Genomic DNA, 108,485 nt, shown 5'->3' with positions numbered 1-108,485 from the left:
CATTCACTAGTTGTATGGGCCTGGGCAAGTCACTTCACTGCCACCTGCCTCAGTTTCCCCAGTTGTAAAATGGAGAACCCTCCTTAACTCGAGGGATGGTAAATCACTTAGCCCAGTGCCTGGCACATATTAGGTTTTGCACACAAACACACAAACTCACTCTTATTCCTTTCCTTCCCCCTTCCCCACACTCTAGGAATCTTTTTCCTTCCCCCCCTCCCATTATTTCTCCCTCCCCTTCCCTTCCGGCCCCTTTCCCCTCCTCCCCCTCTCATTATTTCTCCCTCCCCCTTTCCCCTCCTCCCCCTCCCATTATTTCTCCCTCCCCTCCCTTTCTGCCCCTTTCCCCTCCTCCCCCTCCCATTATCTCTCCCCTCCCATACCCCGTCCGGGACCCTCCCCCCCCCCTTTCCCTGGGCTAGCTCAGGTTCACCTGCCTCTCACCTGCCCGTGGGCGGTAAATCTCCTTCCCGCAGGCGCACAAACAGCTGTTCTGCTCCTGAAGCCTCCCCCGCGCGGGCCGCGCCTCCAGGACACCCCGGCAATGCCCCCGCCTGGCGGTGAAGACCTTGCAGCGCCACTGAAACTGACATTTACTGGGTGCTTTCAACCTGCCGAGCGCTGGAGGGCCCATTTTACAGATGGGACAGCTGAGGCCCCAGAGGAAACTTCTGAGCAGGAGTCTGGCTCTGCCCCCGGACACACGTGCTCCCCGTGATTCTGCCGCAGCCCGGCGTGCTCAGCCCGCTCCGCTCTGGGGCCGCTTCCTCCAGGAAGCCTCCCTAGATCTTCGCCCATCCCCGTGGGCCCGGGGGCGCTCCCTGCAGCCCCAGGAAGCTCTCTTGCCTGCCCTCCCCCAGGGGTCTTGGGACTTTAAGCATGGAGGAATGAGGGGGGCCGGGGAATGGGGGCTCAGGTCCCCACTGCTGCCTCCTGCCTCGGGTGGTAGGTGGGCTTGCCGGGGTCTCTCCCAAACCTCCCCCTCCGCGCCTCCATGGGTTTGCTTTGGCCGGCCTCCGGGCCTCTTGGGCAGCCAGCCCACACCAAAGCCCGAGGATTTGGGAAGAAACGCGGCCGTCCCCAGGCCCGTGGCCCCAGGGTCTCCAGGTCCCGCCTTCAGCCTCCTGCAGAGGTGGGCTTGGGTGGTAGGGGGGAAGTTCAGGCAGCCGGGGCCCTAGTCCCCCAACTCCGACGGCGCTTCCCATTTCCTAGTTCTAGGGGTCCCCAACCCTTAGCGCCGCCCGCGGCACACGGGACACTTTAGACCGCTCCCCGACTGCCGGACTATCGGCCTCTAACGCTCAGGAGCCCCCACCAACGGGTGTCCCGCTAACAGTCGGCCGGGAGAGCGGAGGAAAGCCGGTGCCTCCCTGACGTTCCTCTGCTCTGCGTGGGGTGTCCCGCCCCCCAGATGTCCACGGGAGCCCTCCACAGAGTGGGTCCAAACGGCGCTGCGAGTAGGCAGACCTGCCCCCGGGATCCGGGTAGACCTCTCTCCCTAAGGGGCCACCCCCTCCCTCCCCCCTCCTCTTCCCCCTCCCTCCCCCCCTCAGGGGCGCCCTCCTCGCTGCTCCCTCCTCTTCCCCCTCCCTCCCCCCCTCAGGGGCGCCCTCCTCGCTGCTCCCTCTTGCTCTCCGGGATCCAGAAATCCGGTTCTTCAGAACTGTGACCGAGGCAGCCATCTCCGGCCTTTGGGTGTGCCCCACGTCCCCGCCCTCCGGGCCGGCTAGCCCCGGCTTTGCGCCGTTCCCCTCCGCCCAGGCTGACCCCGACGCCGTCCCGCGGGACGGACGGACGAAGGAGGCGAGCACAAAAGCCGGGATTTGGGCTAAAAGGGAGCGCTTCCGCCCGAGCTCCCGGGCTGGTCCTTCAAACTGAGGGGCGCGGGGGGCGGCCCGGCGGGGAGGGGCACTGGGCCGGGCGGTGGCTAGCGGGCCGCTCAGCCAGTCCACTTTTAGCAGCTGTGTGACCCTGGCCTGGACGCGGCTCTCCTCTCCCCCTCCAAAAGGTGAGAGCTGAAAGGGGAAAGATTTGATGGAAGAGTCTCCGGCCCCGAGGGGAAAGCGCAGCGTGGGCGTGGTCTCTGGGAAGAGGCGGCTGCTCCCGGGGGGGGGGGGGGGGGGGGACCCTGGTCCCAGAGGGCAGGGGCGCGGCTCAGGCCCTTCCCTTTCCGGGCCCGGAAGGTCCTTGGGAGACTCGGGAGTCTCGGCCCGCCTCCGCCCACTCCCGCCACGATTCTCCCCCAACCCCCCGGGAGCCTTTCCTGATTCCTCCCCATCCGAAGGCTTTTCCTGTGAGGGCAAACGCAGTTCCACCGAGAGCCGCTAGAGGGCAGGGCCAACTTCTGCCCACGTCTGTGTCACGTGTCCGTGGAGATCCGTGTGTGTGTGTGGGGGGGGGGGGGGGGGGGTGCCCACGGGCCTGGCGCTGGGGGCTGCTCTCCGCGCCCCCTCCCCCCCAGACACGCCGAGAGAGCTCTCCCCCTCTGGGCAGCAAGTCTTTTCTCTTTGTGGGGTGAATCCCGGCCTTAAGTGGGGGTGCGATGCTATGGGCGGCAGACTTTAAGCTCCTACTGTGTGCGGGGCACTGCACTAAGCACTGGGGGGCAGGGACGGCCTCGCACCCTGGGCCGGGTCCTTGAGCCGCAGAGAAAAGAGCCGGCTGGGAACTTCGGGCTCGGATCTTGGTTCTTGTCCCTCCCGTGGAAGTCTAGCGGCGAGCTGGGGGGTGACAGGGTTTACCTGGACTGAAGTGAGCCGAGCCGCACGGTGGCCACCGACGGGTGCGGGACCGCGGCCCAGCGTAGAGTGATGGCCTTGACATCTCCAAGGCCCGGCTGAACTCTTCTCCCGCAGCTCCGGGGACCGCCTTAGTGGGCTGGGGCTGCTTTGCGGCCTTTTGGAGCCAAAGGGAGGGGGGTACAGCGGGAGCAAGGCCCGCAGTCCCCGGGGTGGGTCAGCGTTCCTTCTCATGGCCACTGGGTACATCTGCCGGAGCGTTTGGTCGGGGCTGAAAGGGGGCTTGGGGACGCTGGGGAGCTTCGGTTTTAACCTTTTACTCTTTCTTCAGCTATCAAAAATATTCTCACATCCACCACATTTGAAGAAAAGAAAATTCCCACAGAAAATACTCCCTTAAAAAGATCCAGTCCCACTTAGGCGCCCTGCCCTCTCTGCGGGAGGATGAAGTTTTACCCGCTGCACCCAAGGGCGCGTCCCGGTCCCCAGCCCCTCCGGAGCCTCTGGGAAGAGGGGCTGCAGCACCAAGGTCCCTCTCCCCCGATCTGTTGGAAGAGGTCTCCCGGTCCCAGGGTGTTCAGTTGACTCCTCTGGGCTCTAGTTCCAAACCGTTTTCTACTTTGAACACCAGCGCATGAATGTGTCTGTCTTCCCGCAGCCCCCACGATTTTGCTCTTTTTTTGGTCCGCTTGGCCAGGCTCAGAATGGCTTTAAGTAGCATTAAATGAATGAATGGCTAAGGGCAGGAGCTGCGCTCAAACCCGGCCTCCAAAACTCGGGGCCTCGGTTTCCTCATCCTAAAATGAGCTCGAGAAGGAAATGGAAAAGACGAGCATCTTTGCCAAGAAAACCCTCTGTGGGGTCACAGAGAGTGGGGCAAATTGTATAGACTGAACAACACTCACCCTCAGAGACCTGGGGCTTTCTCTCTAGAAAACTGCCCGTTCCTAAGCCTGATTGATTTCTCCCCTGAGGCAACTGGGTCCAAGACTTGCCCAGGATCCCACAGATAGGAAGTGTTAAGCGTCTGAGGTAAGACTCGAACTCGGGTCCCCTGACTTTAGGGCTGCGCCACAGCGCCACCTAGCTGCCTTTCCTTGAGATTTATTAATTGGAGAATGACTTAAAATGAATTCATTTGATGCCAATCAACCCCGAGACCCTTATTAGAGAAACTTCCGCCAGGGAGTCAGGAGGGGCGGGGCATCTGGGGGAGCAGCCCCAGTCCCAGCGCTCGAGAGCTAAGGGTCAGGTTCTCCCAAGCAAACTCCGGGAATGTGGGATGCCCCCTCCCCCCGCACCCGGAGCCTCCGGATCCCGGGGATTTCCCAGGCTTCCCCCCTGGGCTCGTGGACTTGCCCGCGTCTCAAGGTTCCTCCCCCCCCTTGAAACAGAACCTCGCGCAGGAACTGACGCTCTCCGAGGCGCAAGAACGGAAAGCCAACAATCGGTTTAATGAGAAGCGTTCCTCTGGCGACGGCCCCGGGCTCGGTCCCGCGGGGGCCCCGGAAGCTGGTCCTGGAGGCGCCCCCGGCCGGGAGCTGGGGGGAGGGGCGCGGGATGAGAGGAGGAGGAAAGGGAGGGGGAGAGGGCAGAAAGGACCACCAAACTTCCGGGGCTTTGCCGACGGGGGCTCCACCCCGCCTCCCGGAGCCCAAACTGGGGTAGGGCTACGAGGGTGGTAAAGGTGAAGGGGGGGTCACAGTCAGAGGGGGAGGATTCACGGTTAAGGGAGGCGGGGTCACGATTAGAGGAGGAGGGGTCACAGTTAGGGGTGGAGGGGTCACGGTTAAGGGAGGAAGGGTCACGGTTATGGAATTCGAGTCCGAGTCTAAGGGAGGATGGGTCACAGTCAAGGGGGGCGGGGTGACAATTAAAAGAGGCGGGGTCACGGTCATAGGAGGCGGGGTCACGGGGGGTAAGTTATAGGAACTCAGATCGAGGGGGGGCGGAGTCACAGTGAAGGCGGGCAGAATCACTTTCAAGGGGGGCGGATTCAGGGTGAAATAGGGAGGGCCGATCATTTTCAAGGCTGAATCTAGAGAGGGAGGGGGTGGCGAAGGCACGGTCAGAGGGGGCGGGGTCAAGGTGAAGGGTGGTGGGGTCACGGTGAAGGGCGGCGGAGTCACGGTGAAAGACGACGGGGTCACGGTAGGGGGTGACGTTGGGGAGGTCGAGATCAAGGTCGGGCTCTGCAAGGGCTCCGGGGGCTGCGACACGATCAGGGTCTCGGGGGTCGAAGTGTCTTGGGTGGAGGGCGTGTCGGGCGAGGCGCTCGGGCCTGAGGCCGACGGGGGCTCTGCCTGCAGGGGCTGCTGCCCGGGCTCTGGGGGATGGGACTGGATCTCCATTCTGCGGCTAGAGCGGAAGCGAAGCCGGGTTGTCAATTACCCTGATAACCAATCCGCGCTGGGACTACGAATCCCGGAATGCCTTGAGGCCCGGGAGCTGCGCGAGTAGGCGTGCGCTGCGTTCGATGGTGTGACTACGTTTCCCAGCATGCTGTGCGACCGCGGAGCTAACGCGGCGTGCGCCAGGGGCGGAACGTCGCCTTGGCAACCAGCCCGCGTCCCTTTGGCCTGCTGCTTGGGACTAGGCGCCACAGCGCGGCTTGCAGCCCGGGAGCGGCGTCCGGCGACATGCGCCGGCCCACCCTGCGTGCGGGGCGGGCCGGGGGCGGGGTGTGCGTGCGGGGCGGGCCGGGGGCGGGCCGCAGCGGGCGGGCCGAGCCGGAGCCTGAGGCGAGCTGTGTGGAGCCCACGCCATGCGCAGGATCGAGCGCAGGGGTGCCCCGAGCCCGGGGCAGCAGGGCAAGGCCTCGCTGGAAGGGCCGCCGGCAGAGCCCGGGCCCGCGACTGAGGTCGGAACAGGGCTCCGCCGCAGCACCGAGTCCGAGGTCTACGACGACGGCACCAACACCTTCTTCTGGTGAGCGGCGGGCGGGTGCGCGGGCGTGCGCGGGCGTGGGGCAGGAAAGCGCGTGCGCAAGAGGAGCGCGCACCGCGCTCCGGCCCTAGCCCCTCTACCCCAACTCCGGACCACCTGCCGGGACTCCGGGATCCCCCTCTGCGTCTGATCTCTTGAGTCCCGTGCACCCCTGCAGCGGCATTCGGAGCCCCTTTCCCTTTTGACCATCTGACCTTTCTTTGACCCTGGAGATGCCCTGATCCCTTGTCTCTCTAGAATCTCGAGGAGACCCCACGTGGTGGTCCTCGAGTCCTCGGGTCAGGGGAAGGCTTCTTGTTGAAGGTCAGCAGCAGGCATTGTTTAAGCGCTAAGTACCGGGCTCTCTGTGCGGAGCAAGGGGGATGCAAAGAAAGGTAATGGACATTCCTCTCCGTAGGGACTAATGGAACAATGCCCGAAGGGAAGGCGTGGGCCTCTGGAGGCCTCCGGAATTGGGATTCTCCCGGAGGTTACTAATGGAAGACTGCTAGGGAAGGGGGAGGGGCAGGGAGGACTTTCCCGCCCAGGGGAATATCCAGGGCAAAGGCTCAGAATTTGGAGCTGCAAAGGAGGCCGGGGTGGCTAAATGGAAGAGTATGTGTCAGGCAGGGAGGGGGAAGAGGCAGGTTGGGAAGGTCTCTGAATGTCAAACAGAGCATTCAGTCCTAGATCCTGAACGTGATAATGGGTTGACAAGATTGGACCTGCCGCTCAGCCAGAAAAATTTGAAGCTTGAATGGAGGATGGACTGGAGTGGAGGCGGGCGGACACCAGGCCTGAGAGGATGAGGATCTATACTGGAGAGAGTGGCAGTGTCCCAGTAGAGAAAGGGGTATTGGTGAATTGAAAGGGGAAATCCACCATAGAGATGTTTGGGGGGGGGAGATATGAAATGGACCAGGGATGTTGTAGAGGTGAAAAGAACAAGACATTTTGTTAGACAAAGGGGAAGATCTACCAGAGATTTGAGAGGGAGGGTGAAATGGACCAGGGAAGTTGTAGAAGTGAAATGAACCAAAGGGTGGTGAAATCAACAGGCACCATATTGGATTTTGGGAGAAGAGAGAGTAGCTGGACAGCAGTGGAGAAGGTGGGAATGGTGTGGCTCTCATCTCATCCAGGACAGGCGTTCACACTGCCCTCGGTTCAGGTGGCTCACGGCCACCAAACAGCTGTGGACCATAGGCATCTTCTCTGGTCGACAGGGGAGAAAGCCAAGGCTTAGAGATAGATCAATAATGGCAACGATGATGGTAAGAACCAGGACTCTCAAAGCTTGGCTCTAGGAACTCAGGGATGGTCAGATGCCTGTTTTGCATATAGGGAAACAGAGGCACAGAGTGGTGAGAGGCCTTATTCAGCCACAGGGCTTGTGTCTGAAACGAGATTCCGTTGCACGCCTTGACTGCCTGTTCTGTCCTCTTTCTGTTTCTGTGCCCCTTCCTGAGCCACCTCAGGTGTGCCAAAGCACAGATGACCCAGCACCTGCCCTCCCGCTGCGTAGCTGCTAAGGAACAGCTGAGCCCCTGCTTGTTTTGTCGGGTGCTCTGCTCCCCCTCCTTTTGACTCCCGTCCTCACCCAGTCCTCTCTCCACCCTTCCTACTGTCTTTTGTGGTCTATCCCCTGTATCTTGAACCCCTCTGGGTCCAGCCATCTTTTCTACATGTTTGGTACCTTTATGTTTCCAAGGCAGAACAAAGTTTCCTGTTCCCCCTCAACATTCTCTTCTCACTCCCACGTCCAGTGTGAGGCCATGTCTCCTTGCAGACCCTCACACTTTTATCTCCTCCGTAGACTCTTTGTCTAATGGCAAGTCTGACCAGGTCACGGCCTAGCTCTGAGTCCCATCTCCCCTCTCCCTATCCCAGGCCAGTAGCAGCGCACCTCAGGCATGTAGGGGCTTCCCATCTTGGTGCTGGGCTGAGCAGGGGCTGTAGAGGGGCCCCATAAGGCTTTTTGAATGAAAGATTACCCAGTTGGAACTGGGCCAATCAAGAGGAAAGACTTGTCAGGACTCCGAAAACCATTGGCCAGGCAAGGATGCCCACCTAGGCTTCGATGGGCCCCGCCACTGCCTCCAGGAGCCTTTGGGCCTGAGCAGCTGCATCCTGCAGAGTCTGCTGGGGGATGGCCATCCAGCATCCTCCTCGGGCCCACTAGACGAGCCCCCAGCTGCCACACACTCCTTGGAAGCCTTCCTGAAGCAGCTGGATACAGTGGCCTCCAAAGGCCCTTGGCTTCTGGGCTGTGACCCTGAGAGCTCCTTGGATGCATCTGCTGTCGGCCCCTTCATAGTTCTGGCTCCCCGTCTCTTCTTCCCTGCGGTGCTGAGGCTGGTGGTGTATAGACAGCTGGAAAGAGGAAGTAAACAAATGAGGGAGGGAGAGGAAGCCTCATTCTCCTTTCCAGAGGGCTTCTTGGTGACGACTTAGCCAACCCTGCCCCCGAAACCTCTGGCTCTGACGTGGGGGGGTAGCTTCTCTCCCTCACAGGAGTTTGCAGGAAGAGGCTGTAGGCTGGGCCCTGGATGGCACAGTGCAGTTGGTGCAGAGGAGTCATGAGGGCTGGATGGGCAGAGATGGTCTGGGCTAAGAAAGGCCCCCAGGGAGGGGATGGAGATGCTTCTAGGCCTGGGTCACGCAGGAGGCAGGGTCTTGGCCGATGCTTGGTGGTCGCTGAGCCTTCACCCCCTGGGGTGCTGGTGGGCCTGTCCAGCTTTGTGCCCCGAGAATTGCTCAGGAGGGTTAGGGAGGTGAGAGGATGCCCTGGGTTTTTTCTCCCCGCTCCCATAGGCAAGCTCAGCGCTCTCTGGGGAAGTGGGTGTGAGCCGTGGCCGCTGGCTCGGAGGAGATTCAGCTTTCTCTTCCTTTTCTCTGCCAAGGAGAAGGGAAGGTCTTAGTCTCTTGAACAAAGTGATGGCAGGTCTCCAGGAGTCAGCCAGAGAGCTGGTCCACAGTCTTTGAAAGATGGCGGGAGCTGACCCTGGGCCGGTTCGGCTGCCCTCAGGGCCCAGAAGTGGAGGCGGGTGGCCAGCAGCTACAGCCACCACTTCGTGGGGGTCTGCTCGGCTCCTGGACCCAACGATGTGTCATGTGAGGTGTGAGCACTGGGCAATGGACTCTTGGGGTTCAGAGAGGAGGCAGGAGTGGTTTGATAGCAGCTCGGCAGCGTCCCGGGGGTCCGTGCTCATCTGCTCTCAGATGGCACCTCGCTGAAACTAATCCAGAGGTCTTGGTGGTCCTTGCACCCAGGAATCAGGCAGTGCTTGGGGTCTAGCACTTCAGGAGGGCCAAAACACTTGGGGGGCCCTTACGGGAGACTGTGGCCTCGGCCCATTCCTGCTCTTGGACCTCCTGCCTTTGTGGCCTTGAGTTGTTGCAAATTCCTGTTTCAAAGCAGTCATTTTGTCTGGATTCTGCCAATAGATTGCTCCCCTCCCTCCCTTATCTTCTCCCCTCTCTCCCTTTCTTTCTTCCCTCCCCACTCCTTCTCTCTTCCTCTCCCCTTCCCTCTTTGCCCTTTCTCTTCCCCTCCTTTTTCTTTCTCTTTCTCTTTCCCTTCCTCCCCTTTTTTCTTCCCTCCTTTCCTTCCTCCTCCTCTCTCATCCTCTCCCCGTTCCCCTCCCTTCTCCCATCCTTCTCTTGCTTGGAAAGACGCTTACTGGTGGCTCTGATCGCTAAGCTTGCTGCCTGCTGGTATCCCCGGACTTCAGGCTCCAGAGCAGCCGGGCATTGGAGGGCCTCATTTTTCCCCTCCAAGTGCACAATGAATGGTCCACCTTTGGCCCTATTGAGCAGACCTCCCTGGAGCCTGGGGGCTGGCCAGGCCCAGTGGGTGGGGTCCTCTTTGGCTGTCTGGGGAGCCTGGGTGCCCTTTGGCCCTCCTTTCTCTAGGCTGAACTCCAGGGTCTGGCCGGGGCCTCCCAACTAGCTTCGGACTGGTTGGACCAGAAAGGGGTCCGTAGTAAGAATCAGGCGGTTCTGGAGCCCGTCCCAGAAGTCAACAGCCCCGGTTCCTTGCAAAGGTAGATACTGTCCAGGGTTTTTCCCGAGGATTGCCAGGATGATGGGGTGCAGCTTCCGGGGGAGGCCCCCGGGCCTTGACAGTGCTGCGGACACGACTGCCCATCAGACGACCCTCTGTCCGTGGGTCAGCGGTAAGATTTTCTGGACCGCACCACTCCTCCCCCCACCTCGGCCATGGGAAGCCCCCGGCCTCTAACTTTTTCCCCCAATTATCTTCTTGCTCCTGGTTCTTTTGGAACTTAGGCCGCTTCCATTGACATTAAAATTATAACTTTGCCCCTTGACCCGGAGGCGGGTCCGAGTCTGCCAGTTCCTTCGAGACACCTCGGCCCAAGAACCCCTTCCCCAGCCTCCTGGGTCTGGTGCGCATTTTCTCACTGGTCCTTGTTCCTGTTGCTTCTCCCCCACCCCCCCAAGTTAAGAGCATCTTGTGACAAGTGTGGCCCAACCTTCCACAGTCAGAGCTCTGCTGGCCACTGCTGGCTTGGGGGCAGGGGGCAGCTGCCACAGGTTCCCATCCGAGTCTCCTGCCGTTCTGGGGCCTTCCTCGGCCTGGTCCGAATGGCCGATCTGGGGGCTGTAGGAATGGGGGCTTGCGGGGTCCAGGCTGCCCTTTGGGCAGACCCTCTCTCAGCCCATGGAGCCTCTGTTCTCATTGGACACGAGCGGCGTGAGGGTGTGGGGTCGGAAGTTTGGGGTTAGAGCGAGAGGGGGGCGGGGGGGGTCGTGTCCGCAGGCTCCCAAGGGAACGGAGGCTAGATGGGGGGGGAGTCTGGGAACTTGTTTTGATCATATGTTTCCATCTCACGGCTTCCTTCACAAAGGCTTACATTTTACTTTATACGTTTAAAAACAGCATTCTGAGAAGGGGTCCCAGCGCTTCACCAGAGTGCCAGGGGGACAGAGATCAGGTTCGGAAGCCCCGTCTTCTTGAGGGGCTTGTGGGAGCCAAAGTCCTCTCTGCCTCCGGAAAGGTGAAGCTAGTGTTAAAATCCACTTGTAATATGTCCTCCCTCCCGCCTGTCCTCGGCTCGGCCCAGCAGTGGAGAAAGCCGAACCCCTGCACTGGCCGCGCGGGCGTCCCGAGGCGAGCAGGCGGCCATCCCCGCCAGCCTCTAGAATCCTGGTTAATCATTCCATTGGCCAAAGCAGCTCATGGATTGCTCACTGTGTGCCCGGCACTGTGCTGAGGGCTTCCCAAGGGGAGCTCGAGCTGGGAGGGGGGGGGAAGGTAGATCCCTTCCCCCTCTTTCTCTCCTCTGCCCCTGCCCTGGCACAGACCTGGTGAATCTTTCTGCCTCAGCCAGTCCCTCCTCCCAGGTTCAGGCCTCCTGGGTGTCGCCTCTGCTTCAGTAAATGTTGGGACTCCCAGTTATCTCCAGGGTCCCATACACCCTCCCCTCCCTTTCCTGTCTCTGTTCCCCTCCCTGCCCGTTGCACCAGGTGCTCCGTGCCAGCTGCTCCTGGCGTGGGCTTCCCCCCAGACCCCCCGGGATCCCAGGACTCCCTCCCATTTTAGCCTGGTCATGGATTACCTGTTTGTTGCAGTTCCTTGAGGGCGGGGCGTCCTCGCTGATGGCTGGAGAGGGTGTAGGGCAGGAGGGAGGCAGATAGTGAGGTGTCCTGAGGGGCTGGGCAGAGCCCAGGCCCAAGCGTACCCCGCAAGGCCCTTCAGAGGACATGACAAATCACAGAATGGAAGCACCCAGTTGGTGACCGCTCCCATTTTCCACGCTTTTCAGGAGAGCCCACACCTTGACTGTCTTGTTCATCCTCACTTGTGCCCTGGGCTACGTGACCCTTCTGGAAGAGACTCCTCAGGACACTGCCTACAACACCAAAAGGTAACCCTGGGCCTTGGGCCGGCCTCCCCTGGAGTTAGAACCAACAGAGACCAGAGAGCGGCTTCCTGTTCACTGGGGCTGCCTTAGGGTGCCTGCTTGTGGTTCAGGGCCTGACGGATCCAGGGGGACAAAATACCCCCAGGGCTTCCCCAGGTCCTTGTCTGCTGGGAGGGGAGAACATGGCAGGTGGCCTCCCTCACTACTTAACGTTTTGCCTCCCCTGCCTTAGGTAACAGCACCACATTCTGTGTCACAGAAGGGATTGCACAGGACTTTTCCCCATATAATCTGTATAGTACGGGAATTAGTTCTTTTTTAAATGTTTGGTAGAATTGCTCAAAAATTCATCTGGGCCTAAATTCCTTTTCTTAGGGAGCTTCTATTTGGCTTGTTTGATTTGTTTTCTAAATTAAGGTTATTAAATATTCGATTTCCTTTTCTGTTGATATTTTTGTAAATAATTCATCTGTCTCATCTAAATTGTCAGTATTATTGGCAAACGATTGAGCAAAGTATCTTTTACTTCTTTGCACTTTTGAGAGTAGTGATATGATTTTCTTCTTTTAAATATCAATTTAGCCAATTTGTGGGCTTTTTTTCTTTTATAAAATCAGCTTCTACTTTTACTTACTGGTTTAGTGTTTTATTAGCTTCGTTTTATTATTCTTGCCTTTGATTTTTTTTGGATTTCTAGTTTCAAGTTTAATTGGGAGGGTTTCAATTTGTTGAGTTGCAAGCCCAATTTGTTATTCCTTTTCCTTTTTTATTGATGCATTTAGAGAAAAGAAATTTCTCCTAATATCTTTGGATGTAATGCACAAATTTTGGAACGTGGTCTCCTTGTTATGTGATCTTTAATGACATTATTGATCACTTCTATGATTTGATCTTTGACCCACTTATTTTTCAGGATTAGTTTATTTAGTTTCCAATTTTTTTTTTTTTTTTTCTGTGCTTCAAAGACCCTTTTTTGAATGTAATTTTTAAAAATTGCATCATGGTCAGAAAAAAAGATAGGATTCAATATTTCTGCTTTTTTATTTCTTTGTAAGGTTTTTATGTCCTAGTACTTGGTCAATTTTTGTAAAGGCACAGTTCAGACAAGAGAAATAGATAAGACTCCTTTCTGTTTCTGTTTAGCATTCTCCAAAGGTCAATCATATCTAACTTTTCTAAAGTTTTATTCATATCCTTAGTTTCTTTCTTTTTTACCTTATACTTAGACTTATTATCTAGGTCTAAGAGGGTAAGTTGAGGTTCCCCCCTTCCCCAGTGTAGTTTTCCTGTCTCTTTCATTCTGTACTTCACGTTTTCCTTTAGGAAGTTGTATGCTCTGTTTTTGGTGTGTTGATGCTGAGCCTCTGGCCTGGTTTGGCTCTCCCTGCAGCTTCTGGAGGGTTGGAGGGAAAGGGGCCTTTTTATTTCATTGGTGCTTTTGGTCAGATCTCGTTCTGACCATGAAGTGGGAGCCCCCAGTGGTTTTTTTGCCCAAGTCTTCTATTGGCAAGCAGACTCTGGTGCTTGTCATTCATCTGAGGGGCCAGAGTCTCTAGGACAAGTGTGCCTTGCTTCAAGAGAATCCAAGAAAAGCTTTTTTTTGGGGGGGGGCACTGCAGCCATATGGTAGCTTTTTGGTGGAAAGTAAGTTCTCAGCCTCTATGTTCAAGGGTGTTCAAGCTAAAATCAAGGGGGTCCCCAGTAGCTGGAAGTCTGATCTGCTCTGCCGAGATGTGTGGCCTGCTCGGGCAGCCTCTCAGCCTCTTCATCAAGCCTAAGGGAGCTTTTGGGGATCTGCTAAAGAGGAGGGGATACAAAGAAGAAAGGACAGAATGAGCATCTAGTAATCCTGGGATGTCAGTATTATTTTTATTCCTCCCATTTCACAGATGAAAAAATTGAGGCAGACAGGTTTCAGCAATTTGCCCAGGGTCATCCAGTTAGTCAGTGTCTTGATTTGGAGTGGGGACTTCCTGACTTGAGGGGCAGCTCCCTGCTTCCTCACAGCTCCCAGTCTCTTGGTGAAAACCCCTGGTTCTCTGGAGGAAGAGAGGAAGGGGAACCCCTTTGAAATGGAAAGGCCTGGGAAGGAGGGTCCTCACAGAGAACCTGGGGGGCTGGTGGCACAGACCCCTGAAGGGCTCTTTGCTCTTTGTCCTCAGAGGAGTGGTGGCCAGCATCTTGGTTTTCTTGTGTTTTGGAGTCACGCAGGCTAAAGATGGACCGTTCTCCAGACCTCACCCAGGTAACTTGCCATTCCTGTTTGGATTTAACACAGCTGATCTCAAGGGGGGCTGTTGGTGACTGGGGACACAAGACTCTGCCTGCCTCAAAGAAGCCCAGGGCCTCTCCAGGTGTTTGGTAAACTGAGGTCCCGGGGGAAGCAAACCGGGCTGAGGGCCAGCTTTGGGATCCGATGCCTCCATAGCTCCCAGAGATGCTGGGTGAGATCCCTGCAGGGCCCAGGAACACCAGCTCAGCACGTCCGCCCATCAAGGGAGGTTGTGCCTAGAACCGCAAGTCTCACTTAGAAAGGCTTCGGTGGCCAGTGAGATGTGTGTCTCCCTGTCTGGTGCACATGTAGTGGCCCTTTTTTCCAGTCCTCTTTCTCTTTGGCCTTGGGCACAGGTGATCACTCTCTGCTCCTGGATCCTCTCTTCTCTTTACATTTTTGGGACAGCCTCCCCCCACCTCTGCCCACTCCTCTTCAGTCTCCTTTGCTGGCTGCTCCTGCAGATCATGCCCTCTCCATGGGCGCCTCTCAGCTTCTTTTCCCTCTAAACTGCTTCCCCTGGTGACTTCATTAACTACCGTGCATTGAAGGCTTATGATCTGTCTTTCTGCCCCAACCTCTCTTGTGTCTCCAGCCTTTCAGACATCTTGACCTGGATATCACACAAACAGTTTCAACCAAAATATGTTCAAAACAGCTCATGCTCTGCCTCTCCCTCCACTTCTCATCTTTGCTGTGGCTGGAAGCAGCTCTCTTGTCCCCATCACTCAGGCTCACAATCTGGGAGTCCTCTTGTACTTCTCAGTCTCTCACCCCCGTATCCAATATGGTGCCTCTGCAGCATCTCTGATTGATTTTACTTCTGTAGCATCTTGGTAGATTTCATCTCAGTAGTATTTCTGGTCAGTTTGCTGCATCTCGGGTCAGTTTCACATCTGCAGTATCTCTGGTCTTTTTCACTTCTAGCATCTTGGGTCAGTTTCATCTCTATATTATCTCTGGTCAGTTTCACCTCTCTAGCATCTCCACCTTTGCAATTATCTCTGGTCAGTTGCACCTCTGCAGCACCTCTGGTCAGTTCCACCTTTTCATTATCTCTGGTCAGTTTCACCTCTGTAGTATCTTGAGCCAATTCCACCTCTGCATTATCTCTGATCAGTTTCTCCTTTGTAGCATTTCATTGATTTCACCTTTACAGCAACTCTAGTCAGTTTCACCTCCGTAGCATCTTGGGTCAGTTTCATTTCTGTGTCATCTCTATTAGTTTCACCTCTGTAGCATCTCAGTCAGTTTCATCTCTTCATTATCTCTGGTCATTTTCATTGATTTTACCTTTGTATTACCTCTGATCAGTTTTACTTCTCTAGCATCTCTGGTCATTTTCACCTCTAGCATCTCAGTGTTTCACCTCTACATTATCTCTGATCAGTTTCACCTCAGTAGCATCAAATTGATTTCACTTCCACATTATCTCTGATCAGTTTCACCTCTGTACCATCTCTGGTCAATTTCACTTTTGTTGCATCTCCCCAATTTGCTCCTTTCTCTCCTCCGACACCACCCCTACCCTTTTATCACCTCACACCTGAACTCTGCTGGAAGGTCTGCCTGCCTTCCGTTCCATCCTCCATTCAGCTACCAAAGTGATTTTCCTAAAGCACAGCTCTCCCTATCCCCTTCAGACCCTTTCCTCCTCCTCCCTTTCCTGCCTTACCCCTTACCCCCCAGCACATCATCCTTTTTGAGCTAGAGCCCCGTCCTCCTGAGCGTGTTCTCTCTTGGCTTCCCTGGCTCTTGAAGTCCCAGCTCAAATCTCACCTCCTACAAGAAGTCTTCTCCAAGGCTTCTATTTTCAGTACTTTCCCTCTGTGGATTGTTTCCAATTTTATTGCAATGTCTGATAAAGAATTTCATGCTATTTATCTGGAAAAGATGATGCAATGTGGTCTAGACTGTAGTAACTAAAGTGGGCGTGGCAAAGGTAAAAGTCGGCTTTGAGGAAGCTCTCCCTCAGAGTGCCTGGGATCTGTGCTTGGCTGTGGGTGGTGACTATTTTGGTCAGAGATTGGATAAAAGCGCAGGTAGAGACTGGAGACATTCTGGAGGGACACCACGGGGCAGGGGTCACACAGCATATGATGAGTCAGGAGACACAAGGATTGGACTGGCTCTAAGATGAAACTCAATAGGGTTAACTAGAAAATCTCACTCTCACTTTGGGACAAATGAGCTTCACAGACCTATTGTAAGAGAAGCGGGGCAAACAATTCTTGACAGAAACTGGGGGGTTTTCCTTGGGTTGGCTAAAGTTGAGAAAACATCTCAGTCAGTCTGTGCTTTTGCCCTCTCAGAGATTGCGGGCCCATCCTGTGCCTCCCTGGGTGCTGTCAGTCCTGAGAAAGGGCCTTTGTCGATCAGCTGGGGAGAATACCCAGCGACAGAGGATCTGGGAGAAATGGGAGCTGTTGTCAGGTGTTCGAGGGAAAAGCCAGTTGGGCTCAGTTATGTGTCCCTCCAGGGCATAGCCGGAATTGGAAAAGAGGGCAGAGGAAATAGATCCAGTTAGACAACCCCCCATCCCCTCAAAAAAGTAATGCGCTTCTCAAAAGGTGATGAGTTTTCTGGTCTAGAAGTTTGCCATGAAGTCTGGCTCTGGTTGGGCTTTGAGTTCAGTCACTAGGGGCCATTTAGGGACGGGAAGCAGAGGCTGCTTTGGATCCCCAGCATAGGGAGGGGAGACTGCCACAGGGATGGAGGCTCCAAGGTGATGGCTGGCAGCAGAGGCGGCTTTGGCTTTGGCGAAAGACGTGGCCAGAGAAGACTTAGGACCGGGTGGTGTCCAGGCTACTGGGATGCAAATCCTTCTGGCGGCCAGCAGAGAGAAAGGCCCGGAGCCAGGGTCCGGGCCCAGGCCCAGGCCCAGCTCCGGCACTTGCCCTGGCTTCCCGGGACAGGCCTTGGGGTCGCTGAAGGTGGTGGCGGTGCCTTCTCCCCACCTTCCTCCGGCGGGCACTTGGGGAGCTTTGGTCGCTGCCTGTCGAGGGTGTAAGTCTTCAGGGCACAAGGCGGGGCCCGGGGCCCAGGGCCTCCTGAGTTGAGGGGAAGGCACTGCCTGCTGCCCGAGGAGGCCTCCAGGGGGAACTGGGGCATCCTCGTGGGCTGGCGGGTCGCAGGTCTGGCCGCAGTGGCCCCCCTGTGGCCCCAGGGCAAGAACAGGAGCCAACACCCACTGCTCTCTCTGTCCTTGTAGCTTACTGGAGGTTCTGGCTGTGCGTCAGCGTCGTCTATGAACTCTTCCTCATCTTCATCCTCTTCCAGGTAAGCCGCTCTGTCGCTGTGGCACTCGGGACCAACGGGGAGGGGGCTGAGGCGGTGTCCCCCCTCCCCACCCCAAAACTCGCGCAGATGCTGACTTGAAGGCTGGGGGTGGGGGCCCAGGAGGCCCTGGTCTTCCTGGTCCCCGGGGGCCACTTTACTCTGGTAGTACACACCGGTTAGCTTAAGGAGAGTCTCCTCCTTCAGCTAATGATAAAGGCCTGAAAGAGAGATAAGGACCTGGCAGCAGACACTCTGTCTCTCTTGGCAAAGAAATTGGGGCGCCTGGAATGGAAGCCTCTGATCTCAATGGAAAGAGATCTCACTCTGAGATCCAGCTTAGCTGCCCCGCCCCGGGAGGGGGAGGGGCAGCATCCGCCGAATCAAGCGAAGAAAGAGCAGATTCGGGTTCCCCTGAGCCTCCGGTCAGGGACTTTTCAGGGGTGTCGGGGCTCCCCGCCTCTTCGGGAAGCTCCCTTTCTCCCCTCCCCTTTCTCTCTCCCCACTTTCCCTCCCTCTCATTCTTTCCCTCCCCCTTCCCACTGCCACTTGGAACAAAGCTGTCAGGAGGGAGTTTGCAGGGTGAGCCTCCACTTTAGCATTCAGACGGACCCAGCACCAGGCAGGTCCCAGATGGAGCGCGGTCATCCCCCATGTGACCCCCGCTCCCTGGGGAGGTCAGAGAGTCCCAGAACGTCCAGAGTCAGAAGCCAGGCTGGCGGGCGGTCCGAGCGGGAGGGCCAGGACCGGAGTTTGGGGGGAGGCGTTTGTAAGGAAGAGGAAGACCCGATGCATGAGGCGGACCAGGAAGGGGCAGCTGGCGGAGGGTCGTAGGAGAGAGGGCGGGGTGGGACCCACACGCTCGGGCCTGTGTCCTGGCCATCGGTTCCGGCCCCCAGCTCCGAGCCCCCCAGACCCCCGAGACCAGCCCCGGGGTCCTCTCGAGGTCACCGGCTCAGAGCGCCCCAGCAACCCTCGGCTTTGGCTCTGTCCCTGCCCGCCATTGGACGTCATGGCAGGTGAAGGTGGCGGGCCAAACATCGCAGGGACCAGGGTAGGAGCACTGAGGCGGCCGCCGGGAGTGAAGGCCGGAAAGGAGGCCGACGGTGGGAGCACTGAGGCGGCCGCCGGGAGTGGAGGCCGGAAAGGAGGCCACCGGTGGGAGCACTGAGGCGGCCGCCGGGAGTGGAGGCCGGAAAGGAGGCCGACGGTGGGAGCACTGAGGCTGCCGGTGGGAGCACTGAGGCTGCTGACGGGAGTGGAGGCCGGAAAGGAGGCCGCCGGTGGGAGCACTGAGGCTGCCAGTGGGAACACTGAGGCGGCCGCCGGGAGTGGAGGCCGGAAAGGAGGCCGCCGGTGGGAGCACTGAGGCTGCTGACGGGAGTGGAGGTTGGAAAGGAGGCCGACGGTGGGAGCACTGCTGAGGCTGCCGATGGGAGTGAAGGCCGGAAAGGAGGCCGCCGGTGGGAGCACTGAGGTGGCCGCCGGGAGTGGAGGCCGGAAAGGAGGCCGATGGTGGGAGCACTGAGGCGGCCGCCGGGAGTGGAGGCTGGAAAGGAGGCCAATGGTGGGAGCACTGAGGCTGCCGACGGGAGTGAAGGCCGGAAAGGAGGCCAATGGTGGGAGCACTGAGGCTGCCAGTGGGAACACTGAGGCTGCTGACGGGAGTGGAGGCCGGAAAGGAGGCCACCGGTGGGAGCACTGAGGCGGCCGCCAGGAGTGGAGGCCGGAAAGGAGGCCAATGGTGGGAGCACAGTGGAGGCCAGAAAGGAGGCCGCCGGTGGGAGCACTGAGGTGGCGGCCGGAAAGGAGGCCAATGGTGGGAGCATTGAGGCTGCCGGTGGGAGCACTGAGGCTGCTGACGGGAAAGGAGGCCGGTGGGAGCACTGAGGCTGCCGACGGGAGTGGAGGCCAGAAAGGAGGCCGACGGTGGGAGCACTGCTGAGGCTGCCAGTGGGAGCACTGAGGCTGCCGACGGGAGTGAAGGCCGGAAAGGAGGCCGACGGTGGGAGCACTGCTGAGGCTGCCAGTGGGAGCATTGAGGCTGCCGACGGGAGTAAAGGCCGGAAAGGAGGCCGACGGTGGGAGCACTGCTGAGGCTGCCGACGGGAGTGAAGGCTGGAAAGGAGGCCGACGGTGGGAGCATTGAGGCTGCCGGTGGGAGCACTGAGGCTGCCGACGGGAGTAAAGGCCGGAAAGGAGGCCGACGGTGGGAGCACTGCTGAGGCTGCCAGTGGGAGCACTGAGGCTGCCGACGGTGGGAGCACTGCTGAGGCTGCCAGTGGGAGCACTGAGGCTGCCGACGGGAGCACTGAGGCTGCCGACGGGAGCACTGAGGCGGCCGACGGGAGTGAAGGCCGGGAAGGAGGCGGCCGCCGGGAGCGCTGAGACCGCCGCAGCCCTAGCAGAGGCTTCCTGCTCCCTCTTCCCTTCCCGGAGGCCTTGCTTGGTCAGTGGGGGGATTCAGGGGATGGCGCAGGGTGGGAACAGCAAGCCCTGTGGACCCCAAACCCGGCAGTAAAAGTGGAGCGTGTTTGTTCCAAAGAGAGGTCACGGCACTTTTCTCTCGTCTCTTCCAGTCTGAGGCGCGCCCACGGCGAAGGCGGCGGCCAGCCCCCCGGAGACGCTGGCTCTGAAGGGCCCGGCCTCCGCTCTCCGCCGGAAGGATCTGAAGAAGAGCCCGTAGGCCTGGGGATGGCTGCTCCAGACTGGCTGAAGCGCCGACCCCCACGGGGGCCCCGAGCCTCGCCCCCCTGAACAGGGGTCACCGTCGTAGAGATGGAGGCCGTGGTGGGGCAGGAGGCCGGCTGCCTGGGCTTGGGAAGGGCTCGAGCCTTCTGCGGGGGAATAAGCAACTATTAGCTGCCAGTTGTGTGCGGGCCCATGCGAGCCCTTTGTCGGTTCCGGCCTCCAGGCAGCATTCGAACCTTGGCCTTGCTGACAAAAGCCTGAGGGGTGACGGGGTCTCGGGGCAGTGTTGGAGGCTGGAAAAGGAGGAGGGGCAAGGTCGGGGACCACAGGAGAGAACAGACAGTCCTGACAGCACCTGTTAAGTGCCTGCTGTATGCAGAGCGTGGCCGGGGGCAGAAGGGACGGAGAGCGCTCCAGGCAGGGCTGCAGCCCGCCCTCTTTGCCCTGGATTCTGGCCTGAGGCCTGGGTCACATGAGCGCGCATGAGGGAAGCTCATGGGGTCGGAGGTCGTCCTCAGGCCGGGAAGGTCCCAGGAGAGCTGGAGCCCAGAGGCTGTGGCCCCACCCACCCCGTGCTGACCCCTGACCCGAGCGGACACGGCTCCTGACCCTGACCCTCCCGGGGCACCGGCACCCCTCCCCCCCACCACAGCGCTCTGGACGCGCCATCTTTGCTTTCAGGGGCCCGGTCTATCCCTTCTATAGAGGCTGCCTTCCTCGCTCTGCCCCTCTGGGGTTTGGCCCTGTGCCCGGGGCGGGGCCGGCCGGGGGGGGATGGGGCGGCGAGGCCGGAGCCCCCACGACTGCTGTTGGTCCACAGACGGTGCACGATGGGAGGCAGTTTCTGAAGTACATCGACCCCAATCTGGGCGTCCCCTTGCCCGAGCGAGACTATGGCGGGAACTGCCTCATTTATGACCCGGACAACCAGACGGACCCCTTCCACAACATCTGGGTAAGGGCCTGGGGCGCGCGGGAGATCTTTACACAAAGGCTAGGAAGCCATTTGTGGGGGACGTCCCCCCAGGGCCCGGCAGGGACCCCCCACCCCAGACGGACCTCAGACGCGCTTCTGTTCTTCTCTTCAGGACAAAATGGACGGATTCGTTCCTGCCCATTTCCTCGGCTGGTACTTGAAGGTAGGTCTGGGGAGCTCCCGGTGACCTGCGTCCCCTGCCCGGGCCGAGCGGGCACCCTCTTGGTGGAGGAGGGGGCCTGGCCAGGAGGCTCGGGGAGGGGAAGGGAGCTGGCCCAGGGGTTCTCCCCCCGCCCTGAGCCCACAGGCCCGGCATCCTGGCGGAGCGCGGGGGAGGGGCGGGTGCCAGGCTCCCTGCTCTCTTGCCCGCAGACCCTGATGATCCGGGACTGGTGGATGTGCATGATCATCAGCGTCATGTTCGAGTTCCTGGAGTACAGCCTGGAGCACCAGCTGCCCAACTTCAGCGAGTGCTGGTGGGACCACGTAGGTGCCAGCCCACGGGAGGGGGGCTGAGACGGCCCCCCAGGAGGGAAGGAGAGGGGGGGGGGTGACTGCCATTGTGGGAGCGTTGTAACTGGCGATTGTGTGACTGTCCGTCTGTCCACGCTCCCTGGAACAGATCGATGCGTGCGGACGCTCAGGTTTTCGTCTCATGTAGAAATGGGTACGGGCAGCTTTTATTGGAACGGCTTCATCCGTTTTGTGGGGTGCACGCCGGTCCCCCCTCCTTTCCCTGTCTCCAACTGGAGGGGCCCAAAGGCCCTTCTTCCTTTTGTTCTCCCCCAAATGTCGGCGCGTCCTTGGGGTAGATCCTGGACAGTGACAGACCCGCTCCTCCCCCTTCCCTGGCGGTCTGTTTTCCATTGTCGCAGTTTTCTTTTTCTGTCTTATCTCTGTGACAAGAATGGCGGCTCAGGTTCCTGCAGCGCCTGACAAGGGGCGTCCCCCTGGGTCCCAGCTTCTATTGGAGGGGAGGGCTCTTCCCTCGGGTTAGGGGGAAACCACTGCCCTCTCCCTCCCTTCTCCCGCGGCTGTGGCCCCCAAACTCCAAGGCCCTTCATCCCTGTTTGCTGCCTCCGGTCCCCACCAAGTAAATCGGGGCTGAGGGCGCCCACTCCCAGGCTCACTGTGCAGCACAGGGTGGACATCAGTGGGGGCCGGCGCACCTGTGACCCTCTCCTCCTTTTCAGTGGATAATGGACGTGCTCCTGTGCAACGGGCTGGGCATCTACTGCGGCATGAAGACCCTGGGCTGGCTCTCTCTGAAGACGTACAAGTGGCAGGGCCTCTGGAACATCCCCACCTACAAGTACGCGCTGGGCCCGGGCGGGGGGGTACACGAAGGCCCAAACGTGGATGGAGCAGAGCAAGGGGGTGGGGATGGACGGTCCTGCATTTTAGAGAGGGATCGAAGGGTGGAGAAGGGGGGACGAGGGTCTGGGCTGAGCTTAGAAATGACAGTGCTGGGGGTCTGAATTCAAATGCTGCCGCTCGCACTCAGCACGACCCTGATCCTGTCTGGATTTAGATGGCCTTAGGGGGATGAGGGGTCCCGGGGCTGGGGAGGAGGCAGAGGGGAAGGCCAGGCGTCTCCCCACTTCCATGAGCATGCAGGTAGGTCGGCGGATAGAGGGCTCGAGCCTTCCTCTCTGGGTGCTCGGCCTCGGTTACTTGTCTGCAAAATGGGAACAATAGCCCCCCTCTCACGTCAAGTGCTTCCAAGCCTTAGGTCACCACATCCAGGGCAACTGTTACTATGCTTTTACATCTTTGAATGAGTGGAGCTCCGCTTCTCTTCTGTCTCCCCCCACACTTGACCTTGACTCTCTTGCTTCTGGCTGCGCCCTGCACCCCCTCCCTGTGCGCCGGCTGTGCCCGTCCCACCTCCTAAAGGAGGCGCCAGGTGCGCTCCATCGGGCCGGCTCCCCCCGCTTCCGGCTCGTGGCTCCCGCCGGACCCTGGCCGTAGGCGTGGGTCTAAGGCATGGACACCACCCTCCATGGAATGGTTCTGCATCGCTTTGTAACAAGACCCCGCCGTCCCTGGCTGCACTGGAACCGTCTCAGGTGGCACGGGCAGAGCCCTGCCACCCTTGCCCAGCCCAGCTCCCAGTCAACCCCGTGCCTCTGCTTGCAGCCCCCACCCAGGACCCCGAGGCCACAGCCTCATCCCGCACCTCTTCCTTTGCTCTCCTTGTCCTCTCTTAGTCCAAGGTCCCACAGGTAGCCACCCTGCGAGCTTGGGGCTCCGGTGACCCCAGTGTCCCCAGTAAGGAAGCGCGCTGAGAGTGTGTTTTGTGACTTGCCCAGGATCCCCCAGTTGGTCGGAGTCTGACCCAGCTCCCGCGTCCTTAACACTGGGAACGAGAGTCCAGCAAGAAATATGGTGCCCGAGCAACGCGCACTGGCGACAGGCTCTAAACGGGGGTGCGGAGACGGCACTGGGGGCGCAGAGGCAAAGCATCCCAAACCACGCAGGAAAGACAAAGCCTTTGCCAAAGGCAGCGATGAGGTGGAAGAGCCCGAGGTTTCCGGAGTGTCCCTTGTTTCTCCCAGAAACGACGGTGAATCTAGCCTCTAGATGGGTTCTGGAGTGCCGGAACCCACAAAAAGTTGGAGTGAAGATAACTTAAAAGGACTGGAGGAAAGGCTGCTCACTTGGGTCACAGGAGCTCAGACCAGCACAGTTAGGGTCCAGGCGAGCCAAAGGCTCACCCGCAGCAGCCAAGGCCCCTCTGTCCCGGTTCAAGAGGCCAGCTGCCAGCCCTAGAACCCCCCAACATGGCAAGCGCTCCTTTAGTCCACCGATCGCCACCGGAAAGAGATACAAAAATGAAACAAGGAGTATTGTAGCCAGAACTCTCGGGTCAAGGAGAAAATCCTGCAAGCAGCCAAAAAGAAGCCATCCCGACCTCAGGGAGCCACAGTCAGGACCACACAGGATAGAAGGATCAGAGGGATGTGATATTCTGGAAGGCAAAGCATCACCTAGCCAGCGGAACTGAACATGATCTTTCAGGAGGAAGGGTGGACACTCAGGGAAATAGGCGATTCTTAAACTTTCCTGATGAAAAGACCAGAACTGAACAGAAAATTCAATCTTCAAATATAAGACATAAAAGAAACATAAAAAGGTAAATGGGGAAAAAAAACTTCTTATTCCATAAGGTTAAATTATATCCCTACACAAGAAGGTGAAGGTGACATTAGGGCAGTTAGAAGGAGTATATATACACAAGCAGAGGCCATGGGTATAAAAATTTGATGTCATGAGGTATAAAAACCAAGAGGTGAAAGGAAAGATTGTACTGCGAGAAAAAGAAGTAAATTGGATCCCGTGAAGAAGCTCAAAAGTCCTAGTACAGCAGAGAAAAAAAGGGAGGAGACACTGAGCCTTAACCTCATTGAATTTGACTTCAAGATGAAATACACTCAGTTGGGCATAAAAATTTATCTCATAGGAAAGTAGGAGGAAAAAAAGGGGGTGGGGAAGGGAGACTGATAGGAAGGGAGGGCAGTGATCAGAAGCAAAATACTGGTGAGAAGGGACAGGGTGAAAGGAAAAATAGGATGCAGGGAAACATAGAGCAATCATAATTGAATGTGAATGGGATCAGCAGAAAAACCAGGTAAAAGGCTGGAGCACAATGTATTCTGCTTCAATCCCGATCTCAGACAAAGCACAAGCAAAAATGGATCTAATTGTAAAAGATAGGAAATTATGTCTTGCTAAAAGGAACCATAGACAAAGAAGTATTATCAGGGCTAAATGTATAGTGATACAGCATCCAGATTCTTAGAGAGGTAAAATGAGGGGGCAGCTAGAAGCTGCAGTGGATAGAGCGCTGGCCCAGATTTCAAATCCAGATTCAGACACTTAACACTTTTCAGCTGTGTGACATGGGCAAGTCAATAGTGTCAAAACAAAGAGAAGCAAAATGATCACAGGAAGAAATAGCACAATTATACTAGTGGGAGACCTCAACTTCCCCACCTCAGAACTAAAACCTAGTCACAAAATAAAAAAGCGAACTGCACTTTAGAAAAGTTAGGGATGATAACTCTCTGAAGAAAATTGAATTGGGGATAGTAATGAATACACCTTTTTCTCTGCAGTATGTGCTACCGCCACAAAAGTTGACCAGGTCATAGGGCATAAAAATAGCACGATTAAATGCAGAAAGTCCTTTTCAGATATTGATGCAATAAAAATTTAATGTGTAATAAAGGCCCATGGGAAAATAGATTAAAAATTAACTGACAACTGAATAATCCCAAAGAATGAGTGGCTTAAATAACAAATCATAGAAAGTTATTTCATCCAAGAGAATGACAAGGAAACAACAAACCAAAATTCATAAGATGTAGCTAAAGTAGTTCTTAGGGGAAATTTTATATCTCTCAATGCTTACATGAATAAAATAGAGAAAGAGTACATTAGAAATACAAGTCACTGGACTTGGGCATGCAACCAAAAAAACTGGAAAAAAAGTTTAAATTCCCAATTAAATACCAAATCAGAAATTGTGAAAATCAAAGGAGAGAATAATAAAATTGAAGGAAAATTTTGAACTAGTGAATCAAACTAGTAAGAATTGCTTTTGTGAAAAAGAAATACACAAACCTTTGGTTAATTTCGTTAGAAAAAAAGGAAAGAAAATCAAATTTCCAGTGTCAAAAATGAAAAGGGTAAATTCACCACTTAAGATAATTAGGATTTGTTTTGCCCAACAATATGCCATTAAATCTAACAATCTAAGTGAAATGGAAGAACATTTATCAAAATATTAATTGCCCAGATTAACAGAAGAGGAAATAAGATATTTAAATTACCCATTTTAGAAAAAAAACAAGCCATCAGTAAATTCCCTAAGAAAAAACTCCCCGGGGCCAGATGGATGTACAAGTGAATTTTACAAAACATTTAAAGAACAATTCCAATATATAATATATAAAATATTTGGGGAAAAAAGTCCTACCAAATTCCTTTAATGACACAAATATGGTGCTGATAACTTAAAACAGAAAGAAAATTATGAGATCAGTATCTTGATGAGTATTGATGCAAAATTTCTGAATAAAATATTAGCAAAGAGATTACAGCAATTTATCATAGGGGTAATACACTATGATCAGAAGAGATTTATACTAGGAATGCAGGGCTGGCTCAATATTAGGAAAACTTGGAATACTTGACTGTATCCATAACAAAACTAATGGGAATCTTAGGTTTATCTCAGTAGATGGTGGAAAAAACTTTGGACTTAATACAGTATCCATTCCTATTAAAAACACTAGCAAGCATAGAGTCTTCCATGAAGTGATGAGTAGTAAATATCTAAAAGTATCAGCAAGCATTATCTGTAATGGGGATAAGCTACAAGCTTTCTCAGTAAGATTAGGGGTGAAACAAGGATAAGGATGCCTGTTTTATTACTACTGTTATTTAGTGTTACAATAGAAAGGTTTGCTTTAGCAATGAGAAGAAAAAGAAATTGAAGGAATTAAAATAGTCAATGAGGAAACAAAACTATCACTGTTAGCAGACAATATCAACTGAAGAGAATCAACTAAAAAACTGCTTGAAATAACAGCTTTAGCAAAGTTACAGAACATAAAGTAAACCCACATAAGTCATCAGCACTTCTGTATATTGCCAACAAAGCTCAGCAACAAGAGAGAGAAAAGTTGCCTTTAAAATAATTATAGAGGAAATAAAATATTTGGGAGTCTTCCTGCCAAAACAAACCTATGAACTGTATGAATAGAGTTACAAAACACTTTTCCCAGCAATAAAGTCAGATCGAAACAATTGGGAAAATATCAATTGCTCATGGGTAGACTGGGCTAATAAAAGAAAACCAATAATCCTACCTCCAAAGTTAGGGTTAAGGTCAGTATCAATTTTTTTTTTTTTTTTTTGTCGAGCTAAAAAGAAAATCGCAAAATTCATCTGAAAGAACAAAAGGTCAAGGATATCAAGAGAATTAATGGGGAAAAAAGTGCAAATGGAGGTTGCCTAGCCATTCCAATCTAAAACTGTTGTAAAGTGGAAATCATCAAAACTCTGTGGTACAAAGAAATAGAGTGGTGGAAAAGTGGGATAGCTTGGGTTCACAAGACACAATAGTCCGTGACTAATCAACTGATTAGCTCAATGATTTCAGCTTCTATGATAAGAACTCACTATTTGACAAAAACTGGGAAAGAGCAACATCTTGCACTCTCTACTAAGATAAGGTCAAAATGGGTACACAATTTCCACCCTTTACGAATAAATGGTGATACCATAAGCAGATTAAGAGAGCAAGGAATATTTTCCCTGTTGGATCTATGGATTACAAGAGTGAAAATATTATGAAACTGTTAAGTGGATAATTGTGCTGCCATTAACAAGGTCTTCCATAAACAAAAACAATGCAACCAAGAGTAGGAGGGAGTCAAAAGGCTGGGAAATTGCTTTTTACAGCCTTGTTTCTGATAAAGGACTCATTTCTCACACACAGAGAACTGAGTCACATAAGTGTACAATTCATATTAATAGGCAGTTTTCAGATGAAGAAATTAAAGCTGTCATGAAAAAATGCTCTAAATCACTTAGATGAATGGAAATTAAAACACCTCTAACCCTTTCACACCTCTCAGATTGGCTAGTGTCACAGAAAGGGAAAATGATAGATGTTGGAGATGTGGGAAAATAGGGATAGTGGTATATTGTTGGTGGGGTTGTGGATTGATCCAACCATCCTGGAGAGCAATTTTGGAACTATGCCCAAAGGCCATAAACCTGCAGTCATTAATCCTATGACTACTTCTCTAGCCCAAAGATAGCTTAAAAGAGAGAAAAGGACCCACATGTGCAAAAATGTAGCAGTTCTTTTTGTGGTGGCAAAGAACTGGAAATGATGGGGATGGCCATCCGTTGGGAAATGGCTGAACAAATTGTGGTATATGAATGTAAATGACATGCTACTATCCAATAAGAAAGGGTCAGGCACGTTTCAGGAAAATCTAAAAAGACAAAGTGAAGTGAACAAAACCAGGACACAGTACACAGTGCTGCACAGTACGGCAACATGGGTGATGATCAACTGGGGTGGACTTAGCACCTCTCAGCAACACGAAGAGCCAAGACGAGTCTAAAAGACACCTCCATCCGCATCCAGAGAAAGAACTGGGGGCTGAAGGCAGATTGAAGCATGCTGTTTTTACTTTCTTTGGTTTTCTCCCTTGTGGTTTTTCCCTTTTATTCTGATTATTCTTTCACAACATGACTGATGTGGAAATGTGTAACATGATTGGGCATGAATACCTCCTATTAGATGCTTTCTGTCCTGAGGAGGGAAAGGGGAAAATCTTCTAAAAGTGAATGTTGAAAACTATCTTTACATGTAATTTAAAAAACAAACAAACAGCTTTTCAAGTGGCTGTAGTTCTGGGGAAGTAACTAAACTCAAAAGGCAGTGTTCATTGTCATGGTGAGTATCACCCCGATGAGCAGAGGAATAAGGCAGTTGTTCCCTTGTCCCCACTACTGTAATACCAGCGGGAAAACATGTGGTACCTAGACACAATATTATCCCTGTGTGCTTCCAATGGAAAATGAGAAAAAGAAACCCTAGAGAATCAGCAGAGAAATTAAGATGGTTAATAGCATAGTGATAACAAAACAACAGGAGAAAATGGAAAAGAGGATTAAAACTACAGATGGCATAAAATATCTGGGAATGAAGGCACCTAGTCACATTGAAAATCTATGTGTGTGCAGAAGTACTCTGTGCCAGTGTAAGAAAAATATAGTTCCAAAGCTCCTTTACAGATTAAATGTTATACCAATCAAATTGGAGGGGGAAATGACATGATTCATTGGGGAAAGAAAAAGTCTAAAATCTCCAGAAAGAGAAGTTTAAAAGTAGAAGTGAAAAGAGAATAGCACTTCCAGGTCTTATCATCGAAAGCAAAGTTTCTTAATCGGTTGCGACCCCATAGGGGTCTCATGACTGAGAGGGGGCATTATGATTTATTATCAGTAAATACTTGATTTGAATATCTGTTCCATATACCCAGGGTTATGTGAAAATTTTTTGGGGGGAAAAGTCATGAGTGGAAAAGAAATCCTACTCTTAAGGCAATAATTGTAAAAATGTATTTGTACTAATCAAAAGTAGCAGTTTGGGTCAGAGGAATGATTTAAAAATTGTCATTTTTGTCTAAATTCTGGGATAATGCCTCCATATTTCCTTATGCATTAATAAAATTACAGGCTCTTTTATCAGTGACTTAAGCTCTGAGGCCCAATCCCAGCTCATTTATTACATATATATATATATATATATTTTAGATAATTATTTAAAACATGCAAAAGAAGGCAAAATAGTTAAAAGAGAGAGAGAGAGGAAAAGGAACAAAAGACAAAAACACGGTCCCGTACTCAGCGGAAGCTGTAGCAATGACTTTCCACGTTAAGAGCGCACATGGAATAAGAGAAGACTTGGTCTTTGTAGCTGCCCGTCTTTGCTTCCTTGGAGCTCGGTTTGTTCCCTGACGTGGGTTTTTTACTTTCTTTTCCCTCGTTCTTCCTCCCCCAAGTGGGCTAAGTTAAGTGGGCTCTATTTATGTGTTCGTGCTCACTAACTACTTACCTTTGTGCACGGGCACATAGTTTGCACAGCTACGTGTAATGCACAAGGGTAAGACAGAGACTTCTGGAATCTTTTTTAAAGTTGACTTGGTCCGAGGTCAGCGATCGCCGCCTCTTTTTTCTCCTAACAAATCCCCCGATCGTCGTGATTTCCCGTTAGGCGCAGTTCCTCCTAGACACTCGTCTCAGTTTCTCAAGGTTTAAGTAAACCCCATGACAAGACAGTCATGCCAGAAGGACGGACGTGGCTATGACATGGGGACAGAGAAGCCCCTCGGAGCGTTCTGCGGCTGCAGATGGCGCCTCGGCGCTCTGGCGCGCGCGTGCTCAGCATTACTGGCTTCCTCCAGAAGCCCGTGGAGGCCGGGGGCCCACATCGGCCGGGGGCTGACAGCTTTCCCGTTGTTGCAGGGGCAAGATGAAGAGAATCGCCTTCCAGTTCACGCCCTACAGCTGGGTGCGCTTCGAGTGGAAGCCCGCCTCCAACCTGCGCCGGTGGCTGGGAGTCTGCGGCATCATCCTGGTTGTAAGGCCCCCGGGAGGCCGGAGCCCCCCGCTCTTTGCCCTCGCGCGCCCCCAGCTGGGAGGGGGGTCCCCGGGGGCCCGCAGCCGGCACCGAACCTGCTCTCAGGCCGGGCCTCTTGCAGTTTCTCTTGGCAGAACTGAACACCTTCTACCTGAAGTTCGTGCTCTGGATGCCCCCCGAGCACTACCTGGTTCTCCTCCGGCTCGTCTTCTTTGTGAATGTGGGGGGCGTGGCCATGCGGGAGATCTACGACTTCATGGATGACCCGTAAGTGGGGGGGGGGTCTGCCCGCCTGGGGTCCCTGCCCCGCCTGCTGGCCGGGGCCGCTTTGGGGACGCCCCCGCGGATGGCAGCCATGAGGTCCCTGGAAAGTGGATGTTGGGTGGGTCAGGAGATGGAGCGTTGGGGGCACCACCCGGGAGACCCCCCAAGGAAGGGTTGTCGCCAGGGGAAGGTCGGGGTTAGGGGATCAACGGGGGAGCTAGAATCCACCGCTTCTCAGGCCCCCTGTTCCCCCCCCAAACCACGGCCAGGCTTCTGCCACCAAGTGGAGGGACCCCAGGGGACGTCCAGCCTCCCCTGGGAGCGGAGCTTGGCCTCCCAATGGGGGGGGGGGGCTTCCCCGGTGCCTCAGTTTCCCCTCCCCGCAGCTCAGGGTCTCTGTGGCTTCCAGGAAGTTTCATAAGAAGTTTGGCCAGCAGGCCTGGCTGGTGGCGGCTATCACGGCCACGGAGTTCCTGATCGTGGTCAAGTACGACCCTTACACGCTGACCCTGTCGCTGCCCTTCTACGTGGCCCAGTGCTGGATCTTGGGCACCGTGCTCATCCTCACCTGGACCGTGTGGCGCTTCTTCCTGCGGTGAGCCCCTGGCGTCCCCGGGAGGGCTTGGGGGAGGGCTGGCCTGGCCGGCTGGGGGGCTCGAGGCCATGACCTCCCAGGGAGTCCAGGCCGGCCTCTTCCTCTCAGGGACATCACTCTGCGCTACAAAGAGATCCGGCGCCAGAAGCAGGAGAGCCGGTGCGAGCCGGACCCGGCCTCGACCGATGGCAGCGAAGGGCCTTCCCCGCTGCTGGAGGAGCAGGACAGAGATGGGGAGCTGTGAGCAGATGGACCCGGCTGCCCGCCACTGCCGGCCCTGGCCTCGGGCCCTCCCCCCGGAGCTGCGGACCGGCCCCGGGGCCAGGGGGCCAGGCGAGCCCCCGGCACCCCGATCCCAGACGCAGAGGGGACCCTCCGGGTACTGCCGCTGGACTGGAGGGGGCGGACCGGCCACAAGGGGTGCGGGCGGCTCTTCGTCCCAGCGCCTGCTTCCGCCCGGCCGGACGCCTCCCGGGGCCGCAGAGGGTCCGGCGGGAGCTCTGGGCTCTCCCTTGCCCTTCCCGGGGCCAGGGCGCCGCGGTGGAAGGACACAGGCATTAGGGGAGGGGTCGGTGCACAAATAAAGACAGGAAGGAAAGAGGCCGAGGTCGCCTTTGTGACGCTCGGACATCCGGGGCTGGGGGGAGAACTCCGGTGGTCGCGGCCCCCTCACTGCTCCCTTGTGCCAGCCGGACTCCGGGCGCAGGGTTCAGCACCTCCCCCCCCCCGGGGGCGTGTTTGGGGGGCAGGGACAAGGGCAGATGTGCTCGCCTTCCTGGCCAGGTTTGTCCCCTTCCAAGGACTCCATGCTGGATCTGAGTGCCAGGACTCCCAGCCCCCTCCCCCCCCAAGCCCTCTGGCTCTCTCCTGACCCTGGAGTGGCCCGGGACCCCCTCCGGCTTCCCGCCCCTCCGGGCTGCGGGTCTAGCCAAGGCTCCTGAATTTATCCAAGCGCATTTCCCTCTGCCCCTCCCCTGGGGTCCCAACGGCCGTTGTTCTTTCTGAGGGGGGGGGGGCGGGCACAGGAAAGGGGCCACCATGGGAGCTCGGGGAGCCCCCTCCCCTCCCCAGAGGCCAGACCAGGCCCCTTGGTCATCCCGCTAGCGGCCGCGACTCCAAGAAGGGCCCGAGCACCAGACTGGGTCCAAAAGCTCTTTTATTAAAATAGGAAGAAAGTGTTAAGGGTCAGTCTCAAAGCTCCTCAAACGGGAGCTCGATTTGGGGTCCCGAGGCTAGAGAAACGGGGGTCCTCGGACCACGGCCTGAGGGCCTCCAGGGGGCGCAGCCGGACCAGGCCTTCCTCCTCCTGGGCCCCTCCCAGGGGACCCGAAGGGGGGACGGCAAAGGAGGCCTGGCAGTGGGTCAGGATGTGATGCGCAAGTTGGGTTTGATCTCCTTCAGCGCCCGCAGTTCGTTGTCCACCTCCTCCGTCCAGTAAATGTCAAACAGGCTGGAGGGAGAGAAGAGTGGGGGGCTGGGGGACTTTTCAGGAGAGCCCTCCCCCTCCAGGCCCCCATGCGGGCCGCCCCGCCCCCAGGCCCCCCCTCCGGGCACTCACACCAGCTGCTCCAAGGTGCAGGCGGGCTGCTTGAGGCTGGCCACCAGCTTCCGGATGCCCGCGTCCCCCATCCTGTTGTTGCTCAGGTCCAGCTCCTTCAGGGTGTGGTTGTTGAGCAGGATGTTGGCCAGGGTCCCGCAGCACTCGTCCGAGAGCTCGCAATCCCCCAGCCTGTAGGGGGCAGCGCGCCGGTCAGGAGCCCCGCCCCCAGGCAGATCCGCCCCAGCGACCCCTGGGGGTGAGGGCCCGGCCCCGCCCTCACCAGAGGCTCTGGACGGGGCACTCGGCCTGCAGGAGGCCCTTGCTCATGAGCTCCACGCCCGTGTCCTCCAGCGCGTTGGTGCTCAGCTGCAGCTCCTTCAGGGTCCGGTTCTTCTCCAGAAGCGTGCAGAAGTTGGGGCAGCTCGCCACCGTGAAGCCGCACGTCCTGAGCCTGGGGGGAGGGGGGGCTGAGACCAGGGGCAGCTGGGGGGGGAGGGGGGACTGAGACCAGGGGCAGCTGGGGGGGGGCAGAGCTGGGGGAGGGGGGACTGAGACCAGGGGCTGCGGTGGGGGGAGGGGGGACTGAGACCAGGGGCAGCTGGGGGGGCAGAGCTGGGGGGGAGATTGAGATCAGGGGCAATGGAAGTGGGGGGCAGCTGGGGGGGCACCCCGGGCCCCCGGCACACCCACCACAGCTCCTCCAGCTGGCAGGCGGGGTCCAGCAGCGCCTGGCACAGCAGTTCGGCCCCTTCGTCGCCCAGCTGGTTGCAGATGAGACTCAGCTTTTTCAAGCAGGCTTTGCCCTTCAGCACCTGGGCCAGGGCCCGGCAGCCCTCGGCTGTGATGTCACACTCCCACAGCCTGAGGAGGGAGGAGGAGGGGGCTGAGCAGGGAGGGAGGAGGGCTCTGCCGCGCCCCGCCCCAGCCCTGAGGAGTTGGCTCAGTTCAATGGCTGATGGCATGCAGTAGGTGCCTCCTAAATGCGGCCGCCCAGGCCAGCTGCTCCCCAAGGTTGCTATGGAAAGCTCCCCAGGCCCTGCCCGCCCGGGGCCCCTCACCACAGAGTCTTCAGCCTGCAGGCGGGGCTCAGGATGCCCTGGCACAGCTGGGCCAGGCCGGCGTCCCCGATCTTGTTCTCCCCCAGGCACAGCTCCTCCAGAGACTCCTTGGTCTGGAGGACCGAGCTAAGGTTCCTGCAGTTGGCAGCCGTGACTCCGCAGCCCTCCAGCCTGTGGCACAAAGAGACGGGTCCAATGGGCCTTGCCGTGCCCCCCGGCAGCGGGCGCCCTCCTGGGGCCGGGCCCGGGAGGGACTTCACAGCTGCACCCTTGCCTCTGGGAGGCTCCCAGGCGGTCCTGCCCCGCCTCCCGGCCTGCGCCGGACCCCTGACCAACATGGCGTCGAGTTCCGTCCCGTCCCCGAGCAGCCGGCCCCCGCGGGAGGGGAGGCCGCTGAGCGACCTGCTCAGAGCCCTGCTCTCCGGCCCCGGAGCACTCACTTCAAGACCTGCAGGTTGCAGTTGGGCTCCATCAGGCCCTGGCAGAGGAGGAGCACCCCGGCCTCGCCCAGCTCGTTGTTGTTCAGGGTCAGCTCCTTCAGGGAGTTCTTGCTTTTGAGCACGGAGGACAGAGCTTCGCAGCTGGCAGAGGTGAACTCGCAGTACTCCAGCCTGGCCGGGAGGGCAAAGGGCACTGAGGACCCCGGCCGCCCCGGCCCCTCCTCCCGCCATGCAGTGACTGCTCTGCCTTTCCTGCCCCGATCTCTATTGCTCTCCGTTCTCGGATCGACGCCCCAGGTCCAAACCCGACCCCTCTCCTCCCAACCCCTCGTTCCCTACCCCCTCCTACGGCCTCGGCTGCCCCCCCAACCTCTCCCCTAACCCTTGCTCTGATCCCAGCGGCCCGGAGGGCCCGGGCCGGGCACTCACTCCAGCCTCTGCAGGTTGCACTTGGGGTCCATCAAGCCCTCGCACAGCAGCTTCACGCCCTCGTCGCCCAGGTGGTTGTCGCTCAGCTGCAGGTCCGTCAGGGTGGACTTGGTGCGCAGCAGGGCCGGGATCAGCTCGCAGCTGGCGCCCGTGATGTTGCAGTTCTGCAGGCTGGCAGAGACGGGGGCGGCGCCCGGGGTCAGGGCCACAAAGCGGGGCGGGGACCGGGGGTGCGAGTGCTTCCCGCTTCGGCCCAGGCAGGGGCAGCTCCTGCAGCCCAACCCACCCGAGGCACTCACCTGAGCTTCTGGATCTTGCAGGTGGGAGTCTGCAGGCCGCTCAGCACCATCTGCACCCCCGAGTCCCTCAGCTCGTTGTTGGCGAGGCTGAGTTCTGTCAGGGACAAGTTGTCCTGGAGCACGGAGCTGATTTTGGCGCACATGGCGTCTGTGAGGCCGCAGTCGTCGAGCCTGAAGACGAAGGCCGGGTCAGAAGTGGGGCCCCCAGAGGCCGCCTGGCCCGGGAACCCCAAGGGCAAAAGGGGCCCCCCTTTCTGGAGAGGCCCGGGGGACCGCCACAGCTGGCCCCCTTACCCCCGTCCCCACAGCCACAGCAGGAGCCAGTCCCTACCTGATGACGCCATACTGCTGCATAGAGGGAAGAAGCTCCGTCCAGCGGGCAGTGCTCAGATCCTCACACTGAATGTCCAGGCTCATGGTGGGCGAGGGAGTGGTACCTGGAGAGGGAGATGGGTAGGGGGCAAAGTCAGGCCAGTTGGAGCGCCCCCAGGAACCAGAGCCCGTCTGCTGAGAGATTGCACCTGCCAACACGCCCACAGGCCCCACTGGACTGGGGAGAGGCGGGGTACAGCCCAAACTCACCCCGAGTCTGCTCCGGCTGTGTTTACAACAGATGCATGGAGGGTGCACGGGGGCCATTCCCTCCCCTCCATCAATCAACAGGACAGACCTTCCCAACGGGGGCGGTCCCCTCTCGTTCTCGCTCAGTGGCCCCCCTCTCCAAGCAGGGACCCGAGCCACCCATTCGCAGGTTCCCTTCCCAAGGAATCAGGTCAAGGGGCCAGTGGGCACCCCGATTCCCTGAGGCAGTAGTATGGGTGCTGGGGAAGGGTAGGTAAGCAAGGGCTCCTGGAACTCCAGGCTAACACAAACAACCAATATGGTAGAGAGCTGAGGGGAAGCCTCAAGTTAGGGGCAAGAAGCAGAAGGCCGAGGCTAGGATAGAGGCCCCCAGGGCACCACAAGCCAGGGCTAGGAGTAGAGAGCAGTCCCTGGCCCAATCCAGTGAGTCATTTGGGGCTTTGGAGGCCTCTGCCTAACCCGGGCCCAGATGGAGACCCATAATCTCCAGCCTCGGCAGCTTCTGGCTGCTCCTGACAGGGAGCCTAAACTTCTGCCCAGTCCCCCCCAAATCGCCACAGGCCTTGACCCTTGCCCTTGTCCCCCTCTAGGGCACTGCAGGACTGGGCCTGCCTAGCCTTGGAGCCAGAGCAGCCTTAGAGACAAGACAATTCCCAGGGAGAGGAACAGGTGTGGCCAGGAGGCAGCAGGGGGGAAGCCCAGAGGATCTCAAAAGAAGGGTGGAGCAGAAAAGTCAAAGGACCAGCGGCTTAAGGTCTCTGAGCACCTCAAATCCATGCAAATGAGAAACTGCAGAAGGGAGTTTCTTGGGGTAGACCCACAAGCCACTCTAAGAATAAAGGCAGAATTCGATCTCAGCTCGCTTATTTGACTCCGCACCGACCCCACTAGGGAAAAGTATTTCTTAGAGCTCGAAAAAAATAATAAAACTCATCTGGAAGAACCAAAGTTCGAGAATATGGGGGATTCAGAAAACCACGTGAAGGGAAGCAGACTTGAAGCCAGGCTGCAGGGCAGTCGAGGGAAATGAAGCTATGACCATTAAAAGCCACCGGACCAGCCAAAATTTGTTCTCTTATTAAGATCTCAGAAGTGGAGATCCTCAGTCCCCAAAGCACCTGCCACTAACTAGTTTGAGCAGGGCCCCACCCAAAAGGGACCCTTCCCCAGGGACTAAGAGCTTTCATGCTGGTGAAAACCAGATTGCTCCAGCAATTCCTAGTCCTTGAGCCAGATAGGATCAAGCCCACCCATAACCTTCCCTCCCTCAAGGAAATGTCCTGCAGTCTGCAAGGGCCTCGGGGTCTCAGGTCGAAAGCTCTTGACTAGTCTTTGGCACAAATGATGGCTGGATCCTTACTGAGAGCTCTCTAGCCCCTACTGATCTTAGGCTCGTTTTATCCGCTGGTTAGATTTCTCCTTGGACCAGTCATCAAAAGCGTGTGGTCCTGGCTAAGCCAAAGAGCAGCGGACCATCGGCGTCCCCGGGACCGAGGCCGTGGTGCTCTGCTGCTGTTGTGGTTCAGTTGTGTCCCCCTCTCTGTGACTCAAGTTGGGCTTTTCTGGAGTGGCTTCCATTTCCTTCTCCAGCTCATTTTACAGATGAGGAAACTGAGGTACATGAGGGGAAGTGACAAGTCGCACAAGTGTTTGAGGCTAAATCTGAACTCGGGTCCAAGGCCAGCTGCCCATGTAATCTAGGATTTGAGAACCTAAGATTGGAGTTTGGGGGCAAAAATTAACTACGTGGCCCAAACTGCTTGGGAAAAGTGCAAAGCCGTTGGGTAGAAATGGGGCACAGACAAACATCTCACCCCAAGAACAAAGGCAGCGCCCAGGGCGTGTGATTTAGCCATAAAGGCCCCTTTCATCATAAACAAGGAAAGAGAGCTCCTGGGTCTATAGAGAAGGGGGGTCTTTGCCACCACACAAGAGGCCAAAAAAGAAGGGGACAGCCAAGCCCTCCAGCTCCGGTCCTGGGACCCCCCCCACGCCTACCCCAATAGAGAAGGAAGCAAAAGGAGGCAGGGATGAGGGTGCCTTCAGACAAGGTCATGGCAAAGCTCTGTCCCCAGGGCTGGGGGGTCTGGACCACAACCCCCCCAACGGGAGAAATGCCCCAGGGCCCCCCATGTCAGGTCAAAAATATGTCTTCCACAGTAAGGAGGTGGGCCCCCTCCCTGCTTGCTGCCCCCCTGGCTGCTGAAAGTGAGTGCCCGTCCCGCTCTGGGACTGAGGGCAGGTGCAGAAGCCTGAGGTAGAGAGGGTGAGGGTCTCTCCCGAGGGGGCGCCCCTGGCCCTGTGTCTGCTCTCCCCCTCCCACCAGACCTCAGTCAAGGTTACAGGCCCCCTCCAGACCCACAGACCCCCCCCTTGTAGTCCCACTGGCCCCGGTGCCGGCCGAGCCTTTGCACTCGCTCCGCCTGGCGTGCCGGGCCTGGCTCTGGCACACGGCCCGGCCCACAGCGGGCACGCAGCCACTGTGTGAGGAGTCAGCCGGGGTGGAGCTGGGCCCCCACGGCCACCTGGGAGCCCTCCCAGCTCTGGCCTCTTCGGGCAGTTGCTCCAGAAGCAGAGTCCAACCCTCCAAGGCCGAGAGACCCCTCCCCCCCGGCGGCCTACAACCTCTGCCAGCCCTGGCCCCCTCCCCCCCACTACATCATGTTCCCCGCACCACCTGGCTAGGGCCGTCTCTCTCCAAACCCTCTGGGCTGGCCTTCAAGGCTTTCCTTCCCAGTCCTAGCTACAAGGGACCCCCTGACGTCTGGCTCAGCGCGGTCTGGACGCTGCCTCCCCTCCCCCAGCAGCCGGAAGCAGACAGGGAGCTGCCAGTTTGGGAGCATCCTCCGCCCCCTGGGCCAGGCTGAGAAGTGGGAGGGCCCCAGGAGCCCCTGCTTACCTGCACCGAGAGAGAAGAGCGCCCCAAAAGGCCCGGGAGACCCGCGGAGCCAGGCAACAGCTGCTACCTACTCTAGGCGGGGATGTGACTCAAGTCCCATGACTCAGAGCTCCCAGGCCGCGGCTCCTCCCCCAGGACCCCGCCCTCCAGGGGTGCCGGCCCAGAGCAGGGCTCCTAGACCCTCCCTGGGAGGGGGAGGGAGGGATCTCCCAGCCCGGAGGGGCGGACCCACACGGGAATGCCCATTGGGGAGGGGTTCCCAGAGGGAAGGGAGGTTCCCAGGGGGGAGGGGGGTTCCCAGGGGCGATTACCCACATGCCCGAAGGCCAGAATTCAAATCAGTTCTCAGATAAACTGGGGACCTGCCCAAGGGAGAGACTGAAAAACTTCAGGTAAATGCTGCTGATCATCCACTGTGGTGGTGGCCGGGGACAGAAGGGGAGACTGAGGCTGGCAGTGCCGCCAAGCCCCTGAAGTCGCCAGGAGCCAGTAAGTGGGCTGTCACTATTTTCTCAAAAAGGGGGGGGAGGCAGAAAGCTGGAGGCCACGCCCATCTGGAAGGCCCTGGGGGCCGCAGGCCTTCCCCAGGGCCCCTGACCTCAGGCTCCCCCTCTAAGTCACTACTGTCAGCACCTGCCTTTGGGGAAGGGGAGACCAAAAGAGATTCTGTAAAATGATTAACGGTGCCTGAGCTGGAGGAATGGGGTCCCCCCAGACCAGCGGGTGCCGCTGCCCCATGTTCCCTTTTGATGGAACACAACTCCCAGGGGAGACAGCAAGCACTTTAAGTCCCCCCTCGTGGGGGGGGAGGGGCTTCTGTTGTCCCGATGTCCCCCCTCCCCCCCAACCTTCGAACCGGCCGGCCAAGGCCGGCCAGGGCCTCCTGGTCCCGGGACCGGGGGCAGCGCGAATTCTAGCTCGAACCCCCAGGCCAAACTTTACCCCCTGACTTGGAGATGCAAATTCTTTTGAGACCCGGGTCTGAGCCCAACCTTTTGGGGTCCCTTCCAAACCCGGACCAGAGGCCGCAGGAGGGAGCGGCACCCCCCCCCCCGCCCCCGCGGGTCTACTCCCAGGCTGCCCTCCCCTCACTTCCTGGCCTCCCCAACCCGGAACCCCGCGTGGCCGCCCCCAGGCAGGGCTACCTCCCCGCCATCGCCCAAGGCCGGGGCGGGCCCGGCTCCCGGCAATCTCGGCACCAACTTGGAGGGGGGAGGGGAGAGACGGCCGGCCACGAGGGGCAGTTACCATCGGAGCCCGAGGCCCGGCCCCGGAGACCTGTGGGCGCGGGGCCGCCCCGGGGGGTCCGCAGCTTCCGGAAGGACGAATCCGGGGTCCCGAGACCCGGGTCCCGAGAGGGTGGGCGGCCCGGCCAAGAAACTCCCCACCGCGGCCACCGCAGCAGCCCCGGCATGGCCCGCGGGCGGCGGAGTCAGGCTCGGCCCGGAAGCGGCGCGGCGAGGGCTGAGGGCGCGCGCAGGTCCTGCCCCCACCCCCGGGCCGGGGTCGGACCCCGAGAGTCGTCCCACCTTCGCACCTCGCAGTCCCGGGGCTGCCGCGTGGGGGCGACTTCAGACGCGGAAGGAAGGGCTCTAGCTCCGGGCACGCGCCTTGCGTGGAGGGAGGGGCCTTACCCTCGCGAGGCGTCCCGGGGCACGCCGTGGCCTCACGCGGACACTGCGTGTGCGTGTCTGCGCGTGGGTGGAGAAGCGCGAGGCCCCGCCCCCGCCGCCCGTGGAGGGGATGGGGGATGGGGGAACACTCCCGTCCCACGTCCCCCGGAGCCCCGGACTCGGGTCTGAGGGCTCAGGGAGGACCCAGGCATCCGGCAGGACCGGCCCCGGGCACACTCACCTCGGCCTCGCTTCTCCCTCCCTCCCTCGGGGCCGGGCCGGGCCAAGAGTCCCGCAGCTACGGTAGCGACGCACACGGGAGGAGGCCCAAGGCCCTACTGGGTCCGTTAACCTAGTCTCGGGGGCGGGGCCAGAGCGGCAGGAGGCGGGGCCTTTGCGGGGGAGGGTGGGGCTATGGCGGGAGGGGCGGGGCCAGAGCTTGTCTGCAGCCACTCTCGGGCCGCCTCTGCAGCTTTCCTGAGCTACTTTGTATCACGTGTAGTAGTTACTTTGTATCGCGTGTCTGGTAATTTGTTATTTTGTATATCCCGAGCCGAGCCGACTCTAATGCGGGATGAACGCTGGGGGCCTTGGCCCAGTCCTCTGGGGCCGAGAGCTGCAGCTTCCCGGGCACGATTCAAGCCAGCAAACGTTTCCTATCCTTAACGTTGTCTGCGGCCTTTTCTCCGTCCTGCTTCTGGCCGTCTCTTAGACCTGGGGAGCAGGCTCCTTCTGGATCCTCTCTCCTTCTCCCCCAGGATTCTCCTTGGCACTTCTCTCTCCTCCCGGATCCTCCCTCTCCTCTCTCTCCTCCTGGATCCTCCCTCCTCCACTCCCGCCGGCCTGCTCCTACTCCTGTCTTAGGGGTCATTGTCCGAGGCCGTGCCCGCTACCTGGGGGTGTCCCGATCTGTTCTTTCCTCATGATCTCAATAGTCTCCCTGGGCTTCAGTTAGCCCCCTACTGCATGTGACTCCCGAATTCCAACCCCCGGCTCTCCCTGAACTCCACACCTACACCATCCACAGCCCGGTGGGTATTACCAACGGGGTATCCCAAGGATACCTTAAACTCCACATATCCGACACTGGGCTCGTGCCCTTTCCTCGCAGGATCTCTTCTCTTCCTAGCTTCCCTCCGCCCAAGGTCCCACCAGCCTCCCAGGGGCCCACGTTCAGGACCCTTCTCCTGAGGATGGAGGAGTGACTGGGGCGATCCCGGCTGTGGCCACAGAACATGCTCCTGGCCGTGGGGAAGCCGGCGGTGAAGTCAGCCAGCGGGAGACATCTGCGCACTGTTCCTGTACAGCCAAGCTGGCTGCGCACGGGGGCTGGATACACTCACCTTCTTTGTGCCTCGAGATCACCAAGTAACCGGGATGCCTGGAAGCCTCGCTGCCCTCCTCCCCCATAGAAGAAGAAGAGGGGTACAGCCTCTGCCCAATCCCCATACTCCCTTTTCCTTGAAGCTGGAATAACTTGAGAGGGGGCAAGGGAGAAAATGAGTCAGAAGAGGGCGGGCCTCCCCCCCTACACACTCCAGAGAAGCTGCAAAAATGTTTTATATAAAATAAAATTGAAATTGAAAAAAGTCTCCCCCCACTACAAGCCATTCCACCCACTGCCACCCAAGCCATCTTTGAATGAAGATTTGCCACTTCTAGAACCACGCCAGCGCCCCCTGGGTAAAAGGCCCCCTTCGGTTCAGCACTCCTTTGACCTCTGTTCGGGCCACTCAAACAAGCCTTGTCTCTGCCCCTGAGCCAGGGCCCTCTGTCTCCCACCTCCTTGGGACTGACCACCCCAGGCAGGCCTGCGTCCCCTACCCCGAGCCTCCCCCGCCCCTGCCAGGCAGGCCTGCGTCCCCTACCCCGAGCCTCCCCCCGCTGCCAGGCAGGTCTACTGCCAATACTTCCTGGCTCCCTTCTGGAGCTACAGGCTGGAGATTTGGCCAGAGAAGGGCCGGGAGCCTTTGCCACGCAGAGGACGTCGTGCTTTGTCTTCGGCTGCCAGGGCCCAGCGCACAGCAAGGGCTTAATGCTTGCCCAGGGATTGATTGATCACAGATCCGCCGGTTGTGCCTTCATCCCGGGCACTGCGTACACTTCCATCTGGGGAATGGGTACGTCTTCCCCCTGTCTACAAATGGCCGTCGGGCCCCGGAGACCAGCAGAGCAACAAAGTCTGGACTACAAAAACAGAGTCTGGACTACAACTCCCCGCGGCCTCGGGGCGAGGAGTCATTGCACATGAGTCCAGAACTCGGCCTTTCGGGTCTGACACCACTGGGTGGCGCTGCTGCTCCACTGGTGGGCGGGGCGGGGGGACGGAAAGGGGCGGTAGGAGGGCCTGAGAGGAGGGAGAAAGGGAAAGAGAAATGGGGGCGGGGGGAAGGGGGCGGGGAGGCTCCTGCTCCGCCCACAGGCTGGAGGGGGAGGCGGAGGAGGGGGAGGAGGGCGAGGGCGGGGGATGCTGGGCTGCCCCGAGCCTTCTCCTCCGTCTGGCCCGAGCCTCCGGAGCCTGAGCCGCTGTGGCCGCCTCCGTCTGGGCTGCTGCAGGTAAGAGAGCCAGCCAGCCCGTGGGGGGAGGCGGCGAGGGGGGGAGGGGGAGCCGCGCGTGGCTGCGTGGGCACGCTGTCCCCCCCCCCTCGCGTGGGAGAGCTGCGGCGCAGCTGGGTGTGACCCCGCGAGCTTCTGGGAGACTGTGGGGGTGACACCCCGTGTCTGTCGGGGCGGACCGGGGCCTAAACCCGGCCCGGCCCATCTGTGCTGGGGGATGGGGACGCGGAGCTGGCAGGGTTTCATGTTGATCCCACGCGTGGCCAGCCCCCCACCGTGGGCAGAAGGGGGCTGGGGGATGGGGACCCGGAGCTGGCAGGGTCCCACGCATGGCCACACGCATGGTGGGCAGAGCTCAGGGAAGGGGCCAAGCTGGCTCAGACTTGGGCACTGCCGGGCTCACTGGGCTCATCCCTCTCCATCCCACTGGCTCCCCCAGCCCAACCCCCCACTGCTTCTGGGCCCGAGTTTCTCGGCTCCTGCCACCTTTGTGGACATCCCTTGACCCCAGGGCCTTCTGGGTATCCAACTAGGAGCTCCCCTGTCCTCAGAGCAGACAGCTGGCCTCCAGTCCTGGCCGGGGCAGGAAGGTGGCTCCCAGACGAGGGGGAGCCCGGGCCCCTCGGGGCCTCAGGGGACCTGAAGTTGGAGGAAATGGGCTCCCCAGGGAAATCTTTGTAACCCCGTCCTGCCATCATTGCGCTGGGGAAAGCCCGGTGCTGGAGGCGGCGCTCTCCTGAGGCTGCTGAGGCCCTAGTTCTCGTGGCTGACTGTTGTAGTTACTCCCCTCTGTCAGGCTGTGGCCTGTTTCCAGCTCTCACCTCTGTTCCCTCCAGTGAGAAGGAAATGGGGAGCCTGTGCTTGTTCCAGAATACTGGGGGAGAGGTGACCGAGCGGACGCTGAGTGCAAATGAACTTGGGGAGGGGATGGCTATTCTGGGTACTCATGTGATGTGTGACGTGTGGTTCAGTGGTTAGGGCCTCTGGTCACCGAGAAGCAGCGAGTTCTTAACCAGCCTCAGAGGAAGGCCATAAAGCCCCTACTGTGTGTCAGGAAATAGGAAGCGAGGCGACACTCGCCACCCCCAGGATGAGGCGTGTGCTCTTTCCCTTTGGGGATGTGGTGCTGACACGGGCACTGAGGCCCATTTGGACGCAACTGTTCCCAAGCTATAAGGCCTTGACCGGAGACTGCCCCACAGCTTGGAGGATCTCCAAGGAGCCAAACACAGTTAACTGTTCTGAAGTTAACTCACGGAGGGGGGCGAGGGAGGGGAGAGAGGAGTGCTTAAGTTTCCTTATCTGTAAAATGGGAGACTTGGATGAGGTGACCTCCGGCCACCTTTCTGGCTCTGACCAGAATCCTCCGTGCCTCAGTTTCTTTAGCTGAAGGTCTGCCTCCCATCTTATTTCGGGAGGACCGAATCAAGGCTGTCCCAACACGTGGGGGAAAAGGGGTGGCCAGCCCCTGCCCTGGGGGGCGGTCCTGGCTGACCCAGAGTCAGCCTCACCCCAGGACAAGGGAGAGGGAGCATGCAGATCATAGGAGGGGGCACTGGGGGAGGCTGCCTGCTGTGCCTGGCCTGGCCCGGCCCCAGGGGAGCCCAGGCTGTGCCTACTAGCCCTCTGCCTGCCTCAGTTTCCCCACATGGAGCTAGGGCACCTCCTAAGTACGAGGTGGTGAGTGATCATGGTAGTGACTGCAGTTCTTCCCAGGGGCCGGGCAGCCCTACGAGAAGCTGATTCTCCGGCCCGGGGACCGGGACTCTTCCTGGCCACGGTCCATCCGGCCTCGGCCGGCTTGACCCCAGAAGTCAGGAGCAAAGCCATCGCACCAAGGTCTGGAATGGGGCCTTCTTGTCCGGGCTGGTGCCAGGGCTCCGGCTCCCCAGGCTCGCTCGCCCTTCTGCGGACCCCGGCTCCCTGGGCTCCCTGGGCTCGCTCGCCCTTCTGCGGGCCCCCGGCTCCCTGGGCTCCCTGGGCTCCCTGGGCTCGCTCGCCCTTCTGCGGGCCCGGCTCCTGCAGCCGGGCTCCCTCCCCTCAGCCTCCAGGATGAGGCTCGGCCTAGCTGGGCTCCCTTCCCCCTCCCCCTTCCCTAGGGTTTTCGGGATTCTTTCCTCCTGGAAGCAGCCGCCCTGAGGGAGTGACTCATTGGCAGGAGGCCCTGGCGGCCCAGGGCCCGGGCAGCGGGCGGGCAGCCGGCCCGCAGATGCCAAGGCTGTGTGGAAACGTCTGAATGGGGGGAGGCAGCCTGGGTTCCAAGGGGGGGGGGAGCAAGGACTGAGTATTTCCAGAAGCGGTGTCCTCCAAGGCCAGATGGGGGTTGTATAGAGTTGAGGAAAGGGGAGGGGGCGGCCTGCTGGAGGGGGTGGGGAGCCTGGTTAGACAGCCAAAGGAGGGGAGGGGGGATGGACAGCCGGGCTCTGGTCCTCACTGGGAATGCTGCTGCTCTGGGGGGGGGGGGTCTGTGTGAGGGAGTGTGAGTGTGAGTGTGTGTGAGGGAGTGGGGGGGGGGGTCTGTGCACATGTGTGAGAGCGGGACGTGGGACGTTGGTGCACACGTGTGTGCCCAGGCATGGGCTCTGGCAGAGCGGGCAGAGGCAAGGCTGGGAGGCGGAGGAGAAGCCCCAGCATCCCCCGCTCTCTGCCCCGGGGCTGCGGTCCCCTAAGAGGAGCACCGTAATCTTGGACCTTGGAACAAAGCTTTGGGAGCCCCTCCGGCCCGCGGCTCCAGGATGTTCCCGGAGGGGGCCGACCCGGGAGCTGCCCTGGACGCAGCGGGCCTTTCAGGAGCTGCTGCCCTCCGGGCCCCAGCGGAGCCGTGCTCCCGTTCTCCTTCGGACTCCAAGATATGGCCCCCGGGCCCTCCCCTCCCAGCAGCCCAGCTTTGGCCCCGGGGGGCGGAGGCCTCGGGGAGGCTGGGCCTCGGCCTGGGAAAACCCAGGCGTCCTCAGGAAGCCCCCAAACTTGCGGTGGAGAGTCTGAAATTCTTGCCTTCCCTGACATTAGCAAAGGCAGAGTAGCCTAGCGGTGAGTCTGCAGGCCTCTCCCAGTGGTTGTGGGCCGCCCGGGCGGGGAGGCAGCAGGGCCTGCCTCAGAGTCAGGACACCCACGGGGGTCTGCAGTGGGACTTGGGATACAGAGCGGGGGTCTCTGAGCTGCGCCGAGGCCCCTTGAGCAGCGGCTTTAGTGGGCTCCAGTAGAGGAAGCCTCCTCTGGGCACAGAGACCGAGAGAGAGCCCCCCCCCCCCTCCCTGGCCCCGATGCCCTTCCGTCCCCCCTGACCTTGACCCGGGCCCAAAGCCCGCCCTGCCGACTTCCCTAATTTGATTTCCATCTCTCCTGCCCCAGCCCTTGCGGCAGATCTCGCCGGCCAGGAAGCTCCAGGGGGCGGCGCCCAGGGCTGAGCCCCCATTCCTGCCACTTCACATGGGTGAGCGCCTGGGGCTGGAGTCTGGCGGCCGGTGACCTCCCCTGCCAAACGGGCCCCACCTTCCGCCCTGGCACCTCGGGGACCCCGGGAGAGCACCCCGAGGAGGGAGCGCCGGCAGAGCTGGATGACCCGGCTGGGGGAGGGGAGGTGGCAAGCCGCGGAGCTGGGGGCCGGCCGGAAGCCGCTGGGGCTTGTTGGCAGGGGAGGGCCCGGGCAGGAAGTGGGGGGTGGGGGCAGCTTGCTCTGGGAGCCAGGCTGAGAAGGGGAGGAGGGATGGGCGTTTCCGTGGGGGGCTGAAGGAGTTGGGGGGAAGCCGTCACAGGGAGGACGGGGAGCTCCTTGTGCCTCGGGCAGGTCCCGGCTGAGGGAGGAAGGCTGAGCTGGGGGGGAGGCCGGGGGGAGAGGGAGGCTGAGCTGGGGGGGCTCAGCCGTGACACAGGAAGCTGGTGCTGTCTCACCGCCCCCTCACACCTCCATCCCAGACACATCCTCTGAGCCCGGGGCCGTGGGGAGGCCTCGGGGAGAAGGTGCCATTGGACCCAGGCCAGGAGAGATTTCAGAGTGGGGGGGGGCTGGATTTGGCCCCCAGAGGCCCCGGGACAGGCAGCTGCTCCCTGAGGTCCCAGCCCGGGCCCCTGTCTCTCGGACCCGGGCTCTGCCAGCAGCCGGCTCCTTTGGGAAGGAGGAGCTGCAGGGGCCCGTGGAGGGCTGTGGGGAGTGGGGGGGGATGGGGGGGACTCCTGAGTACCAGATCACAAACTTGATGTGGGGGCCATTTCACAGAGGAGGAAACTGAGGCAGGGAGGAAGTGACTTGTCCAACATCTCAGAGTTAGTCTGTGTCTGAGGCTGGGTTTGAATGCGGACCTTCCACACTCCAGCCCAGGGTTCTTTGGGCCCAGAGGCTGGTCCAAGGGAAGCTGTTCCAAAGTCTCTGGAGCCAAGGTCCCTTCCTAAGATGGCGTTCTGTGGTTGTCCTTTGTCCTTCCCTCTCCAAGGGGGCTGTGACCTCAAGAGGTGCTGCCAGGACCCGCAGGGGACTCAGCCCAAAGTGGAGAACAAGGGCATGGGGCTCATTTCCTCTGGAGGTGACTCTGAGACAGGGAGCGGCCCCCCTAAGGAAAAGAAGGGCTTTGATGGATGTGTCCTTCTCCCTTCAAGCCCCACAAAAGCCTGCCTTATTGAAGAGCAAAGCATGGGGGAGGCCATGGGCAGGGAGCTCTACGGGGGCTCCCATGGGTCAAACCTAACCTTCCCCCATCCAGCCTGGCTCGGCCGGGCCCGCTGTGGCTTCCGTGGCCGGGTACGCCGCTGGGAAGGCGAGCGAGGCTCCCAGACCCAGGATGGGCGGTTCTGTCCACCGGCCCGGAGAGGGCTGGGCTCTCCAGCACAGAGCCGGCTCCTGCTCACTGAGCATCCCTTTCTCACCCGGCCTTGGAGGGCCAAGTCCCGGGCTGTGAAAGGCACAGGCGGAAGGCCCCTCTGGCAGCCCCCTCCCACTTTGCTTCCTTGTTGGGGCGGGAGGGGAGCTCCTTGTGGACCTGCCACCAGCAGCTGTACCCTCTCCATGCCAGGCCTCAGAGGGGCAAGGGACCCGGCTCCCTCCCCTGCCCAGGATACGAGGAACTGAACCCTTTAGCCGCGCAATGGGTTTCAAGTGTGCCCGAGCAGGATGTGGCCGAGCCCCGGCTTCACCCCCAGCTCTGCCACCTTCTCTGGGATCATTCTGCCCCTCTGCCCTGCTGAGCATGTGCACAGAAGCCTTGCCCTGAGAAGAAAGGGCACTGAAAGAAGGGTCGCTGGCCCCGGAGGGAGGGTCTCCGACATGGGGAGGGAAGGTCGCTGGCACAGAAGGGTCCCTGGCAGAGGAAGGGAAGGTCGCTGGCCCCGGAGGGAGGGTCTCCGACATGGGGAGGGAAGGTTGCTGGCCCCGGAGGGAGGGTCTCTGACATGGGAAGGGAAGGTCGCTGGCCCCGGAGGGAGGGTCTCCGACATGGGGAGGGAAGGTTGCTGGCCCCGGAGGGAGGGTCTCTGACATGGGAAGGGAAGGTCGCTGGCCCGGAGGGAGGGCAGCCATGTCCAGAGCACTGACATACTGGTTGCTTCTGCAGAGGCTTCCAGGGCCCTCTCCCACTCAGCAGCTGCCCCCTGGGCATCTCCTACACTGACTGCCTCTCTCTGCTCTCTGCCTTCTGACTCACTGCCGTCCAGTGCTTAAGGCTTTTCTCCATCCTCATCCTCTAACCTCCAGCTCCAGCTTTGCTGGCCTCCCCCCAGACTTGTCTCCTGCAGCCTCCCCCAGCCTCCAGGGCTCTTCCATTGTTCTCTCCTCAGTCATCCCCTTCCCCTGCTAGGCTGTGCCCTCCCTGAGAACTGGGGCCATTGTCCCTTTTCTTCCTGCCCTCAGACCTTAGCACAGTGCTAGGAACACGCAAGCGCAAGTGTGTGACCAGTTTCTGGTTGGTCCCTGAGAGGTTCAACCTGGCCCAGGCTTCCCCCCAGCCTCTACCTCCAAGGCTCATCTCCAGGGCTCCTCCCAGTTGTGGGGACCGCTTTCCCCTTCTCCCCATCACTGAGCGATTCTATTTGTGGGTTTTCTTTTGTGCGTTCCCCCGTTTTGCATATTCTTATATCGACCTCCCTGTGAACAGTAGTGAGGGACTCTCAGCTCTGGGGGGGGCAGGGAAGCGTCCTGTACCCCTGCACTTTCACCAGGTACTTGACATTTTCTCCTCTTTTTTCGCTCGTTTGATCTCAAGGTCTCCTTGAGTCATTCACTTCCATTTGTCCAATTCCACTTTTTAATGAATTTTTTATCTCTTGCATTGGGTCAGCTGCACTTTTAAAGGCCTCGTTTCGTTCAGTGGTTTGTTTTTTGTTTTTTTCCATTTCACCAAATTTATTTTTTAAGGAGTTGTTTTCCCCAGTCAGTTTCTGTGCTTCCTTTCCCAAGCTGTCGGCTCCCCCCAGACTTTCAGAATTCTCCTGCGGGGCTCTGCTTTCTTTCCCCTTTCTCTCTTACTTGACTTTTAAAATCCTTTTTGAGCTCTTCCAAGAGAGCCTTTGAGCTTGAGAGCAGCTCCTATCCCCCTTTGAGGCTCCGTGTGTAGACATTTTTGCCGTCCTCCTCTGCGTGGTGTCCCGATCTTCGCTGTCGCCAAAGTAGCTTTCTTTGGTCAGGGCTCTTCTTTTTTTGCTCATTTAAAAAGGTTGAGCTGTGTCCCTAGGGCACAGGGCCAGATTGTCCCAAGCTGTTTTTCAGGGGCCTCTGGCTGACTTTCAGCCGTGCTGGGGCGGGCAGTGCGTCCCACTTGTAATGCTGGGATTGGGGGCTCACCATTCACCTTCTGTGGTTGGGCCGGAGGTCTCCCGGCTGACCCGCTGAGCCGTTGGCCCTCTGAACCGGGACGGAGTGACCGATGCTGCCGAAGTTGGGCTAAGAGCCTCCCGCTAGGCTGTCCGCGTTGTGTCTCCACTGACCACATTCCCCGCTCAAGTGCGACAGAGCTCCCTGAAGTCCCTCCATGATAATTGTTTCACTCTGAACGTTTGGGGGTGCTGTCGAGGCTTGATTGATTCCTAGGAAGCTGGGTGGGGGGACTAAGACAGTGCTCTGCCTTCTCTCTGCCATCTTGGCTAGATCTCCCTACCACTTAAAGGACATAGTAGGGCAATCACAAGAGATTTATGAAGCACCTACTGTGTGCCAGATTCTGTGCTAAGCATTGTAGTAGGTGCTTTAAAGATATGTCGGTTGACCAAGTGCTCCCTACCTTCTGCCTCCTTTAGCCAAAGGGATCTATAGGTCAGATACCCCAAACTTTGGAAGCCAGCCCTGACCATGTGAGAGCCTTGTGGAAATGGAGGGGTGGGCTGGCGGGATAGAACCCAATGGGAGCAGGTTCCCGCAGTCCCCCACTCCCAGCCTTGGGCTCCCATGTGGCCGCCAGCACTGACCTGGGGTCTGGGGCACAGAGGGGCTGGGGGGCTCATTCTGACGTGGGTTCTGGGTTTCCAGGAAGTAGGTCAGTCTGTGAGGGTCACCCGGGGAGGTCAGCCAGGAGGGTGTAGGGTCACCTGGAGAGGGACTTGATGGCCGCCCACACAGGGTGTAGGGGTTAGGGAGAGTGTCTCGGAGGTGGCTGGCGAGAACCAGGGTTGCTCTCCCAGTCCCTGGGTTCACCCTCTTACCCCTTGTGTGCCTCTCCAGGCCTCAGGGCACGGGTAGGATGAGGCATTTGGCTGGGACATCTGGGGTTCCACTTTGGGGAAGGGCAAGTCTGCGGTGGCCCTGGAGGTCCCCACCCTGGGGCAAGGGAAGGGGGGAGCAGGAGCCCAGGGGGTCCTGAAGCCCGTGGCCCCTGTGTGGGGCGTCCCGGGGATGACCCTTCCTTCTGCGGCTCCTGTGAAAGGAGACATCGTGGGCAGAAGCAATCCCCAGAGACGCCGCCGAGGACAAACGCGCCTTTCATTGCTCTGAAAGGGGCTGTGACGGGGCCAGCAGGCAGTGCCTGGCTGCCTCGACCCTCTCCCCCAAGAGGGGCCGGGCCCGAGACGGACTCAGGGGGCCTCCGGCAGGGGCTGCAGCTCCAGATCTGGCGGCCACAGGGAGGACCCCCCCATCCGGGCTGTCCCCCCAACTTGACTTCCAAGAAATGGGCTTCTGCTGGGTGGGGAGGATGGGGGAAGGACCTTCAGCCTGGCCACCAGGTCCTGAGATTTGCTCTCAGTGACAGAGGCTTTCTTTCCCAGAATCAGAGAAGGAACTCCCCCCCACAATGGTTTTCCTTTGTGAGGCTCCAGCCCCCGACTGCAGCCAGGGAGAGAGAGAGCCGTGGGCTCAGACTCAGGGGGATCAGAGACCCAGGGCCTTGCTCCAGAAGGAGTTCTCCCCGCTTCATCCCACTGCCCATGCCCCCCGCTGCCTTCCTCCCTGGCTCAGGAGTTGCCAGGGCCGGACGGACGTGCCCGGCCATGTTCTAGCTCGAGTTCTCGGGGCTCTTCCCAGCCAGTGGCCCGCTCCCCGCCTTCTTGGCAGGTAGTGAGGAGTGACCTGCATCACTGGAAGATTCTGAGAGGGATGAGAAGCAGAGCCACGCCGGGGTTGCCGGGGAGGAGCAGCAGCCTTTGAGGGGAGCCCGGTGAGCTGGCACGCTGGGCGCCAGCCCCGACCTGAGCAGAGTGTTTGGGATGTTGCCGGGGGAAGATCAGGCCCCCCAGAGCCCACTGGCCAGTGGGAGGGAAGGACTCCCCCTACTGGCAGCCCTAGCCGCCGCTTTGTGGGTTCGGGAGTGAGCTCCCGTCACTGGTGGCCCCTTCTCTGTGCCGGGAGCTTGTGGTGGGGCGTCTGCGGCCTGGACACCCGACCCCGGCACACGGCCACAGCCACACATGCGTGCTCATACAGGGAACGGCCCCAGGATCCGACAGCCAGTCTGGACCTCCTGCTGGCAAGCCTCTCCTGCTCAGAGCACGGGCGGAAACACGGCCTGGCAGGGACAGGATGTCCTGGTTGGGCTTTTGTCAGAGATCAGTCCACCTTAGAGCCTTCGGACTGCGGGCAGCCTGCCCCTGCCTCTAATCAGAGGTTCCAGCTGTCAGGCTCGAGTCGCACAGCTAGAGACAGTGTGTTACGGTGGACAGGGCACGGGCTGGGAGGCTGGAAGCTCGGATTCAAATCCCACCTGAGGCCCTTCTTAGCCCTGTGACCCTGGATGTTTGACCTCCCTGGTTCTCAGTTTCCTCACATGTAAAAAGAAGTAGCTGTGGTCCCTCTAGCTAAGGGACGGGGCGACTGCCAGACTGGCTTTCAGGCTCCTCACAGGCACAGCCAGATTTCTTTTCTGAGCTGTGGCCCCCCAGGTGGCAGGGGACTTGTCTCAGCATCTCAGAACCATGGGCCTTTGTGACCATGGGTGCCTCCTGTTCCTTGCAGAGCCTCCAAAGCTGGGGAAACTCGTGCTTCTCTCTTCCTGCCCACCTCCACCCCAATTTCCCTGCAACCACAGGCTCTCTGGGGCCCAGGGAAGAGGTAGGCCAGGCTGTGGGGCACCTCCCTTACAACAAATAAGGCCAGTCAGACCAACGGGCACATTCATTGCGTCCGACCGTGGTCGCCCACCTGTAGCCTGCCACCTCTTGGAACGGTGCTTTCTTTTGTACTGTAAATTGGCTTCCTAGTTCTGTTCTCTGCCCTCTCTGCCAGTCTGTGCATATGTTTCTGAGACTCTCCAAGTGTGCCATATTTGTCGCTTCTTACAGAAAGCACTTATAGTCCTGGCTCAATTAGTTCCTATATATTTCCTTGCTCAGCTTCTGGTCCTGTGTCATGGCCTGTTGTCAATATGGATGTCTATACCAGACCCAATTCCCTGTCTTTGTCCTTCTTGGAATATGGGCCACTCTAGGTCCCAGAATTTAGGGCTGCATAGTAGTCCCCTCCCCCCCTTTTAAAAACCATGTTCACTTCTGGCCCAATTCTCCTCTCTACCAGGAGTGCCCTGGTGGTCCTGCCTGCCTGCCCTCTTCTGGGGCCTCTCAGACAACTGGTGTTGTCTCTTCTGCCATCTCTGCCCTTCAGACCAGTGAGGTCTTAGAGCCTCAGTCATTACTCCCACCCTTTTCTGAAACAGTCTGGAGCTTGCTTGGTACTGACACTGCTTGCCCTTCTTGGAAACTCATAGACAATGAGCATTTATTAAGTACCTACTGTGTGTCTGGCCCTGGGTACCAGAGAACAAAGACAAAGGAGACAGTTCTTGTCTGCAAGGAGCTTACGTTCTACTGGGGGAAATAACACATGTACAGAAATATCAAATAAAATAAATCAAGAAGTGTGTCCTAGAGGAGGTGATGAGAGCAGGTAGGAGGACTGGAGTAGGCCTCATGTAGGTGACATGAGAAGTGAGTATGAGGAGGAGACATGTGGGATAGGCAATAAAAAGGAATTGAGATGGGGGTAGATTTTCATGTCAGGGAATAGCAAATAGAGTGTGATTGCATCATGCATCAGTGAAGGGGTGTCATGTGCAACAAGATTAGTGACAGGTGGCAAAAAGGCTTTAAAAAGTTATTAAGGGGGAAGCTAGATGGCACAGTGGATAGAGCACCAGCCCTGAAGTCAGGAGGACCTAAGTTCAAATCCGGCCTCAGACACATAATACTTTTTAACTATGTGACCCTGGGTGAGTCACTTAATCCCAATTGTCTCAGAAAAAAAAAAAAATTATATTAAGATTCTTGAATAAGGGAGAGGAGAGGTGACATGGTCAGACCTGGGCTTTAGGAAAATCATTTTAGTGGCTGATTGGAGGATGGACTGGAGGGGGAAAGACCAAGACAGACAGAGCCCTCCCCATAGGCACATATTACAAGAATCCAAGTGTTAAGGATAAGGGCCTGCACCAGGATAGGGACAGTGGCAGAGGAGAGAAGAGGGATTATTAGAAAGATGCTGCCTAAGTGAGATCTATGAGAGATGCTGCAAAGGTGACATTTGTGAGAGATGCTGCAGGGGTGAAATTCATGAAAGATATTGCAGAGGTGAAATCTGTGAGAGATGCTACAAAAGCGAGATTTATGAGAGATGCTGCAGAGGTGAAATCTATGGAAGATTCTGCTTAGTTGAAATCTATGAGAGATGCTACAGAAGTGAAATCTACAGGAGATGCTGCAGAAGAAATTTACAAGACATGTTGCAGAGGAAATGGATGAGAAATGTTGCAGAGGTGAAATTGATAAAGATGTTGCAGGGATGACATCAACCAGCTACCGAGATGAAATTGATCTTGCCAGCAGCTAAGACATGGGGATGGGAGAGGGTAGAGGGTTGAGAATGAGTGAGGAATCACATTGATGCCTTGGTGGTGAGCCTGGGGGCCGAGAGTGTGGCCCTCTATAGTAACAGAAAAGGAAGGAGGAGAGGAGGACTTAGTGCAAAAAATAGCTCCATTTTAGGTGTATCGAATTTAAGATGTCTATTGGGCATTCACTTCAAGAAGTCTAAAAGACAATTGGAGGCGACAATGGAAGGGTTAAAGCCGAAAATTCAGGATGCAGAGGGTTTGCAGAGAAAGATCGAAAGTTTTGTTTTGGGACTCCCTGACCCTGTAGTCCCGCCTAATCTTGGTGTGTTCAAGGGCTCGCTCACTATAGTTGTGCCTAGTTGTGTCTGAGTCCTTGGGGCCCTATTGGGGGTTTTCTTGGCAAAGATTCTGACATGGTTTGCCTTTTCCTTCTCCAGCTCAAACTGGAGGAAACTGAGGCAAATAGGGTGAAGTGACATGTTCATGCTCACACAGCCAGTTTGGAACTCAGGTAATAAGTGTCTGAGGCCAGAGTTGAATTTAGGAAGACTCCAGGCCTGGTGTCCTGTCCACTACGTACTTAGCTACCTACCCTTCCTTAGGGTATAAACCCAACAATGGAGTCTCTGGGTCAAAGGGCAGGGACATTTTAGTTACTTTATTCATGCAATTCCAAATTGTTTTCCAAAATGGATACACATTCATAGTTCTACCAACAATGTATTAGGGTGCCTAAAACCCTCAGATATTGATTGTAACCATTTTTTCTGCCTTTTTTTTCCCAATTTTCAGGGTATGAGATAAAATTCGGGGTCATTTTGATTTGTATTTCTCTTGTTATTAGTGATTTTTAATATTTTTTCATGTGACGAAATACTTTGCAGGTCTTCTTTTGAGAACTATTTGTTCACATCCTTTAACCAATTGGGAAGGGGTTATGAGTCATGTAGGTATTTATGTTTCTTATAAATTGTTAGATATCCTGAATACCAAAACCAGTGCACAGATTGTTTTCCCATTCAGCCATTTCCGTTTTATCTTCCATCTTTATGTTATATCTTTGCAAAAAGCTTTTTAGTCTCGAGTAATCAAAATTATTTTTTAATTGCCTCTATCTCTTCTTTAGTGAAGAATATTCTGTTACCCATAGCTGTGCACATTTTGGGTTACAGATATGATTTGTATCTCTTCTTATTTTTAATAGTTTGACCTTTAATAGTAAAAGTCTTAGATCCATTTAAAATGTATTCTGGAATGTGTTATAAGATGTTGGTCTAGTGGATAAAGCACCAGCCCTGAAGTCAGGAAGACCTAAGTTCAAATGTGACTTCAGATACTTCCTAGCTGTGTAACCCTGGGCAAGTCACTTAACCCCAATTGCCTCAGGAAAAAAAAAAAAAAAAAAAAAAAAAAAAAAAAAAAAAAGTTGGTCTAAGGCTCATTTCTGCCAGACTGCTTTTTACTTTTCCCAGCAATCTATTCCCAGTGGTTAGGGTTCAGTGCTTTGTAGACCATAAGTACTTAATAGATGTTTTATTCACCCTTTTATTCATCTGGAAAATACTGTGAAAATCCAAGGCAGAGGGCCTGAAATGGGGTAATGCCAGAACCAGAATGGAAATTAACTAAGTAATCCAAAGTTTCATCTATGTGGATTCCCTCTGATGATGCCGTTCTTACCCCATCCTTGTGTGCCTCTTGTCTCTGGTCTCACTTAGGCTCACCACAGGGAGGGGACTAAATTAAGGCTTTTGTAAGAGCCAGACAGAGGTGGCTAACAACAGAGGGATCTGGGAAGAGAGTGCCTGGCTGCCTCAAGTGGAATCCAGTTCCCTGGCCCAAAGGAACCCCATCCTTGGACTGAGCCCATCAGGGATTGTGAAAGACCAAATGACTTAATAAATGAGACAGCCATGAGTGGATTGGAGAACATTATCACAGAGCACAAAAGTGGGGAGAGAATGGAATCGGAAATCCACCAGCTGAGGCCAGAACCTTCCTTGAGGAGGGAACGCCATGGGCAAGGCTCTTCTTCCCCTCTCGTTTCTTTTAGTTTTTGTTATGGGGAAAGGCTCTCTGCCTAGGAGATCAGAGCAAACATATTTGGAAAATGAAAACAAAGAAAACACCAAATGAATTTTTGGAGAAAGTAAACAGTAATTCCAGAGAGCTAGTGTGGCTTCATCAGAAATACCGTCTGCCAGACTAACCTTACTTCCTTTCTAGATGTAGGGTTAGGGTTAGGGTGACTAAGCTGATAAATCCAGAACTTGTTCAGTGGCAGAACTCAAAAACTAGACATTGCTTGATGGGGTGGCTGAGAGGAAAGTGTCCCAGGGATCTGTACTATTGAACCTTAAAAAACTTTTAATAGTATTCTATTTTTCCAAATCCATACAAAGATAGTTTTCAACATTCATCTTTGCCAAACCTTGTGTTCCAAATTTGTCTCCCTTTCTTAGCTCTCCCTCCCCTCTCCCCAGGACAGCAAGCAAACTGATATAGGTTCAACATGGGCAATTCTTCTAAACATATTTCCATATTCATTATGCTGCACAAGAAAAATCAGAAAAAAAAAAAAAAAAAAAAACACAAGAAAGAAAAAAAAAAAAAAACCCAAACAACAACAAAGGTGAAATCCTCTGCTCTGATCCACATTCAGCCTCCACAGTGCTCTCTGGCCTGTGGATGGCACTTTCCATCTCCCGTCTATTGGAATTGCCTTGAATCTCCTCATTTCCAACACTGTTGATCACATAATCTTGTTGCGTGTACAGAGATCTCCTGGTCCTGCTCATTTCTCTAAGCATCGATTCCTGTCAGTCTCTCCGACCTCTCTGAAATCCTCCTGTTGGTCATTTATTACAGAACAAGAATATTTCATTATATTCATATACCGTAACTTACTCAGCCATTCTTCAGCTAATGAGTATCCACTCAGTTCCAGTGTTGAAAATTCTCCTCCTCCTCGTCCTCCTCCTTCTTCTGCAATTGGGGTTAAGTGACTTGCCCAGGATCACACATGAAAATTCTTTAAGAGAGCCTTGCACACTATAGAGACTTAATAAACACTTATCAATGGAAATCCCTCCACACAAGCCTTAAGGCAAGGGTCTCTGAGCACATCTTGCCTTTTCCACTGTGTTCTGTTCCACTGGAATAGATCCTCTGAAAAGCCCTGGACTTCAGAAATGGAGGGTTCTAAATGTTCAGAGGCCCCACAAACACACCACAAGCTCAAAGACTAAAATCTCTGCAGGGCCAGTTAGCCCCCCAAGCCACAAGTCTGGCAAGAGAAGATCCTGATGGGAATAAGGGAAGGAGCCGAAAGCAGGGCGTGTGTCTGCTCGGGGATGTCTCCGAGGAACTCAGACTTGTGAAGGGGGCGACTTGAGCCACACCCAGGAGGAGCTCCCCATGGCAGGAGCTCCCACAGTGGGAGCCAGCACTCAGAACCCCAAAGCCCGAGGGAAGCCCATTAATCAGGAAGGCTAAGGAGCAAGATCTGGCCCAGGTCCAGCCAAGCAGCCAATTACAGAGAGCCCCCCCAACTCCCCAGTCCTCTGCCTCCACATCAAGTGAGCAGCCTTTCGACCAGGGATTTTCTTGGGGAGTCTGGGATTCGGTCCTTGCTCAGGAACCGGCATCCCACGGGAGAGGAAGCAGACCTGCAGCTCTGGCTTCCGGGGGCCGTGTGTCCTCTGCGCCTTCCAGGGGCCCTGCCCTTTCTCCTTGAGTCTGCGGGCACTGCGGGGAGACCTTCAGGCTTCCCTCCCACACTGAGGCTCAACAGGGGCCGGCAGTCCCCCCTTCCAGCTGCCAGGCGGCACTGCCCAGAGGAATGGCCAGAGGTGACCCGCACCAGAATGCCCCATCGGGGTGACCTGGCCGTACCGGGCCCACCCTAGCAGGCCCCCCAGTGCGGCCGCAGCCTCTCCTTGGGAGCCAGCTTCTCCCAGACTTGCCAGAGTAGCCCTGGGTCTCTGGTCAAAATCCAGGTTTGAGAAAGGCTCCAAGCCCGGTTCCCGGCCCCTCTGCCCCTCTGCCCCAGCGCCCCTGGCACAGCCTCTTTGGAAGGGCCTCCCCCCGCCCCAGTGTTGGCCCCGGGGGATGGATGCCCCATGGGAAGCCGACGAGCCCCGAGTTCAAGTCCAGCCACAGACATTCGCTAGTTGGGTGGGACCTGCCTACCTTGGGTTCTTCATCTGTAAAATGGGATGGTGATAGTGTCTCCCTCCCAGGGCTGTGAGCACTGCAGAAATAATGAGATTCGGCCATTTTCTCCAACACATCCCTTTTCTGGTCCCTGAGTGTGGTAGAATGGGAGGGGCCCTAACCCCCCACACACACCAGGGACCTAGTACAGGGGAGGATGATCCTGGCAGCCCCAGGATGGCTTGTGCCCAGGGGGCGGCACCTGTTTGACCGTTCCATGCCCTGCAGCTGGCAGCTTCCCCGCCCTCCTGTCCTGCCCTGTTGTGGGCACTGGGTCAGGGAGTCACAGGGAGCAGCCACCGGCTGGGGGTGGGTCCTCCCCAGAAGCCTGAAGGTGATGCTGGAAGGCTGCGGGGAATCGGGGTGGGGAGCTGGCGGCAAGCCCCCGTCCGGCCTGTGGTGCGGGCGCTTTCCCAGGGTGATGCCCTCTTCTCTCCCTCCTCCTAGTGAGCGGCCCCCAGAAGGATGTCTGCATGCGGGCAGTGAGCCGCCAGAAGGCTTGGGCGCCCCAACTGCTGGCCTCGAGGCGCACCTGACCCAGGCAGCATGCGAGGGATTCGCCCTCGGGGGCTGATGGCCAGGGCGGCCTGGCGGCTGGTGCTCTGACATGGACTTCCAGGCCCCGGGGAGGGCCAGCGGCCCTCCTGCCTGCTAGTTCGAAGGCGCTCTCTGGATGTGTTTAGACTGCCAAGGCCTGCTCTGGTAAGAGGCCCTGCCTCCAGCAAGGGGTTCTGTCTTGGCTGGGGGCCTTTGTATGCACACAAACACCCCTGCATAGTACAAGTGTGCACACAAAAAGCTCTGCATAGTACAAGCACGCATGCACACGCACAGTGCACCCATGCACACATGCATTTGTGAATATGTACAAGTGTGCACACAAAAACCTCTGCATGGTACAAACACGCATGCACACGCACAGTGCACCCATGCACCATAGCCCTGTGCACATGTACAAACTTGCACACAAACATACCTGCAAACGTACAAGCACGCATGCACACGCACAGTGCACCTATGCACACATGCATTTGTGAATATGTACAAGTATGCACACAAAAACCTCTGCATAGTACAAGCACACATGCACACGCACAGTGCACCCATGCATGCATGCATTTGTGAATATGTACAAGTATGCACACAAAAACCTCTGCATAGTACAAACACGCATGCACACGCACAGTGCACCCATGCATTTGTGAATATGTACAAGTATGCACACAAAAACCTCTGCATAGTACAAGCACACATGCACACGCACAGTACACCCATGCATTTGTGAATATGTACAAGTATGCACACAAAAACCTCTGCATAGTACAAGCACGCATGCACACGCACAGTGCACCCATGCATTTGTGAATATGTACAAGTATGCACACAAAAACCTCTGCATAGTACAAGCACACATGCACAAGCACAGTGCACCCAGGCACGCATGCATTTGTGAATATGTACAAGTGTGCACACAAAAACCTCTGCATGGTACAAACACGCATGCACACGCACAGTGCACCCATGCACCATAGCCCTGTGCACATGTACAAACTTGCACACAAACATACCTGCAAACGTACAAGCACGCATGCACATGTGCAGTGCACCCATGTGTACAATGCACACATGTACAAATACACATGCACTGCAGACTTAAGCATACCTCTACGTGTGCATATACACACATGCACACAAGCACACATACATGCATACATGCGCTGGCCTGAGAAGGGGGCTTCAGGCTCAGTCACGGGTCCCAGGAGGAAGGGGATCTCCCCAGCTGCTGCTGTGGGTCTGCATCATTGGGAGGTTGGGGCTCCTCTTAGCTCCATTTCACAGACAGAACAACTGAGGCAGAGAGGGGTGAGAGGTAGCCAGGAGGGGTCTGAGGCTGACTCCAGTGGTCCCAGGAGGGGCCTGCCACGTGAGAGCCAGTTGAAGGACCTGGGGGGCATTCAGCCATCTTTGGGGATCTGGAGAGCTTGGTGGGGCCCCCCCGGTGGGGGAGGGTGACAGAGAGGCTGAGGGAAGCCAGAAGCCAGGAAACCACTGCTGAGGCTGACAGCTGTCCCAGTGTGACACGGGCTGCCTCGGGAGCTGGTAGACTCTCCTTTCTTGGAGGACGGCAGGCAGGGACGCTGTAACCAGGGCTGACCCTGTGATTCTGCTCCAGGGGCTGCGGTTCTGGGTCCCTGAGCGGCCCCCACAGGGCCCAGAAATCGGAGCTGGTAGAGCAAAGGCCCGCGTCCCTGTGGGTGGCTGAGTGGACCCCCAGGACCCCGCTGGTCGGTTTCCAGTTTTCCCCGAGGGAATGTCTCCCTGTGTGTCCACTGCACCAGGCTCTCCTGCCTGGCCTTGGCCCAGGATCGTGGACAGCCAAAGAAGGCAGGCCCAGCTGGTGCACCCCGCCCCTCCCCTCCCGTTTCTTCCCCCCCCTCCCCTCCCCTCCCTTCTCATCCCTTTTCACTCTCTCCTTCCTCGGGCTGTTGTGGCAGGGGTGCCTGTGAGCACAGAGCGGGGGAGGGGCTTCTCTCGCCTCCCCTCCCTGGACATGAAGAAGGACGTTGAGGTTTTGGTCTCCGAGGAGAGAGCTGAAATCATTGCCAAGTACCGGAAGGTGAGGCGCTGTCTACAGGAGCCGCTCCGAGCCCCCTCAGTCCTTCCCGGAGCCCTCCGCCCCTCCACTTCCCGAGCAGCGAGGTCCCCAGCCTGAGGGATCCGGGGCCGGTGGGCAGGCCTGAGTGGGCCCGGATTTCCAGGAAAGAGTGGGGGTGGGTAGAGCTCGCCCCACGGCGGCGCTGGGAGAGGGGGGAGGCCCAGCGTGGGGCAGGCGGCTCCCTGAGCCCCCCTCCCTTTACAGGGGAGACAGCATGGGGCTCAGATCGACCCTTGGGAGGACGCAGACTTCGCCCTTTACAAAGTCACGGACCGGTTTGGGTTTCTACAGTAAGTGCTCTGCCCTGGGCCCCGTGCACCCCACTGTCCTGCAGGCAGGCCCAGATGCCCCCAGAGGCGCTGTCCTGGAAGGCTGAGAGCTTTCCAGGTTGGGGCTGGCTGTTCAGACGGGCACCCCGGCCCTCAAGCCCCCCAAACCCAGAGTCCCAGATAGGGAGTGCGGAGGGACAGAGAGCCAGCCCCCCAATTTAGAGACAAGGAGACTTCAGAAGAGGCTGGTGCTTGCCAGGGGTCCCGTCACCGGTGGACTTGGAGGGGCCCCAGGCCCGACCCGAGACCCCTGCCCCAGGGCAGCTCCTGGAGGGTTTTGTCCTAGGGGGGCCCTCACTATCCTTTTCCTCTGTCCTCCCAGTGAGAGTGAACTGCCAAGCCACAGCGCCCTGGAGGAGAAGGTGAGAGCCAGCAGAGGGCTGCAGAAGGGGGCTGGGGACCCCTCCCCAGAAGGCAGGAGGCCGGCTGTGCCCGAGAGGTGCTGCAGGCTCTAGCCCCTCGCTTTTTCTCTTCCCTTTCCCCCTTCTCTTTCCCTTCCCATTCCTTTTCCTCTTCTCCCTTCCCTTTCCCTCCCCTTTCCTTTCTCCTTTCCCTTCCCCACCCTTCCCCCTTCTTCCCTTTCCTCTTCCCCATCCCCTTCTCCTTCCCTTCCCTGTCCCTTTCCGATCCCCAGCATCTCTCTCTCCCCCTTCGTCCTTCAGTCTTATCATCTTTCCGGACCGCCCCTTGCAGTAGTAAGCCCCTCTGTCCAGATTTGTACTCGGGCGCAGGGCGCCTCGAGGGGCGGCTCTCCCGCAGGGCCGCTGGGTCCCCTCTCCGCGTGTCTGGGGGCACTTCTCCAGGGACTCCCCGCCCTGCGGACACTCGGACTTCATTTTTCAGCAAAAGCTCCAGGAGATCGAGCGGGTGGACAAGTGGCTGAAGATGCTGAAGAAATGGGATAAATACCGGCACAGTGAGAAGGTAGGAGGCCGGAGCGGGGGCCGCGGGGGCCGGGGCAGTGGGAGCCTGGGAGCCGGGGCAGATTAGTCAGTCCCCCTTAGTCAGATATTCCTTGGACTCCTTCCTGGCTAAATGAGAGGGATGGCTCCCTCCATTCTCTCCCTACTTGTTCAGCGTGCTGAGTCCTAGAGCCCTGCACTGGGAGATGGGAACCGAGAGAGAGTTCCTAGAAAAATGTCTTGGAAAATGGGATTTACACACATGTATTGTATCTAGGTTATATTGTAACACATGTAAAATGTATGGGACTGCCTGTCATCGGGGGGAGGGAGTAGAGGGAGGGGAGGATAATTTGGAAAAATGAATACAAGGGATAATATTATAAAAAATATATAATAAAAAAAAATAAAATAAATAAAAAAAATAAAGTAAAATAAAAAAATGTCTTGGAGGGATAGGTATGGGGGGCTGGGGACTGTGTTTGGGGGTACAGGATATATATGTGGGGACATGTATGTGGGGGTACAGGGTATAGATGTGGGTGGGGTGTGTATATTGGGGTACAGGGTGTAGATATGGATGTATAGGTGGGGGTATGAATGTGTATGTCTGAGTTGGGGGGGCGGGTACATATGCGGATATGGGGGGCAAACACAGGCTGGGGTGGAGGACAGAGTTCAGCAGGAGGTTCCAAAAAGCAAAGGTGACTTCTGACTGACCAGATGAGGAGGCTGGGCCCGGGGGAGCTGCCTGGAGGAGGCAGGGCCTGAACTGGGCCTCCAAGGCTGGGAAAAGGTCACAGAGTTAGAGATACAGGGGGAGGGAGGCTCCTGTCCCTTGGCCCTGTGCAGGCTGGGGAAAGGAGCCAGGGCACCTCCTGTAGGGACCCGCTTGGCCAGTGGGTGCCCGCTCCAAGGGCCGGTGCCCTCTCTCTTCCCTCAGATGGCTCGAAGGGTCTACAAGGGCATCCCTCTGCAGGTGCGGGGCCAAGTCTGGTCCCTCCTCCTGGAAGTGGAGAAGGTGAAGACAGAAAACCCCGGCAAATATGAGGTAGGAGACCCTGCCCTGTGACTCTCAGTGGCTTTCCCAGCCGGGTCGCAGGTCCCGGCCCGTCCTCCCCCACCTCCAGCCCGAGCCCACTCGTTCCGGGCCTTCCTCTGGGCTCAGCCCCTCCCCCCATGCTGAGGAAGCCGCAGGGTTCTCTCCCAGCTTCCTCGGCTTCCACGACTCTAAAACAGTGCTCGTGCCCGGGGCCATTACAAGGATCAACTGAGTCTTTGTAAAGGGCTCAGCATGTTGCCTGGCACCCAGGAGGTGCTTAAAAATGCTTCTTCCCTGCCCGCCTTCCTGCCACTCTGGAGGAGGGGGGGACAGTCAGGATTCCCCTTTTTCCTGAGGGGGAAACAGGGAGCGAGTCCAAGCAGCGTGCCCAGGTTTCACGTCGAAAAAGTGCCGGATTCACCCAGAGCCGCCAAGCTCAGGGATCAGGGCTCTGGGCACCAAACCCCTCCCTCTTCCACCATCATGGACTAGCAGGTGCCAGCCCGGGCCACCTCCACCCCCGGGGTCCCCAGAGTTGCCCTAATGCCATCCTCCAGATGAAGCAGTCACCTGAACCAGCCCACATCCAGCAAGCTTTATGAAGCACCTACTGTGTACTTAGTAAGGGGCCCAGGGGTGGGAGGGCACCAGAGTGGAGTCTCTCCCGGAGCTTAGCCTCAGAGGAGGGAAGACAGAGAAGGGCTGAGGGGAAGCTCTGCCCGCTGAGCCGGCCCCGGGAAGGCTTCCTGGAGGCAGCGTCTGCCCGCCAGGAGTTCGAAGGACGGGCAGCGTCCACAAGGACAGAAGGGAGAGGGCCCCGGGGGAAGCCCCCACTCTGAACAAAGCACGTTGGGGGGAGGGGAGGGACAGAGCAGCAATGGGACTGGAGAGGAGAGCATGGCGGGGGAAGGTGCAATAAGAAGCAAACTTCCAAGATCAGGTCCAGAGGGAGCTGTGACCTAGATGTAAAGGGAGATGACCTAAGAAAGTGAGGAGAACCTGGAAGAACCTCCATGAGGAGCTGACAGTTTATGAATATATAAGAGATTACTGTGGGGTGGAAAATAATTCTGATTCTGTTCAATCTTAAGCGGGTTTATGCAAATTAAACCAATGTGGCAAAGATCAGAAGGAAAGCCCAAGATGGGGGGGAGGGATTTGATAGTTTCTCAGATAAAGGTCTCCTATCCAGCTGAATAGAGAACTTGGTGGAATCTAATAGGATACAAGTCATTCCCCAATTGACAAGTGGTCAAAGGTTATAAATCAGCAAATTTTTGATGAAATCAGATTTTATAGAGTCATATGAAAGACTGGAGAGAAACAAATTAAAACCTTATTCCTATCAGATTGGCTAAAGTGATTGAGGGGAAAGCAATAAATGGTGGAAGGAGGGGGGGAAGTCGGGACACTAGCGGACTGGGGGGGGATCCAACCCTCCTGGGAACAATCTGGAATTACGCCCCAAGCCTCCTTAGGATGTTCCGTGCTCCAGCAGTACCTCCCCCACCCCCCTGGGGCGGGTTCTACAAGCGGCTCGGTGGGGCGGGGAGGGCTAGGATTCCCAGCCCAGCGGCAATTGGGGAATGGCTGAACAGGGCTGATTGTGGTGGGGGGGCTCAGCGGCCTGAAACGCGGGACAGAACCGCCCCAGGCCGCGACGGGGGTGGGCCGCACCGGGAGAGCGCGGGCCCTGAGACCGGAGAGGAGCCGGGCTATTTGTGAGCCTTACAAAGACTGCAGCCCGCAGTGGTGCCCGGCGGGCGGACGGAGGGAGGGAGGGGAGACCCGGCAGAATAAAAACAAAAGGAGCAAAGCTGCGGGTGAGGTAGCACCAGCCAGAGGCGGACTGGGGGAGAAGCACGGGGCCCCGGAGCCCCCAGAAGGGCAGCGCACGGGGCGCGGGGGGCGGAGGCCGGAGGGGAGCGCCGGAGCCCCTCGCTGCCTCGTCCACGGGCGGCCCCAGCCCAGGCTCCCCTCGCTGGGCTCGGCCCTGACGCGCCGCCGCCCCCGCAGGAGATGAAGGAGAAGGCCCAGAGCTTCTCTTCTGAGATCAGGCAGATCGACCTGGACATCCACCGGACGTTCCGCAACCACATCATGTTCCGCGACCGCTACGGAGTGAAGTGAGTGGCGGGCGGGCCAGCCTGACCGCCGGGGGGCGCCCTTTGCCGAGGGTGGGAAGGCCGGAGAGCGGGCAGGGCGGCCGCCGAGACCACGGACCCCCCTCTCTCCCCAGGCAGCAAGCGCTGTTCCACGTCCTGGCCGCCTACTCCGTCTACAACACGGTGAGCCGGGGGTTCCCGGGCGGGGGGGTGGGGGTGGCGGGGGGAGGGGCGCGCGGAGCCTGGGGAGGGGGAGGTGCCCCCCTCCCCCCCAAGTCTTCTCTGTGTGTCTGGCCGCGGGCGCCCCGCAGGAGGTTAGCTATTGCCAGGGCATGAGTCAGATCGCGGCCATCCTGCTGATGTACCTGAACGAAGAGGAGGCTTTCTGGGCGCTGGCCCAGCTCCTGGCCAATCAGAAGCACGCGATGCACGGTGAGTGCCCGCCCCTCCCCCCCTCCTCCCTGGGGGCGAGGGAGGGGGGCTGCCCGGACCAACTCCGCTCTCAGCGTGGAGTCTGGGGGGGGCTGGGGCTGCAGCTGGCACTGCCCGGGGGCACCGTGCTCACTGGGGAAGCCCGCCCCCGTGCGGGCAGGGGGTGAAGCCGAGGTGGCTCCCGGGCTCTCTCCCCAGCTGCTGCTGAGCCCTCTGCCCCGTGGGCTCCCCACAGGCTTCTTCACGCCCGGATTCCCCAAGCTGCAGCGCTTCCAGGACCACCACGAGCAGATCCTGGGGAAGGCCCTGCCCAAGCTGAAGAAGCACATGGTGAGCGCGCGGGCCCTGCGGGCACGGGCCAGTGCCACCGTGGGCTCAGGGGTGCCCACCGCGGCTCAGGGCGAGCCCCCATCTCCTCTCTCTCCCCGCAGGACAAGGAACAGATGTCCACCGGCATTTACACCACCAAGTGGTTCCTGCAGTGCTTCATCGACCGGGTGAGGACGGCAGGGCCCCCGCCTGCTCCAGGGCCTGGGGGGCGGGGACCCCCGGGGACCCCCTCTCAGCCCGCCTCTCCTCCACAGACCCCGTTCACCCTGACCCTGCGCCTGTGGGACGTGTACATCTTGGAGGGCGAGAGGGTTCTCACCGCCATGGCCTACACAGTCCTCAAGCTGCACAGGAGTAAGGACCCCGGGCTCGGGTGGGGGGGCAGGAGCTGCGGGCGGGGGCTCACCGCCCGCCCCCCTTGGATTTCCAGAGCGCCTGCTGAAGATGTCCCTGGAGGAGCTCCGAGAATTTCTGCAGGAGAAGCTGGCCGGCCCGTGGCCCCACGAAGACGACGCGGTCCTGGACCACCTGCAGGCGTCCATGGCCGAGCTGCGCCGAATGAAGTGCGAGCTGCCCCCGCCAGGTGGGCACGGGGGCCGAGGCCGGAGGCGCGCAGGCAGAGACCCCCGAGGAGGGCCGCAGCGGGGCAAGCAGGAGATGGCCCGGGGGGGCCGGGGGACAGCCTGCCCGGCAGGGCCAGAGCGGCCGAGGGCGGCCTGGGGGGCTGCCAGCTCAGGGGACAGCCGGAAGCCTCCTGAGGCAGCCCTCTTCCCGGGGAGCTGGCGCTCTAACAATCGCTGCCCAGGCCAGGGTTTGGGCTTCTGGGTTCGAGTCCCGGCCCTCCCTTATAGAACCGGCGCATTCCCCAGCGGGTCAGGGAGGGTGGCTGGGGCTCCGAATGCCCACTGCCTTCTTTTCCTTCAGCCAAACTGGAGGAGCTCCCCAAGAAACCTCTGGGAGTGGACCTCTCCCTGGGCCTTGTGATTAATGGGCAGAGCAAAGCAGCACGCACCCAGAGCCCCACCCTCAGCCCCGCACCAGCCAGCCAGCCTCCTGTGCCCCCCGAAGATGCGCCCTGTGCCCAGCCTCAGGAGCCCCAGCAGCCGGACAGCCGAGACCCGGAAGAAGCTGGCGCGCGGCCCGGACCTACGGCCTCCTCGGGCCCGGCCCCCCAAGCCCCGGCTTCCCCCGAGGAGGGGAGGCCGGCAGGGGGTGGCCCCCCGGAGCTGGATGCAGCCCGCTTCCCTCCTCCCCCATCCCCTGAAGAGCTGCTGCCCCTGGAAAGTGTTCCCGATGAGGACGCCTATCCCGCCGGCCCTCCCCCTCCTCCTCCCGGCACCCCAGAGCAGTCTGCCCCCCCGCCCTCCCAGCACCACGCTCTCGAGGGGGCGGGGGGCCCGGGGCCGGCCCCCAGCAGCCTCCCGCCCAGGCACTGGGCCAGCATGCCCAGCCTGGCCACTCCCGCACCCTCCTCGCCCTTCCTGGGCACGAGCCCCCGGGGCCTACCGCGGAGCAGCCCCAGCCTCTGCAGGGCCCAGGCTGGCCAGGACTTGGGGCAAGAAGGGCAGCTCCCAGGTGGAGCTGGCCCCCTGCTGCCCCTGGGCACAGAGCGCCCCCCGCAGGAGGCCCTGGACAGAGAGGGCGGCTGTGACCTGGGGCTCACGCCAGGGCCCGTTTAAGGGACACGGGGCCGGGCGGGGCCTGCTAGAGAATGGGACCCGCACCGGGCGTAAATGGTACGACCCAGGAGGGCCCACTGAAAGACCAGAGATGGCTCTGCCAGTAAAGGCGTCTGCAGAAAAGACCCTCTCTGTGGCGTCTCCTTATTCCTAAAGGCCCTTCCTGGGCACCCCCAATGCAGAGACCCCCGGGTTCAGAGCCCTACCTTGCCCAGCCTGGGCATCCCCCCTGGAGCCCAGAGCCCGGCCCTTTCTGGGCACCCCCAATGCAGAGACCCCCGGGTTCAGAGCCCTGCCTTGCCCAGCCTGGGCATCCCCCCTGGAGCCCAGAGCCCGGCCCTTTCTGGGCACCCCCCAAATGCAGAGACCCCCGGGTTCACAGCCCTGCCCCTGCCCATTCTGGGCCCCTCCCCACCAGCTCAGAGCCTGCCCCGCGCAGTGGGCTAGACTCCCTTGGGGAAAGGCAGGAGCCAGATGCCCCTCCCCCATTTCCATACCTAGGGACGGGCTGCTCCTTGGGGCCCCCCCTTGACCCCCACAGCCACACCGAGGTCAAGACCATCCAATAATTTACTGAAATGAGCCCAGTGGGTCAGGCATGGGGGCGGGGAGGCAGAGGAAGCAGTTTGGGGCTGGGGAGTTGGAGACAGTCCGTGCAAAAGAGCCTGTGGTGGGGGTCCGAGGCGCCCACTCTCGCCCTCCGTGGCAGCACCAGGAACTCCAGCGGCAGCTAGGGGCGGTCGCCGCCGTCTCCCTTCCGTCCGGCCGCCGTCCATCCGCCGTCCTCCGTCCGTCGGCTCCTCCCTCCCTCACTCAGGGCCTGCACCTCCGAACCCCCAGCCTGGGCAGGGACAGAAGGCAAAGTCAGGCGCGAGTGTGGGGGCGAGGGCCGGGCGGGGGGTGGGGGCGCCCGCTCACCTCGACCCCGCGGTCAGGAGACGACACACTTGCAGTTCAGACAGCCGGGGCCGCTCTCGTCGGGGGGGTTCAGCTTCCTCAGTTTGTGCTGCCGGATTTCCCGCACCAGCGTGTAGAAGGCGTCCTCCACCCCCTGCGGAGAGGAGGGGGGGTGGGTGCTCGGCCCGGGGCCCCCCTCGGAGCCGCCCGCCCTGCCCCCGCCCAGACGGCCCCGGGAGCCGCCCTCACCTGCCGAGTCTTGGCGGAGGTCTCGATGTAGGGGATCCCGTAGCTCCGGGCCAGCTCCTGCGCCTGGCGCGTCTCCACCGTCCGGGCCGGCAGGTCACACTTGTTCCCCACCAGCACCATGGGCACGTCGTCGCAGTCCTTCACCCGCTTGATCTGCTCCCTGCCAGGGGGAGAGAAGCGGGCGCTGGCAGCGGGCAGGGCGGGGCGGGCGGGGCCTCGCCGCCAGGGGGGGGCGCTCACCTGTACTGGTGGATGTCCTCGAAGGACTTGGTGTTGTTAATGGCGAACACGCAGAGGAAGCCCTCGCCCGTGCGCATGTACTGGTCCCGCATGGCGCTGTACTCCTCCTGGCCGGCCGTGTCCAGGATGTCCAGGAGGCAGGTCTCGCCGTCAATGACCACCTGCTTCCTGTACGAGTCCTGCACGCAAGGGAGGGGCTGTTCTGGGGGGCCGCGGAGCGGGGGGAGAGCAGCACGCAGGGACCTGGGGGGGGGCACCGTGCAGGGCAGAAGGACTGGGGGAGGGGCACCGTCCAGCGTCCTGGGGCCTCAGGGGGGCAGGTCTGACGGGCTAGAGGGACAGCCTGCTGATGGGTCGTCAAAGGGGGAGGGGAGCACTATCCAGGGTCCTGAGGAGTTGGGGGCAGAGGGTAGAGGTCCTGGGTGTCAGAGGGGAGGAAGGAAGCACTATCCGGGGTCCTGGGGAGGGGTCATGGTCCGGGGGTCCGTCACAGTCCAGGGGTCCTGGGGGGTCACAGTCCGGGGGTCCTGGGGGGGGGTCCCAGTCCGGGCTCCTGGAGGGGTAGTCACAGTTCAGGGGTCCTGGGGGGGTCACAGTCTGGGGGTTCTGGGGGTCACAGTCTGGGGGTCCTGGGGGTCAGAGTCTGGGATCCTGGGGGATCACAGTCTGGGGGTTCTGGGGGGGTCCCAGTCCAGGGTCCTGGGGGGTCACAGTCTGGGCTCCTGGGGGGGGTCCCAGTCCGGACTCCTGGGGGGGTCACAGTCTGGGGGTCCTGGGGGGGGTCACAGTCCGGGAGTCCTGGGGGGTCCCAGTCTGGGCTCCTGGGGGGGTCCCAGTCCGGGCTCCTGGGGGTCACAGTCTGGGGGTCCTGGGGGGGGTCCCAGTCTGGGCTCCTGGGGGGGGTCACAGTCCGGGAGCCTGGGGGTCACAGTCTGGGCTCCTGGGGGGGGTCACAGTCCGGGAGTCCTGGGGGGTCCCAGTCTGGGCTCCTGGGGGGGGTCACAGTCCGGGGGTCCTGGGGGGTCACAGTCTGGGCTCCTGGGGGGGGTCACAGTCTGGGCTCCTGGGGGTCACAGTCTGGGCTCCTGGGGGAGGTCACAGTCCGGGAGTCCTGGGGGGGTCCCAGTCTGGGCTCCTGGGGGGGTCACAGTCCAGGAGCCTGGGGGTCACAGTCTGGGGGTCCTGGGGGGGGTCCCAGTCTGGGCTCCTGGGGGGGGTCACAGTCCGGGAGCCTGGGGGTCACAGTCTGGGCTCCTGGGGGGGTAACAGTCCGGGAGCCTGGGGGTCACAGTCTGGGGGTCCTGGGGGAGGTCACAGTCTGGGGATCTGGGGGGGTCAGTCTGGGATCCTGGGGGGGGGTCACAGTCTGGGGGTCCCAGTCCGGGCTCCTGGGGGGGGTCACAGTCCGGGAGCCTGGGGGTCACAGTCTGGGGGTCCTGGGGGAGGTCACAGTCTGGGGATCTGGGGGGGTCAGTCTGGGATCCTGGGGGGGGGTCACAGTCTGGGGGTCCCAGTCCGGGCTCCTGGGGGAGGTCACAGTCTGGGGGTCCTGGGGGAGGTCACAGTCTGGGCTCCTGTGGGGGGTCACAGTCTGGGGGTCCCAGTCCGGGCTCCTGGGGGGGGTCACAGTCTGGGGGTCCTGGGGGGGGTCACAGTCTGGGCTCCTGGGGGGGTCACAGTCCAGGCTGGGGGGGAGGGGGGGGCAGAGGGTGTCAGCTGAGACGGGGGAGGGGGGGAGGGGGAGGCCGCGGGGGGGGGGGGGGGGGGGGGGGGGCACCTCGATCGTGGGGTCATATTCATCCACGAAGTGATTCTGGATGAGCTGGATGGTGAGCGCGCTCTTGCCCACGCCCCCCGCTCCCACGACCACCAGCTTGTACTCGGTCATCCTGGCCGGGCGGCGGCGGCTCCTGAGGAGAAGCCAGGCTGTCTCGGGCCGCCCCCCCCACGCCGGGCTCCCCCAGCAGCCCCTCCCCCAGCCGGGGACACGCCCCGGGGCCGCCCCCCGCCCAGCCCCCGCGTCCCCGGGACAAGTTTGCAGGCGACCGCCCCCCCACTGGGCCGCCCCCTCCCCGGTCCTTCCCACCCTGGGCCGCGCCCCCAGCCCTCGGGCCGCGCCCTGCCCCTGCCCCTGGCCCAGAAGAGAAAGGCCGCGGCCCCGGAGCGCCCGGGCGGCCCGAGCCCACCCATCCCCCTCCCGGCGGGGGGGGGGGGGGGCGCCGTCTCCCCCACGTCCCGGCAGCCTCCCTCCCTCCCTCCCCCGCCCTTGCGCAGCCTCCACCCCCGCCCCCTCCCCCCTCGACTCCGCTCGCCGGTCCCCCTCCCCCCGGAGCTCACCGGGCTCACTGCCTCCTCCGCCGGCTCCTTCTGCTCCGCCACTGCTGCCCCCCCGGGCCGGGGGCTCCGGGCCGGGGGCTCCGGAGGGGGCTCGGGGGGCTCCGGGGCTGGGGCTGGGGCCGGGCCGGGCGGCTCGCTCCGCGCATGGGCTCCTGGCGGCCCGGGGCGCGGGCGCGCGCGGCGGGCGGGGGCGCGGCGGGCGGGAGCGCGCTCCCCAGCCCCGCCCCACCGAGCGCGCACGCACTAGCGCGAAGACGTCCCTCGGACGGCTCACCCTCCCCAGCGTCCACAGCGGCGTCGCATCCGCGCTCTCGGAAAGGCTGTGTCCATTGGCTGGGCTTCCTGCCCATCACGCCCCGGAGCCATGCCTATTCCCTGTAGGTCGTCCATCAAAGCTCCTTGTTTTCTATTGGTTGAATCGGCAATCCGTCAAGTTTCAGCGCGATTACGGCCAGAGCGGCCGGTACCGCCCCGGATCCCTTCCGCTGTGGTTTGGCAGGTGAGAAGGCGGGACGTTCCCAGCGCGGGAGACTTGCCCGTGGATCCTGCAGAACATCCGGAAGAGAAGGCGGGCGGCCCAGGCACGGTGACCCGCGGCAATAGGGAGCCCCGGGTGTTTCTAGAGCGGAGCGATAGCGCCCCAGAAGCCGCCATTCTGCCGCCTCTGTAACATGGGAAGCCCCCGGGTTCTTGTGGGCATCTTGTCAAACTAGGCTGCCCCGCAGGGGTCACCCGGGGAGAATGGGAAAGAGGCGGAGCCGAGCCGGGGCTGAGGGGAGCACCGCAGGGCGCCTCGGTGTGGGGAGCACTGCCATAGTGCTTCTGGGAGGGGAGCACTACCTGGGGCCTTCCCGTGGGGAGCACTGCCACGGCGCTGTCTCTAGAGGGAGCACGGCAGCCGGACCTTCATCTTGAAGGCCCGTGGTTTGCACCCGGGAAGATGCTGCTGTGGCCGGGGGAGGCAGGCGAGCGACCCTGACCCCGACCTGGCCGGGCTCCCCCTCGCGTGGGCCACTGGGGGGGGGGTGCGGAGAAGGGCAAAGGCAGCCCCGGCCGGAGAGAAGCGAGGGGGCCGCGACAGGGAGGGAGCTCCGAAGGGCTCCCTGATTAGGAGGGGCCCTTTCCCGGGACTTGGAGAAGCCGGCAGCAGGGTCTGCGCCAGCGCTGGAGGCCGCCCAGAGGCGGGACGGGCCCGGACTGAGGGGTCCGGGGAGAGCGCGCTGGGACTGACCGGAGCTGCGGGGGCCGAGGCTTTCAGACGCAGCCAAGCCTGCAGCAGAATGATCAGGGCGGGCAACCCAGACCTAACGGCCGGAGCAAGCCCCCAAACCACATCGGGAACTTGCAAAACTCGAACCAGGAGGGCAGGAGCCAGCCTTGCCAACAAGTACAGTAAATACTCGTTTACCTACTTATCGCCGAGGGACCCGAGGCCGCGTCCTCTAGGAACTTAAACTCCCACGGGAATGGGAAAGTGGAATGGGGGGGGGGGGGGGGCTGTGAATGACGGAAGCCGAAGAGGGCAGCTGTTGGAAAATGAATTAGCTGGACTTCTGAGCCCTCTTTTAAATGGAGCCTGGGCCGGGTTGCTCTGCCCTCCAAGCACAGGCAACTGAGGCTCCTAATGAGGTGTGAATAGCAAAGATGATGCATTTCCATGGGTTTCTGGAGGAGGTGAGGGTGAGAATGGGAGAGGAATAACCAGTGCCATCCGAATCCAAAGAGTGATAACGCTGAACCAGACCCCTTTGGGAACACTTTGGAAGAAGTTTGCAACTTTCCAACCTGTCCCTGATTTCCTGAAATAACACACGGTATCCCAAGAAAGCAAAGCAGCCCCCAAAAGGACAGAACATGACCGGCCATTCTCCTCACAAATCTGACCCTCACGTGAAGTTTAAAGTCAGGCTGTAATGTAGTGTTCTGATCGCCTCTCAGTTGTGATCCTTCTCTGGCAGGAGGCTTCTTTTCTGTATAATCTTTTCCTCTATGAGCAGGTTTCTTGGGAGGCTTCTGCAGCCTCCAGCCAGCCTCTTCTTCTTCCTGAATCCTGGCTCTCAATCTCCTCCAGGTCTTGTCCTTCCCCAGTCCAGAATGCTCTCCAGGCTCAATGCTGCCTCTTTTTATCCTCCCAGAAATGGGTGTGGGATCATGCAAGGGCTTCTGGGAAGAAGTACTCCAAGCAATGAGCTTGCTCCTCTTAGAATTCCTAAGGTGTAAACTCCCTTTAAAGGCCCAAGCCAAAGGTCTGAGCCAGAGAACTGTCAAGTCAACCTGAATTCTCACCTTGTAATTGTCCAGACAACCTGAGTTCTCACCTTGTCACCGTCCAGACAACCTGAGTTCTCACCTTGTAATCCTAACATCTCCCCCTTTCTTTTGATTTAGAACATAGGATAGTCATGACTTGAAACATAAATCCATCAATATGGGAGGTATTACACATAATTACATAAATTACATAAACACATAGTAACATAATACATGCTAGAAGTATATAAATAACATGATCAAATAATCATAAATTGAGAATTTATAAATGTCCATAAGTCCATTGTCCATTAGTCTCATCTTGTGTTAGGAAATCCAATGATTCCTGCTGGTTTTAAAGTTCTTTAACAGTCTTTTTATTAGCCATGCTCTTTCACTGCCAGATGTTTCTTAGATTTTCTCCTTTATTTTGAGGTTTTTCTCTTTTTCTGTCTCTCTCCAGGTGCTTGTTGCCACCCATCTATTTCCTTCGTCTGTTTCCTTCTGTCTGTTAAAATACAAGCAAACCCTCTCTCCCAGGCAGTTAACCTATCTAATTTTCTTCTATTTACCACTTTCTAAATCTCTTCTCATCATCTGGCAATTACATTTGAATTGTTTGCACTGGACACAGCCCTGTTGGTTTAAAAGGCCTGTATTCTCCCCAAGTGTAATCCATTTTTGCAATCTGATTGCCTTTTGGCTGATTTATCAGGTAATCCCTTTCTGCCATGTGATTGCTTTTCTGCTGGTTGATCAAATCAGAGTCCTGACCTTCTAAAGGCTCTTTGGGTGTAACATCAGCTGCCATCATGCCCCAAGTCTTTTTTGCCTGGGGCCCTGGACCTGGGCCCCTCATCCCGTTTCCCTGAATTAGTTTACACTCTGATGCCCAATGGAGTCCTCTGTTGCATTTTGGACATGTGGTTTTAGGTCTTCTTTCACCCTGTCTTCTCACTCTATCTCCATATCTACACTGAGCTCTTAGATGCCCAATTTTTCCACATTGAAAACATCGCCGAGTTTCTCTAGAAGTCCCTTGCCAGGAGGGACCCCGTCTTTCCACATTCATCATTGTCCGGGTGTAAAAAGCATTTGTTCCCACTGTAGCACAGCGTCTTATGATCTCCTCTAAAGGAGCATCTTTGTCTAATCCCCATATAATTCTTTTGCAAATCTCATTGGCATTTTCCTTAGCCAGATGTCTGGTCATTATTTCTGTAGCTGCATTTTCTCTTAATAGTTCTTTTGACAGCAGTTTGCAAACGTCCCACAAAATCTGCAAAAGGTTCATTGGGACCTTGCTGTATTTTAATGAAAGCCTCTCCGCGATCTTTCTGTCCAGGGAGGACACCCCAAGCTTTTATTGCAGCCTTAGCAATTTGTTCATATATTGTCATGGTATAATTAATCTGTTCTGAATTCTCTCCATACCGACCTTCACCAGCTAAGTGCTCAAAAGTGAATTGTGTGTTAACTCCTATTTCCAAATTGCATCTGACTTGGATTTTACATAATTCATGAAACTCCGCAAGCCATAGCAAATTTTCTCCAGGTTCCAGGCATGTCCTTGCTATGGATTTCCAATCATTTGGGGTTAGGACTTCAAAAGACAAACCATATAGTAACATTTTAACATAAGCTGATGTGGCCCCATAAAGGGTACAACCTTTTTTCAAATCTTTAATTTTATTCAAATCTAAAGGTGCATATCTTCTTCTTTTTTGACCTACAGAGTCAATATCTTCAATCACAGGATATGCATGTATAAAATCACTTATATCCTGTCCTTCTCTCTTAGCTTTAACCAATGCTTTTTCTAATCTTGCCATAGGCTTAGGCTGTTTCACAGGCAATTCTGTTTATGTTTCTGCCTCTTCCCCTCCTTCTTCCTCCACCTCTGAAGGTGAGGTTGATGTGGGCCTGTCAATAATCTGCTCTCTAGGCAGGGTTGAAGCTTCTTCAAGAGAATCATACCCTAATTCCTCATTTAAATCCTCTTGCTCTAGGACAAGATCTTGATCTTTCCTTTTTTCTTCACACTTCCTCCTCTGTTCATTTTTAAAACTTTTCCTTCTCCTACAACTTGCTTGATAGTTTAAGGCTAATTGAACTATGTTGTAGATATAAAATACTTCTGCAGAAATTGAACGAGGCCCATTTTTTTTGCATGAAATTCTTTCATTTCAAATCCCACTAGCTTCCATTTATCTACATCTATCTTTTCTTCCTCTAAGAACCAAGGAGATGTGCGTCTTAATGCAGCCAAGAGTTTAGCAATCTGTACCCAGGTTACAAGTAAACTCTGCTCCTCAATTATCTTAATTATACTCTCTATAGTACCACTCCTGAATGGGGCTGGAGCTGAGGCTGTCTCTGGGGCTGGGGTTGAGTCGGCTGAGGTCAAGGGATTGTACTTAGCTAACATCTGCCCCATTTCAGCTATAAGAGATTGCTGGTTTAGCCCTTAACAAGTTAAGTTCCTTATTTATCTATTAGCACGCTCACTTAATCTTTAACAAAGTTTCCTCGTTACTCATGGTTCTGGGTCAGAGAGACTGAGATCTGGATGGGAGGCTTTTCCACTGGAATCAGGACCGTGTCTGTTCCTATTCAGGAGCCAAATTGCGAAGGTCTGGTCTAGCTCCTCTTGTCAGGATAAGCAAAAGTCCTTGCCCCACATTGGGCGCCAATTGTAGTGTTCTGATTTTCTCTCAGTTGTAATCCTTCTCTGGGAGGAGGTTTCTTTTCTGTATAATCTTTTCCTCTATGAGCAGGTTTCTTGGGAGGCTTCTGGAGCCTCCAGTCAGCCTCTTCTTCTTCCTAAATCCAGGCTCTGAATCTCCTCCAGCTCGTGTCCTTCCCCAGTCCAGACTGCTCTCCAGGCTCAATGCTGCCTCTTTTTATCCTCCCAGAGAATGGGCGTGGGATCATACAAGGGCTTCTGGGAAGAACCACTTCAACCAATGAGCTTGCTCCTCCTAGAATTCCTAAAGTGTAAACTCCCTTTAAAGGCCCAAACCAAAGGTCTGAGCCAGAGAACTGTCAAGTCAACCTGAATTCTCACCTTGTCACTCCAGACAACCTGAGTTCTCACCTAGTAATCCTAACACTGTAAGGACAGAAGAATGAGCAAGTAAAAAAAGAGCCCATCATAGAAAACTATTATGATGACAGGGACACTCAATATGAAATGACAAGAAGAGAATGATTTGGGGCAGCTAAGTGGTTCCATGGATTGAGCAGCAGCCCTGGAATCAAGAGGACCTGAGTTCAAATCTACCATAGATACTTACCGGTAACCTTGGGCAAGTCACTTAATTCTTATTGCTGCTTCAAAAACACACACAAACCAAGAAGAGAATGATCCCCAAATATCTACAAATCAAGCTTCAACGAAAAAACACAGCTTGGATACAAAGTTCAATGAGAATTACTGGAAGTGATAAAGCAAGAATCAAAAAAAAAAAAAAGAAAAAAGCTAAAATATTATTTTATAAATTAAATGAGAATGTTAGAAGAAATAATTGGAAAATAAAAGGCAGGACTGGGGGAAGTTTAGAAAAGAATGAAAACAATAGAACAAAAATTGGAATGAGAATTAACAACTTGGAATGAGAGGTATAAAATATTAAACAAGTGACCAATTCCTGGAAAAATTATAATGGACCAGACAGAAGTTAATGATTTCTGTTTAAAGACAACAAGGGGAGAAAATAGAATAAACTACAACGAATCTTATTAAAATAAAAGGAGGATCTAAGTAAGGCTAGATATCATATTTCAAGAAATCGTAAGATAATTGCACATCTTTCAGAACCAGATGGCAAAGTCAAAATATAAAAAGTCAATTTCTTTGAAAGAAATTTCAAAATAAAAACCATCAGGAACATTGTAGCCAAAATTGAGAGTTTTGCAAGTCAAGGAAAACTACCAGGAAGAAAGAATTTAAATCTTAAGGAAATATAATCAGCCTAATTCAAAATTTAGCAACCATCACTATAAAGAAGTAAAGAGCTTGGATTATACTGTTTTAGAACCCAAGAGATAAGGCGTACAGCCAAGAATTGCCTACTCAGAAAAATGGAGTATAATCCTATTGGGTACAGCTAAAACAGTTATTTAGGGGAAAAAATAAAGCTTTAAGCACTTTCATAAAAAAAATTAGCAAAAGAACAGATCAACAAATTGGTCAAGAAATTAGGAAACAAAAAGTCAACAAATTTAGAAATCCCATTAAATACCAAAAGAGAACTATTGAAACTTCTTTATTTTCCAGCACATTAGCTCCCTATGCCATTTCCATTGTCTTCTGGCTTGTTTCCCTTTTGCCTGGTCTATTCCCTTTCTCAAAACTCCCATATTTGATTTATCTATCCCTTCTACCCATAATCCCATATCTCTCTTTCTTTTTGTGACTAAACTTGAGAAGGCTACCTCCAGTTGGTGCCTCCACTTCTCACTTTCTTTTTAATTCTTGATAGTCTGGCTTTAGACTTCATCATTCATCTGAAACTATTCTTTCCAAAGTTACCAATGATTTTCTAATGGTTAAATCTTATGATAATTTCCATCCTTATTGATCTCTTCATAGCATTTGATCCTTTCCTCAATACCCTCTTCTCTCCAGTTTTTAGGACACAATAGTCTCCAGTCTTCCTGTCTGATTGCTCCTTTTCAGTTACCTTTGCTGGATCCTCACTCAAGCTATAACCATTGATAAAAATGAAAATTAAGTTTTTAAAGTGCTGTAGCATGCTTTCTCATTTGGTCCTCACAAAAACTTCCCAAAGTTTATAAGTTCTTGTGCTATGATCATTTTATAGATAAAACATTCCACCTCAGTTTCCTCATCTGTAAAATGGAGATGAGCAAATAATCTGAAAAGTGCTTTGTAAACCTTTAAGTGCTATATAAATAAATGCTAATTTTCATCATTATCACTTTTTTCATCATCATCATCACTAAACCTACTCTGAGGGGGCAGCTAGGTGGCACAGTGGATAGAACACCAGCCCTGAATTCAGGAGGATCCGAGTTCAAATATGGTCTCAGACACTTAATCCTAGCTGTGTGACCCTGGGCAAGTCACTTAACTGGCCGGGGGGGGGGGGGGGGGAATCTTTAGACTATTTGCAAACTATGACCAAAAAATCTTAAAGCCTGGTTTACCTAATTCTAAGAAATTCTAATGAAAATTGATAACATACTTAGAAATATAGGGGAAAATAAAAATGGAAAGAACCCATCATTCACCTCCTGAAAGAAATCTCATGTTTTATGTTAAGTGACATAAAGTGGATCATAGTGACACTGTGGATCCTAGCATGACAGTGGCTGCTGGAGATCCAACTCAGACCTGCAGAATGGATCTCCTTGTGTGAGAGGATGATACAAGGAGAACGAGAGGCAGTTGCTGTTCTCTGACCTCTCTGACTGAGAGGCCATTACGTTGTCTGACCTCTCTCCTCTTCCCTCTGCCTCCAATTTATTTCATTCCCAGTCCACAAGCAACATCTGTGTCAGTAAAGGCTGCCTTGCAACTCCTTCAGATGTTATGATTCACAACTGTGGAGGCTCTTTGAGAATTGACCTGAACCCTTAACAGTTTTAGAGAGACATTTCACTATAAAAGAGCCCAGATAGAAGCATTTTACTTGATTGAATCAAATTGATTTTTAAATTGACCATTGTTCCATCAATAAACACAAAGAATGCTGCTCAAAATATTTACATAAATATTTTTTTGTTTCTGACCTCCTAAGAGTATCAGACTAGTTGTGAGATTTCTGGGTCAAATGGTATGGACAGTTTTGTTGCTGTTCTTAACATAGCCTAGTAGAAATTCAGACTTGTTGGACTACCTCACAGCACCACAACAATCTTCAGAAGTATGGATTGTTTGTCTGAATTCCCAGAGTTTCTCCATCATTGACTGTTTTCATATATTTTGCATGGTATAAGATAAAGAGATTTGCTTATTAATGAGATATTGTTCGTAGTGATCTTAAGCATGTTTTCAAGTGATTATTTTAAGCTATCAGTTCTTCTGAAAATGGTGGATATATCCTAATAATTTTGGGAATGGCTCAGAGATATGTATTTGGATAAATTCCCTGTATATTTTGTATATCAGGCTTTTAACAGTGATATTTGATCCAAGTAATTTCCACCACTACCATCACCCTCAGCTAGTTTTCATCTAATTCTATCTTTATTTATTTCATTTGCACAAAAACTTTAAATTATACACGATTGTTTTATCTTTTATGATCTCCTTTCTTGATTAGTTTAAAAAATCTGCCTCCTTTTCTTAGCTATAAATAGTACCTGCTCTTTTATTCCTCATTATTTTTATAGCATAATTAGGTCCCCTATCTATTTTAATTTTATTGTGAAATGTTGTATAATGTTAAATGTTGGTCTGACCTAACTTTCTTCCAAATTCCTTCCCAGTTTCCCCAGAAGTTTTTGTAAAAACAAAAACAAACAAAAAAAACTCTTCAAAGATGGAGAGAATTACCAAAGGAAAAAATGGATAATTTTTTTTACATAAAATTGTTTTACATATTTTGCAAAAGCAAACAACACAACCAAAATTAGAAGGGAATTGGGTAACTGAGGGGGTAGTATTTGCAGTAAGTTTCCTAATAAATATTTCATTTCAAAGATATATGAAGACTCGATTAAAATGTATAAGACTGAGTCACTCCCCAAGGGATAATCAAAGGATATGAACAGCATATTTTCAAAGGAAGAAACCTAAGCTGTCAACAGACATGAAAATGCTCTAAAACAATAACAAATTAGAAAATGCACACTGGGAAATGAATGTAAACTGTTATTTTTACCTTCTGAATCCAATTCTTCCTGTGCAACAAAAAATTCGGTTCTACACACATATATTGTATCTAAATTATACTGTAATATATTTAACATATATAGGACTGCTTGCCATCTGGGGGAGGGGGTTGGGGGAGGAAGGGAAAAAATCTGAATAGAAGTAAGTGCAAGGGATAATGTTGTAAAAAATTACCCATGCATATGTACTGTCAAAAAATGTTATAATTATAAAATAAAATAAAAAATTTAAAAAAAAAAAAAGAAAATGCAAATTAAAGTAACTTTCAGATTCCTCTTCACTCTCATTAAAGTAGTGAAGTTGACAAAATAGGAAAATGACAACATATTGGAGGGACAGCAGGAAAACAGGCATATTGATGCACTATTGGTAGAACTGTGAACGAGTCCAGTCTTTCTGAACTGTGTCCCTAAAGTTACTGAACAAGTAGCATGACCAGGCTACACTGCTACAAGATCTATAACTCAAAGAAATCAAGGGAAATGGGAAAGGACTCATAAGTATGAAAATAGTTATAGCAGGTCTTTTTGTAGTGTCAGCACTAGAAACTAAGCCGATGGCTATTCATTGGGAACTGGCTGGACAAACTGATATATTAACATAATCAAATGTTATTTCCTGTTGGAAATGGTGGGAGAATCTGTAATGTGCCAGTCGCTCTCTGGGAGGAGATCTGCGGTGTCAACTCAAATCTCTCGGACAGATTCTTCTTCCTGTAGAGAGCTGTTGTCTCCAGACAGTTGCAGTTAACTCTCAACCAGAGTAGTGACTTCCCTCTTTTATCCTCCCAGAGAATAGGCGTGGGATAATGCAAGGGCTTCTGGGAAAAATTACTTCAACCAATGAACTTGCTCCTCCTAAGCATGCAAGCTCTTCCCCAGAAATTCACAAGTAAAACTCCCAGTTATGGCCGGAACTAGAGAATTGTCAAGTACCGACTTTAGCACTTAGTAAGAACCTAATATCTCATTATCTCATTAGCACTTAGTAAGAACCTAACAAGAATCCATTTCAGAGAAACCTGGGAAGACTAATGTGAACTGATACAGAGCAAAGTGAGAGGAACCAGGACAATTTATGGAAGGACAAGATTGGAAAGACAGACAACTTTGAAACATTTAAGAATTCCGATCATATCAAACACAATGATACTCCCCAAAGGGGGTAAGGGTTACTTCTCACCTTCGGTGTCCACCTGTCACTGAATTCTCACTCATGACTCCAAGAAGCTGGAATGTGTGCAGTGGCCACACCCAGAAAACTTTTGATAGACTAAACCAGGTTGAGGATAACTCGGGGATCTGAACTAATCTGTGATTTAGATGATGTCTATTCCAAGCATGTGAAGCCTTATCCTGGTAGAATGGGCAAATGAGGACAGTTTGTTCCAATGGCCATGAAGGCAGCTGCAACAGGCACTGCAAAGCACTTAGAGCTTGGTCAGAAAGCAAAGATGCCAAGCTCATTCAGTACATCCTGGGCCACTGGTCTTGGCCTTTACCTGGACACTGGGCTTCGATGACTCTGGAAGATATAATGATGCTGATGACTTTGTACAACTACACCTCGTTTAAATCCAATTTGTGCTCCAGTCATTTCCCATCATATCAGGTTGTTATTGGTACAATGAAAAATGAAGGATGAATAACACTCAAAACACAAAATAAGATGTACATTTTTGGACATGGACAATTTGGGGAAAAAATCTTTGCTTGACAATGTATAAAACTGGGGGCCAATATAAAATTGTGCATACCTTTTGATCCAGCAGTGTGTCTACTGGTTTTGCATCCCAAAGAGATCATAAAAAGGGGAAAACAAACCATGTGGGCAAAAATGTCTATAGCAACCTTTTTGTAGTGTCGAGAAACTGGAAACTGAGTAGATACCCATCAGTTGGGGAATGGCTGAATAAGTGATGGCATATGAATGGAATATTATTGGTATGTAAGAAATGATCAAAAGGATGATTTCAGAAAAGCCTGGAAAGACTTACATGAATTGATGTTGAGTGAGGTGAATAGAACCAAGAGAACATTGTGATGATCAACCATGATGGACTTGGCACTTTTTCAACAATTAAGTAATTCAAGGAAATTCTAATAGACTTGTGATGGAAAGAGCCATCTGCATCCAGAGAGACGACTATGGAGACTGAATGTGGATCACATTCACAGTGGATCATAATATGATACTTTCACTTTTTTTGTTTTTTTCTTTCTCAATTTCCCCCTTTTTATCTGATTTTTCTTGTGCAGAATAATAAATTTGGAAATATGTTTAGAAGAATTGCACATGTTTAACTTAGATTACTTGCTGTCTAGGGGAGCAGGGAGATGAGAAGGGAGGGGGAAAATTTTGGAACACAAGTTTTTGCAAGGGTGAATGTTGAAAACTATCTTTGCATTTATTTTGAAGAGTGAAAAGCTATTATTATTTTAATATTAAAAATAAACTGGGAGCCAAAAGGGAGAGAGAGAAAATAAATATTTCAATGAAAAGAATGACAGTACAAAAACAAACAAACAAAAAAAAAAAACTCTTTGCATTCTATAGTTTATCAAATTATTCTTTTCACTTCTATTTCTGGCTTATCTAGAAATGAGCAAAAGACGCTTCTTCAATTTATCAAATATATGATAATAAAAGGAGGTAGGGACTTAGGACATTACTAAGATTCAAAATTTTAAATAATTAATGTAGAAATATCAGAAAATACCCTTTGATTATCTTAGAACGCAGAATGAGAATTCAGAAAATGTGCCATTAACAATTAAAGAAAACCTGATTGGGCTACATGTGACTGTGGTTGACCCCCAAAACTACTTGAGTGTGATTTGATGCCATCCTGGATATGTTAGTGATGTTAGTAACACAAAAGAAAGCAAAAAAAAAATAGATATGGGGGGAGATGAAATTATCCTTTTTGCAGACAGTATCATCACAAAGTTACCTTTGACCATCAGTATAAATGCTAACTTCTTAATTATAAAAAAGTCCCAACCATTTGACTCTCAAAAACAAGAAAAATCTCTCACAAATTCTCCTGTTAATGATGCTTCACAATATGAGTTAAAATAGTTACCTCACAAAAAAAGCTCTCTTCACCTCCTTTCTCTCAGATAAATCTCCAAAAGTTTATTTTCCAGTCTCCCAACATGCCTCTTAGAATGTCAGAAAACCTGTCACTCCAAGATTCCCTCATCTCTTAAAGATACGGGAACATAATCTCTAGTCTTTATGGGGGAGATTTTTTTTTTTATTATATATATATATATATATATATATTTTTTATAATATTATCCCTTGTATTCATTTTTCCAATTTACCCCCCCTCCCTCTATTCCCTCCCCCCGACGACAGGCAATACCATACATTTTACATGTGTTACAATATAGTCTAGGTACAATACATGTGTGCGATATCACTTTCTTTTTGCACAATAAACATTAGAATCCGAAGGTACATGCAACCTGGGCAGACAGATATTAGTGCTAACAATTTTCATTTCCCTCCCAGTGTTTCTTCTCTGGGTGCAGCTACCTCTGTCCATCATTGATCAACTGGAAGTGAGTTGGATCTTCTTTATGTTGAAGATTTCCACTTCCATCAGAATACATCCTCATACAGTATTGTTGTTGAAGTGTACAGTGATCTTCTGGTTCTGCTCATTTCACTCAGCATCAGTTGATTTAAGTCTCTCCAGGCCTCTCTATATTCCTCCTGCTGGTCATTTCTTACCGAGCAATAATATTCCATAACCTTCATATACCACAATTTACCCAACCATTCTCCAACTGATGGACATCCATTCATCCTCCAGTTTCTAGCTACAACAAAAAGAGCTGCCACAAACATTTTGGCACATATATGTCTCTTTCCGCTCTTTAGTATTTCTTTGGGATATAATCCCAGTAGTAGCGCTGCTGGGTCAAAGGGTATGCACAGTTTGATAACTTTTTGGGCATAATTCCAGATTGCTCTCCAGAATGGCTGGATTCTTTCACAACTCCACCAGCAATGTATTAGTGTCCCAGTTTCCTATGGGGGAGATTTTGAAGCTGGTATTATCATAATATAACAACCATGGATATCAGTACTGTTAGTTGGCTGGGACTCAGCATGTTCTGCTCCCTTCTCTCTAATTGATAGGGGCAAAGATGAATTCTTTCCAAGTTTTTCTTCTCTCCTAGAGAGAAATCTAAGGTGTAGTCTTTTTTTCCAGACATGGTCCCCTCTTCCCTACTTTGCTTTTGGATAGATACTTAATTAGCCATATTTTGTTATGATTAGCTCACCTTTCAGCCTGGAAGAAATGTGATCCTTAGGCCCATGTAATTTCTTCTCTTTTTTATGGAACTTATATAAGATTAAAAGTTATCAATACAATCACTATAACTTGGAGCCCCCAGTTACAAAATTACTAACATTCTGAAGAGGTTTGGCATTCTGTCCTAGCTTAAATATTTGCACATTTCTAGCTACCCTAGGTCTCTTTATATTTAAGGTAAAAATCAGGATACAAGAGACATTTGGGTAAAAGAAGTAAGCAGAACATATGAGTATCAATTACTGGACAGACAAAGGAAGGAGAAAATAAGTGAAAATCGGGTCTTTTTTTTTTTTTTTTTTCTGGAGCTTCTTTGAGTGCTTGAAAAAATAGATACAACTAGGATCATTAGCTCATCTTCTGTTCCAGGATGCCTTTAGAAGTATCATGGCCCACATTAACCTCTCCCTTCTTCACCATACTCTGGTTTCACTTCCACTTTCTCCTTTCCCTTTTGTTTTCTGCCCATTCTTTCTCGTTCAGCCTGATAAAACATGAGTCAGTCCAGATATACCATCCTGCTGCTGGGTCACCGGGAAACTCCTTTGGTCTGAACCTTATCTTCTCACTCCTGTCCCTTGTAGACAATATGTACCCCTTTCATCACTCCTGGGCCAGACTGAAGCCCGTTCAAATCGTATAATAGTCCCAAAGCATCCTCAGGACTAAGGGGAAAGCTTATCCCTTTGAACTCCAAGTCTTGTGGCAGCCAGTTTTCAAAATCTGTTTTGGGGTTTTCTTTCCTTTACCTTGTGTTTGTTAGTAAGCTTGAAACATTCTTCCATTTCATAATATTAGCTTTTGGTTTGGGTTTTATATATATAATTTATTGTTAATAAATGACATTTTATAATTTATAAATTAATAAATTATATTTATTAAATATAATTTAAAACAAATTAAATAGATTAAATACTGGAAATCCAGTAGAGGAAGTGGTCAATGAAGCCCAGGATTTACAGTATGTGCACTATGTTCTCCTTGATACCAACCTAAGTGGAGGTTTGTGCTTGCTTCCAGAAATATATAATGGGGGTAAGGAGCCCTTTGCCTGCCCTCCTCAGTCTGTGAGGGTGTCTTCTGTTCCTCAAGGAACATCAATGTTCCTTCATCAATGGCTCACAATATGGGGCCTCTTTTAATTGGCCCCTGAATCAGAATTGTGTATATACAAATGCTCAGACTCATCTGAGCCCCAATTTCTTCCCTAGGAATGAGTGAGGCAAGAACGGCTAGAAGCGGCTGGGTGGCCAGAGTCTCTGCTTACCGACACCTCTATTTCTTCTGTCTGTTATGGCCCTTCCTTCCTGATCTTAGGGCAGCGTAGATGGTAGCATGATTTTGTAATCTGAGGAGACTTCAGAAACCCAGCTGGATCTGGTACCAGCCCTCTGTGAGCTCCACTAGCTGATGCCAGCTTTGAAAAGCTACTTGCTTAGACAAGCCCAGCAACAAACCATCTTGGCAGACCAGATGCAGTGTTTCATAATAAAAGGAACAGCTCATCCATTAGCTACACCACACCCAGAAGTGAAGCCAAAGGGTGTGGGAGGAAGGTGTAGCCAAGAGTTTTGAGTTCCTTCTACCTAGAGACTAAGATAGGTATCAACATCCCTCTTTGAGGCTTTGGGAGTACATTGGGAGTACTTCAGTCCATGCTAGGCTTTCTCAGGATCTCTCTGTAAAAACAAATGGCTTTTAATTGATTAGTTGGTATTGGGGAGATGGTGACTGATGATTGATATTGGGGAGAACATGCTGGATGGGTGCTTATGAACCACAGTACTATGGGGGAAAACCCAGAATATCAAAGTTGCCCTAGAACACTGAGGGGAACTCTCAGCTCTGGGGACCAACCTGGCAATACAACTGGGGGTAATGAGTGAACCTAGAGTCTGTGTGACAGAAATATTTATATCTTTATATGTACTGTATATTTGGTTACTTAATCCAAGAAGAGTAAGATATTTGAAAAGTACTAGGGGGAAAAGAGGATTTTTCCACTTTATTAAATCAACCATTTCTAATAACTTGGAGGGACTCAGTAACTGATAACTTAATGAGAAAGGTTTCAATTTTCATTAATGGAAAAATATCCAAATATACATCTGAATTATTCTAGAGATTATGATATTAGAAATAATTGGAGCAGGTCTGGGTGAGCATATTGGGGTCTGGGTCGGTATCTGTGGCAGGAAGAGGTGTGGAAGCCTCCAGAGGCAGTGATGACATTGATATGTCCAACAACAATCAGGGACTGTCCTTCCCCATCAGCTTCACCAGCTTTGGAAATTGGGGAATGACTGAACAAGTTGTGGTGTATGAGTGTGATGGAATACTGGAGTAGTAGGATGGGCTGTAAGAAATAATGAGCCAGTGGATAGAAAAACTTGGACAAAATAATGAAAAAATGAACAGAACTCAAGACAACATTGGATGCAGTAACAGCAATCATCTTCAAAGAATAAGTGTAACCAAATTATTCCAAGTACTATAAATACTCAAATTAACGACAAAGGATCTATGAAGAAAGATGCTATCTACCTCCAGAGAAAGAACTGATTAATAGAAGTGTGTAAAGCATGGCTTTATATATATCCATAGACCTATCTGTGTCTTATAGTAGTCTTCTCTGCGGCAGAGTGGAGAGGGAGAAAAAAAAAAAGTACACATCAAGAACAAAAGAAATCATAGTAGGAAGCACAGAAAGGCGGGGTAACTTTGAAAATGTGTAGTCATTATTACATTTTTCCACAAAAAGTAAACTGAAAGGAAAATTCATGGTTTTATATTGAATCCTCTTTTTATGTTGTGGTATGTGGAAATGATCCTTTTTGTATTTAAGTTCAAAATAAATTCAAAACAAGTATGCATACTCAAGCAAATGAAATTTCCACATTGGCTATGCCTAAAAACCTATATTTCATTCTGCATGAATCTATCACTTTCTTGTCAGGAAGTGAGTTATATTCTTCATCAGTACTCTGGAATCATGGATGGTGATTGCTTTAATCAATGTTCTGAAGTCTTTCAAAGGGGTTCATTTCCTTGTATAAATTGTTTTCCTGCCTCTGCTCACTTCACTGAATTTATTCATACAAATCTCAAGTTTATCTCAAACTATGCCTTTCATCACTGTAATTCACTCTCCCTACTCTAATCCATTATACATATAGCTTTTGAAATAATTTTTTGTTTTAAAAATTATGAAATTAATCAAAAGCATTTCAATATGCAAAGAAAAAGGATTGTATAATAAACTACAAACTTCTATTATGAATAATTTTAAAAGCACACATATGTGATACATTTAACAAGGCAATAGCAAAATTATCATATTTATTTATGTCCCCTTCTGTATTTCTTTTTTTCTAATAGTAATTAAATATTTTATTCTGTCAAAAATTGAGGGGGAAAGTGCTCTTCCTTTTTTATATTTACACACACACACACACACACACACACACACACACACACACACACACACACACAATCCTGATCTGACCTTTGTGACTCCCTAATTGGGTTTTCTTGGTCATTTTCTTCAACTCATATTTTGAAATTGCAAAACCATCACAATGGGCTCATGATTTAGACATAGTGATATCATAAACAAATTAGAACAAAGTTTACCTCTCAGATGTTGTGATATGGGAGCCACCTGCCAGTGGCTTCTGGGGATCCAACTCAGACCAGTAGAATGCATCCCTTCATGTGAGAAGAAGATGATGATGATGATGATGATGATGATGATGATGATGATGATGATGATGATGATACAAAGAGATTGAGAGACTGTTGCAGTCTCTGACCTCTCCACTGAGAGGCCGTTGTGTTGTCTGACCTCTCTCCTCTTCCCTCTTGGCTCCAATTTATTTCATTCCTAGTCCACCTGTGTCAGCAAAGGCTTTTCCCCACAGCTCCTTCAGATGTTATGATTCACAACTGTGGAGGCTCTCAGAGAATTGACCTATTCCTTCACTTAGGCATGGTCCTTAACACCCAGATCTATGGAGAAGGAAGGAGTTTGTGGTCAAAAAAGAATTAGAGTACATTGTTGAATACAAAATGGATAATTTTGATTATATTAAGTTTAAAAGTTTTTGTACAAACAAAACTAATGCAGACAAGATTAGAAGGAAAGCAAAAAACTGGGGGAAAATTTACATTCAAGGGTTCTGATAAAGGCCTCATTTCTAAAATATATAATTGACTCAGATTTATAAGAATTCAAGCCATTCTCTAATTGATAAATGTCAAATGATATGAACAATTTTCAGATGAAGAAATTGAAACTATTTCTAGTTATATGAAAAGGTACTCTAAATCACTTAGAGAAATGCAAATTAAGTCATTACACACCTCTTAGATTGGCTAAAATGATAGGAAAAGACAAATATTGGAGCAGATGTGGGAAAACTGAGACACTAATACATTGTTGGTAGAGTTATGAAGTAATTCAACCATTCTGGAGATCAATTTGCTATGCTCAAAGGGCTATTAAACTCTGCAAACCCTTTGATACAGCAGACTCTACTGGCTTGTATGACAGAGAGATCATAAAGGAGAGAAAAGGACACATATGTGCAAAAATGTTTGTGGCAGCCCTGTTTGTAATGGCAAAAAACTGGAAACTAAGTAGATGCCCATCAGATGGAGAATGGCTGAATAAGTTATGGGATATGAATGTTAGGGAATATTATTTTTCTGTAAGAAACGACCAGCAGGAGGGTTTCAGAGAGGCCTGGAGAGACTGACAGGAACTGATGCTGAGTGAAGTGAGCAGAACCAGATCATCGTTGTACAAGGAAACAAGAAGATTATATGATGATCAATTCTGACGAACGTGGCTCTTCTCAACAATGAGAAGATTCAGGCCACTCTCCAATGGAGAGAGCCATCTGCACCCAGAGAGAGGACTGTGGGAACTTAATGTGGATCACAACATAGCATTTTCACTCTTTTTGTTTGCTTGCATTTGGTTTTCTTTCTCATTTTTTTTTCCTTTTTGGTCTGATTTTTCTTGTGCAACATAAGTGGAATAGCTATAGAATATGTATAGAACAATGGAAATATATATATAGAAGAATTGCACATGTTTAACATATATTAGATTACTTGCTATCTAAGGGAGGGAGTGGGAGGAGGGGAAAACTTTGGAACACAAGGTTTTGCGGGACTGAATGTTGAAAATTATCTGTGCATTTATTTTGAAAATAAAAGTCCTTTAAAAAAAAAAAAAAAAAAAAAAAAAAAAAACGACAAAACTGAGACAAATGGCCTTGTCCAGGTATCACACAGCTAGTGTCTGAAGTTATTTGGACTCAGGTTTTTCTGACTCCAGACTAGGTACTCTATTCACTGTGGCGCCACCTAGTGGCCTAAATACAGAACATAGGGGAGGATAAAGAAACAAAAACTAGAGACAAATGCCATCTCAGGAGAGAAATGGGCAGATGTATTCTTATCCAAAAAAGAAATAGAAGCAATTACAAAAGATAAAATAACTTCAGTTACATGAAACCAAAAAGCTTTTTCACAAATTAAATTAATGCACCCCGGATAAGAAAGGCAGTGGATGAATGAGGAAAAATCTGTATCAAATTTCTCTGATAAGGGTTTGGTATCCCATATATGGAAGCAATTATCAATTAGCTACAACTAGATAGATATACAGATACAGAGGACCAAGACCCCTTCTTCATCAGAGAGGGTTGGTCAGAAGAGATGAACAATCCTCAAAAGATGGAATGCTTTTCACTAATAATGATGTGTAAATCAAAATAAGCTTAAGGTTTCATCTCACAATTAATCAAACGAACAAAAACTACCAAAGCTGGAAACAGTCAATTTTGGATCAGTTGTAGCAAGATAGGCACACTAGTGCATTGCCAGTGAAGTATGAATCAATAGAACCATTTTGGAAACCATTTGCAATTATGCAAATAAAATGATTCAGTTATCTCTATCCTTTAAACCAAAAATTATTTTACCAGGTATCTACCCCAAGGAGACTATTGATAACAAATCATTGCCTGACCCATAGTAACTACTTAACAAATGTATTTTCATTCGTTTTATTTCTAATTCTTTGTATAATAGAAAGGGCTTTTATTTCTAATCATATGAAAAAAAATTGCTCTAAATCACTATTGATCAGAGAAATGCAAATTAAGACAACTCTGATGTACCACTACACACTTCTCAGATTGGCTAAGATGACAGGAAAATATGACAAATGTTGGAGGGGATGTGGGAAAATAGAAAAATAGTATTCCACAACTTATTCAGACATTCTCCAATTGATGAGCATCCATTCAGTTTCCAGCTGCTTGCCACTACAAAAAGGGCTGCCACAAACATTTTTGCACATGTGAGTCCCTTTCCCTCCTTTTAGATCTCCTTGGAATACAGATCCATTAGAGACACTGCTGGATCAAAGGGTCTACACAGTTTGAAAGCCCTTTGGGCAGAGTTCCAAATTGCTCTCAAGAACGGTTGGATCAGCTCACAACTCCACTGTTGTGTCCCAATAATATATCACTGTGTGGAATGGAGAGATAAGATGAAGAACTTACAGGAATTTTAAATTCTTTTTCTGTATTTTTTTTATCATTTCTATGTCTCTGTGACCTGTATAAGTACAGTGTGTGCAAGCCAATATTTACTTAACTTTAGATAGATTTACTTAACCAGAAATGATGACATTTATCCTTATTCATTGTTATCAATATTTAGCTTATTAAATGCCGTCATCTCAGTTAATCTGAAGTTCGAAGGTCTGATTGATGATTCCTCTCGGAATAAGGGAAACAAAACATTCTGTCCTAATCTGTCTTTGACACCAATGTTTAACAATTAGGGGAGAGGACACTTATTTCTCAATGCTCCCCAACTTATGAACAGAAACCTTCCATTCCAATCTCTCCGAATAGCAACAACCAATGAGATGCCCCCCCTCCCCTTCTCAGCGCCTCTTCCTTGTGATGTAATCTCTGGTGTAAAAGCTGGGTATCCTTATTACTTCTTCCTCCCTCCTACCAGGAGCTTTCTCTTTCTTATCTCGCCATGGGACGGCTCATCCTCCCGAGGTTTTCAATAAACAACTTTTCTGCCTTCCTACTGAGTGATCTCTAAGTAGTCATTTTGGGTTAGGGTCTTCTACACCCCTCACATTACTGTCCTAATTTTCCCATAGAAAGGCCTGGAGGGATTACATGAAGTGATGCTAAATGAAATGAGTAGAACCAAGAGAACACGTACACACCAACAAAAAGATTGTGCAATGATCAACTCTGATAGACATGGCCAATTCCAATGGATGTGTGATGGAGAAAGCCATCTGCACCCAGAGAAAATACTATAGAAACCGAATGGGGATCACAATAATACACAAATTTCACTTTTTTCCCCCCTTTTTGATCCGATTTTTCTTATGCAGTATGATACATGTGGAAATATATATAGAAGAATTGCATATCTATCTTGGATTACTTGCTGTCTAGGAGGAAGAATGGGAGGAAGGGAGGGAGGAAGATTGGGAACACAAGGTTTCCCAAGGGTGAATGTTGAAAACTCTTTGCATGTATTTTGCAAATAAAAAACTATTTTAAAAAGTAACAAAAAGGGCTTCTCCAAATATTCTAGGGCATACAAGTCTTTCCCTTCTCTCTTTGCTCCCTTTCAGATATATATCCCAAACAAGTATCACTGAGTTATAGGGTGTATACACCCTTGATTGAACCAATTCATAGCTCCATCAATGGCATTGTGTGCTGTTCTCCACAGGCCTCCAGCAGGAGTCATGCTCCTTGTCATCTGGCCAGCAGGATGGGGAACCTCAGTGTCAGCTCACCTTGCATTTCTCACACTAGTGATTTGTGGCACTTTTTCTTATGGTTAATGTGTTTCTTCATTTGAGAATTGTTGACTCAATGTGTCTCTTAGAGATGCTCTTTTATGGGTAATATTTCATCATATAAGCGAAATGTGAAGATTTTCCCCAGTTGGCATCGATTTTGCCTACACAAAAGCTTTTCCATTTCATGTAACCAGCACTGTCCATTTTAAACTGTTAGGATCACCTGTGTCCCTGGGGAGTCTTCCCCTAGGGCACTTCCTTTGGCAAAGTTTTAACATTACTTATGCTGGGCTTTGAACTTTGTCATGATTAAAGGTGCCTTTTTCAAAATACAAACTTGATCCCATCACTCCTCTGGGCAGAAAACACTGGTGGCTCCAGTTACCTCTTAACAATCTTTTAAAATCCTTCACAGGTCTGTGTCTGTCTGTCTGTCTCTCTCTCTCTCTGTATCCTCTCTCTCCTGTTTCTATCTCCTTTCTTCATGTCTCCTCTCTTTCCTGCCTGTTTCTGTCTCTCCAAGTTGGAATGGAGATGCCCTTGTCTGGGTAGGAAGGAGTTGGTCAGTGATTTTAAGTTTCTTTTGGGTGGTAGAGTGGGGTTCAGGGTTCCTAGACCCTGGGAGAAATCTTAGGGAAGAGACTCAAGGTTCCAGATAAAAACTGGGAGAAAAAGGACTAGTTCCTCCTATGGGGGGAGGTCTTAAGATTTCCAAAATGGACGGGGCAGAAAGTCTTGAGGCTCCATTATCTCAGATGGGAGTAGGGAATGGTAAACTCCTAGACCTCAGGTAGGGGGAGGGGCTCAGAGATATTTGGGAGGAGAAGGAGACTTGCGCTGTCTCCAGTAGAAATGAGATTCCGGGCTCCCAATCTCAGGTCGTGGAAAGGATCTCTGGCTTTCTCATCTCTGCTAGGGGAGTGCAAAGCTTCCGGTCTCAGGAAAGAGGGAAGCTCCGGGATCCATGAGGGATAGGCTTTGTCTCGTGGTTGAGGAATGGTCTTAGACCTCCAGGCCTCCTGGTAGGAGACTCACTTCCAAATCTTGAGGAGGAAGGGCTCACAACTTTTAATCTCATGATGTGGGGAGGCTTGGAATCCCTGGGCTCAGGTGATGGGACTCATTTCTCGGAAAGCAGGCCTCCAGAGTTCTGCTTCTCTGTGGGAGGGTGTTTGGGGTTCCAGTTCTCAGAGAGGATGGAAGGCCTCAAAGCTCCTGGTCTCAGGGGTTTGTGGGGTATGGGGAGAGGGAGTCCCTTGAAGCATCTTTTCTCAGGTCTGAGGACGGGGGAAGCTTTCTACTTCAAGTTCCCTCAAGTGATTCAGGTTGGGTCTCAAGGCTACTCCTGGTCAGCTGGGTGGGCTTCCTAGTTCCCTTTTGGGGCTCAGGGGTCCTTGGGAGTGCCTCAGACCTCCTGATCTCTTGGTAGGGGAGCTCAGAGCCCTGATTTCACTGGACAGGAGAGGATGTTAGGGAAGGGGAAATAGAGCCTCAAGCCTGGAAACAGCCAGGGTCTCAGGTAGGGGACTCTGCGGCTGAGGAACAGCCAGGGTCTCAGGTAGGGGAACTCGGCAGCTGAGGAACAGCCAGGGTCTCAGGTAGGGGAACTCGGTGGCTGAGGAATAGCCAGGGTCTCAGGTAGGGGAACTCGGTGGCTGAGGAAGGGGGAGCTCAGGTGAGGGATTCAGAGTTCTAATGTCTCCATGAGAAGCTCCTTAGTCCACTTAAGTCCAAGACCCCCCAGGGCTCCTGTTCTGCTCCTTGGGGAGGAGGCCCTTAAGGTTCCAATTGTAGACCGTCCTTGGCACTGGATGCTGGTGGAGCCCTTAGGAAGTCTTTACTCATGAGACCACACAGGATTTCTGCGTCCCTCTAAGTCCTGGGGAAGCTTTCTCAGGTGGCTAGATAAAATAAATACAACGGGCCCTTGGAGTCCTGGCCTAGAGGTCATGGGGGGAGTGGGGGGAGGAGTTGGCTTTCCAAGTGGGAATGGGAGCTCTGAGCTCCAGCCTCGATCTGACTCAGGGTGGGGGCAGTGGGGAGGGCCTCGGGGCTTCTGGATCCTAGGTCTGGGCTTCTGGGAGGCGGGAAACACTACAGAGAAGTGGAGCTAGGGGGAGCCCAGAGCTCCGGGGGGAGGATGGAGAATCAGGGCTTTTTTCAGATGGGGAGGGGGCTCAGAGTTCTCATGTCTCAGATGGGGCTTTCCACTCCGGGCTCTTGGGTGGGGGGGAAGCCCAGAGCTCCTGGTCTCCGGATCTGGCAGGTCTTTGGGCTCAGGGACTCATGGAAGACTTCTCACGGGAGAGGAGCTTTGGGCTCCTTTTTTAAGTGACGGCGCAGATGGGGAGTGCAGGGTTTCTGGTCTCACGGGGGGGGGGGGGGGGAGGCTCAGGGCTCCTTTTTCTCAGATGGGGGCTCGGAACGCCTGATCTGATGAGACCCTCGTCGCCCATAATTCTAGGGGGCCTCGTGGTTCTTAGGGGTGAGGGTCCCCTCGGAGGACCCGAATCCCCCAGAGTTGAGTGTCCGGGTATGTTAGGGGCCTGGCTCGAGGTCTTGGGGTCTCTTCGGAGCTCTGGGCCCCGGGGCCCTAACCGCCGGCCTCTGCCTCCAGTCTGGCTCTTCCGAGAAGAAAAGGTCCACAGTCTCTCAGTTCCGGTCCCCCGTCTGCCCTCCCGACTCCGCTCTTCTCGGAGTCCGTAACCTGGGCGGGGCGGGGCGGGGCGATAGCACAGCAACCGTTACTAGGGAAGGACCGGGAGAACTCGCTCCGACTGGAGCCAGGACCTCATGAATATTCAATTAGGTTAAATAGCCTCGCCCCCCTGTCGTCATGGAGACGGGTCCCACGCGCTCCCTGCGGTGGCCGGGCTGAGGCCCGAGAGGCCGAAGCAGGGCCACGTCTGGGGGGTGGGGGGGCCTGGGGCGGTGAGAGGAACTGAGGCGGCTGAGGTAAGGCGGAAGCGCATCTTCCCAAACCTGCCCCTTGAGGATGGCCCCCAAAGAGCCAGACTTCTCCAAGGAGAGCCGCCCCTAGAGACAGAGAATCTCCGCCCCTGAGGAAGTCCGAGGCCCCGAGCCCGCAGCGTTCGGGTGCTGTCCGCCGCCCTGGCTCCTGCTCCGAGCCCTCCCGGGCCGGGGCCTTAGCTCGGCGGCCACACCTCCACTCTGGGCTGCGCTTAGGGTCCAGATGCCCGTCCTGCCCTCCGGGATTAAAGCAGCCCCTCGGCCATCCCGTGCCTTAGGGGGCCAAGCAGCAGCAGACGGGGCGGCCTTCCGCGTCCATGTGCACGACTTTCCCGTCCCTTCCAAGGCCTTCCCTTCTGGCAAAACGTGTCCGGTGTCCCGGACTCCAGGCCCTTGTTCATCCCGACTGCCCCCCTCCCGCGCTCAGCCCTGAATGTCCCATTGGCAGTCCGGGGGGCTCAGATCTGAACTGGGCTTAAAACCAAGCTTGAAAACCTGGGAGGGAAAGGATGAAAATGACTGAAAGAAAAAGGGGAGCGCATGGATGTGGACTGTGGAGATAACGAGATCGGTTTTAAACCCGTTGAATTTCAAATGTCTGGGACCTGCGGTTGGATTTGTCCAGTCGGGGAAAGTGGACCAGATCAGGTGGGATATTGGGACCAGCTACAGAGATCTAGGTAATGTGTCCCCTAGGGGAGCGGATGAGATCACCTAGTGAGAGGGTATGGAGAGAAGAAAGGGTCCAGGACAGTGTCTGGGGCACACCTCTGCTTAGTGGGTGTGAAATGAGTGATGAACCAAAAGAGGAGGCCGAAAAGTGGGTTTCCTGAAGGAAAGGCAGTTGCTTAGCAGAGAAAGTTGCTCCTCGTTGACTAGTTAGTTGATCAAGGTGATCAGGAGTGACAAACGCTCCAGGGAAGTCAAGGATGACAGATCACGGCATTTGGTTAGGAGGTTAGTGTCTCCATTGGAGCCTGGAGAGTTTCCGACAAAGGATGAGGTTGGAAGCTGAAAGTCCAGAGATTTGCAGAGTGAGAGGAAAGTAAGTGGAGGCACCCACTGTAGACCTTTTCAAAGGGTTTGGCCACAAGAGGGAAAAGAGCTAGTGGTGATGAGGCTCTGGTCATCACCAGTTATCCCAAGGTTTTCTGGACCATATTTGTAGGCAATGGGGGAGGGGGAGGGATCCAGGAGCAGCAGGAGAGTCTGAAACCCAGTGACTGAGGGCCGGATAATAGATGGAGCAGTGTACTGAAAAAAGGGAGAAGGGATGGGATCCCATCCACAAAGGGGCCTTGCCTTGAAAAGGAGAGAAACCACCTCTTCATGTGACACGGGGAAAGGAGAGAAAGTAGGAGAGGATGGCAGAGGAGTGAGCAGGAAGGAAGAGGCAGCTCCTGGCCAATGGCTTTTCTGATGAGCAAAATGAAAACCTTCCGATAAGAGGGAAGGGGGAGGAGGCTGGAGGAGAAAAGGAAGATCCACCACAGCCTCTGTGCAGATACCATGGAAAGATTACTAGGATTGCTTTGCTGCAGTGAAGGCCCAGAGCAAATGAAATCATATCAATGGGCTCCCAGGCAGCCCAACTGGACTCCTCTGGCTCTTTTCAACACCAGAATGCAGATGGTGAGAGCCATTGCCATCTCAGGCAAGCCATGGCCGAGGGTAGAGGGTAGAGGAGAGCATAGAGCAGAATTGCTATAGGGAAAGAAGGAGAATGGAGGAGAGGGAGGGAAGGGGAAGTGACAAAAGAACTGGAGGACAAAGCGTTTTAAAAACAGTAAGTCAAAGAACTGGAATGGTCAACAATTATGATCTATTAAAGGAACTCTGGAGTTCTTGAACAAGGAAAAAGAACAACAGTTCTGGGCAATGGTCAGACAAAGAGACGAGAGAGCTTATCTTTTCATCAGGAAAGGCTACTTGTGAACATGTCTGTTTGAGGCTGGGATGGAGTGAAGGAAAGGAGATCGTGGGAAATTAGGGCATCTGAGGAAACATTGACATACATGAGAAACTTCCCTTAAATGAAGGCAGAAGGTGGGGAGGAGAAACAGCCTTGGGAGCCCGGGGTTGGGTGTTCCTTATAATTGCCTCAGGATCTGGATGATGTGATGAGATATTTGGATGAAGGAATCCCAACAGAAGAGTTTATTAGTGGTGGTGGTAGAGGAGGAGCTTGGAAGAGGTCATTAGCAGCCAGGGGACTTCCAGCTCTCCCACTGTATTATGATTTTAAAGAAAAGTTCGGATTTGCTCCTATAAATGACGCTCTCAAGCTCGATTTAAAAAAAAAAAAAAAAGGTAAAAAGTTTTAAACAAGACAAGGTACAGACAATTTAGATTTACACAAACAAATAGAAATAAGAACAATTAACAACATGACAATTATAGCAGATAGAGGAAGAGAATACATCACCAATTCAAGGGAACCTCAAAAACTCAAGTGGCTGGGAGTCCCGTTTCAACCTCAATCAACTTGAATTGTGTAAAGATTTGTCCGGGCGAAGCGTCCTCCCCATGGATGAGACTCAGCCATGGCTTATAACATGGGCTTTTTATATGTTTTCAGACAAAGAAGGCTCCTGGCCAAAACTTATCTATATATTCATGTTGACTCACTCCAAACCCTTGAAGCTGGGCATGTTTCCTTATCAATTATATATGCACAGGGAGGAAGCCACCCAACCCTAAGCATAAGCATGTCCAAGAATGGCTAGTTCCTGGTATCTATTGTCAAGGACACACAGAGTTTATGGAACGGTCAAGTTCCTATAATTTAGAAGCTCAGGCCTGTTAGATTTGAGTGAGCTTATAATTCTAATATGAAATCTTAATTTCTTATTCACCCACTGTGACCAAGTCCAAGTGCAGTCAATGCTGGGCAGTGTGGCCAAGGAGGCTGATGTCCCCAGGGGAACAAGACAGGTCTCAGAGCCTAAAGAGGGAAAGAATAGGATTTGGGACTCTTTTCCTCATCCTGATGGGTTTACAGAGGTTTTGTAAAAATTGTCTAGATTTTTGTTACTCTCACTTATTTGAGCATTTTTGCATCTTCTGCAGTCCTTTCAAGTTTGAAAGTTCTCCTTTGTAAATTCTTTGTTCCTGTACATCTTTAACTCTTGCTTCTTTAGGGAATGTATAACATTAATGATCTAAATAATACATCTTATGGTTTTTAATCGACGTATTTGTTACAAATATTTTCTCCAATCTGCCTCTTTTCAGGACGATGACTTTTATGGTCCAAATCTTCTTATCTTTTATAGAATTAAAATCATCAATTTTCTTACCCATGATAATGTTTGTAAAGTACTTCCAACAATGCCTGGCTTCCAGCAGGCCTAATAACTTAGTTTCCTTCTTCCCCTTTCCTTCGGTTGAATAACCAGCTCATGCTCATTTTCTCTGCAGTTTTTAAAACCAACGGATTTTTCTGTCATTGTCCCAAGTTATATGGTCAGGATCCGTCCCCCATTGATACCCCCCCATTATTTTGGGCCACACAACTGTAATTCCCCATACAATTTTAATGCATGATCCTCACCTTCTCCATGGTTTCTTAGCCAGAGAGATTTTGTATGTTCTCTAGTTGGTGTTATTGATTGCTCTCTTCACTCTTCCCCCCAATGCCAGTTTTCTGACTCTTGCTTTCCAGGACACAGAGAGATCAGTTTCCTTTGGAGAATGTCTGACTTTGGGCCCCTCACACATTGTTCAAGCTCAATTGATGCCTGAAATATTACCAGAGTGACTTCCTAACTGGTCTTCCTGTGTTCTATCTCTTCCCTGTCCAATCCATCCCCAGAGATGCCAAAATTCAGTTTCTGTGCCATTCCCCTTCCTCCCAATGGTTTACCATTAACTCCAAGGCGCTTTCCTTTCTCTCTCTATCCTTTGCTCTGGTCCAGCCAAATTGGCCTACTGGCTGTCCCTTACTTTGCAGCTCCATCTTCTGCCTCCCCACCTTTGCCCTGGCCACCCCCCATGCCCAGCGCGCTCTCCTTCCTCAACTCAAACCCCCCTTTCTGCAGGAGGCGCTTCCATGTTCCTCCAGAGGCACTGAGTAAATTCTCCTCTAAAGTTTCTTTGTCTCTACCTCCTCTGTATCTCATAGATATCTGTGTACATGAATGAACTACCTGAGGGCAGGAATGAGTTTTCTTAGCACAATGCCTTGCAGACTATACTTAATACAGTAAATGTAAGTTTCTTGATTGAGAGAAAGCTACCAAGTCCATTGGTTGGGCTTGGTATCCAGAAGAGCTATATTTGAATCCTAGCCTAGACACTTACTTTCTGGGTGACCCTGGACAAGTCAACTTTTATTCTTCCTGCCTCAGTATTCTCATCTGGAAAATGGGGAGTGTTTTAGCACCTGTATCATTTATTGAATTATTGCAAGATATAAGTTAAGGACAGAAATGGAAAGTATTTTGTGAACCTTGGACAGCCTGAGAAATGGCAAGCATTTTTTTGGCTCTCTGGTAGTTCCTCTTTTTCATAATTTTTCTTGATATTCTTGTCTACTTTTCCCTATGAATTTTATTAGGATTTTAATTCTGTGGAAGAGCCTACTGCTACTTTGACTGGTATAACATTAAATTCAGGAGATACTTTGGGAAGGTTTGCCTTTGTGAAGTTTTCTTGACCTACCCATTCCGAAGGGAACAAATATATTTCATTCAATTCACCAGAAATTTATAAAATGCATACTATGTGCCAGATGTTGTACTGAACCCTGGAGACTTAAAGGCCAAAAGAAAAACAAGCCCCACCCTCCAGAAGCTTTCATCCCACTGGGATGGAATGGGAAGAGATCACAATGATATAGCTGAATAAATAGAAAATTGAGGGGGGGGGGCAGCTAGTTGGTGCAGTAGATAGAGCACCAGTCCTGAAGTCAGGAGGATCTGAGTTCAAATATGGCCTCAGACATTTAACACTTCCTAGCTGTGTGACCTTGGGCAAGTCACTTAACCCCAATTGCCTCAGCAAAAAATAAATAAACAAAAATTAAAATTAAATTAAATTTAAAATTAAAAAACAACAAATTAAAAAAAAAGAAAGAAAGAAAGAAAGAAAATAGAGAGTAGGAAGAATGCCCAATTTGGAGACCAGCTTCAACTAAGATGGTGCAGCACTGAGCAATGTGATCAACTACTGGTTCTGGGTCTGTTTCCTCATGAAAAGGTCTCTTCTAGTTTTAGATCTATAATCTATGATACTCCTAATTAGGTAGAGAGGAAGTTAACAATTAAGAATTGGAGAGGGGACTTAAGAAGTCACTTCTAGGAGTTGGCTGATGAACTGAACTTTGAAAGAAGCTAGGGATTCCATAAGGCTGGGAAGAGAAGCAATATTGTTCCAGGAAGACAGGAGATAGAATCTCTTAATAGCTGGAAGATCAAGGAAGTCCTTTGTGTACAGAAAATACAGAAAGGGAAGGGAGTTGTGAAATGTTAAAAGGATTCTTTTCCTGCATTTTATTCATTGTTTATTTTCCTTTCTTTTTTATTCTTTAATTTATGTCATTTATACTTGTTTATTCCTTGTTTAGTTTATGTATTCCTCATGGTATTAATGTTACTATTTCCTCTTCTAAATGGTTACTGATACTAAATGGTTTTACTAAATGGTTACTGATTAAATGATGAGTAGTAAATTGAGGAGTAAATTGTGGTCTAAACAAAGATGGTTCTGTTCCTTTTCTCTCTCTCCTTCCTTCCCCAAAGTAACCAATGGCGGGTTCGGCAGCAAAGGAATTTGCTACTTAATGCTGTATGGAAACATAGTCTTTATTGATTAGAATGGAAACACCGGAGAGCAGGTGGGCAAAATGGCTGCATGGTACAAGGCCATTTGCAAAGAGCAGATTCCAGTTCTCTCTTTTATGCAGTGATGTAGGGAGGTTCCTGAGAGTGATGTAAATTAAGATAAGGATTCTCTTGTTATCTTTTGAGTAGAGACAGAAGTCTCTTCCCAAAAAGGAATTTCCTGATGCCATTTGGTCTATCTGAGCAGATTAGAATGGGGGCTGTAAAACCCTGGCCAGCTCAGAGAGCCCAAACTAGTTTGACCACATCTTGTATCAAAGATCCAAGTCCCAAAGGAAGTTGGAGATCAAACAAAGAATACCAAAGGGGCTACCGCCCTCAACAGTTACTATGGTTTTATCTTGTAGATCTGGTCTCTACTTCCCTTTTTCTGTGGTGTATTTCACCCCTAGAAATGCCAATTCCTGAACTTGATAGGAATATTATCCCTCAATAGGAATTTTCCTGTGTTCCTGTTTTTGAGGCTCCTCCTCCTCCTCCTTAGATCCTTTATTCCATTTGTCATGAAGTATCTCTGGATCTATGTCTCCCCCTGATTCTGGGAGCTAACTGCCTTCTGGAGATCTGACTCCCTTTCTCTCGAGGCAGGATGCTCTCTATTGAAGTGCAATATTCTCAGCACTCAGAGATAGTAGTCTCTCTAAGCCAAATCCTGGTAGACCTGACCCACTGGAAGATTCTGGGTCCCATTGTAGAATATCTATTTCATCATGAAAACATTCTTCAGTGGGATTCCCTTCCAGAACTAAGTTGAGATTTCCCCCCTTTCTTCCCATGTTTCATCATCTCCTCCATTGCTACCTCAAGAGGAGTCTTCTAAAGGCTAAAAAAGTTGGTTTTCTTTCATTGTTAACTGTTGACTTAATCAGGATGCATCACACAAATTCCCTTCTATCGTCTTACTTTCTGGTACTCCTCTTTTATGTAGTTTGCCAATCCGCACTTTAGTCCCACAGAAACAATGGTTCACCTATGGATAGGGTGAGATGAAGTAAAATCTTTGGGAATTCAAGCCTGTTCTTTGGTTCTTCCATTTAAGCTCAGGTTTCATCCTTGTCTCCACATGGGCTTTTAGAGAGAAATGTCTTATGGTCTCTCTTTTGTTGTGTTGTGGTGACAGTTGTTAATTGCTTAGGTATTTATTTGAATAAGCTCACCTTCCTTGGTTGTTTACCCTTCTTGCATTTCTGTTTACAAAGCAAATAATCTGCTCAAGTTTGTTTTTCTTTGTAGTAAAGTTTCAAATGCCTTTTTTTAACTGAATGGCCATAATTTTCATTAGTGATTAAGCTCCTAGTTTTTCTTCTTGGGGTGGAGGGTGGGCAGATTTCATCTTGGGTTGCATCTTGAGGTCCTTTACTCTTTAGAACATATTCCATTTCCTCTTCCCCCCTCCCCCCGCCCCCATGGTTTCTGGTGAGTGAACAATAATCTCGTATTACTCAAATTTTCTTTTATTTGATGATCTTCCATTTAAAATCTTTGGTGGCTTCCTCTCACTTCCTGTATGAAATAGAAATTTTTGTTTGTCTTTTTAAAAGCCCCTCATCAGCTGACCCCTTTCTACATTCCAGTCTTCTTATACCCTTGCTCCCTCTTCAGGTACTCTGTGATTCAGTAATACTGGCCTCCTCAACATGATACTGTATCTCCTGACTCAGAGCATTTTCTCTGGCTGTTTGCCATGCCTGGAATGTTCTCTCCTCATCTCTGCCTCTTGGCTTCTCTTGCTCCCTTCAAGTCCCAACTAGTCTCACCCTTTACACGAAGCCTTCTTCAGTCCTTAACCTTAGTGCCTTCCCTCTGAGTGCCTTTCCTATTGAGTCCTTTGCCTCATTTGAGTGATTTTTTTTTTCCACTTGACAAGGTGGTGGTGGTGATGGGGGCTCGGCAAAGTTGAGTTCTCTTGCAAACCTGTTTGCTACTTTCCATGGTGCATGGGGTTGTGGCTGAGAAGAATTTGTTTCAAGGCCCTACTTTATGTAGCCTGTCACTACAGGAGTCTGTGGGGGAAGGGATACTGAGTGAGCTCATGAAGGATTCCCCTTCTCTGCAGTTTGTTCCTTGATTTATTACCTCATTAAAATTTTCAGTGTCTTAGCTCATAGAGAGAGCAGAAATTGCTTTATCTTTTGGACATGATTCCCATGAATTTGGGTGAAAATGTCTAGTCCTCCATCATGGTGGTCATGTAACAGAAAGTTCAGTTTTAAATGCCAAATAGCATTTTGGTGAAGTAGTTGGTGACTTCATCTGTCAAGACTCATGATGACTATATGAAGAGAATATGATGGGAGAAGGGAAGAGATACAGAGAAAAACAGACAGAAAGTTTTACCCCAAAACCACTAACATCACATCCACAGACACTGCCGCCTGCTACTTTGATGCAAGAGTGGGCAAAAGTGGGGGTGGTAGAAAATCTACTCTTAATTAGGAACAATCAGAAGCCACACACTTTGAGACAAATAGCTTCTGAAAAGCATCGCATGTGGTGTGTCTTTAATAAGAGATCTGGACCAAATACTGGCTCTGCCACCACAACTGTGCAGAGCATAGAATTGAGCTCGGCTTCATCTTTAACATAAGGGGCTTGGACTAAATGGTTTCCGAGGTTCTTTTGGTCTCCAGGTCTATGACTGAAAGTTATTAATAATGTCTTAATCGCCAAATCCAATGGTCTGTCTTTTCTGCATCTTCATTCTCCTTGTCCAATCTGGTGATTGCTCTCTCCTCCTGAGTATTCTTCCTCTTTACATTTTTCAGGACTATCGCTCCCCTCATGGTTTTCTCTCTTCCTCTCTGACTGATTCTTCTCTGTCACCTTTGCTGGATCCTCCTCCAGATCATGTGTTTTAAGCACTGGTGTTCCTCAGGTCTCTGTCCCGGGATCTATCTCTTCTCCCTCTATTCTGCTTCATGTAATGATCTCATCAATTCCCATGATTTAATTACTATCTATCTCTATGCTGATGATTCTCAAATCAAAACTTATCCTGCTCTATCACCTCTTTGCTGGCCTCCGATCTCACATCTCCAACTGTGATGTCTCTAACTCCAGATATCTTGAATATGATGTCCAGTAGACGTTTTAAACTAAAATACATCCAAAACTTATTTTCCCTCCCCCAATGTCTCTCTCTCTCACACACACACACACACACACACACACACACACACACACACTCCTTTCCTATCACTGTCGAGAGCAGCACCTCCTTTCAGTTTAACCCTTCACTCACAACCTATGAGTCATCCTAGATTCCTCACTATCTTTTTACCATATCCATAGTTTTTGCCAAGGCTTGTCAATTTCACCTATGCAACATTTCTTGTAAATTTCACCTCTGCAACATCTCTTGTCAATTTCACCTCTGCAACATCTCTAGTCAATGATATCTCTGGTCACTTTCACCTCTGCAGCATCTTTTGCAGATTTCACCTCTGCAATATTTCTCCTGATCTCACCATCTCTCCAACATCCCTCTTCAATTTCACCTCCACAGCAACTCTTCCACTACATTGCTTCTTTCCTCTGACCTTGCCCCTACCCTGGTGCACACCCTCATCTCCTCATTGGACTAATGGACTATTGTAATGACCAGCTGGAGAGTACCTGCCTCAATTTCTCCCCACTCCAATCCATCCTCCACTCAATCATCAAAGTGATTTTCCTAAAGCTCAGGTCTGACCATGTCACCCTCTTCTTCCCTGCCCTCCTTACACTCAATCAACTTCAGTGGCTCCAATCACCTCCAGGATCAAATATAAATCCTCTGGCATTCAAAGGTCTTCATAACCTAACGTTCCCACCCCAAATTTTCTAATCTTCTTACACTTTACCCCCTCCTCTCTGTAAACACACTATAAACAGTAAAACTGGCCTCCTCGGTATTCTTCAGAAAAAAAAAAACAATAAAACAAAAAAATAAAACCACTCCATTTCCCAGGTCTGCTATTCCCATGCCTGGAAAGTCCTCCCCTTCATCTCCACCTCCTGATTTCCATGTTGGAGGGAGTTTTCTCCTCTGAGTTATCTATATTAATGACACCACAGGTCTAATTTCTATCTCTATATTACCTAATGAATAATGATGGCTCACTGTTCCTGATGCATTTTATATCTGTTCCTTATGTATCTTAAATAAATATCTTAACCTCTATCAGAGATATATTTTGTAAAGACTTTTCTCAAACAACTGATTTTTTTCTGATTCTGCATTGATTTGGTTGATGTGAAAGCCTGCCTTGTCTTCTTTCTTTCTTTCTTTCTTTTCTTTTTTTTTTTTTTTTTTTTTTTTGAAGTATATTTAAGTGTATTTTTTGGTACAGCGAAAATCAAGTGAGGAAATTCCTTCAACCTATGCAGATTAGTAACAGTCTTGCAATTTATGGTATTAGAGTGTTTTGTGTAAATGAAATATTTTTTTAATCTTCCATGATCATGTTTATATCTTTTATCCATTCTCCATTAATTTTTTGTGGTGTGATCATTTATATTTAAGTCATGTATTCATTCAAAACTTATTGCGGTATGAGTGGTACACATAGCTCTTAGTTTAAACCTAATTTCTCTCAATTTCTCTATTTTCCACATTTCACAAATGTTTTGTTGAATAGGGAACCTTATCCCAGTAATCAGTGTCTTAGCATTTTTCAAATGCTTTGATTTATAGGAAGACTACTACTTCTGCTGAGATCCTCTTAATTTAACCTAAGATACCATTCACCTTTTGAATTCCAATTTCCAATTTGTTCCCATTTCCAATTATTAATTCATAGTAAGTTTATAGTCGACTAACTCTCATCTTTTTTCAGATAATTTGTTGGCCCACCATATTTCTCTTCCATTTTGCAGAGGAAGCAGTAGTTTTTTGTTTATTGGTTTGTTTTTTTGCTGAAGCAATTGGGTGGGGTTAAGTGACTTGCCCAGAGTCCCACAGCTAGGAATTGTTAAGTGTCTGAGACCAGATTTGAACTCAGGTCCTCCTGACTTCAGGGCTGATGCTCTATCCACTGTGCCATCTAGCTGCCCCACAGTAACTTTTTTTTTTTTTTTAACCCAGATATCTGACTTTTCCTTTGTCTATATTAATCTACCTCTCATTCAGTTCAGCGTAGTAATCCAGCCTATTGAGAATTTCATGGATCTTGAGAGTCATCCAGTGTGCTAACTACCCTCCCTATTTGACATTACCTAGAATCCTTGTTTACTATGTCTTCTAGCTTAGCTCACTTGCAGAAATAGTATTCCTGATGTCATGTCACCCTCCATTACCTGCATTTTCTTCTAGATTTTCTGGATCTTTTTTTTACAAATTCAAAATGCTTTAGTATTTCCCTCTGCATATACATTGGTTTCTCTAGACAACTTCATTGGAATTGGTTCTTTTTCTCATCTTCGGAATTTCCTTTTTTCTGAATATAAACCATGGAAGCATGGCCTTTGGAAATGAGTAGGTAGAGGGAAGGCAGCCAGAGAGATACCTAAGCCCTGGTCTTGGACTTAACTGGGGACAGATTACCCAAAGTGCTCCAGACCTTAAGTTTGCAGTGGTTTGTAAGACTAAGAAGAGGAAAAAGAGAACCAGAGAATGAAGGTAAATCACCAGAGGATTCATCCTAAAACATCTGGAGGAGAAGCCATTGAAGCTGGGGGTGGAGGGAATGTTCCTACTATAAAGAGTGGATCCCTGGTCCAGAGCTGGGAACAATGGGGATGACGTGAATGGTGGAGAGGGAGCCCCCTGGTGGAATTCTGGGGGAGGTGAGAAGAGTGTTTCCTGGGTGTACACCCTGGGAATGCCGCCATTGTCTTCAGCCTGTGCTCACAGGTTAGGCTTTTTCTTCCCTACAGTCAGATGACTTAAAGCTCTCCTCTGAGTACCAAGTCCCCACGAAACCAAGGAAGTAAGAGATCTCCTTGACCTCCTAATGTTCTCTTAACATCATCAACTGCTGCTTGGCTTTAATGTAGAGAATCCTGCCCCAGAATCCTGCCTTCTTACAGTGCTCTGTGGCGGGCAGGCTTTTGTGAAAGACATGTGGACTTGTTCCGATACTAGAAAAGCAAGTCTATTTTTATCCAGGTGTTGGGTTACTGATGAATAGTTGGAAATATCAAAGGATGAAGGTTCAATTAGTGACCAGGGCCCTGAGCTCACACAGATGGGACCATTCCTGGGGACGACTCCAAGAGCACGAGTATCTATTTGGATTGTTGCTCCTTCTGGAGTACTCCCCTAAAATCCTTAAATATATTCATGGGATGGCTTGCATCTCACATTACTCATATTTTTCCAAATGAGAGCAACAAGGTTCCCAATTCCAACAGAAGCACTTAGGGCACTAAATGCATATTGGGTATGGGACAGTCTTTCATTTCAACCTCTTTCTGCCTTTGTCTCCCTAAAAGTACATAACAGAGAAATTGATAAATAGAACCAGGAAAGTACTCAAGCAACCCATTTGACTACCCCAGGGAGGTAAATTTAAAGGACCAAGCAACTCATGACAGCATCAGAAAATGGTGGCCAAGATCCAGATTTCTTGCCCTCCTGGGACATGGCTCTAGTCTTCCAGCTATAGGGGCCACATGGGGAAGGGAATCAAGTTTTCTGCTGATCAATGCCCCAGATGCTCAAATTTGAGAATTCTTCAACCAGAGATTAGCCAAAAGGTGACATCCCCAAAATATGTCCCCTCAGGTCACATGCATCTTCAGGAGCTCTAGTTGTTGGCAAATACACAGAAAAGGAAACCAGAAGGAAGCCAGGACTAGAAGTCTATGCATTTCCCTCTCTGGCACTTGGACATGCACATACAGTGGATCTTTTTCTGAAAATCATCAACTTTTCCTAGTTGAGATGGGGAGAAGAGAAGGAAGAAAGAAATCTGCTTCCATCAGCCTCATTTGCTGCACTCTGGGATAAGGTACAGGGTGAGGGAATAAAAAGGGAAGGAGATAGAAGAGAATGAGGGAGGAAGGGTAGAAAGACAGAGACAAAAGAGGAAGGATGAAAGGAAAGATAAAGAGGGAGAGAGGGAGGAAGGGTGAAGAGATGGAGAGGAGAGAGAGGGAGGAAAAAAAAAAGACAAAGGAGAATATACCCTGGAGAAAAGGAAGAAAGAAGAGAAGAAAGGGAGAGAAAAGTGAGGAGGAGGAAGAATGCATGCAGAGGGGGTGAGAGAAGAATGGAGAAAGGAGGAAGGCAGAAAGTAAAGACAGGAGAGAGGGGGGGAAAGCAAGTGCTCCCCATTTCTGAAGGTTGGAAGGGGCTCAGACTCAGACATTCAAATACAAAAGGGAGTCCATTCCAGATTAAGGGAAGAGGTCTGAGGTTCACTTAGAAATGAGAAGGCCAGAAAATGTGGGTTTGGAAATGTTTGCTTTCTTTGGATGGAGTTCAGAATTTACAAATATTTGGACCTGTCCAGACAGGTAACGGGAGGGGCCCCAAGGCCTGGGCTGCTGCCACACCCACTGGGCTCTGGGAGACTGACAGAATTC

General features: G+C 52.9%; 5 protein-coding genes across 19 annotated transcripts in view; 3 read left to right on the top strand and 2 right to left on the bottom strand.

Annotated features, from left to right (window-relative positions):
* Nucleotides 1–5,428: 5,428 nt before the first annotated feature.
* On the top strand, nt 5,429–31,395 carry PTDSS2 (phosphatidylserine synthase 2). Its single transcript, XM_074275026.1, has 12 exons — nt 5,429–5,666; nt 11,453–11,554; nt 13,714–13,796; nt 17,035–17,102; nt 20,611–20,745; nt 20,879–20,929; nt 21,139–21,252; nt 21,960–22,078; nt 29,821–29,935; nt 30,057–30,202; nt 30,609–30,794; nt 30,903–31,395. The coding sequence occupies exons 1-12, from the start codon at nt 5,503–5,505 to the stop codon at nt 31,036–31,038; spliced, it is 1,419 nt and encodes a 472-aa protein (XP_074131127.1). The 5' UTR covers nt 5,429–5,502; the 3' UTR covers nt 31,039–31,395.
* A 537-nt stretch (nt 31,396–31,932) lies between these two features.
* On the bottom strand, nt 31,933–40,055 carry RNH1 (ribonuclease/angiogenin inhibitor 1). Of its 6 annotated transcripts, none has more exons than XM_074275021.1 (10): nt 39,896–40,055; nt 34,892–34,997; nt 34,561–34,731; nt 34,262–34,432; nt 33,833–34,003; nt 33,393–33,563; nt 33,025–33,195; nt 32,615–32,785; nt 32,353–32,523; nt 31,933–32,244 (listed from the first exon to the last, which is right to left on the bottom strand). In XM_074275021.1, the coding sequence occupies exons 2-10, from the start codon at nt 34,975–34,977 to the stop codon at nt 32,157–32,159; spliced, it is 1,371 nt and encodes a 456-aa protein (XP_074131122.1). In that variant the 5' UTR covers nt 34,978–34,997; nt 39,896–40,055; the 3' UTR covers nt 31,933–32,156. The 6 variants fall into 6 exon arrangements, with proteins under 6 accessions (XP_074131122.1, XP_074131126.1, XP_074131124.1 ...); XM_074275025.1 differs by having other exon boundaries at nt 39,676–40,015; XM_074275023.1 differs by having other exon boundaries at nt 39,571–40,001.
* Nucleotides 38,345–67,260, top strand: LOC141546871 (USP6 N-terminal-like protein). 3 transcript variants are annotated; one of them, XM_074275018.1, is made up of 15 exons: nt 38,345–38,530; nt 58,110–58,364; nt 60,158–60,279; nt 60,523–60,608; nt 60,970–61,009; nt 61,491–61,571; nt 62,493–62,600; nt 64,608–64,717; nt 64,831–64,879; nt 65,008–65,128; nt 65,364–65,458; nt 65,560–65,625; nt 65,713–65,812; nt 65,889–66,041; nt 66,383–67,260. In XM_074275018.1, the coding sequence occupies exons 3-15, from the start codon at nt 60,214–60,216 to the stop codon at nt 67,135–67,137; spliced, it is 1,830 nt and encodes a 609-aa protein (XP_074131119.1). In that variant the 5' UTR covers nt 38,345–38,530; nt 58,110–58,364; nt 60,158–60,213; the 3' UTR covers nt 67,138–67,260. The 3 variants fall into 3 exon arrangements, with proteins under 3 accessions (XP_074131119.1, XP_074131120.1, XP_074131118.1); XM_074275019.1 differs by having other exon boundaries at nt 38,350–38,433; XM_074275017.1 differs by lacking the exon at nt 38,345–38,530 and adding an exon at nt 42,085–42,210.
* Nucleotides 67,261–67,689: 429 nt separating this feature from the next.
* On the bottom strand, nt 67,690–71,001 carry HRAS (HRas proto-oncogene, GTPase). The gene is made up of 6 exons (XM_074275031.1): nt 70,861–71,001; nt 70,301–70,433; nt 68,524–68,702; nt 68,284–68,443; nt 68,056–68,188; nt 67,690–67,978 (listed from the first exon to the last, which is right to left on the bottom strand). Exons 2-5 carry the CDS (start codon nt 70,409–70,411, stop codon nt 68,069–68,071), a joined length of 570 nt encoding a protein of 189 aa, XP_074131132.1. The 5' UTR covers nt 70,412–70,433; nt 70,861–71,001; the 3' UTR covers nt 67,690–67,978; nt 68,056–68,068.
* A 23,973-nt stretch (nt 71,002–94,974) lies between these two features.
* The window catches only part of LRRC56 (leucine rich repeat containing 56), a 40,726-nt gene continuing 27,215 nt past the window's right edge, over nt 94,975–108,485 (top strand). For 2 of the 8 annotated variants that reach the window (XM_074274637.1, XM_074274638.1), the window contains exon 1: nt 95,136–95,813. In XM_074274637.1, coding sequence (XP_074130738.1) covers nt 95,678–95,813 — 136 coding nt within the window. In that variant the 5' untranslated portion in view covers nt 95,136–95,677. The other 6 variants (XM_074274640.1, XM_074274642.1, XM_074274641.1 and 3 more) reach the window with 6 other exon arrangements.

Source organism: Sminthopsis crassicaudata, chromosome 6 (genome assembly GCF_048593235.1).
Source record: "Sminthopsis crassicaudata isolate SCR6 chromosome 6, ASM4859323v1, whole genome shotgun sequence".
Classification (NCBI taxonomy): Eukaryota; Metazoa; Chordata; class Mammalia; order Dasyuromorphia; family Dasyuridae; genus Sminthopsis; species Sminthopsis crassicaudata.
The sequence above is the reverse complement of the archived record's forward strand: the minus strand, read 5'-3'. Positions and strand labels throughout refer to the sequence as shown.

What these genes read in the sequence shown, in the direction of transcription:
- PTDSS2 (XM_074275026.1), top strand. Translation starts at nt 5,503, where the DNA reads ATGCGCAGGATCGAGCGCAGGGGTGCCCCGAGCCCGGGGCAGCAGGGC. An exon ending in GTTCTCCAGACCTCACCCAG is followed by an intron (nt 13,797 to 17,034) that starts GTAACTTGCCAT and finishes CTGTCCTTGTAG; the next exon opens with CTTACTGGAGGTTCTGGCTG. An exon ending in TACGACTTCATGGATGACCC is followed by an intron (nt 30,203 to 30,608) that starts GTAAGTGGGGGG and finishes TGTGGCTTCCAG; the next exon opens with GAAGTTTCATAAGAAGTTTG.
- RNH1 (XM_074275020.1), bottom strand. Translation starts at nt 39,455, where the DNA reads ATGCCGGGGCTGCTGCGGTGGCCGCGGTGGGGAGTTTCTTGGCCGGGC. An exon ending in CAGCAGTATGGCGTCATCAG is followed by an intron (nt 34,732 to 34,891) that starts GTAGGGACTGGC and finishes CTTCGTCTTCAG; the next exon opens with GCTCGACGACTGCGGCCTCA. An exon ending in TGCAGGCTGAAGACTCTGTG is followed by an intron (nt 33,196 to 33,392) that starts GTGAGGGGCCCC and finishes CTCCCTCCTCAG; the next exon opens with GCTGTGGGAGTGTGACATCA.
- LOC141546871 (XM_074275018.1), top strand. Translation starts at nt 60,214, where the DNA reads ATGAAGAAGGACGTTGAGGTTTTGGTCTCCGAGGAGAGAGCTGAAATC. An exon ending in TCATTGCCAAGTACCGGAAG is followed by an intron (nt 60,280 to 60,522) that starts GTGAGGCGCTGT and finishes CTCCCTTTACAG; the next exon opens with GGGAGACAGCATGGGGCTCA. An exon ending in CCTACTCCGTCTACAACACG is followed by an intron (nt 64,880 to 65,007) that starts GTGAGCCGGGGG and finishes GGCGCCCCGCAG; the next exon opens with GAGGTTAGCTATTGCCAGGG.
- HRAS (XM_074275031.1), bottom strand. Translation starts at nt 70,411, where the DNA reads ATGACCGAGTACAAGCTGGTGGTCGTGGGAGCGGGGGGCGTGGGCAAG. An exon ending in AATATGACCCCACGATCGAG is followed by an intron (nt 68,703 to 70,300) that starts GTGCCCCCCCCC and finishes CCTTGCGTGCAG; the next exon opens with GACTCGTACAGGAAGCAGGT. An exon ending in GAGGACATCCACCAGTACAG is followed by an intron (nt 68,444 to 68,523) that starts GTGAGCGCCCCC and finishes TCCCCCTGGCAG; the next exon opens with GGAGCAGATCAAGCGGGTGA.